The sequence below is a fragment of the Alosa pseudoharengus genome, unplaced genomic scaffold, assembly GCF_046254945.1.
Source record: "Alosa pseudoharengus isolate Yale_2024_CS ecotype anadromous, Long Island Sound unplaced genomic scaffold, YU_APseudo_1.1 YU_APseudo_1.1_scf_20, whole genome shotgun sequence".
Taxonomy (NCBI): Eukaryota; Metazoa; Chordata; class Actinopteri; order Clupeiformes; family Clupeidae; genus Alosa; species Alosa pseudoharengus.
This window is the reverse complement of record NW_027468664.1, coordinates 31,530,010-31,672,767: the sequence shown is the minus strand read 5'-3', so window position 1 is coordinate 31,672,767 and position 142,758 is coordinate 31,530,010. Positions and strand designations below refer to the sequence as shown.

Here is a 142,758-nt window from a genome sequence, read left to right as displayed (position 1 = left end):
CAAATTTTGGTGAGGATCCGCTACAATTTGTGACCTGCGAGAACTTGTACGTGTTTTTGATTAAATCCAATATGGCGGCCGAATCAATTATGATGATATCATAAGTTGGCTTGGGTCGGCCTAAGGACCTCCAACAGTATTACCAGACACCACTAGTACGTTTTAATTCCAAACACATTAACAGCTACAGGCCAAAATGCATTTTTGCTGATTGCAGCGCCACCTAGAGGTCAAAGGTCACCACATTTTTTGAGCGTCCCCCTGATGGGGTCCTGAGTCCATGTACTAAGTTTGGTTATGATAGATCAATGGGTTGCTGAGATATGAGCTCACTTCCTGTTTGGCGGCTTCGCCGCATATTTCGATTGGCTGTTACGGGCGAACGGTTTGAGTTCCGAAGACGAAAAGGAGTATCTTTTGTGAGGCTTGGTCTGAAGATCATTTGTGTCAAGTTTGGTGATAATCGGACAAAATTTGTGACCTGTGAAGAATTAGTTTCACTTTCACTAAAATCCAAAATGGCGGAAAATCCATCATGGCGGAAAATGACGCCATAGGGTGCGTTGAACTCGGCTTGGTCCAAGGATTCCAACGATACCTCATTTTTGGCAATCGGGCCTACGGGTCAAAAGTTACGTACGTGAACGCACGTCCAACTTTGGCCTGTTGGTGGCGCTAGAGCGCTCGAGGTGCCGGCATGAAACTTGGTGAAATTAATCATTGGACTTTCCCCAATCAGTGTGCCAAATTTCACAACTTTTCACCAGACGGTTCTATGGGCTGCCATAGACTCCAATGGCAGAGGAAAGATGTTAAATAATAATAATAAATATAGCTGCAAGCAGCAATGAGGGGGCCAAGCAGGCAGTTCAGCAGGCCAGATTTGCCATGTAAGTCAATGCCGTTGCATCAGACATGTAGGCTTAAGCAGTCACAGCAAGTTCCATGCCATACAACCCAAGATTGGCTGAGTTACAAGGTCAAGTTTCACATCAAAACATAGCTGATTTTGTGGGGCTGAACCAGGGCTGAGTGTCGGCGCCCCCTCCCCCAGCCAGTCCACCGCCGCAACCGCCCCTGCCCATCCCACCCCGTCCCACCCTTGCACGCACACATTAGAATGAACTGGATGGAACTTGCTGTCATCAGTTTCACATCAAAAATAAAAGATTGACTGACATATGATCACACTTGCTGTGATTTAAACAGAGAGGTCAAAAATTGACGTCATAGGTTGTGTTGAACTCGGCTTGGCCCAAGGATTCCAATGATACCTCATTTTGCCATTCGGGTCAACAGGTCAAAAGTTACGTCCGTGAACACAAATCCAACTTTGGCCTGTTGGTGGCGCTAGAGCGCTTGAGGTGCCGTCATGAAACTTGGTGAAATGAATTATTGGACTGTCCCCAATTAGTGTGCAAAATTGTATAACTTTTTACCCGACGGTTCTATGGGCGGCCATTGACTTCCATTGCAAAATAATGCGCATCAGCAACTACTGGCCAAAATGCATTTTTGTCAATTACGGAGCCCCCTAGAGGTCAAATGTCACCAAATTTCTTGAGCGTCCTCCCGATGGGGTCGGAGGTACATGTACTAAGTTTGGTTTTGATACATGAAAGCGTTGCTGAGATATGAAATCACTTCCTGTTTGGCGGCTTCGCCGCAAATTTCAATTGGCTGGTACAGGCTAATACTTCTTTCAATTGTTCCAGAAATCAATGCACTCATCAGGCATGGTCTGAAGATGGTCTCTGCCAATTTTGGTCAGGATCCGCTGAAATTTGTGACCTGCGAAAACTTGTACGTGTTTTTGATTAAATCCAATATGGCGGCCGAATCAATTACGATGACATCACAAGTTGGCTTGGGTCGAACTAAGGAACTCCAACAGTATTACCAGACATCATTAGTGCAATTTAATTCTAAACACAACAGCAACTACAGGCCAAAAGGCATGTTTCTTAATTACAGCGCCCCCTAGAGGTCAAAGGTCACCAAATTTTTTGAGCTTCCCTCTGATTGGGTCCTGAGTCTATCCACCAAGTTTGGCATTGATACATGCAAGGGTTGCTGAGATATGAGCTCACTTCCTGTTTGGCGGCTTCGCCGCAAATTTCAATTGTATATTATGGATGAACGGTTATAGTTCCGGAGACAAAATACCACAACTTTTGTGAGGCTTGGTCTGAAGATCATGTATGTCAAGTTTGGTGTCGATCGGACAAAATTTGTGACCTGTGAAAAATTAGTTTCACTTTCACTAAAATCCAATATGGCGGAAAATCCATCATGGCGGAAAACGACGCCATAGGGTGCGTTGAACTCGGCCTGGTCCAAGGATTCCAATGGTACCTCAATTTTTAAAATCGGGCCAACGGGTCAGAAGATACATGCGTGAACGCATGTCCAACTTTGGCCTGTTGGTGGCGCTAGAGCGCTCGTGGTGCGGACTTGAAACTTGGTGAAATTAATCATGGGACTCTGCCTAATTACAGTGCCAAATTTCACAACTTTTCACCAGACGGTTCTATGGGCTGCCATAGACTTCAATGGCAGAGGAAAGATGTGTAATAATAATAATAATAGTAGGAAAAGATAGAAACACAATGGGTGCCTTCGCAGCTTCGCTGCTTGGCCCCCAAATATAGCTGCAAGCAGCAATGTGGGGGCCAAGCAGTCAGTTCAGCAGGCCAGATTTGCCATGTAAGTCAAAGCCGTTGCATCAGACATATAGCCTTAAGCAGTCACAGCAAGTTCCATGCCATACAACCCAAGATTGGCTGAGTTACAAGGTCAAGTTTCACATCAAAACATAACTGATTTTTTCGAGCTGAACCAGGGCTGAGTGTCGCCACCCCCTCCCCCAGCCAGCCCACCACCGCAACCGCCCCTGCCCATCCCACACCCTTGCACGCACGCTTTAGAATGAACTGGATGGAACTTGCCGTCATCAGTTTCACATCAAAAATAAAAGATTGACTGAGATATGATCACACTTGCTGTGATTTAAACAGAGAGGTCAAAAATTGACGTCATAGGGTGTGTTGAACTCGGCTTGGCCCAAGGATTCCAATGATACCTCATTTTGCCATTCGGGTCAACAGGTCAAAAGTTACGTCCGTGAACACAAATCCAACTTTGGCCTGTCGGTGGCGCTAGAGCGCTTGAGGTGCCGGCATGAAACTTGGTGAAATGAATTATTGGACTGTCCCCAATTAGTGTGCAAAATTGTATAACTTTTTACCATACGGTTCTATGGGCTGCCATTGACTTCCATTGCAAAATAATGCACATCAGCAACTACTGGCCAAAATGCATTTTTGTCAATTACGGAGCCCCCTAGAGGTCAAATGTCACCAAATTTCTTGAGCGTCCTCCCGATGGGGTCGGAGGTACATGTACTAAGTTTGGTTTTGATACATGAAAGCGTTGCTGAGATATGAGCTCACTTCCTGTTTGGCGGCTTCGCCGCAAATTTCGATTGGCTCTTACAGCCGAATGCTTCTGTCAATTGTTCCAGAAAGCAACGCACTGATAAGGCATGGTCTGAAGATGGTCTCTGCCAATTTTGGTGAGGATCCGCTGAAATTTCTGACCTGCGAAAACTTTTTGATGTTTTTGATTAAATCCAATATGGCGGCCGAATAAAATACGATGACATCACAAGTTGGCTTGTGTCGGCCTAAGGACCTCCAACAGTATTATCAGACACCACTAGTGCGTTTTAATTCTAAGCACAACAGCAGCTACAGGCCAAAAGGCATGTTTCTTAATTACAGCTCCCCCTAGAGGTCAAAGGTCACCAAATTTCTTGAGCGTCCCCCTGATGGGGTCCTGAGTCCATTTACTAAGTTTGGTTATGATAGATGAATGGGTTGCTGAGATATGAGCTCACTTCCTGTTTGGCGGCTTCGCCGCAAATTTCGATTGGATATTACGGGTGAACGGTTTAAGTTCCGAAGACAAAACACCACAACTTTTGTGAGGCTTGGTCTGAAGATCATGTGTGTCAAGTTTGGTGACGATCGGACAAAATTTGTGACCTGTGAAAAATTTGTTTCACTTTCACTAAAATCCAAAATGGCGGAAAATCCATCATGGCGGAAAATGACGTCATAGGGTGCGTTGAACTCGGCTTGGTCCAAGGATTCCAACGATACCTCATTTTTGACAATCGGCCATACGGGTCAAAAGTTACGTGCGTGAACGCACGTCCAACTTTGGCCTGTTGGTGGCGCTAGAGCGCTCGGGGTGCGGACTTGAAACTTGGTGAAATTAATCATGGGGCACTGCCTAACTAGTGTGCCAAATTTCACAACTTTTCACCAGACGGTTCTATGGGCTGCCATAGACTTCAATGGCAGAGGAAAGATGTGTAATAATAATAATAATAGGAAAAGATAGAAACACAATGGGTGCCTTCGCAGCTTCGCTGCTTGGCCCCCAAATATAACCGCAAGCGGTGATTTACGGGGTCCGAGCAAAACGAACATGATGGCATAGCTTTTTAGTTTTACATATGCTTTGATTGTTTGGGCACAATTGTTCAAAAGAAACGTGATCGGATTTCGGTTATCGGATTTCAGTTACCGGATTTCAGCTATCGGATTGGATCAAATCTTGAAAATGGGTTGTTCAAAGGGAAACAAGGATCCTGAAATTGGATTAGATCACATAATCTATTCTTGGTTTTGATCTGGATAAAACCTTCACTTTGTGTCGTTCAAAACTTTTGAGTTGGATTGGAATAAATTTGATGCATAAAATTAGGATTACCCTGTGCTGTAACATTATAGTGTGCTAACCTCCACAACCCAACAGTATTCTAACAATACTTGATTCTACAGGACTATTTATTTGTTGTGGATAAGATGAAGGGTTTGATAATGGAAGGCAGTGTTTCCCACAGAATTGAATTGTATTTGTGGTGGTGGGTTCTGTGTCGGAGTCAATAAGATAAACAGCGTATAATTATACAGTTATACTTGCCTTGCACTACAAGTCCATATTGACAAGTAGCTGTAATGCTGTAATGTTATAGTGTGCTAACCTCCACAACCCAACAGCATTCTATTCTAGTATGCTAACCTCCACAACCCAACAGTATTTTAACACTAATGCTTCAGGTGGGATTTGAACACTCAACATAAGGATGACCAGTACAAGGCATTATCCCACTAAGCCACTGTCAATCCTACATCTTTGCCAGTCACATTCACATGGTGAAAATGTGTATTGGTAAACACACAAGAAAAACTCCAAGTATACATTTGACAATAAAATGAAGGGCTTTCCTGAAAGAGAACACCTGAAAACGTTTGGAAATTCTGGGACAATTACACATTTGTAGAGAAGAACAGTAATGGATGAAATATAAATATGATAGACTTAATGATGAAGGAAAAATAGTAAACAAAGAAGTTCCCCTATATGTCTTCGAGTGTGTCGGCATTCTGATTCTTGGCAACTAATGAGTGTGAATGTTGATTGCCTGATGTCATTCGGGTGCTGTTCAATGGTGTGACTCTTCAATAACCAATAGCAAGTGCATCTTGAGCCTAAAGCTCTAGCAGGATTCGAACTCTCAACCTAACAAACACCAGCACTAGGCATTATCCCTCTGAGCCACTAACAATCCGACATATTAGGCAGTCACATTCACATGGTGAAAATGTGTGTTGGTAAACACACAAGAAAAACTCCAAGTATACATTTGACAATAAAATGAAGGGCTTTCCTGAAAGAGTACACCTGAAAACTTTTGGATATTCTGGGGCAATTAGACATTTATAGAGAAGAACAGTAATGGATGAAATATAAATATGATAGACTTAATGATGAAGGAAAAATAGTAAACAAAGAAGTTCCCCTATATGTCAGAGTGTGTCGGCATTCTGATTCTTGGCAACTAATGAGTGTGAATGTTAATTGCCTGATGTCATTCAGGTGCTGTTCAATGGTGTCAATCTTCAATAACCAATAGCATGTGCATCTTGAGCTTCAAGCTCTAGCAGGATTCGAACTCTCAACCTAACAAACACCAGCAGTGTGTAATGAGTGTGAATGTTAATTGCCTGATGTCATTCAGGTGCTGTTCAATGGTGTGACTCAGAAGGCTCAATGGTATGGAGTGATGACACGGAGATGGCAGGTTTCGGTGCAACACAAGTTAACTTTATTTGAGTTTCAATTCATCGGTTCTTTTGTTCTTTACTTGTATGTGTGCTGCATCAAAGAGGAAACAAACAGAAAATGGAGTAATCAGTGAAATGGGGTAAATCAGTACAGATCCCAACTCACAAACAAACCAATTGACATTTGAACAATAAACTGAAATCATATGGCTATATAAGGTACAACTAAACAATACTTGACATCCCAAGTCAACCAACATCACCTAATCATCTCTCACATGGGACTCAAACACACCAAACCAACAAACAAAGACCTTAACTTTACACATGATTGCAGAGCTACTCTACAAACTGATAAACATCACAAAAGTCATAGTGAGGGTGATTAAAGTGATGACTTACGTTAACTCAAAGACACACACAGAGCAGGACACACTGCAGTGCTGGGTTGAGATGAACAAAAGAGCGAACTGCGGGCGAGCAAACAATTTATCCTGGTCTGAGCCCCTGCTCCGGAGCTACAGGGTTTCCCAGCGGGTAAACTTTGGAAAGATTTGCAAAGATTTGGAAAAGATTTTTGAAAGACTACAGTCTCAGACCCTCTCACATCTAAAGACAAGTAGTAGACTTTTAAGTCACAGACTATGATTTTGCAATGACTAGGGATCTTGCAGGGTCACTATTTACAAGACTGCAACATGATTCCTTTAAATTATTACCCATTGTGCAATAGATAAACAGGAACTGAAAATTATAGCCTACTAAACTCAAAGTCGTATTTTCATGTTTCTGCAGCATTGTTTCATGCGTGACATCCTTAACCGATATAGAGTTGTTCTGTCAAGTGGAAGAGCCGACTAAATATGTATAAGAAATGACAAATATTATAAGAATAACAAATAATTATAGGCTACAGCTTATAATTATACAGTAATACTTGCCTTGCACTACAAGTCCATATTGACAAGTAGCTGTAATGTTATAGTGTGTTATCCTCCACAAACCAACAGCATTCTATTGTAGTATGCTAACATCCACAACTCACTAATGCTTCAAGTGGGATTTGAACTCTCAACCTAAGGATCACCAGTACAAGGCATTATCCCACTGAGCCACTGTCAATCCTACATGTTGCCCAGTCACATTCACATGGTGAAAATGTGTATTGGTAAACACACAAGAAAAACTCCAAGCATGGAGGGGCGATTAGACATTTGTAGAGATGAACACTAATAGATTAAATATAAATATGATAGACTTAATGATGAAGGAAAAATAGTAAACAAAGAAGTTCCCCTGAATGTCATAGAGTGTCTCGGCATTCTGATTCTTGGCAACTGATGAGTGTGAATGTTGATTGCCTGATGTCATTCAGGTGCTGTTCAATGGTGTGAATCTTCAATAACCAATAATTTTCGAGCTAGAGCCTAAAGCACTACCGGGGATTCGAACCCTCAACCTAACTAACACCAGCACTAGGCATTATCCCACTGAGCCACTGACAATCCGACATATTGGGTAGTCACATTCACATGGTGAAAATGTGTGTTGGTAAACACACAAGAAAAACTCCAAGTATACATTTGACAATAAAATGAAGGGCTTTCCTGAAAAAATACACCTGAAAACTTTTGGATATTCTGGGGCAATTAGACATTTATAGAGAAGAACAGTAATGGATGAAATATAAATATGATAGACTTAATGATGAAGGAAAAATAGTAAACAAAGAAGTTCCCCTATATGTCATAGAGTGTGTCGGCATTCTGATTCTTGGCAACTAATGAGTGTGAATGTTAATTGTCTGATGTCATTCAGGTGCTGTTCAATAGTGTGAATCTTCAATAACCAATAGCATGTGCATCTTGAGCCTAAAGCTCTAGCAGGATTCGAACTCTCAACCTAACAAACACCAGCACTAGGCATTATCCCACTCAGCCACTGACAATCATACACATTGAGCAGTCACATTCAAATGGTGAAAATGTGTGTTGGCAAACACACAACATCAAGAAAATTCCTAGCATACATTTGACAATAGAATTAAGGGCTTTATAAAAAAGAGTACATATCTGAAAATGTGCACTGTTAATGGTATCCACCCAATGATGGTTGTATGGTTGTTATCCAAGAAAAAAAATTTACTCATATAGGAATATAGGTGATATAGGAGAAATGGGCTGAGTGGTCGAACTTTATTGGCCTATATCTCTGAAATGGAACAACGTATCCAAATTCTTTTGATAACTTTTGTGAGGCTTTGTCTAAACATTGTCTGTGAGAATTTTGGTGAAGATTTGATAATTTTTGAAGCCTGTGAAACTTTTTATGATGTTTGGCTTTTCTCTGAAATTGTGGCAAAAGTAAACATTTTTAGAGCATAAGACCAGGGTGAAAAAGATGCATCTGAATGTAGAGATTAATATGATGAAAGAATTTTGAGTCTAGGTGAATCTGGTAAGGAGAAATAAGCGTTTTTGACAAGAGCGCCACCTTTGGGTGCAGTACCCCAAATTTGGGTTATGGGTAGTGGGGGGTACTGGTAACAATACTTGAAAATGTCAAGTTTCTAGGACTTACGGTTTATAGGAATATAGGTGATCTAGGAAAAAAGGCCTAAGTGGTCTAACTTTATTGGCCTATATCTCTGAAATGGAACAAAATATCAAAATTCTGAGCGATAACTTTTGTGAGGCTTGGTCTAAACATTGTCTGTGAGAATTTTGGTGAAGATTCGATTCTTTTTGAAGAGTGTGAAACTTTTTATAATGTTTGGATTTTCCATGAAATTGTGGAAAAAGTAAACATTTGTAGACCATAAGACCAGGGCCAAAAAGATGCATCTGAGTTTAGAGATTAATATTCTGAAATAATTTTGAGTCTAGGTAAATCTGGTAAGGAGAAATAAGCATAATTAACTTTTTTTTTCAATAGCGCCACCTTTGGGTGCAGTACCCCAAATTTTGGGTTATGGGTAGAGGGGGGTACTGGTAACCATACCTGAAAATTTCAAGAGTTTTGGAGTTACGGTTTAGGCTGCAGTATGACTTTTACAGAATTTTGGCCAAAAAATGAACGGTACAGAAACAATAGGGTTCCTGCAGCTACGCTGCTCGGACCCCTAAATATAGCTGCAAGCAGCAATGAGGGGGCCAAGCAGAATAGGCCGGAGTAGCCACGGCGACAAGATAGAACTCAGCAGACATCGTGATCAACACTTTCAACAAGTGTCACATCAAACATAACTGATTTTGTAGGGCTGAAACAGGGCTGAGTATTGCCACCGCCTCCGCGAGCCAGCACCCCCACCTAATCACCCCTGCCCGTCCCACCCCGTCCCGCCCTACCACGCACGCATTAGAATGAACTGGATGGAACATGTTGTCATCAGTTTCACATCCAAAAATAAAAGATTGATAAAACACATCGCAACTACAGATCAAAATGCAATATTGCTAATTGCAGCACCCCCTACAGGTCAAAGGTCAACACATTTTTTGAGCGTCCTCCTAATGGGGTCCTGAACCTATGTAGTAAGTTTGGTTATGATACATGGTAGGGTTGCTGAGATATGAGCTCACTTCCTGTTTGGCGGCTTCGCCGCAAGTTTCGATTGGCTGTTACAGCCGAATGCTACTGTCAATCGTTCTGAAATGCGAGGCACTGATAAGGCATGGTCTGAAGATGGTCTCTGCCAATTTTGGTGAGGATCTGTTGAAATTTGTGACCTGCGAAAATTTGTACGTGTTTTTAATTAAATCCAATATGGCGGCCGAAGCAATTATGATGACATCACAAGTTGGCTTGGGTCGGCCTAAGGACCTCCAACAGTATTACCAGACACCACTAGTGCATTTTAATTCTAAGCACAACTGCAGCTACAGGCCAAAAGACATGTTTCTTAATTACAGCGCCCCCTAGAGGTCAAAGGTCACCAGATTTCTTGAGCGTCCCCCCGATTGGGTCCGGAGTCCATGGACCAAGTTTGGCTTTGATACATGCAAGGGTTGCTGAGATATGAGCTCACTTCCTGTTTGGCGGCTTCGCCGCATATTTCGATTGGCTGTTACGGGCGAACGGTTTGAGTTCCGAAGACGAAAAGGAGTATCTTTTGTGAGGCTTGGGCTGAAGATCATGTGTGTCAAGTTTGGTGATGATCGGACAAAATTTGTGACCTGTGAAGAATTAGTTTCACTTTCACTAAAATTCAAAATGGCGGAAAATCCATCATGGCGGAAAATGATGTCATGGTGCGTTGAACTCGGCTTGGTCCAAGGATTCCAACGATACCTCATTTTTGACAATTGGGCCTATGGGTCAAAAGTTACGTGCGTGAACGCACGTCCAACTTTGGCCTGTTGGTGGCGCTAGAGCGCTCAAGGTGTCGGCATGAATCTTGGTGAAATTAATCATTGGCCTGTTCCCAATCAGTGTGCCAAATTTCACAACTTTTCACCAGACGGTTCTATGGGCTGCCATAGACTCCAATGGCAGAGGAAAGATGTTAAATAATAATAATAATAAATATAGCTGCAAGCAGCAATGCGGGGGCCAAGCAGTGCGCTATAGCAGGAATGGCGTTGCCATGGCAGGAGCAAGCACTCACAGCAAGTTTGATTGCAATTGGATAAAGAACGGCTGAGAAATAAGCTCATTTACTTTGTTAGAGCGCCCCTAGATGCCAAATTACACCAATGTCCTTGTGTGTTCTCACAATCAGCTACCATGTCCCTCTACCAAGTTTGGACTTCATACACCAAAGTGTTGCTGAGATGTGAGCTCACATTCTTTATTACAGCACCCCTAGAGGTCAAATGAGACCACTTTCCTTACATGTCCTCACAATCAGCTAATATGTCCATGTATCAAGTTTGGACTTCATACAACGAAGCGTTGCTGAGATTTGAGCCCACTTCCTGTATTACAGCGCCCCCTATAGATGCCAAATGATGCCAATTTCCTACTGTGTCCTCACAATCAGATACCAAGTCCCTGTACCAAGTTTGGACTTCATACATCAAAGAATTGCTGAGATACAAGCTCACATCCTGTATTGCAGCGCCCCCTGTAGAGGCCAAATGACGCCAGTTTCCTAGTGCATCCCCACAATCAGGTACCAAGTCTCTATACCAAGTTTGGACTTCGTACATCAAAGCGTTGCTGAGATACAAGCTCACTTCCTGTATTGCAGCGCCCCCTATAGAGGCCAAATGATGCCAATTTCCTAGGGCGTCCTCACAATCAGATACCAAGTCCCTGTACTAAGTTTGGACTTCATACATTAAAGCGTAGCCGAGATGTTAGCCCACTTCCTGTTTGGCGGCATCGTCGCCATGTGTGATTGACTGTCACGGGCAAATAAACTTGAAATTAAAAAATCTGACAAGTATTGTTTGTGTGGCTCGGTCTGAAGATCATCTCCGCCAAGTTCTGTGAAAATCGGATGAAATTTGTAACCGCTGAAACTTTTCATAGAGTTTGGACTAAATCCAATATGGCGGAGGTCCAATATGGCGGAAAGTGACGGGATAGGGGTCGATGAACTCAAGATTGTTCAAGGATTCAGACGCTACCTCAATTGTGAAAATTAGACAAAAGAGTCAAGGATCACGAGCATGAACGCATGTCCAGCTTTGAACTGGTGGTGGCGCTAGAGTGTTCAATGTATATGCACGAAAATTGGTGCGAGTGATTGGGGCAGTGTCCTGACTAATGGTATCAAGTCTTGTTATGTTAACTCAAAGCGTCACCTAGATGTTTGTCCACTTCCTGTTTGGTGGCTTCATTGCCATATTGGATTGGCTGTCACGAGCAAACAAAAATGAAATTAAAAAATCTGACCAGTATCGTTTGTGTGGCTCGGTCTGAAGATCATCTCCTCCAAGTTCTGTGAAAATCGGATGAAATTTGTAACCGCTGAAACTTTTCGTAGAGTTTGGACTAAATCCAATATGGCGGAGGTCCAATATGGCGGAAAGTGACGGGATAGGGGTCATTGAACTTAGGTCGGTCCAGGGATTCCAACGGTGCCTGATATGTGAAAATCGGACGTACCATTCAATGGTCACATGCATGAATGCAATCCAGGTTCGACCCATTGGTGGCGCTAGAGTGTTGGGCATAGAGTTCTGGAAATTGGTGAGAGTGATCATGGGACAGTGCTGAATCAGTGTGCCTAATTTCATAACTTTAGACCCAGCGGTTCAATTTTCGGCCAGATTTTGACCTGTTGGTGGCGCTAGATGGCTGGGTTTAGAGGTCCGTAAATGAGTGTGAATGGTCAGTGGAGTGTCCCGAAACTTTCTGCCAAAAAATCTGCACTTTTTAGCCAGGCGTTCTATGGGCTGCCATAGACTCCAATGGCAGAAGTGTAATAATAGGAAAAGCTAGTAACTCAATGGGTGCCTTCGCAGCTTCGCTGCTTGGCCCCCAAATATAGCTGCAAGCAGCAATGCGGGGGCCAAGCAGTGCGCTATAGCAGGAATGGCGTTGCCATGGCAGGAGCAAGCACTCACAGCAAGTTTGATTGCAATTGGATAAAGAACGGCTGAGAAATAAGCTCATTTACTTTGTTAGAGCGCCCCTAGATGCCAAATTACACCAATGTCCTTGTGTGTTCTCACAATCAGCTACCATGTCCCTCTACCAAGTTTGGACTTCATACACCAAAGTGTTGCTGAGATGTGAGCTCACATTCTTTATTACAGCACCCCTAGAGGTCAAATGAGACCACTTTCCTTACATGTCCTCACAATCAGCTAATATGTCCATGTATCAAGTTTGGACTTCATACAACGAAGCGTTGCTGAGATTTGAGCCCACTTCCTGTATTACAGCGCCCCCTATAGATGCCAAATGATGCCAATTTCCTACTGTGTCCTCACAATCAGATACCAAGTCCCTGTACCAAGTTTGGACTTCATACATCAAAGAATTGCTGAGATACAAGCTCACATCCTGTATTGCAGCGCCCCCTGTAGAGGCCAAATGACGCCAGTTTCCTAGTGCATCCCCACAATCAGGTACCAAGTCTCTATACCAAGTTTGGACTTCGTACATCAAAGCGTTGCTGAGATACAAGCTCACTTCCTGTATTGCAGCGCCCCCTATAGAGGCCAAATGATGCCAATTTCCTAGGGCGTCCTCACAATCAGATACCAAGTCCCTGTACTAAGTTTGGACTTCATACATTAAAGCGTAGCCGAGATGTTAGCCCACTTCCTGTTTGGCGGCATCGTCGCCATGTGTGATTGACTGTCACGGGCAAATAAACTTGAAATTAAAAAATCTGACAAGTATTGTTTGTGTGGCTCGGTCTGAAGATCATCTCCGCCAAGTTCTGTGAAAATCGGATGAAATTTGTAACCGCTGAAACTTTTCATAGAGTTTGGACTAAATCCAATATGGCGGAGGTCCAATATGGCGGAAAGTGACGGGATAGGGGTCGATGAACTCAAGATTGTTCAAGGATTCAGACGCTACCTCAATTGTGAAAATTAGACAAAAGAGTCAAGGATCACGAGCATGAACGCATGTCCAGCTTTGAACTGGTGGTGGCGCTAGAGTGTTCAATGTATATGCACGAAAATTGGTGCGAGTGATTGGGGCAGTGTCCTGACTAATGGTATCAAGTCTTGTTATGTTAACTCAAAGCGTCACCTAGATGTTTGTCCACTTCCTGTTTGGTGGCTTCATTGCCATATTGGATTGGCTGTCACGAGCAAACAAAAATGAAATTAAAAAATCTGACCAGTATCGTTTGTGTGGCTCGGTCTGAAGATCATCTCCTCCAAGTTCTGTGAAAATCGGATGAAATTTGTAACCGCTGAAACTTTTCGTAGAGTTTGGACTAAATCCAATATGGCGGAGGTCCAATATGGCGGAAAGTGACGGGATAGGGGTCATTGAACTTAGGTCGGTCCAGGGATTCCAACGGTGCCTGATATGTGAAAATCGGACGTACCATTCAATGGTCACATGCATGAATGCAATCCAGGTTCGACCCATTGGTGGCGCTAGAGTGTTGGGCATAGAGTTCTGGAAATTGGTGAGAGTGATCATGGGACAGTGCTGAATCAGTGTGCCTAATTTCATAACTTTAGACCCAGCGGTTCAATTTTCGGCCAGATTTTGACCTGTTGGTGGCGCTAGATGGCTGGGTTTAGAGGTCCGTAAATGAGTGTGAATGGTCAGTGGAGTGTCCCGAAACTTTCTGCCAAAAAATCTGCACTTTTTAGCCAGGCGTTCTATGGGCTGCCATAGACTCCAATGGCAGAAGTGTAATAATAGGAAAAGCTAGTAACTCAATGGGTGCCTTCGCAGCTTCGCTGCTTGGCCCCCAAATATAGCTGCAAGCAGCAATGCGGGGGCCTAGCAGAGCGCTATAGAGCAGAGTGCAGAGCAAGCACTCAGCAGCAAGAGGACAAATTACACCAACGTCTTTGTGCGTTCTCACAATCAGCTACCATGTCCCTCTACCAAGTTTGGACTTCATACACCAAAGTGTTGCTGAGATGTGAGCTCACTTTCTTTATTACAGCCCCCCTAGAGGCCAAATAAGACCACTTTCCTTCATGTCCTCACAATCAGCTAATATGTCCCTGTACCAAATTTGGACTTCATACACCGAAGTGTTGCTGAGATACGAGCTCATTTCCTGTATTACAGCGCCCCCTATAGAGGCTAAATGATGCCAATTTCCTAGTGTGTCATCATAATCAGGTAACAGGTCCTTATACCAAGTTTGGACTTTGTACACCAAAGCGTTGCTGAGATACAAGCTCACTTCCTGTATTACAGCGCCCCCTATAGAGGGCACATGATGCCAATTTCCTAGTGCGTCCTCACTATCAGATACCAAGTCCCTGTACCAAGTTTGGACTTCATACATTAAAGCATGGCCGAGATGTTAGCCCACTTCCTGTTTGGTGGCTTCATCGCCATATTTGATTGGCTGTCACGGGCAAACAAAAATGAAATTAAAAAATCTGACAAGTATCGTTTGTGCGGCTCGGTCTGAAGATCATCTCCGACAAGTTCTGTGAAAATCGGATGAAATTTGTAACCGCTGAAACTTTTCGTAGAGTTTGGACTAAATCCAATATGGCGGAGGTCCAATATGGCAGAAAGTGACGTAATAGGGGTCATTGAACTTAGGTCAGTCCATGGATTCCAACGATGCCTGATATGTGAAAATCGGACGCACCGTTCAATGGTCACATGCGTGAATGCAATCCAGGTTCGACCCATTGGTGGCGCTAGAGTGTGGGGCATAGAGTTCTGGAAATTGGTGAGAGTGATCATGGGACAGTGCTGAATCAGTGTGCCAAATTTCATAACTTTAGACCCAGCGGTTCAATTTTTGGCCAGATTTTGACCTGTTGGTGGCGCTAGATGGCTGGGTTTAGAGGTCCGTAAATGAGTGTGAATGGTCAGTGGAGTGTCCCGAAACTTTCTGCCAAAAAATCTGCACTTTTTAGCCAGGCGTTCTATGGGCTGCCATAGACTCCAATGGCAGATGTGTAATAATAATAATAGGAAAAGCTAGTAACTCAATGGGTGCCTTCGCAGCTTCGCTGCTTGGCCCCCAAATATAGCTGCAAGCAGCAATGAGGGGGCCAAGCAGATTAGGCCGGAGTAGCCACGGCGACAAGATAGAACTCAGCAGACACCCGCGATTAACACTTTCAACAAGTGTCACATCAAATCATAGCTGATTTTGTAGGGCTGAAACACGGCTGAGTATTGCCACCGCCTCTGCCAGCCAGCCCCCCCCACCTAATCACCCCTGCCCGTCCCACCCCGTCCTGCCCCGGCCCGCCCTTGCACGCACGCACACATTAGAATGAACTGGATGGAACATGTTGTAATCAGTTTCACATCAAAAAATAAAAGATCGATAAAACACATCAGCAACTACAGATCAAAATGCAATATTGCTAATTGCAGCACCACCTACAGGTCAAAGGTCACCAAAGTTTTTGAGCGTCCTTCTAATGGGGTCATGAATCCAGATAGTAAATTTGGTTATGATACATGGCAGGGTTGTTGAGATATGAGCTCACTTCCTGTTTGGCGGCTTCGCCACCAATTTTGATTGACTGTTACGAGCGAATGCTTTTGCCAATTGTTCCAGAAAGCAATATATTGATAGATTATGGTCTGAAGATGGTCTCTGCCAATTTTGGTGAGGATCCGCTGAAATTTGTGACCTGTGAAAACTTGTACGTGTTTTTGATTAAATCCAATATGGCGGCCGAAGCAATTATGATGACATCACAAGTTCGCTTGGGTCGGCCTAAGGACCTCCAACAGTATTATCAGACACCACTAGTGCATTTTAATTCCGAACACAACAGCAGCTACAGGCCAAAAGGCATGTTTCTTAATTACAGCGCCCCCTAGAGGTCAAAGGTCACCAGATTTATTGAGTGTCCCCCTGATTGGGTCCTGAGTCTATGAACCCAGTTTGGCTTTGATACATGCAAGGGTTGCTGAGATATGAGCTCACTTCCTGTTTGGCGGCTTTGCCGCAAATTTCGATTGGCTGTTACAGCCGAATGCTTCAGTCAATTGTTCCAGAAAGCAATGCACTGATAAGGCATGGTCTGAAGATGGTCTCTGCCAATTTTGGTGAGGATCAGCTGAAATTTGTGACTTGCGAATACTTATTCATGTTTTTGATTAAATTCAATATGGCGACCAAATCAATTACGATGACATCACAAGTTGGCTTGGGTCGGCCTAAGGACCATCCACAGTATTGTCAGACACCACTAGTGCGTTTTAATTCTAAGCACAATAGCAGCTACAGGCATATAGGCATATTTCTTAATTACAGCGCCCCCTAGAGGTCAAAGGTCACCAGATTTTTTGAGTGCCCTACTGATGGGGTTATGAGTCCATGTACTAAGTTTGGTTATGACAGATGAAAGGGTTGCTGAGATATGAGCTCACTTCCTGTTTGGCGGCTTCGCGGCATATTTCGTTTGGCTGTTACGGGCAAACAGTTTTAGTTCCGAAGACGAAAAGGAGTATCTTTTGTGCGGCTTGGTCTGAAGATCATGTGTGTCAGGTTTGGTGTGGATCGGACAAAATTTGTGACCTGTGAAAACTTTTTAGTGTTTTTGATGAAATCCAAAATGGCGGAAAATCCATCATGGCGGAAAATGACGTCATAGGGTGCGTTGAACTCGGCTTGGTCCAAGGATTCCAACGATACCTCATTTTTGACAATTGGCCCTATGGGTCAAAAGTTACGTGCGTGAATGCACGTCCAACTTTGGCCTGTTGGTGGCGCTAGAGCCCTCAAGGTGCCGGCATGAATCTTGGTGAAATGAATCATTGGCCTGTCCTCAATCAGTGTGCCAAATTTCACAACTTTTCACCAGACGGTTCTATGGGCTGCCATAGACTCCAATGGCAGAGGAAAGATGTTAAATAATAATAAGAAATCATAGAAACACAATGGGTGCCTTCGCAGCTTCGCTGCTTGGCCCCCAATAATAAGAAATCATAGAAACACAATGGGTGCCTTCGCAGCTTCGCTGCTTGGCCCCCAATAAGAACAAATAGAAACACAATGGGTGCCTTCGCAGCTTCGCTGCTTGGCCCCCAAATATAGCTGCAAGCAGCAATGAGGGGGCCAAGCAGAATAGGCCGGAGTAGCCACGGTGACAAAATAGAACTCAGCAGACACCCGGGATCAACAGGGCTGAAACAGGGCTGAGTATTGCCACCGCCTCCGCCAGCCAGCCCCCCCCACCTAATCACCCCAGCCCGTCCCACCCCGTCCTGCCCTGCCCTGCCCTGCCCTTGCATGCACGCATTAGAATTAACTGGATGGAACATGTTGTCATCAGTTTCACATCAAAAAATAAAAGATTGATAAAACACATCAGCAACTACAGATCAAAATGCAATATTGCTAATTGCAGCACCCCCTACAGGTCAAAGGTCACCGAATATTTTGAGCGTCCTCCTAATGGGGTCATGAATCTATGTAGTAAGTTTGGTTATGATACATGGCAGGGTTGCTGAGATATGAGCTCACTTCCTGTTTGGCGGCTTCGCCACCAATTTCAATTTGCTGTTACGGAAGAATGCTTCTGTCAATTGTTCCAGAAAGCAATGCACTGATAAGGCATGGGCTGAAGATGGTATCTGCCAATTTTGGTGCAGATCCGCTGAAATTTGTGACCTGCGAAAACTTGTACGTGTTTTTGATTAAATCCAATATGGCGGCCGAATCAATTACGATGACATCACAAGTTTGCTTTGGTCGGACTAAGGACCTCCAACAGTATTACCAGACACCACTAGTGTGTTTTAATTCTAAGCACAACAGCAGCTACAGGCCAAAAGGCATGTTTCTAAATTACAGCGCCCCCTAGAGGTCAAAGGTCACCAGATTTCTTGAGCGTCCCCCTGATTGGGTCCTGAGTCCATGTGCAAAGTTTGGTTATGATAGATTAATGGGTTGCTGAGATATGAGCTCACTTCCTGTTTGGCGGCTTCGCCGCAAATTTTGATTGGCAGTTATGGGCAAACGGTTTTAGTTCCGAAGACGAAAAGGAGTATCTTTTGTGAGGCTTAGTCTGAAGATCATGTGTGTCAGGTTTGGTGTCGATTGGACAAAATTTGTGACCTGTGATAACTTTTTAGTGTTTTTGATTAAATCCAATATGGCGGCCAAATCAATTACGATGACATCACAAGTTGGCTTGGGTCGGCCTAAGGACCTCCAACAGTATTACCAGACACCACTAGTGTGTTTTAATTCTAAGCACAACAGCAGCTACAGGCCAAAAGTCATGTTTCTTAATTACAGCGCCCCCTAGAGGTCAAAGGTCACCAGATTTCTTGAGCGTCCCCCTGATCGGGTCCTGAGTCCATGGACTAAGTTTGGTTATGATAGATGAATAGGTTGTTGAGATATGAGCTCACTTCCTGTTTGGCGGCTTCGCCGCAAATTTCGATTGGCTGTTACGCGCGAACGGTTTTAGTTCCGAAGACAAAAAGCAATGCATTAATGAGGCATGGTCTGTAGACGATATCTGTGAAGTTTGGTGTCGATCGGACAAAATTTGTGACCTCTGATACGTTTTAAGTGATTTTGATGAAATCCAAAATGGCGGAAAATCCATCATGGCGGAAAATGACGTCATAGGGTGCGTTGAACTCGGCTTGGTCCAAGGATTCCAACGATACCTAATTTTTGACAATCGGGTCAACAAGTCAGAAGTTACGTGCGTGAACGCAAGTCCAATTTTGGCCTGTTGGTGGCGCTAGACAGCGGGAGGTGCGGACTTGAAACTTGGTGAAATGAATCATGGGGCACTGCCTAATTAGTGTGCCAAATTTCACAACTTTTCACCAGACGGTTCTATGGGCTGCCATAGACTTCAATGGCAGAGGAAAGAGTGTGTAATAATAATAATAGGAAAAGCTAGAAACACAATGGGTGCCTTCGCAGCTTCGCTGCTTGGCCCCCAATAATAATAAGAACAAATAGAAACACAATGGGTGCCTTCGCAGCTTCGCTGCTTGGCCCCCAATAAGAACAAATAGAAACACAATGGGTGCCTTCGCAGCTTCGCTGCTTGGCCCCCAAATATAGCTGCAAGCAGCAATGAGGGGGCCAAGCAGTATAGGCCGGAGTAGCCACGGCGACAAGATAGAACTCAGCAGACACACTTACACTTTCACACTTTCAACAAGTGTCACATCAAAACATAGCTGATTTTGTAGGGCTGAAACAGGGCTGAGTATTGCCACCACCTAAGCCAGCCAGCCCCACACCTAATCACCCCAGCCCGTCCCACCCCGTCCTGCCCCGCCCCGCCCTTGCACACACGCACGCATTAGAATAAACTGGATGGAACATGTTGTCATCAGTTTCACATCAAAAATAAAAGATCAATAAAACACATCAGCAACTACAGATCAAAATGCAATATTGCTAATTGCAGCACCCCCTACAGGTCAAAGGTCACCAACGTTTTTGAGCGTCCTCCTAATGGGGTCATGAATCCATGTAGTAAGTTTGGTTATGATACATGGCAGGGTTGCTGAGATATGAACTCACTTCCTGTTTGGCGGCTTCGCCACCAATTTCGATTGGCTGTTACGGGCGAATGCTTTTGTCAATTGTTCCAGAAAGAAATATATTGATAGGTTATGGTCTGAAGATGGTCTCTGCCAATTTTGGTGAGGATCCGCTGAAATTTGTGACCTGCGAAAACTTGTACGTGTTTTTGATTAAATCCAATATGGCGGCCGAATCAATTACGATGACATCACAAGTTGGCTTGGGTCGGCCTAAGGACCTCCAACAGTATTACCAGACACCACTAGTGTGTTTTAATTCTAAGCACAACAGCAGCTACAGGCCAAAAGGCATGTTTCTAAATTACAGCGCCCCCTAGAGGTCAAAGGTCACCAGATTTCTTGAGCGTCCCCCTGATTGGGTCCTGAGTCCATGTGCAAAGTTTGGTTATGATAGATTAATGGGTTGCTGAGATATGAGCTCACTTCCTGTTTGGCGGCTTCGCCGCAAATTTTGATTGGCAGTTATGGGCAAACGGTTTTAGTTCCGAAGACGAAAAGGAGTATCTTTTGTGAGGCTTAGTCTGAAGATCATGTGTGTCAGGTTTGGTGTCGATTGGACAAAATTTGTGACCTGTGATAACTTTTTAGTGTTTTTGATTAAATCCAATATGGCGGCCAAATCAATTACGATGACATCACAAGTTGGCTTGGGTCGGCCTAAGGACCTCCAACAGTATTACCAGACACCACTAGTGCGTTTTAATTCTAAGCACAACAGCAGCTACAGGCCAAAAGGCATGTTTCTAAATTACAGCGCCCCCTAGAGGTCAAAGGTCACCAGATTTCTTGAGCGTCCCCCTGATTGGGTCCTGAGTCCATGTACAAAGTTTGGTTATGATAGATCAATGGGTTGCTGAGATATGAGCTCACTTCCTGTTTGGCGGCTTCGCCGCAATATTTGATTGGCTGTTACGTGCGAACGGTTTTAGTTCCAAAGACGAAAAGGAGTATCTTTTGTGAGGCTTGGTCTGAAGATCATGTGTGTCAAGTTTGGTGGCGATCGGACAAAATTTGTGACCTGTGAAAACTTTTTAGTGTTTTTGATTAAATCCAAAATGGCGGAAAATCCATCATGGCGGAAAATGACGTCATAGGGTGCGTTGAACTCGGCTTGGTCCAAGGATTCCAACGATATCTCATTTTTGACAATCGGCCATACGGGTCAAAAGTTACGTGCGTGAACGCATGTCCAACTTTGGCCTGTTGGTGGCGCTAGAGTGCTCAAGGTGCCGGTATGAAACTTGGTGAAATTATTCATGAGACTGTCCTCAATCAGTGTGCCAATTTTCACAACTTTTCACCAGACGGTTCTATGGGCTGCCATAGACTTCCATGGCGGAATAATAATAATAAGAACAAAGAGAAACACAATGGGTGCCTTCGCAGCTTCGCTGCTTGGCCCCCAAATATAGCTGCAAGCAGCAATGAGGGGGCCAAGCAGTATAGGCCAGAGTAGCCATGGTGACAAGATTAAACTCAGCAGATACCCGCCATCAACACTTTCAACAAGTGTCACATCAAAATATAACTGACTTTGTAGGGCTGAAACAGAGTATTGCCGATGCCGCCTCCGCCAGCCAGCCCCCCCACCTAATCACCCCTGCCCGTCCCACCCCGTCCCGCCCCGCCCCGCTGTTGCACGGACACATTAGAATGAACTGGATGGAACATGTTGTCATCAGTTTCACATCAAAAAATAAAAGATTGATAAAACACATCAGCAACTACTGATTAAAAGGCAATTGCTAATTGCAGCACCCCCTACAGTTCAAAGGTCACCAGATTTCTTGGGCGTCCCCCTGATTGGGTCCTGAGTCCATGCACCAAGTTTGGCTTTGATACATGCAAGGGTTGCTGAGATATGAGTTCACTTCCTGTTTGGCGGCTTCGCCACCAATTTCGATTGGCTGTTACGGGCGAATGCTTTTGTCAATTTTTCCAAAAAGCAATGCACTGATAAGGCATGGTCTGAAGATGGTCTCTGCCAATTTTGGTGAGGATCCGCTAAAATTTGTGACCTGCGAGAACTTGTACGTATTTTTGATTAAATCCAATATGGCGGCCGAATCAATTATGATGACATCACAAGTTGGCTTGGGTCGGCCTAAGGACCTCCAACAGTATTACCAGACACCACTAGTGCGTTTTAATTCTAAGCACAACAGCAGCTACAGGCCAAAAGGCATGTTTCTAAATTACAGCGCCCCCTAGAGGTCAAAGGTCACCAGATTTCTTGAGCGTCCCCCTGATTGGGTTCTGAGTCCATGTACAAAGTTTGGTTATGATAGATTAATGGGTTGCTGAGATATGAGCTCACTTCCTGTTTGGCGGCTTCGCCGCAAATTTTGATTGGCTGTTACGGGCAAACGGTTTTAGTTCCGAAGACGAAAAGGAGTATCTTTTGTGAGGATTGGTCTGAAGAGCATGTGTGTCAGGTTTGGTGTCGATTGGACAAAATTTGTGACCTGTGAAAACCTTTTAGTGTTTTTGATTAAATCCAAAATGGCGGAAAATCCATCATGGCGGAAAATGACGTCATAGGGTGCGTTGAACTCGGCTTGGTCCAAGGATTCCAACGATACCTCATTTTTGACAATCAGCCATACGGGTCAAAAGTTACGTGTGTGAACGCAAGTCCAACTTTGGCCTGTTGGTGGCGCTAGAGTGCTTGAGGTGCCATCATGAAACTTGCTGACATTAATCATTGGACTGTCCCTAATCAGTGTGCCAAATTTCACAACTTTTCACCAGACGGTTCTATGGGCTGCCATTGACTTCAATGGCGGAATAATAATAATAATAAATATAACCGCAAGCGGTGATTTACGGGGTCCGAGCAAAACGAACATGATGGCATAGCTTTTTAGTTTTACATATGCTTTGATTGTTTGGGCACAATTGTTCAAAAGAAACGTGATCGGATTTCGGTTATCGGATTTCAGTTACCGGATTTCAGCTATCGGATTGGATCGATCAAATCTTGAAAATGGGTTGTTCAAACGGAAACAAGGATCCTGAAATTGGATTAGATCACATAATCTATTCTTGGTTTTGATCTGGATAAAACCTTCACTTTGTGTCGTTCAACACTTTTGAGTTGGATTGGAATAAATTTGATGCATAAAATTAGGATTACCCTGTGCTGTAACATTATAGTGTGCTAACCTCCACAACCCAACAGTATTCTAACAATACTTGATTCTACAGGACTATTTATTTGTTGTGGATAAGATGAAGGGTTTGATAATGGAAGGCAGTGTTTCCCACAGAATTGAATTGTATTTGTGGTGGTGGGTTCTGTGTCGGAGTCAATAAGATAAACAGCGTATAATTATACAGTTATACTTGCCTTGCACTACAAGTCCATATTGACAAGTAGCTGTAATGCTGTAATGTTATAGTGTGCTAACCTCCACAACCCAACAGCATTCTATTCTAGTATGCTAACCTCCACAACCCAACAGTATTTTAACACTAATGCTTCAGGTGGGATTTGAACACTCAACATAAGGATGACCAGTACAAGGCATTATCCCACTAAGCCACTGTCAATCCTACATCTTTGCCAGTCACATTCACATGCTGAAAATGTGTATTGGTAAACACACAAGAAAAACTCCAAGTATACATTTGACAATAAAATGAAGGGCTTTCCTGAAAGAGAACACCTGAAAACGTTTGGAAATTCTGGGACAATTAGACATTTGTAGAGAAGAACAGTAATGGATGAAATATAAATATGATAGACTTAATGATGAAGGAAAAATAGTAAACAAAGAAGTTCCCCTATATGTCTTCGAGTGTGTCGGCATTCTGATTCTTGGCAACTAATGAGTGTGAATGTTGATTGCCTGATGTCATTCAGGTGCTGTTCAATGGTGTGACTCTTCAATAACCAATAGCATGTGCATCTTGAGCCTAAAGCTCTAGCAGGATTCAAACTCTCAACCTAACAAACACCAGCACTAGGCATTATCCCTCTGAGCCACTAACAATCCGACATATTAGGCAGTCACATTCACATGGTGAAAATGTGTGTTGGTAAACACACAAGAAAAACTCCAAGTATACATTTGACAATAAAATGAAGGGCTTTCCTGAAAGAGTACACCTGAAAACTTTTGGATATTCTGGGGCAATTAGACATTTATAGAGAACAGTAATGGATGAAATATAAATATGATAGACTTAATGATGAAGGAAAAATAGTAAACAAAGAAGTTCCCCTATATGTCATAGAGTGTGTCGGCATTCTGATTCTTGGCAACTAATGAGTGTGAATGTTAATTGCCTGATGTCATTCAGGTGCTGTTCAATGGTGTCAATCTTCAATAACCAATAGCATGTGCATCTTGAGCTTCAAGCTCTAGCAGGATTCGAACTCTCAACCTAACAAACACCAGCAGTGTGTAATGAGTGTGAATGTTAATTGCCTGATGTCATTCAGGTGCTGTTCAATGGTGTGACTCAGAAGGCTCAATGGTATGGAGTGATGACACGAAGATGGCAGGTTTCGGTGCAACACAAGTTAACTTTATTTGAGTTTCAATTCATCTGTTCTTTTGTTCTTTACTTGTATGTGTGCTGCATCAAAAAGGAAACAAACAGAAAATGGAGTAATCAGTGAAATGGGGTAAATCAGTACAGATCCCAACTCACAAACAAACCAATTGACATTTGAACAATAAACTGAAATCATAAGGCTATATAAGGTACAACTAAACAATACTTGACATCCCAAGTCAACCAACATCACCTAATCATCTCTCACATGGGACTCCAACACACCAAACCAACAAACAAAGACCTTAACTTTACACATGATGGCAGAGCTACTCTACAAACTGATAAACATCAAAAAAGTCATAGTGAGGGTGATTAAAGTGATGACTTACGTTAACTCAAAGACGCACACAGAGCAGGACACACTGGAGTGCTGGGTTGAGATGAACAAAAGAGCGAAGTGAGGGCGAGCAAACAATTTATCCTGGTCTGAGCCCCTGCTCCGGAGCTACAGGGTTTCCCAGCGGGTAAACTTTGGAAAGATTTGCAAAGATTTGGAAAAGATTTTTGAAAGACTACAGTCTCAGACCCTCTCACATCTAAAGACAAGTAGTAGAGTTTTAAGTCACAGACTATGATTTTGCAATGACTAGGGATCTTGCAGGGTCACTATTTACAAGACTGCAACATGATTCCTTTAAATTATTACCCATTGTGCAATAGATAAACAGGAACTGAAAATTATAGCCTACTAAACTCAAAGTCGTATTTTCATGTTTCTGCAGCATTGTTTCATGCGTGACATCCTTAACCGATATAGAGTTGTTCTGTCAAGTGGAAGAGCCGACTAAATAAGTATAAGAAATGACAAATATTATAAGAATAACAAATAATTATAGGCTACAGCTTATAATTATACAGTAATACTTGCCTTGCACTACAAGTCCATATTGACAAGTAGCTGTAATGTTATAGTGTGTTATCCTCCACAACCCAACAGCATTCTATTGTAGTATGCTAACATCCACAACCCACTAATGCTTCAAGTGGGATTTGAACTCTCAACCTAAGGATCACCAGTACAAGGCATTATCCCACTGAGCCACTGTCAATCCTACATGTTGGCCAGTCACATTCACATGGTGAAAATGTGTATTGGTAAACACACAAGAAAAACTCCAAGCATGGAGGGGCGATTAGACATTTGTAGAGAAGAACAGTAATGGATGAAATATAAATATGATAGACTTAATGATGAAGGAAAAATAGTAAACAAAGAAGTTCCCCTATATGTCATAGAGTGTGTCGGCATTCTGATTCTTGGCAACTAATGAGTGTGAATGTTAATTGTCTGATGTCATTCAGGTGCTGTTCAATAGTGTGAATCTTCAATAACCAATAGCATGTGCATCTTGAGCCTAAAGCTCTAGCAGGATTCGAACTCTCAACCTAACAAAGACCAGCACTAGGCATTATCCCACTCTGCCACTGACAATCATACACATTCAGCAGTCACATTCAAATGGTGAAAATGTGTGTTGGTAAACACACAAGAAAAACTCCAAGTACACATTTGACAATAAAATGAAGGGCTTTCCTGAAAAAATACACCTGAAAACTTTTGGATATTCTGGGGCAATTAGACATTTATAGAGAAGAACAGTAATGGATGAAATATAAATATGATAGACTTAATGATGAAGAACAAATAGTAAACAAAGAAGTTCCCCTATATGTCATAGAGTGTGTCGGCATTCTGATTCTTGGCAACTAATGAGTGTGAATGTTAATTGTCTGATGTCATTCAGGTGCTGTTCAATAGTGTGAATCTTCAATAACCAATAGCATGTGCATCTTGAGCCTAAAGCTCTAGCAGGATTCGAACTCTCAACCTAACAAACACCAGCACTAGGTATTATCCCACTCTGCCACTGACAATCATACACATTCAGCAGTCACATTCAAATGGTGAAAATGTGTGTTGGTAAACACACAAGAAAAACTCCAAGTACACATTTGACAATAAAATGAAGGGCTTTCCTGAAAGAGTACACCTGAAAACTTTTGGATATTCTGGGGCAATTAGACATTTATAGAGAAGAACAGTAATGGATGAAATATAAATATGATAGACTTAATGATGAAGGAAAAATAGTAAACAAAGAAGTTCCCCTATATGTCATAGAGTGTGTCGGCATTCTGATTCTTGGCAACTAATGAGTGTGAATGTTAATTGTCTGATGTCATTCAGGTGCTGTTCAATAGTGTGAATCTTCAATAACCAATAGCATGTGCATCTTGAGCCTAAAGCTCTAGCAGGATTCGAACTCTCAACCTAACAAACACCAGCACTAGGCATTATCCCACTCAGCCACTGACAATCATACACATTCAGCAGTCACATTCAAATGGTGAAAATATGTGTTGGTAAACACACAAGAAAAACTCCAAGTATACATTTGACAATAAAATGAAGGGCTTTCCTGAAAGAGTACACCTGAAAACTTTTGGATATTCTGGGGCAATTAGACATTTATAGAGAAGAACAGTAATGGATGAAATATAAATATGATAGACTTAATGATGAAGGAAAAATAGTAAACAAAGAAGTTCCCCTATATGTCATAGAGTGTGTCGGCATTCTGATTCTTGGCAACTAATGAGTGTGAATGTTAATTGTCTGATGTCATTCAGGTGCTGTTCAATAGTGTGAATCTTCAATAACCAATAGCATGTGCATCTTGAGCCTAAAGCTCTAGCAGGATTCGAACTCTCAACCTAACAAACACCAGCACTAGGCATTATCCCACTCAGCCACTGACAATCATACACATTGAGCAGTCACATTCAAATGGTGAAAATGTGTGCTGGTAAACACACAAGAAAAACTCCAAGCATGGAGGGGCGATTAGACATTTGTAGAGATGAACACTAATAGATTAAATATAAATATGATAGACTTAATGATGAAGGAAAAATAGTAAACAAAGAAGTTCCCCTGAATGTCATAGAGTGTCTCGGCATTCTGATTCTTGGCAACTGATGAGTGTGAATGTTGATTGCCTGATGTCATTCAGGTGCTGTTCAATAGTGTGAATCTTCAATAACCAATAGCATGTGCATCTTGAGCCTAAAGCTCTAGCAGGATTCGAACTCTCAACCTAACAAACACCAGCACTAGGCATTATCCCACTCAGCCACTGACAATCATACACATTGAGCAGTCACATTCAAATGGTGAAAATGTGTGTTGGCAAACACACAACATCAAGAAAATTCCTAGCATACATTTGACAATAGAATTAAGGGCTTTATAAAAAAGAGTACATATCTGAAAATGTGCACTGTTAATGGTATCCACCTAATGATGGTTGTATGGTTGTTATCCAAGAAAAAAAAATTACTCATATAGGAATATAGGTGATATAGGAGAAATGGGCTGAGTGGTCGAACTTTATTGGCCTATATCTCTGAAATGGAACAACGTATCCAAATTCTTTTGATAACTTTTGTGAGGCTTTGTCTATACATTGTCTGTGAGAATTTTGGTGAAGATTTGATAATTTTTGAAGCCTGTGAAACTTTTTATGATGTTTGGCTTTTCTCTGAAATTGTGGCAAAAGTAAACATTTTTAGAGCATAAGACCAGGGTGAAAAAGATGCATCTGAATGTAGAGATTAATACGATGAAAGAATTTTGAGTCTAGGTGAATCTGGTAAGGAGAAATAAGCGTTTTTGACAAGAGCGCCACCTTTGGGTGCAGTACCCCAAATTTGGGTTATGGGTAGTGGGGGGTACTGGTAACAATACTTGAAAATGTCAAGTTTCTAGGACTTACGGTTTATAGGAATATAGGTGATCTAGGAAAAAAGGCCTAAGTGGTCTAACTTTATTGGCCTATATCTCTGAAATGGAACAAAATATCAAAATTCTGAGCGATAACTTTTGTGAGGCTTGGTCTAAACATTGTCTGTGAGAATTTTGGTGAAGATTCGATTATTTTTGAAGAGTGTGAAACTTTTTATAATGTTTGGCTTTTCCATGAAATTGTGGAAAAAGTAAACATTTGTAGACCATAAGACCAGGGCCAAAAAGATGCATCTGAGTTTAGAGATTAATATTATGAAAGAATTTTGAGTCTAGGTGAATCTGGTAAGGAGAAATAAGCATAATTAACTTTTTTTTTCAATAGCGCCACCTTTGGGTGCAGTACCCCAAATTTTGGGTTATGGGTAGAAGGGGGTACTGGTAACCATACCTGAAAATTTCAAGAGTTTTGGAGTTACGGTTTAGGCTGCAGTATGATTTTTACAGAATTTTGGCCAAAAAATGAACGGTACAGAAACAATAGGGTTCCTGCAGCTACGCTGCTCGGACCCCTAATAATAAGAACAAATAGAAACACAATGGGTGCCTTCGCAGCTTCGCTGCTTGGCCCCCAAATATAGCTGCAAGCAGCAATGAGGGGGCCAAGCAGGATAGGCCGGAGTAGCCACGGCGACAAGATAGAACTCAGCAGACACCCGCGATCAACACTTTCAACAAGTGTCACATCAAAACATAGCTGATTTTGTAGGGCTGAGTATTGCCACCGCCTCCGCCAGCCAGCCCCCCACCTAATCATCCCAGCCCGTCCCACCCCGTCCTGCCCCGCCCTTGCACGCACGCACGCATTAGAATGAACTGGATGGAACATGTTGTCATCAGTTTCACATCAAAAAATAAAAAATCAATAAAACACATCAGCAACTACAGATCAAAATGCAATATTGCTAATTGCAGTACCCCCTATAGGTCAAAGGTCACCAAAGTTTTTGAGCGTCCTCCTAATGGGGTCATGAATCCATGTAGTAAGTTTGGTTATGATACATAGCAGGGTTGCTGAGATATGAACTCACTTCCTGTTTGGCGGCTTCGCCACCAATTTCGATTGGTTGTTACGCGCGAATGCTTTTGTCAATTGTTCCAGAAAGCAATATATTGATAGGATATGGTCTGAAGATGGTCTCTGGCAATTTTGGTGAGGATCCGCTGAAATTTGTGACCTGCGATAACTTGTACGTGTTTTTGATTAAATCCAATATGGCGGCTGAATCAATTACGATGACATCACAAGTTGGCTTGGGTCGGCCTAAGGACCTCCAACTGTATTACCAGACACCACTAGTGTGTTTTAATTCTAAGCACAACAGCAGCTACAGGCCAAAAGGCATGTTTCTAAATTACAGCGCCCCCTAGAGGTCAAAGGTCACCAGATTTCTTGAGCGTCCCCCTGATTGGGTCCTGAGTCCATGTACAAAGTTTGGTTATGATAGATTAATGGGTTGCTGAGATATGAGCTCACTTCCTGTTTGGCGGCTTTGCCGCAAATTTTGATTGGCTGTTACGGGCGAACCGTTTTAGTTCCGAAGACGAAAAGGAGTATCTTTTGTGAGGCTTGGTCTGAAGATCATGTGTGTCAGGTTTGGTGTCAATTGGACAAAATTTGTGACCTGTGAAAACTTTTTAGTGTTTTTGATTAAATCCAAAATGGCGGAAAATCCATCATGGCGGAAAATGACGTCATAGGGTGCGTTGAACTCGGCTTGGCCCAAGGATTCCAACGATATCTCATTTTTGACAATCGGCCATACGGGTCAAAAGTTACGTGCGTGAACGCATGTCCAACTTTGGCCTGTTGGTGGCGCTAGAGCGCTCAAGGTGCCGATATGAAACTTGGTGAAATTATTCATGAGACTGTCCTCAATCAGTGTGCCAAATTTCACAACTTTTCACCAGACGGTTCTATGGGCTGCCATAGACTCCAATGGCGGAGGAAAGATGTTAAATAATAATAATAAGAAATCATAGAAACACAATGGGTGCCTTCGCAGCTTCGCTGCTTGGCCCCCAATAATAATAAGAACAAATAGAAACACAATGGGTGCCTTCGCAGCTTCGCTGCTTGGCCCCCAATAATAATAATAAGAAATCATAGAAACACAATGGGTGCCTTCGCAGCTTCGCTGCTTGGCCCCCAATGATGTGAGTACCTGAGTATTCTTGCACCGAGCTGCACAGGCACATCCACATGCCCCACTACAAAATATTCCACTTTTTTGACATCTACACTGCCTGGTACTGCACTGACTTCCACTTTCCTTGCATCCACATATCATCAGCTCCAAGCACCTGGCCTGTACAGGTTCTTTGGTTAAAAGGTGGGGGACAAGCATTCCATCCTTCATGTGCCAACCACAACTGGTTGGTAAGGGCATCTGTGGACTGCTCCCCGAGCGCCGCTGTTGTTGCAGGCAGCTCACTGCGACGGGATTAGTGTGTGGTTCACCTCACTCTGCGTTCACTGTGTGCTGAGTGTGTTTCACTAATTCACGCATTGGGATAAATGCAGATTTACCAAATTTACCTCACGGGATCAAAAGAGTATACTTATAGTTATAGAATAGCTGGACTTGGTACTTCATCCTCACCAAAGTTGTGGAGAAGATGAAGGCACAACCTCATGATCCCACAACCAAAGGGTATGAGAGGCTCATCATTTAGTGCAGTGACACAGATGTACTGTTGTTGCATCTTGTGTTTGCAACCTGCTGAGCCCAGAAATTTGGATGAAAGCAGGAACTGCCAAGAAACCACACTACATTAAAGTGCATGATATTAAAATGTCAAATGAGATTCTTGATGGTCTTTTGGCGTTTCATGCCATCACTGGATGTGACACTACCAGTCAGTTCACTGGAATAGGAAAAAGGATGGCGTGGAAAGTGTTCCAGCAGTGTCCTCATCTTCTCCACAACTTTGGTGAGGATGAAGTACCAAGTCCAGCTATTCTATCCTCAGCAGAACAATTTGTCCCCCCTTTCCTTTTCCCACTGCTACTAGTACAGGTCTACCCTCATTTGCCGCTTCGTCCCTGCGTCTGCCTTCTAGGGCGAAGACAGTCACAGCGGATTATGTCTTCTTATCCAGGAGCACATTCTGTCATATCTGCTCATTCTATCTGTCATTCTCCTGTTCTTTTTGTGCAAACTCTCTTCAAATTCACGCTGTCTCTTTAACTTCTTCTCTTCCTCCTTCTGCAGTTGCTCCTTCCTTTTCTCTTCCATACGTGCTCTCGCAATCTCTGCTTTTTTCTCTTCTTTCTCCTGCGCGAGCCTCTTCTGACGCTTTTTCTCCTCCTCCCTTTGTAACTTTTTCTGCTGGAGTTTTTCTTCCTTTCCTTTTTCCCGGCGTTTTTTCTCGAGAGCCCTCTGCCTCTGTTCTTCCTTCTTCTCTTCCTCTTTCAGGTCCTTTTTGTACATGTACAAGCGTTCTCTCAGGTTGGCTTTCTCCTGTTTCAGCTGTTGTTTGAGCCTCTTCCAGTCCTTACACATGACATTGTATAGCCATCTCAGCTCTTCCTTTATCCATCTTTTCAGGTCTGGCGCTAGGAACTTCTTTCTCTGTTGGTAGACTCTCCACCTCACTCCCAGCTGGTCACTGTTTTTTTTGTAAGATGCCTTTGCATCTTTCTTATGTTCTCTCACCAGTTCCAGTTTCCTCTCAGTGGTCAGTACCATATTATGTAAATATGTGAGGCGCTGGTCATCCATGTTCCCAGTGATGTGGGATGGTTTGGGAACAGCGTGACTGTTGGTGTCACTTGGAGGTAGTTTGTCTGTATCTTCCTCATCATCACTGCTGCTGTCCTCACTGTCACTGTCCTCCCCCTCACTCTCCACATTATTATCCATCGCTGCCTGAAAAACAAACAAAAACATTTAAAAACATGATTGTGTCTTAAATAATAATTTGTCATGACTATGGTTTGGGGGTCAAAGCTATGCAGCTATGCTGTACAGATTACACAGGATTCTATGGCTAAACGTAGAGTGGACCATTCTGCCCTCAAACTTTCACTACCTTTCATTTATTTTTTGGCTCTTCTGGTAGAAGTCAGAACATCTTAATAAGTTGTCCATGCATCTATTCTTTTAATATAGCTTATATAGCGTAGTCCAGCCAAAAGTTGTCACACTAGTTAAAATGTGACAAAATCAAAACTCATCAACTTGAACTCACTCTGACTGGTGGTGACTGTGTTCCATTCCTCCTGGCCGCAGGTTTAAGAGTGGACGCACAACTCAAGGTGGTGGGTGGTTCATGCGATGGGTCTCTGAAACGTATGTCTGCAACAGACATGAACTGGTGGGGGCATGCACACTTGCCTTGGATAGAGGAGCAGTTTAAGATGAGAGAGTCAGAGCCTGACTGGCCTCCATGGGAGTTTTTGGAGGGGGGCAGCTTCTCCTGTCTGCTTTGTGGTGATAACTGGCAGGATGGGACAGTTTTGTTCCACGTGTGACATGTGACCTGTTCACTTGACTGAGTGACATGGTTATGAGGAAGAGGAGCCTTTGATGTGCGCTTCCAACCACTGGACAGAGGTTGAGCAGCAACATCTTTTCCTTTGCTCATCTTGGAATTCTTTTTAGGTTTTTGTGCCGAGGAACAGCTGTGTGACGTGCGCTCTGAGCCTCGTTGTAACAGGCGAGCAGCAGCATCGGCCATCTCCTTGTCCCTCTCCTTCACTCCTGCTTGGCTCTCCTTCTTGAGTTTGTTTTCTTTGTCCTCCATCTCTCCCAGCATTTCAGCGCGGGATGCCCTGTGATGACATGGCACAACTGGGAACGGGATGATCACCGGGCATGGATTTGAGCAGTGGGCTGACGGTCCAGGGAATATTATCTGTGCAAGCTGTGGCTGGAGCTGAACTCCTGCTTGGCATCCACATGTCACATTTTGTGTGTTGGTGCCAGCAGCCTGCACGGCAAAAGCCAACCTGGGCTGCGTAGGTGGAGCGGGTCGAGGTAGAGCTCTCGTTGTAGGGCACAGCTCCCACACTGGCTCATGAATAGAACTAGAGGAAGATGAGGATGTACTGCCGTCATGTGTTCTAATCTGTTTCAGAGAGACAAAAATGAAAATCAGATTCATGTGTGACACTGTTGTCAATAAGTGTTATCTGGCAAAGCCCAAATGCCCCCCCCCCCCCCCCCCCCCCCCCCCCCATCATACTGCAAGACATCATGTCCATCTGCACACAGAGCCCTCTCTACGTACTTGTTGTTCACTCCTCCGATGCGTTCCCATTGCTCCGAGAAAGCTGCCTTTGAAGATACCGAGAAGACGGTTGTCCAGTTGGGTTCTCTCCACCTGCCATGCCACAAACACTTTCAAACACAGATTCTGCAATGCAATACCCTGGGCCTCTCTTCCATTCAGTGAAATTGTGTTTCATTTGATCAAATTTAGTTAAATTTAATCCATTCATTTTAATGCAGTTTATGTGTATTCTTTATAAACACTACTGATCAACCAAATCATCTACATATCATGTACATCACCCAACACTTTCTACATTGACGTTTTACATACCACAGGTGTCCATCTTGTTTCAGGGCTGCTTCCTTCATCAGGCTGCAAAAATGCATCAGGCTGCATGAATTTTCATGTAATTAGCAACAGCAGTAACTTAGTTCTAGAATATTCAGTAGGAATCAACAAGGCCATAGACATGACTTACGGGCTCAGGATGGACTCGTGTGCGAGTCATCTTAAGGTCTGAGGAGGAGAAGAAGTTAAATTCCAGATATATTCAGAGAGAGAGATTTCTGTGTCCTCTTGTCACATTTACTTTGGTAAAGTAAAACTAAAGGGGAGAGAGCATTTAGTGTCAGGGCACCTAGGCTCTGGAATGACCTGCCTGATGAAATCAGGTCAGCCAAGTCAGTATGCACTTTTAAATCCCTCCTTAAAACTCATCTTTACAAGCAAGCCTTCCATAGTTTTGTTTAAGTAATATACTTCATTTTGTGTTAAGTTTATTAAGTTTTATTTCAGTTAGTTTTATTTCAGTGTCAAGTTTTATTTCATTAAGTTTTATTTCAGTGCCAAGTTTTATTTCAGTATCCTAAGTTTTATTTCAGTGTCAAGTTTTATTTCAGTAAGTTTTATTTCAGTGTAAGTTTATTTTCCTTTTTCAAATTTATGTTAAGTTCTAATTGAATTAGTATATATTATTTGATTGTTATATATATTATTATGTCTTATTTGCATTTTCATTTATGTTGATATTGTACATCACTTTGTAACTTTGTTTTGAAAAGTGCTATATAAATAAAGATTATTATTATTATTATAAAATGAGCTTATAAAGTAGTTTCAAATGCAAGCTTCTGACATGACATATTGTTGCCTTGTGACATCATAATGACACTATGGTAACCTGTGTCAAAATGACCCAGACCACCTGCAAGCAGCTTTTAGTAGTATTAGTGAACTTAGTTCAACTTTCAAGGTGTAACACAAGGGTCATCAATGTCAGTTTGATGGGTCCTAGAAACATTTCAGGCTTTCTGACTATAAAGTAGTACAATTCTTCATATCAGGACGTTTCTTTCAGTTGTATTGAAATTAATTTAACATTAATTAGCAACAAGATAGATATTTGTTTACTGGTATTTTCAGTGTGGTGATCTGGTATATTACGGGGGATGATTATGACATGGATATAACACACTGGGCCCTAATTTAAGACAGAAAGTCCAATGGCTATCAAACAGCAAGTTGTCATACATGAGCTTTAAAAATTAAATGGTAAATGGGAGTATTGAACTTACTCATGAGCGTTTGGTCTTAAATTTGGTGTCAAATTAGCGAATTGATTTTGCCTAGTTATTGAATTAGTGTTAGTTAGAGTTAAGACTTTGCACTGCCCATCATTCAAATAAGGGCTTAATGCCCTATCTAATAATCTGCATTTTAAGACAAAAAAGCAAAGGCCATGCGCTAAGCACTTTTTTTGAAAGGCGGGGTCTTAAATTGAATTACAAAGTATCTATGCAGACCAGACTACATTCACCAGCAATAGCAATAAACAAATAGGCCTAGCCCAAATAATGCTACTGTCAAACTTACCAAATATCACTGATGTTCTAGTTTTCAAAAGGTTTTTGTGAAAAATACATTTGCTCTTCTGTATCCTATTCAGTGGTTGTTCTGGTGAAGTGAGCAAGGTTCTGCTCCATCACACAGTGCTGGATGATTATGACATCATAATGACAAGAAAGGGAGTCATTTGTGTGTGATGGTGTGTTCAAGTGAAATGGCTGTCTAATAGCATTCATTGCTGTATGCATCTATAATAGGTTGCCAAATGGGTCCTTTTCTTTATTTGAACTGCCACAATTAGATTTAAATTCCTTACTATAGAATCCACTGAATCAGCACACTCCTATCTCAGCACTACGATTCAGTTCTCCATTGGTCCTCTCCTAAGTCCAAACGATGACTTAAATATAGCTTTTTTTTATATGACCTGTTTGCTTTTTTTCTGACAAACTGCTGTAAGTTGCTTTGAATGAGACCATCTGCTAGACAGTAAGTAACCATACAATAATCATTATTTAGTTTAGTTTAGTAAAAATGTGCCTGTTTTGTGACTTGCATCCCGACCAGTGTAAAACATAATCTGAGAATTTAATAATCAGGCATTAAAGACAAAAAAAGCAAAGGCTACCCCTAAGCACTGATATCGAAGATGGGTGGGTTCCTCTGAGTTGAGTGGCAAAGTATAAAAATATAAGACTTACCAAATATCACGGATGCTCTTGTAGTGTACTTGTGAATAATTATTTTGCTCTGCAATTCTACTGTATCCTATTGAGTGTTTGTTCTGGTGAAGTGATCTTTTAATGTTGCATGCAAGGTTCTGCTACATCACAACATGATCAATGATAATGACATCATAATGTCAAGAAGGTGATGATGTACAAAGTCTGTTTTTTTCTGTATGCTTCCTTATGCATCACCATCAATCGTTTTTTATTCAGGGGAAATTGACTGAGCATTAAGCACTTTTACAGCAATGCCCTGAGTTTACAAACAAAGAATCAAACAATGTTTTGCTGTAATGGAGTTTACAAACAAAGAATCAAACAAAAACAATTATGTGCTAAACTGGAGCGGCGTGACTCGCCAGCATACCCAAGACTAGCACAGACAGACAAACAAACAAATTAAACAACAAACAAATCATTAATCAAACAAAAATAGGCCAAAAGGAGCGGCACATCTGGCCAGTGTCCCCGTTACTAGGCAACCTGACATACAATACAATACAATAAACTCAAGGAAGGTGGCCTTTACTGGTTAGCGCTTCGGACTTGTAATCGGAGGGTTGCCGGTTCGAACCGGTAGTAGGAATGGCTGAAGTGCCCTTGAGCAAGGCACCTAACCCCTCACTGCTCCCCGAGCGCCGCTGTTGTAGCAGGCAGATCACTGCGCCAGGATTAGTGTGTGCTTCACCTCACTGTGTGTTCACTGTGTGCTGAGTGTGTTTCACTAATTCACGGATTGGGATAAATACAGAGACCAAATTTCCCTCACAGGATCAAAAGAGTATATATACGGCCCCAGCCATGGCGCAACTGGCTGGGGCACCTGCACCGTACGCCGGCGACCCGGGTTCGATTCCTGCCCCGTGGTCCTTTCCGGATCCCACCCCGACTCTCTCTCCCACTCACTTCCTGTCATTCTCTACTATCCTGTCAATTAAAGGCATAAAAGGCCAAAAAATATTCTTAAAAAAATAAAATAAAAAAAAAGAGTATATATACTCATACTTTAAAAACAAAGATACTATCAAATGCAAACAATTGGAGAGGGATTTAACAAACAAACTAAGGGAAGCCAAACAGATACATAGAAATCAGCTGGAGAAGACGTTCAAAGAAAGAAACCCCAAAAGACAATATGAAGCAAATTACTGTGATGTCCTCCTCAAATAAAAACCATTGTGACTGGCAAAGAATATATGTTTGCAAATGAGCTAAATGATTTCTTCTGTTGTTTTGATTCTTCTGCCCATGCACCTCAAGGAATGTGTAAACATAGTTAAGACCATTAAACCTTCTGACATTGACAGAATTTCCATAACTGTGGAGGAGGTCAGGGGTACTTTCCAGCGCAACAACCCAAAGAAAGCATTAGGAGCTTTAGGAGATCTCCTGCATCTTCAGTCTGGACTCCACTGATGGTCAGAGTGAAAGCACTTCCAGATCCACTGCCACTGAATCGAGATGGAGTGCCTGACTGGAGAGTGCTAGTAATGTAAATAAGGAGTTTAGGAGGCTCTCCAGATACCTGATGGTACCAGAGCAGATAGTCGTTGAGCTTGTCCTGTCCTGTGATGACAGTAAAATAGTCTCCATGAACACCCTTGTGCTCAGCACTACTGACTTTACAGGTCAGAATGGCCATAACCCCCACAGATGCAGATTTTGCCTGAGTCGCTATATACTGACTTCTGGATCCTGTGAAAATAAATTCAAATTAGTTTACTGTACACCTCTAATCGTTACGACACTTTTAGATAAAACAGCTTTGTTATGTAAATAAAAGTTTAAAAAACATAATTCAGGAAAACATAGATGATTTAGAAGATACCTACCTTACACAGAGAAGACAATTGTTCTCATTGTTGCAGACTTACTAGGCTAACAGAAATATTGAACTCTTAGGCATCTATACTCTTATTTCACAAAGTAAAGTGGTAAATGACACTATGGTGTTGATATAATCATTTTGTGTTTTTGTGGAAAATGAATCACAGTGAAGTAATGCATCATAAATGCATTTGGAGAAAAACAAACAAACAATGCAAGTTGATGTTTTGTAACCTTGTACATTTCTTGGTAATGTACTACTTTATGTATTACCTACTAGTGCAAATGTACTACACTATGTTTACATAGTATTTTTAATAGTGCAAACTATTACAAATGTCCTACTCTACTGAACACCCCTCACAAACCTGCTGAAAGTCTCTGCTGCAGCAGTGCAGTCATGTGTGTTCTCACAGAGGGAGGTTTTTGTACGCCTCTGTATCACTGTGTGAACACCCACACACTGCCAGTATGGTGGGCACTCTGGCAGTAGTAATCTCCTGCATCTTCAGTCTGGACTCCACTGATGGTCAGAGTGAAGTCTGTGCTTGATCCACTCCCTTGAAATCTAGATGGGGTTCCAGAATGTGGTTTGCTTGCATATTTAATCAAAAGTTTAGGAGCTCCTCCAGGCTTCTGTTGATACCAGTAAAGCAAGTCATCTCCATCACTATCCCTGTACACAGCACTGCTGACTTTACAGGTCAGTATGGCCGTATCCCCCACAGATGCAGCTTTCACCGCTGGAGTCTGAGTCACAGTGTACTGGCCTCTGCATCCTGTGGAGTAAATTCAAACTTGGTTCTTATCTCATGACACATAACCTTGCTTAAAATCCTTATCTGAATGAATCATCAAAAACTGCTCTCGAATAAAACACAAGATTTGATACATACCATGCAGACAGAGGAGCATTGTCAGGATTAAGCTAATGAAGGTAATTGCTACAAAATACCACAGTTCTCATTCACAAGATGTTCAGGTGGTTGAGGATCTTTAAGTATCAGGAACGTATTGAAAACATCACTAATGCTGGCTGGGTAATGTTTTCTCATCATAATTTTTCAGACTTGTTTGGAGGGGAGGGGGGACAGACATGTCTAGTACATCAACACAATGTAATCAAGTGTTAGTGAGATTTTATGCTGATTCATGGACATGGAACTACACCTCCACCATGATCCCCTTGACAGTATTTGGATCCTGAGATCTCAGCCTTTACTGGACTTACAGTATGGTGAGTTTGATATGATGCAGCAGCCATTTAGTTGTGTGGGTCATGTGGGATAAACTACTTCATCTGTTGTTGTTTTTTCTTTTCTCTTCAAAACATGAAGTATAAGTTATAGTCTTGGACATTTTTATCAAGCCAGGACTTTAAATCATGATCTCCTAGCTCCTGCAACAGGTCCATATATCAGCAGAGCAGTCATGTGTACTCTGAGTCAGGGAGGTGTTTGTGCTGCTTCTGTTTGTACAGCCTCTGTGTACCACTGTGTCCCCTCCTGCAGTCATATTTTGTATTTCATCTAAAACTCACTGATAGTCAAATGAAAGTCTCTGAATCTAGGCGCTGTTTGAGACTGAAGACTTCTGACTCTAGTCTTCACATTTTGAAAAACATTTGTGTGTATTTTGGTATCATTATAAATAGTTTGGGCATGTTGAAGACACAAAATGCTTTATGTAACATAGAACTAATGCATCTTTATGTAAATAAATGCATTTCAAAAAAATAAATAATGTCAGTGGATGATTTTTTTAACCTTGTAAATATGTTGGTATTGAGAAATGGGAAATGTACAACTCTACTGAACACCCCTCACACCTGCTGAACGTCTCTGCTGCAGCAGTGCAGTCATGTGTATTCTCACAGAGGGAGGTTTTTGTACGGCTCTGTATCACTGTGTGAACACATAACCGCTTGGGACATGTAAACTCTGACAGTAGTAATCTCCTGCATCTTCAGTCTGGACTCCACTGATGGTCAGAGTGAAAGCACTTCCAGATCCACTGCCACTGAATCTGGATGGAGTGCCTGACTGGAGAGTGCTAGTACGGTAAATCAGGAGTTTAGGAGGCTCTCCAGATACCTGATGGTACCAGCTCAGATAGTTGTTGCCAGCAACATTACTGCTGACTTTACAGCTCAGGGTGACTGTTTGTCCAGGAACAGCAGGTAATACTGATGGAGTCTGAGTCACTGTGTACTGCCCCCTGCATTCTGAAGACAAAACAAAACAAAAAACACACACATTCATAATAACTCTGTAGAGTGTCTTTAAAAATGCAAGCTTGCTCTTTTCAGTCATGAATATTATTAACAGCTGTGCATCTTACCTTGGATGTAGATAAGTGTCCAGAGCAATATTACTTTAAACAACATGATCAGTTTGGACTTCATCATCAAGAATGACCTAAACCAAGCTGTCTGAGAGCCCAATAGCAGGTCACACTAAAAACCTTCTGAGTACACGGACATTTTTAATTTATGCAAAGTGCCCTTCTATGCAAATACTGCTCCTGGACAAATCAGGTGTAGATGGATGATCAGAGTTCTGACATTCCAGTGACACTCATTTGCCTGCTTCTTTTCACCACTGAGAAGCTGAATTTCAACTAAGGCCGTTTTAAGAAAGTCTGATCAAATCTGAAATTATTTTCAGAAAAAAGAAAACATGTTTTTGACATACTTAATGTATGATAAAAAATAGAAAATATTTCAGATGTTAAATGCATGCAAGTAGTTTTTAAAAGGTGACTGTTCATATTATGTTTCAGGTTAAGTGTAATCTATGTTAGGTGGCTGAACGTTTGGAATCCATTTTCAGAGCCACGCGAGGTTATCCATGCCAATCTTAGTGGCACCCATAGACTTCTTAGTGTCGCTTGCATCTAGAACAAGACACACTAAATTGAAAATATGCATGCAAACATAGAGCACTTTAGACTGGTGATTCTAGTTTCTATTTTGTTTATGTTGCTTTAGCATATATGCAACATTCTTTGGATTAATTAAGGGTTTTCAACCAGTGACTGCTTTTGTGCTCACAGCTAAAATACTGTGAACAGTTGCGCCATCTTCATAAAGTTGAGCTGAGTTTGCTTTCAAAAGTTTTGAACTAAAACATATGATGGGCTGATTCATGGTTCAAGCAATACACCTGCTCGGCTTGGTAACTGGCTGTGACCCTGGCATGCATATAGCAGATATTGCTGAGATAAGCGACAAGGCACCCTTGAAGAGATAGTTTGAGTTTAGCGACAAGTAAAAAGGAGGAAAATGGGGAGGACGTGGGATACTTTGGAATGCCATAACACATGATGCTGTCAATCATCCCTATAGACGGGTTTCCCGTTTACCAACAAAACTAGATGTGCGATCAGCCGCGGGGCAGAAGATGCTCAGTGGATGGCCACAACATTATAAACTTAACCTAACAGTCCGCTGCTGTAACCTAGAATCTGCATGGTTTCCATGCACTTCCTGTTTCAATAATATTAACATGTCATTGTTCAAGTTTGTCTGGTTGCAACATTAGTTCTGTGACTGGTACAAGACAGTTTCACAGATGGATGAACTTTCTCATGCATTTGATTAAGGTGTGTGTGTGTGTGTGTGTGTGTGTGTGTGTGTGTGTGTGTGTGTGTGTGTGTAAAACTCAAGTTATACCAGTCCAAATGTAATCATGATCCAGTACTTTGACCATTTTTATATAATTTGCCATTTGATACATAATCAGACAGGTTGCCTTTACTGTTGCATCATTATTAAATAATGATGTGGAATGTTGTTATGATTACTGTGGACAACAATTGGATTGTAGTAATGCATTCTGAAATATCTGTCATTTTATGTTAATGACTGCATATGAGGGCTCCCCGTTTGCCACCTTCAGTAAGTCAGTACACTAGTGATGTAGTCATGCATGGTCTTACGAAGGGAGGTTTTTGTACGGCTTTGTATCACTTTGGGAACACATTCACTGTTGGGGTAGTGGAAACTCTGACAGTAGTATTCTCCTGCATCTTCAGCCTGGACTCCACTGATAGTTAAACTGAAGTCCCTGTCAAATCCACTGGCACTGAATCTGGATGGTGTCCCAGAGAGGAGAGTTGTTGCTTTGTGGACTAGGAGTCTCAGAGCAGCTCCAGGGTTCTGATGGTACCAGGCTAATATGGGGTATCCCCATCCTGTATATACATTACTGCTGGTTTTGCAGTTTAAGATGACTGTCTCTCCTTGAACTGCTTTCACTGCTGGGGTTTGTGTGACTGTAATATGTCCCCTCGATTCTGTTGAAAAGAAAATAGTTAAACTGAGGCTCTATCTCTTTTTTGTCTTGAATCACTTTAACTACTGTAATACTAACTCCTCTTTCTGAGGCATGCAGTGTAAAAGCTTCTTACCTTGACAGCACATCAGAAGCACTAATACATACACATAGGTAAAACTCATGGTTATGTTCATTGCAAAAAATATCAGATTGCTGCTCTGGATTCAACTCATTGGACTATAAATGTTTCCAGATTCTGACGCAGCTCGTACAGTCAAAATAACCATGCAAATTATGACATGAATGTGAAAGACCCTCCTACATCCAGGTTTAACAATAGTTAACATGCACATTAGTAGTATTAATGTTTGATATGGCTTAAACTGACAAATACTAAATGAAGGGTACATTTGCATGTTTGCAATTGAAAGTGCTTTTTGTGCTTCATTGTAAATCACATTTGCCAGTTCAGTCTGAAATGGAATATTGCCATATCTTCCACCTTACTTGTAGAACTCTTGTGTTGCTGTCTTTTTACTGAATTGTTGGACTTTCTTATTATTGGTCATCTGCCAAGCTGTAGACACATTATGCTTTAAATTAAAGATAGAAAATTGTAAAAAAGTGTGATGCAAAGAGCGATGGTGTCAATCATCATTCAGTAAGCCAATGTAACCTGTTCAAAGAGCCCTTCATGTCCACAGTAAGGAGAAAAGATGCAGCAGGAGGAGATGGCTTTAGTCCTGTTTTAGTTCAGGCTTTGTTGGTGTCCCAAGACTTGCATAGAATTACATCATCTAATATGTAAGGAATAATGTATAGAATGCCTGTCATTATCGGACAATAACTCCCGACAGGACAAACAGGACTCTCACGCACCAGCGGAGTTAGTAGATGTGATGCAGACATATACAAGATACACGTAGTCTATCTGAAGGGAGGGGTGCCACTATGAAACCCACTGCCACTAAATCTGGATGTTGTCCCAGATTGAGATGTTGATGTCAAATAGATTAAGAGTTTAGGGGTTGTTGCCAGTTTCTGTTGGTACCAGGCTACATAGCAGTACAATGACATATACTGTATATCACTGCTTGTTTTGCAGTTCAAAGAGACTAAATCTCCTTCTTGAACAGATATTGCTGCTGGGGATTGGGACTCTACAGAGAGGGCAGAAGGATATTAGAAGGATATTTACACAATTAATAATCCATTAGAATGCTACTGAACACTGTTCTGTTAGGGGACCATCACTTACCCTGGAAGTATTACATGTTCTCTAAATAGTCCTCACTCTTCAGCTGCCAGGTTTTGCACCAACGGAGTTACAAATACTCTCGAAAAACTAAAACAAGCACCACTTCCTATTAACGGTCACCAGGCAAACTGGAACATCTACAGTACAGTATTCAGATTACCTTTGGCAATGATGACCTTGATACGACCGAAGCTTTACAAATGATGTAAATTGTATGTGAATTTATTGGCTTTTCTTTGCACACAAATGTGGATTATTACAATCCTGTCCTATTCCTTGAATAGTATACACTTATACTTCTATATTTTAAAAGCAACAATCACACACAGAAGAACATTGACTGATTGGATCACCATCACCATGCACCATGTATGTAATCTGTAATGCAACACTGCATCATTATGACACACTGAATAGCTGTCTATGAGGGTGAAACAGGAATTAGTGGACGTTGTTGATGAGAGTAACTGTCAGACAGAAACAGTCCATGTGGCCTGAGGTTTTGGGCTTAATGAACCACTTAATACCGATATACCAAATAAAACTTTTATTGTCAGGTGATTTAAGTGTCCCACAAAATAAAGCAGTCACTAATCACCACAGAAATAAGCTCCCCCATGTTAATACTAATTTTCACAGTAAAGTGGGTGAAACATCAAATAACCTTAACTTTCCACAAGTTTCAGTGAAGACATGAACTTTTCCCTATTACAGTAACGATCTGTGGAGCAACGTGTGATTTTGCTGCTGGGACATCGTACTGGGCTGATGACCTCATTGCCTTAGGGATGTCACCTGCTACAAGACTGAGGAAGGTTGTTGCTATGTTACATGATAGCCAATGTGTGTCTAACTGCAATAAGTGCAACTAATACAGATACTAGTCACTGCCTAATTTGCCTCCTCAGAATACAAATAACATAAAGGGATACATAAAGTGATAACCTCACAGACTCCAAATTACACTTACTGCAGATTAAGTATAAGTATAAGTATATATACTCTTTTGATCCCGTGAGGGAAATTTGGTCTCTGCATTTATCCCAATCCGTGAATTAGTGAAACACACACAGCACACAGTGTACACACAGTGAGGTGAAGCACACACTAATCCCAGCGCAGGGAGCTGCCTGCATTAACAGCGGCGCTCGGGGAGCAGTGAGGGGTTAGGTGCCTTGCTCAAGGGCACTTCAGCCGTTCCTACTAGTCGGGGTTCAAACCGGCAACTCTCCGGTTACAGGTCTGAAGTGCTAACCAGTAGGCCACGGCTGCCCCCTAAATTAGATTAGTGTAGGCCTACTCCAAATAGTCATGCATGTTATATCATATTCTGTCACTGTCACTTCACTCTCTTACAATGTATAATTTGTTCTTCAATGTCAGGAAGCAGCAGCACATATGGGAACAGAAAGTGTCTATTCTGAGAGTGGAAAACTACTGACCTCTGACCATGCAAATTTCATCAGTTCTGTGACTGTTACAATACAGTTTCACAGGGGGATAAACATTCTCATGCATTTGATAAAGGTGTGTGTGTGTGTGTGTGTGCACGCGCGCACGTGTGTGTGCATGTCACTGTGTGTACTTTGACCATTTTTATATCATTTGCCATTTGCTCAACCCATTTGCTACATAACCAGACAAGTTGCCTTTACTATTGCATCATTATTTAGTGGAATGTTGTTATGATTACTGTGGACAACAATTGGATTGTAGTAATGTCTTCTGAAACATCTATCATTTTATGTTAATGACTGCATATGAGGCCTCCCCGTTTGCCACCTTCAGTAAGTCAGTACTCGACTGTCAGTCTTACCAAGGGAGGTTTTTGTACGGCTCTGTATCACTGTGTGAACACAACACCACTGTGGTAACTCTGACAGTAGTCAAAACATTTGGGGAAAAAATAAACAATATATTTCTTAACCTTGTGAATATGTTGGTAATGAGAATTTGGAAATATACAACTCTACTGAACACCCCTCACACCTGCTGAACGTCTCTGCTGCAGCAGTGCAGTCATGTGTATTCTCACAGAGGGAGGTTTTTGTACGCCTCTGTATCACTGTGTGAACACCGGCCCACTGTGGTAACTCTGACAGTAGTAATCTCCTGCATCTTCAGTCTGGACTCCACTGATGGTCAGAGTGAAGTCTGTGCTTGATCCACTCCCTTTGAATCTAGATGGAGTTCCAGAATGCGGTTTGCTTGTTATTTTAATCAAAAGTTTAGGAGCTCCTCCAGGCTTCTGTTGATACCAGTGAAGGTAGTCTCCATTACTATTCCTGTACACAGCACTGCTGACTTTACAGGTCAGAATGGCCGTATCCCCCACAGATGCAGCTTTCACTGCTGGAGTCTGAGTCACAGTGTACTGACCTCTGGATCCTGTGGAGTAAATTCAAACTTGGTTCTTATCTTATGACACATACACCTGTTTAGATAAAATAGTTTTCTTATCTGAATGAAGCATCAAAAGCTGCTTTAAATAAAACATTTAAAGAAACACAAGAGTTGATACATACCGTGTAGACAGAGGAGCATTGTCAGGATGAAGGTGATGAAGGTCATTGTTACAAAATACCACAAATGTTCTCATTCACAAGATGTTCAGGTGGTTGAGGATCTTTAAGTATCATCCTGAGCACTGATGCATGTAGGCTGTGCTGCCAATGCAAAGTATTCTCATGCAAATACTCACCAAAAACAGTTAACGGATCAGGTACGTATTGAAAACATCACTAATGCTGGCTGGGTAATGTGTTCTCATCATCATTTTTCAGACTTGTTTGGAGGGGAGGGGGGACAGACATGTCTAGTACATCAACACAATGTAATCAAGTGTTAGTGAGATTTTATGCTGATTCATGGACATGGAAATACACCTCCACCATGATCCTCTTGACAGTATTTGGATCCTGAGATCTCAGCCTTTACTGGACTTACAGTATGGTGAGTTTGATATGATGCAGCAGCCATTTGGTTGTGTGGAGTCATGTGGGATGACAAATCTACTTCATCTGTTGTTTTTTTTTCTTTTCTCTTCAAAACATGAAGTTAAAGTTATAGACTTGGACTGTTGTAGTAGAGGTCAATGTCATTTTTATAACATTTGTTTGTTGTATACACAAACTATCTTATCTTGAAAATATGAAATGACATTTAAATCAATATTGCATTTTGTTGTATTTTGTATTCTCACAGAGGGAGGTTTTTGTACGGCTCTGTATCACTGTGTGAACACATATGGGGATGTGGAGACTCTGACAGTAGTAATCTCCTGCATCTTCAGTCTGGACTCCACTGATGGTCAGAGTGAAAGCACTTCCAGATCCACTGCCACTGAATCGAGATGGAGTGCCTGACTGGAGAGTGCTAGTAATGTAAATAAGGAGTTTAGGAGGCTCTCCAAATACCTGATGGTACCAGCTCAGATAGTTGTTGTTATAAACATTACTGCTAACTTTACAGTTTAGGGTGACTGTTTGTCCAGGAACAGCAGGTAATACTGATGGAGTCTGAGTCACTGTGTACTGCCCCCTGCATTCTGAAGACAAAACAAAACAAAAAACACACACATTCATAATAACTCTGTAGAGTGTCTTTAAAAATGCAAGCTTGCTCTTTTCAGTCATGAATATTATTAACAGATGTGCATCTTACCTTGGATGTGGATAAGTGTCCAGAGCAATATCACTTTAAACAACATGTTCATTTTGGACCTCATCATGAAGAATGACCTAAACCAAGCTGTCTGAGAGCCCAATAGCAGGTCACACTAAAAACCTTCTGAGTACACGGACACTTTTAATTTTGTTTTTTTAATTTTGTTTCTGTACAATGCTCTGTTTAGCTTTATGTGAATATGATCTTAAAAGATATGATCTAGTCAAGATGAACAAGCTGGTTTTGAATTGATAGCAGTGACAAAAACACACTGGATAATAATTCAATAACATATGTATATAATATAAGGGAATGATATACATTCTTATCAAGCCAGGACTTTAAATCATGATCTCCTAGCTCCTGCAACAGGTCCATATATCAGCAGAGCAGTCATGTGTACTCTGAGTCAGGGAGGTGTTTGTGCTGCTTCTGTTTGTACAGCCTCTGTGTACCACTGTGTCCCCTCCTGCAGTCATATTTTGTATTTCATCTAAAACTCACTGATAGTCAAAAGAAAGTTTCTGAATCCAGGTTCAGTTTCAGACTGAAGACTTGCCAAAGTCTTCACATTTTCAAAAACATTTGTGTGCATTGTTTTGTCATTATAAATAGTTTGGTAATATATGTTGAAGACACAAACGTTTCAATGTAAAGTAAAACTACTGCATCTGCATCCACTGCCACTGAATCGAGATGGAGTGCCTGACTGGCGATTGTTACTTTAGTAAATAAGGAGTTTAGAAGGCTTGTATATAAGGAAATACATTTTCATCAAAACAGGACTTGAAATCATGATCTCCAAACTCTTGCAACAGGTCCATATAGCAGCGGAGCAGTCATGTCTACTCTGAGGGAGGTGTTTGTGCTGCTTCTGTTTGTACAGCCTCTATGTGGAGTCCACTAATATTTTCTATATCTAATCTAAAAGTCACTGATAGTCAAATTAATGACTGAATTCAGGTGCTGTTGTAGACTAAACACTTATCAAAGTCTATGGATGTTTTAAAAAACGTTTATATGTATTATTGTGTGATTGTAAACAGTTTGGTAATAAATGTTAAAGTTTCAATGTAAAGTACAACTACCGCATATTTATGTACATAAATGCATTTGGGGGAGAAAAAAGAAAAACTAAAGTAACTATTTTAACCTTGTAAATATCTTGATAATGAGAAATGGCAAATGTATTACTGAACACCCCTCACACCTGCTGAAAGTCTCAGCTGCAGCAGTGCAGTCATGTGTATTCTCACAGAGGGAGGTTTTTGTACGGCTCTGTATCACTGTGTGAACACCCACACACTGGCGGTGGGGTAGTGGAGACTCTGACAGTAGTAATCTCCTGCATCTTCAGTCTGGACTCCACTGATGGTCAGAGTGAAAGCACTTCCAGATCCACTGCCACTGAATCTGGATGGAGTGCCTGACTGGAGAGTGCTAACACGGAAGATCAGGAGTTTAGGAGGCTCTCCAGATACCTGATGGTACCAGCTCAGATAGTCGTTGTTATAAACATTACTGCTGACTTTACAGTTCAGGGTGACTGTTTGTCCTGGAACAGCAGGTAATACTGATGGAGTCTGAGTCACTGTGTACTGCCCCCTGCATTCTGAAGACAAAACAAAACAAAAAACACACACATTCATAATAACTCTGTAGAGTGTCTTTAAAATTGCAAGCTTGCTCTTTTCAGTCATAAATATTATTAACAGATGTGCATCTTACCTTGGATGTGGATAAGTGTCCAGAGCAATATCACTTTAAACAACATGTTCATTTTGGACCTCATCATGAAGAATGACCTAAACCAAGCTGTCTGAGAGCCCATTAGCAGGTCACACTAAAAACCTTCTGAGTACACGGACACTTTTAATTTATGCAAAGTGCCCTTCTATGCAAATACTCCTACTGGACAAGTCAGGTGTAGATGGATGATCAGAATTCTGACATTCCTGTCTCTTTTCACCACTGAGAAGCTGAATTTCAACTAAGGCCGTTTTAAAAAAGTCTGATCAAATCTGAAATTATTTTCAGAAAAAAGAAAACATGTTTTTGACAGACTTAATGTATGATAAAAAATAGAAAATATCTCAGATGTGAAATGCATGCAAGTAGTTTTTAAAAGGTGACTGTTCATATTATGTTTCAGGTTAAGTGTAATCTCTGTTAGGTGGCTGAACGTTTGGAATCCATTTTCAGAGCCACCCGAGGTTATCCATGCCAATCTTAGTGGCACCCATAGACTTCTTAGTGTCGCTTGCATCTAGAACAAGACACACTAAATTGAAAATATGCATGCAAACATAGAGCACTTTAGACTGGTGATTCTAGTTTCTATTTTGTTTATGTTGCTTTAGCATATATGCAACATTCTTTGGATTAATTAAGGGTTTTCAACCAGTGACTGCTTTTGTGCTCACAGCTAAAATACTGTGAACAGTTGCGCCATCTTCATAAAGTTGAGCTGAGTTTGCTTTCAAAAGTTTTGAACTAAAACATATGATGGGCTGATTCATGGTTCAAGCAATACACCTGCTCGGCTTGGTAACTGGCTGTGACCCTGGCATGCATATAGCAGATATTGCTGAGATAAGCGACAAGGCACCCTTGAAGAGATAGTTTGAGTTTAGCGACAAGTAAAAAGGAGGAAAATGGGGAGGACGTGGGATATTTTGGAATGTGGATACTTTTTGTGCTTCATTGTAAATCACATTTGCCAGTTCAGTCTGAAATGGAATATTGCCATATCTTCCACCTTACTTGTAGAACTCTTGTGTTGCTGTCTTTTTACTGAATTGTTGGACTTTCTTATTATTGGTCATCTGCCAAGCTGTAGACACATTATGCTTTAAAAGGTAGAAAAAAAAAGTGCGATGCAAAGAGCGAAGGTGTCAATCATCATTCAGTAAGCCAATGTAACCTGTTCAAAGAGCACTTCATGTCCACAGTAAGGAGAAAAGATGCAGCAGGAGGAGAGGGCTTTAGTCCTGTTTTAGTTCAGGCTTTGTTGGTGTCCCAAGACTTGCATAGAATTACATCATCTAATATGTAAGGGATAATGTATAGAACGCATGTCATTATCGGACAATAACTCCCGACAGGACAAACAGGACTCTCTCGCGCCAGCGGAGTTATTAGATGTGATGCAGACATATACAAGATACACGTAGTCTATCTGAAGGGAGGGGTGCCACTATGAAACCCACTGCCACTAAATCTGGATGTTGTCCCAGATTGAGATGTTGATGTCAAATAGATTAAGAGTTTAGGGGTTGTTGCCAGTTTCTGTTGGTACCAGGCTACATAGCAGTACAATGACATATACTGTATATCACTGCTTGTTTTGCAGTTCAAAGAGACTAAATCTCCTTCTTGAACAGATATTGCTGCTGGGGATTGGGACTCTACAGAGAGGGCAGAAGGATATTAGAAGGATATTTACACAATTAACAATCCATTAGAATGCTACTGAACACTGTTCTGTTAGGGGACCATCACTTACCCTGGAATTATTAAATGTTCTCTAAATAGTCCTCACTCTTCAGCTGCCAGGTTTTGCACCAACGGAGTTACAGAAAAACTAAAACAAGCACCACTTCCTATTAACGGTCACCAGGCAAACTGGAACATCTACAGTACAGTATTCAGATTACCTTTGGCAATGATGACCTTGATACGACCGAAGCTTTACAAATGATGTAAATTGTATGTAAATGTATTGGCTTTTCTTTGTACACAAATGTGGATTATTACAATCCTGTCCTATTCCTTGAATAGCATACACTTATACTTCTATATTTTAAAAGCAACAATCACACACAGAAGAACATTGACTGATTGGATCACCATCACAATGAAGTAAATATCAGAATACAGAAATAATAACGCCTTGGTTTTTTTCGTCATGATTTCAGATACAATTATTTTCATTTCCTGGTGACGTGTGCTGCTGTTTCCTGTAGTTCAGTGTGCCAAACTTCCCTTTGGTCTTCAGGGAATGGCAGAAAAGCAAGTGTTGAGCAAGTAATCATCTCTTGAGTCTACATAATGTTGCCTCCATTTCCACAGCAAACTTTCAGTAACCCAAAATGAGTTCAAATTATGTTTCAAAATGTGACACGATGTCTCATCATACATTAATGGAGGTGCACAGGCATCATCAAAGTAAAGAAATGGAATGTCATGATGTCATAACATGGAAAAATAATCTCATCCAAGGCACCCTGTAAAATCAGTAGATTTCTACGGAGCCCCAAAGGTGACATGCAGGAAAAAAAGAGATGGTGAAAAAAAAGGAAGGGGGGTTTGATCGAGGAAAAAATGGCTCCTGCTTTTTACTATCTATATTGCCACCTACAGGACATTTCTGGTAGGCTATGATATTACCGTCTTCTGTCATCTTGATTTCCCCTCAAACCAAGATTTCTTCTTCCTCAGCCAACCCCCCCCCTCCTCAATTAGATATTCTACAGTAATTGATTGATACCGGGTCGGCTGTCGCTGTCCGCGGTCCTGAAACATGGTGCTTATACTTGATGGGTAAGCATAGGCCTAGTTTGTGAATCTAAAGGAGATAAAAACGTGTAGACAACTTGCAACTTTCTGTTGCAGAGGATACATGTTCGAATGTTTCCAAAAACAGCTTTAAATTCTGCATGCTCTAAAGATGCAGATGCAAGTGGTGTTTTTTGTACAGGCTCTGAATTAGGCTTATCTACTGTGGTGGATGCAGATGCAAGTCACTAAAGCGCGAGGAGGTTTTTGTACAGGCTCTGAATAGATTTGTACCACTGTGGTGGACTTTTGGTAGCGGCACGAAGCTTGATGTTGGAAGTAAGTAGCCTATAGGACTAATATAATGTTTTGCTTTTTGGCTTTTCGCTGAAAATAGCGTAGATTTGTCAAACTGCTTTCATAACGTGTTTCGAATAAGAAATAACATTAGGCCTACTAGGATTTCTTAGACAAAACCTTAGCCAATAGACTAATTGCTGTTTTTTTTAATAGCAATGAATCTATTATAGACTATAATTGTTTTAATTTGTTCTCGTTTATAATGATTGTATCCTCACTGTACGCGTCAAATGCCATTTTTCTATTTGCTGAGCTACTATAAATTGTATAGGCTATGGTTAAACCAAAAAATTACCAAATAAGATATATAAATCTTTAATATTCATTTGATGTCAAAGAGATTATGGCTGCGCATGCGGAGTTGCTCTTGAATTGAAATTTGTGAAGAATAATGGATAAATATTAACGTTTGTAGTTGTGCGTATTTGGAGGTAGGGTTTTTGTACAACTGCTGATAGGGTTTGTATCACTGTGGTACACTTTTGGAAGCGGAACGAAGCTTGAAGTTGGAAGTAAGTGATTGTTTTTCTTATGGACTAAACCTAAATGTAGGTGATGCGATTCTTTCAGGTTAAAACCTTCCAATTTTGTGTGCGATTTTATGGTCCTTTTGCATATATATTTTGATGGTAAAAAATCTCTAGCGTTCCCGGCGAATCTAACGCATAACAATGAACTTTTGGCATCTGTAAAAAGTAGGCTTAACTTTTTATATCATTGCCGAAATGTACAGAATAATTGATATATACATGGTTTATGTCTATTTATGGGATCATTGCTGAAACCTGCTAAACAAGTTCATTGGTTAACTTTTTTCGGTCGAAACCGTCGGCTGTTCAGAATAGAAATCAGTTAAAAAAAAAAACTTCAAAAATGTTTGCATGTTTTTATTTCGAACGGCGTGGCTGTCTGTTTGTTTTATACTGAATTGAACGAAGTTGCAAACCGATATACCGAACATGGAAACGAAATATTGCGAACGATATCAATGATGATGGCCATGCTATTTTCAGATAATCCCTACAGTTAAACACCTGGACAATATTCATGGCTGTGAATGTTATCTAATCTACTTGCTGTCCCATTCGTGCCTCCCTCTGCCTTTCAGGTAACACCAGCCCCAAACTGACAGTCTTGCCCCCGTCAAGCGAAGAGCTCTCCAGCAAGAGTACTGCCACGCTGGTGTGCCTGGCCAACGGAGGCTTCCCGTCAGACTGGGCTCTCAGCTGGAAGGTGGATGGGAACAGCAGGCCTGGGGTGGCCAGTCGCTGGGGTCCAGAGAAGAACGGCTTGTACAGCTGTAGCAGCACCCTGACCATACCTTCCCAGGAGTGGACCAAGGCTGCCTCAGTGACCTGTGAGGCCAAACAGGGCTCCCAGTCTCCAGTCACCAAGGTTATAAAGAGAGGTGAATGCTCTGACTAGAGTAGCCTACTTCCATTTTCTACAGTCTGGGTGACTGATTATAGTATTTGTCTTATTTTTTATCGTTCATGTGCTCACTGTACTGTGCTTACTGTCTTCATTGACATACAGCCACAGCCTTTACTGTTATACTTGTTCTGCCTGATCAATGAGAAAATGTTCTTGTGCCATTTCTGTTGCACAATTTGACTTGGAAAAAATAAAAGCTTTTTACTGAACCATACCTATGTTATTCAGTTATTGTTAACATTTAGAAAGAAAATGTATTTTATTAAAGATAAAATTGCACACACCCTTACTACAGTTCATCAAATACAGTTTCAAACAACCGTGCAAAAGTGCAGCACACCTGCTAATGGTTCATTTCTATTCTGAGAGCAGCAAAACCACTGAACCGTGGCCATGCAAATGAGAGTTTTGATACATCAGTGACCACTTACTTACACTCTAAAGACAATCTCCTCAAGACTGTGTGTGTGTGTGTATGATTCAGTTAAACCAACATTTAGTCAATATCTAAAAAAATGACCAGTTGATATAATTATGAAAGTGAAAGTTTTTATTAAAGATTTGATATCACTCTTTGTTGTCATTTTATAGACCAGTGGTTCCCAAACTTTTAACAGGCATACCCCCCATTATGATCTTCCGGAGTACCCCCAACACCACCAATTGTTAACAAGTTTTTTTTTAATTGTTTTATTAATATTTATTTTTATCAATTTTGTCGAGAATAGTGAATAGGATCATAAACATATGATACAAATCTCATCAATAGTCAACATATGATAGGCCTACAAATGTGCTGAATATAATGATTTTAAATAAATCTGCACCTAATCTCACACACAATCGTCTTGTTGAATGCAGTGATCTTATCTGCTAGGTGCTTGTCTTTGCCTTGTAACTGGAGATTTAACTCATTGAGCTTTCCAAATATATCGCTAAAATAAGCCAGCTTCGTCAAGAAATGTTCATTAGTGAACGTGCTTGCAGATTCAAACATGCGCTCTTCCTCCAAGAAGAGGCGACTCGGAGCTCAAACACGTGACAGCACTTTACCTCGGGAAAGCCTTGCCTCGCTATGAAACAGTACAGCCTTTTGGTCAGCTCCCATCTCCTCTCAAAGTGCGGAGAATAGACACGCTTTTAAGGGCCGGGTCTTGATGAAATTCACCACTCTCACAACCTCGTTCAAAATCTCATTCAGGTCGGGACTAACGAGCGCTTCCCTATGAATAACACAGTGCGTCCATTGCGCAGCGGGTGCTACCTGGGCCTAGGCTACAGATAAAAATAATAATAAAAAAAAAACTCCTGTTTTTCACGTCAGTTCGCGCCCCACCTGGCATGTCTCCGCGGCCCACAGTTTGAGAAACGCTGTTTTACCCTCTCTGTCTCCACTCTCGAATATTTTGTTAATGCGGAGAAAATAAGATTGTAATGTGCAGTGCAAATGCGGAAGTTAAGTTACCAACGTGGGATAGAGAAAACGTTTGAAAAGGCATAAGTTATGACTTAGATATTTTTTCCCGTACCCCCTGAAATCAGTCCACGTAGCCTACCCCTGGGGATACGTGTAGCCTACCCCAGTTTGACAACCGTGGTTATAGACAATCTGAGTTCTAAATATAGTCTGGCAGTTGTAGTTGGAATGAATGGATTGCGCTAATGACTCAGTGGAAACCCATTTGGATTACTCTTGCAAGTAGCAGATCTAAATGCACACAACATACGATGCTAGAGAGGTACAGTATGAGCAGAGGTTTTGGAGCTTATCATCATGTAGTAATATCTTGCGTCCTCACATCATTGTTTACTACAACTCCCAGTATCCTCTTGCCCTGGTCCCACAAGACCACACTCCACACTTTCCTCATTGGGCTGACATAGAGTCATGTTATACATGACAAAACATACACTCACAAATGTACTTACAATATACCGTATGTAATCTGTAATGCAACAATGCATGATTATGATACACTGAATAGCTGTCTATGAAGGTGAAACAGGAATTAGTGGACATTGTTGATGAGAGTAACTGTCAGACAGAAACTGTCCATGTGGCGCAAGGTTTTGGTCTTAATGAACCACTTAATACAGATATACCAAATAAAACTTTTATTGTCAGGTGATTTAAGTGTCCCACAAAAATAAAGCAGTCACTTGTCACCACAGAAATAAGCTCCACCATGTTAATTGTAGGTTTCACAGTAAAGTGGGCACTGAAACATCAAATAACCTCAACTTTCCACAAGTTTCAATGAAGATATTAACTTTTCCCTATTAACGATCTGTGGAGCAACGTGTGATTTTGCTGCTGGGACATCGTACTGGGCTGGTGACCTCATTGCTTTAGGGTATCACCTGTTACAAGACTGAGGAAGGTTGTTGCTATGTTAAGTAAGGGATAATGGACGTCACGGTGGTCTGTTCACAGAAGTTAATGCACGGTCAAGGTTGTAAAACGGCCCCGACGCGAAACGGAGGGCCGTTTAAACCTCGTAATAATAAATGATAATCAATGTGTGCCTAACTGCAATACGTGCAACTAATACTAGTCATTGCCTAATTTGCCTCTTTAGAATACATATAACATAAAGTGATTCCAAATTACACTTACTGCAGATTAGTGTAGGCCTACTCCAAATAGTCATGCATGTTATATAATGTTCTGTCACTGTCACTTCACTCTCCTACAATGTATAATTTGTTCTTCAATGTCAGGAAGCAACAGCACATATGGGAACAGAAAGTGTCTATTCTGAGAGTGGAAAACTACTGAGCTCTGACCATGCAAATTTCATCAGTTCTGTTACCGTTACAAGACAGTTTCACAGATGGATAAACTTTCTCATGCATCTGATAAAGGTGTGTGTGTGTGTGTGTGTGTGTGTGTGTTAGTGTGTGTACTTTGACCATTTTTATATAATTTGCCATTTGCTACCTAACCAGACGGGTTGCCTTTAGATCCACTGGCATTGAATGAAGATGGTGTCCCAGAGAGGAGAGTTGTTAGGAGTCTCGGAGCAGCTCCAGCTTTCTGATGGTACCAGGCTAACGCGGGGAATCCCCATGCTGTGTATACACTACTGCTGGTTTCACAGTTTCAGATGACTGTCTCTCCTTGAACTGCTTTCACTGCTGGAGTTTGTGTGACTGTAATCTGTCCACTCTATTCAGTTGAAAAGAAAAGAGTTAAAATAAGGCTCTGTTTGTTTTTGTCTTGAATCACTTTAATCATAGGCATACAGTGTAAAGGCTTCTTACCTTGACAGCACATCAGAAGCACTAATACATACACATAGGTAAAACTCATGGTGATGTTCATTGCAAAAACAAATATCAGATTGCTACTCTGGATTCAACTCATTAGACTAAATGTGTCCAGATTCTGCCACAGTTTGCACAGTCAAAATGACCATGCAAATTATGACATGAATGTGAAAGACCCTCCTGCAGGTTTAACTATATTTGACATGCACATAAGTAGTTAGTGTTTCACATGGCTTAAACTGACAATACTAAATTAGGAAAAAAACATTTGCATGTTTGCATTTGGAAGTGCTTTTTTGTGCTTCATTGTCAATCACATTTGCCAGTTCAATCTGAAATGGAACATTCACATGTTTCTCAGCCATCCAAAAGACAAAGCTGGAAACAGGGCCGTTTCAAGCGGGGGTGGGTTATGGGTGTTATAACATCCCCACTTTTGCTGAACCCCGATTACCGATTTTCTTAGTTTGCACACAAATTTGTATTATTATAATCCTGTCTTTGAAAAGTGTACACTTATACTTCTGTATTTTAAAAGCAACAATCACACACAGAAAAACATTAACTGATTGGATAACCATCACCATGCACCATGAAGTAAATATCAGAATACAGAAATGATAACTCATTGTTATTTATTTATTATTTTTTTCAAAACACACAATTACACAAATCATCATGATTTCAGATACAATCATTTTCATTTCCTGGTGACATGTGCTGCTGTTTCCTGTAGTTCAGTGTGCCAAACTTCCCCTTGGTCCTCAGGGAATGGCAGAACATCAGGTGTTAGACTTGAGCAAGTAATCATCTCTTGAGTCCATATGCAAATGCTGCCTCCATTTCCACAGCACACTTTCAGTAACCTAAAATGAGTTCAAATTACGTTTCAAAATGTGACATGATGTCTCAAGCATACATTGATGCAGGTGCACAGGCATCATCAAAGTAAAAAATGAAATGTCATCCAAGTCATCCAGTAAAATCACTCGATTTCTATGGAGCCCTCAAGGTGACATGGCAGAAAAAACAAGATGATGAAAAAAAGGGGTGGGGGGGTATAACTGAGGGAAAAAATGGCTCCTGCTTTCTACTATCTATATTGCCACCTACAGGACATTTCTGGTATGACATTACCGTCTACTTCTATCATCCTGATTTTTTCCCCCAACCAAAATTTCTTCTTCCTCAGCCAATTTTTTCCCCTCAATTAGATTTTATTTTCCTCATCCAGATTTGTTTGCCATGTCACCTCAGGGGCTCCATGTAGCTTTCCATCTTTTTGTAAAGGTTAAAATATTTAATTGTCATCTAGTACTAAATAATGTGTGGTCAATTCTATGACACTTCATGAATCAAATTTCCCATTGTATAGCGACTGTCCCAATTCAATCCAAGTTCCTGTCTCCAAGCAAAGATTAAGCAAATGACTGATGTGAGTGATGCAGGCAGGGATGGATTACTGCTGGGGCCTACCGGGCCCAGGCCCAGGGGCCCAAGGAGTCAGGGGGCCCTGAAGCCCAAGCCTTTGCATGGAATCATTAGCTCAATATCAACAAATCAGGATGTAGGCTATGAATCTGATTGAATTTAGTATTGGCCATCCCCAAAATGCACCAGAATACAGGAAATCACATCAAAAAAATTAAAACATTTCTGGGGGAGGACCCCCGAACCCCCCCTCCCACATATATGACAATAATTGGGAGACACTTAATACATCTGGGCCCAGGGGCCCAAAAGTTCAAGGCCCAATAATCCGCCCATGGATGCAGGATCTTAATCATACAAACCTTACAGAGGCTAACAATTTTGATCATGTTGATACTTCTTCACATTTTGTTCTATTATTATTTTATTATTCTTCACATCCTAACATTTCCCTCGGGATGAGTAAAGTATCTATCTATCTATCAATTGTATTTTCCATATGGTCGTTTACAGCACTGGTTGACTTAAATGAAACTTGGATTAACGTGCTAATCAATAACAATTTTTCATTCAGTGTAATATAGATTTTCAATTTTTATTTCAGTGTGATATAGATGCTGGCCGAGAGTGCCTCCTGAAGGGACTTCTACATGGGGGAAGATCCTGAAAACCTTGTGCAGGAATATGTGGAAAGTACATGAATTGGTTCTCTACTTATTCTATTACTTACTTACATAAGCTGACATGATTAATTTAGTAATAAGAATTAATGTTTAAATTAAGGCCATTGTAAAATGAATGTGTAAACTGGTCAGAGTATTCATTGGGGGCCAAGCAGCGAAGCTGCGAAGGCACCCATTGAGTTACTAGCTTTTCCTATTATTATTATCATTATATATCTGCCATTGGAGTCTATGGCAGCCCATAGAACGCCTGGCTAAAAAGTTCAGATATTTTGGCAGAAAGTTTCGGGACACTCCACTGACCACTCACACTTATTTACGGACCTCTAAACCCAGCCATCTAGCGCCACCAACAGGTCAAAATCTGGCCGAAAATTGAATTGCTGGGTCTAAAGTTATGAAATTTGGTACACTGATTCAGCACTGTCCCATGATCACTCTCACCAATTTACAGAACTCTATGCCCAACACTCTAGCGCCACCAATGGGTCAAAACTGGATTGCATTAACGCATGTGAAGATTGAACGGTGCATCCGATTTTCACAAATCAGGCACTGTTGGAATCCCTGGACCGACCTAAGTTCAATGACTTCTATCCCGTCACTCTCCGCCATATTGGACCTCCGCCATATTGGATTTGGTCCAAACACTACGAAAAGTTTCAGCGGTTACAAATTTCATCCGATTTTCACAGAACTTGGCGGAGATGATCTTCAGACCGAGCTGCACAAATGATACTTGTCAGATTTTTTAATTTCAAGTTTATTTGCCCATGACAGCCAATCACACCTGGCGATGATGCCGCCTAACAGGAAGTGGGCTGACATCTCGGCTATGCTTTAATGTATGAAGTCCAAACTTGGTACAGGGACTTGGTATCTGATTGTGAGGATGCACTACGAAATTGGCATTATGTGGCCTCTATAGGGGGCGCTGTAATACAGGAAGTGAGCTTGTATCTCAGCAACGCTTCGGTGTAAAAAGTCCAAACTTGGTATAAGGACCTGTTTACCTGATTATGATGACCACTAGGAAATTGGAATCATTTGGCCTCTATAGGGGGCGCTGCAATACAGGAAGTGAGCTCCTATCTTAGCAACGCTTTGATGTATGAAGTCCAAACTTGGTACAGGGACTTGGTACCTCATTGTGAGGACACAGTAGGAAATTGGCATCATTTGGTCTCTATAGGGGGCGCTGTAATACAAGAAGTGGGCTCATATCTCAGCAACGCTTCGTTGTATGAAGTCCAAACTTGATATATGGACATATTAGCTGATTGTGAGGACATGCAAGGAAATTGGTCTCATTTGACCTCTAGGGGTGCTGTAATAAAGTAAATGAGCTTATTTCTCAGCCATTCTTTATCCAATTGCAATCAAACTTGCTGTGAGTGCTTGCTCATGGCATGGCAATGCCATTCCTGCTATAGCGCACTGCTTGGCCCCCGCATTGCTGCTTGCAGCTATATTTTTAAAATGTTTTCTTACACAAGTCTGACATTTTTGTGGATGAAGTTTCAGTCCATAATAGCAGCATGTTCAGGAATAAGCCCACAGAATGCTGATTGTTCAATCATCAATGCTTATCGACCAAACCCATGTAGTAAGGTATATTTCAGACAAGACTACTTTCTGTAGTGGTCTCGTACCAATTTTGATAAATGTGATGGATCTAGGAAAACAAATCACATGGTGAAAAAAATCTTGATTTCTGCTCCATTTCAGGCCTCTCTTTCAGCCTGGAATTTCAATAATGTACGATTAGCAACATCCTGCATACCATTCTTGCAAAATCCTGGATGTTGCTAGCATGATATCAGATTGGTGAAATCTCACCATGTGTTGGGTTTTCTTAGATTTCTCTTTAATCTGTCTAGGTTTATATTGTCATTAGGCCTGTCCATTAATTTCTCAATAGGGCTTTGTTAGAGGGTCTCATTTTCTTACTGTTATGTGCATTTATCTGCCTAATTCAGGGCATGGATGAGGTTAATGTCATTGAAGACAACTGTTGGGGTTTACGTCCTGAGAGAACAAGGGAACTGGATGACATTGGGGTGGTACTCGAAGGAATTAAAGTTTTGACCGATCTAGACGGCATACCGTTAGCTGTCACTATGATGTTGGGGCTGATAACCTCAGGTACCCAGAACAATTGTAGTATTTCACAAAAATTACCCTTTATCACCTTAATCCTGACAGTGCTCCTCTTTCTACATGGTATGTATCACTGACAACATATACCAATACTACAAAGTTTGTACGGTAATGCTGACTAACACACAACTAAAGGCCACTCCCCTTTATAACACACAATACTCTGAATGGCAATGTATTGGTGCACAAAGGTAAACAGCTGAGCCATCAAAATACTCACAATGAACGCGGGAATAATGAGAAATGCAACAAGGTCATACAAATGGCAAAGTACTACACAAGCTCTACTCTACTGTAAATGGGCCCAGAGTCCTTATTTTGGATCCCACCTGTGGATCTCGCTGCTCTGTCGGTAGCTGGCTTTCAGCCTGTTCCCCCTGGACTGGCACTGCTTGGCCGTCCATAATAATGCCTGAGCAGAACTCTCATAGTGTCCAGGAACTTGCTGAGGATACGTGTGTGCAGCCCACTCTCACTGCTCATATGAACAGCACACCATCTGCAGAGACTCACAGCTGCAGCAGTGCAGTCAATGTGTAGTCTGGCACAAGGAGGTTTTTGTACGGCTCTGTATCACTGTGTGAACACATTACCACTGTGGTAACTCTGACAGTAGTAATCTCCTGCATCTTCAGTCTGGACTCCATTGATGGTCAGAGTGAAGTCTGTGCTTGATCCACTCCCTTGAAATCTAGATGGAGTTCCAGAAAGTGGTGTGCTTGCAAATTTAATCAAAGGTTTAGGAGCTCCTCCAGGCTTCTGTTGATACCAGTAAAGGTAGTGTCCATAACTACTATACCAGTACACAGCACTGCTGACTTTACAGGTCAGAATGGCCGTGTCCCCCACAGATGCAGCTTTCACCGCTGGAGTCTGAGTCAGAGTGTACTGACCTCTGCATCCTGTGGAGTAAATTCAAATATGATGTTTACCCTTACAACACATGCGGCTGCTTAGATAAAGTTGTTTAAAGGACCAAGACCACTGTTTTCAGGAAAACCTTGTTGTACGGAAAAATAAGAGTTGATACGTACCATGTAGACAGAGGAGCATTATCAAGATGAAGGTGATTGAGCTCATTGCTAAAGAATACTGGAGCTGCTCATTCATGAGGTGTTGAGCTGTTTGAGGATCTCTAAATATCATCCTGAGCACTGATGCAAGCAGGTCATGCTGCCAATGCAAAGTATTCTCATGCAAATACTCACCACAGCAACATGTCATTAATGTTGGGTGAGCTGATAAATGCTCAGACCCCCCTGACAGTTACAGCATCCTAATCTACGCCTTTACTTGACTTACTGTAAGGTGATTTTGACATCATCCAGCAACCATTCATGGGGGTTTGGGATCCTGTTTTGAAAACTACTTGTTTTGGTTTTATCTTCTTCACAATGTCCTATCAGTTGGACTTTATGTTATTATTCCAGTAGGTGTTATATGCCATTTTTATGACAATGTGTTTGGTGTATACACAAATTATTCAGACAGTTTTTGATAATTAAACTATGTTTGCATTACATTACATGTCCATTTATACCATATTTACAGGGAATACACATCTTATCAAGCCAGGACATGGAATTATGATTGCAACAGGTCCAAAAAGCAGCAGAGCAGTCACGTCTACTCTGAGTCAGGGAGGTGTTTGTGCTGCTTCCGTTTGACCTGTCAGCCCCAGTGTGAAGTCAGAATCACTATGTCCTCTCCTGCAGTAGTAATATCTTGTGTGTTCATCTGAACGTCACTGATAGTCAATACAAGTCTGGGAATCCAAGGGCTGTTTTAGACTGAAGACTTGCCAAAGTCATTGATTCTCTGGGCATGATGCGGACAGAGGAAGATGTCATTGCTTGATAAGTGACTGTTTCTCTTCCCAGTGGATATAGAAAATATATTTACCATAGTCAAGAAATATGTATCTATTTTTTTCTGTATTTAAACTACAAATCAAAATGCATATCAATTGATTCATTTTCAATTGGGGGAATTTTTCAAAAACTTTTGCAGGTATTTTTCTGTCATTACAAAAAGTATAGTAATCAGAGATGCTGAAGACACAAACATGTAATGTCCTACTCTACTGAGCACCCGTCTCACACCTGCTGAAAGTCTCAGCTGCAGTGCAGTCATGTGTATTCTCACAGAGAGAGGTTTTTGTACGGCTCTGTATCACTGTGTGAACACCCACACACTGCTAGCATGGGCACTCTGACAGTAGTAATCTCCTGCATCTTCATTCTGGACTCCACTGATGGTCAGAGTGAAAGCACTTCTAGATCCACTGCCACTGAATCGAGATGGAGTGCCTGACTGGCGAGTGCTAGCAGTGTGAATCAGGAGTTTAGGAGGCTCTCCAGATACCTGATGGTACCAGTGCAGATAGTTGTTGTTATAAACATTACTGCTGACTTTACAGTTCAGGGTGACTGTTTGTCCAGGAACAGCAGGTAATACTGATGGAGTCTGAGTCACTGTGTACTGCCCCCTGCATTCTGAAGACAAAACAAAACAAAACACACACACATTCATAACTCTGTAGAGTGTCTTTAAAAATGCAAGCTTACTCTTTTCAGTCATGAATATTATTAACAGCTCTTACCTTGGATGTATATAAGTGTCCAGAGCAATATTACTTTAAACAACATGTTCATTTTGGACTTCATCATCAAGAATAACCTAAACCAAGCTATCAGAGCCCAAGAGCAGGTCGCACTAGAAAAACCCTCTGAGTACACAGAAACTTATAATTTATGCAAAGTACCCCTCTATGCAATAACTGCTCCTGGACAAATCAGGTTTAGACACATGTTTTTTGACAGACTAAATGTATAATGAATAAAATAAATGCATGTCAGTATTTTTGAAAAGTGATTGTTCACATTATGTTTCAGGTTAACCTTCTCTGGAAGGTGGCTGAACATTTGGAATCCATTTTCAGAAAACCACCAAAGCGTATCCATGCATTAGTGGCAGTGTGACGGAGTACCATCACTACAGTTGAGTATGCGCTCTGACTGCCATACCAACAGGCTTAGCTCTTTGGTGTTGCGGTCAAGCTAAATTAAATGCACTTACTGTTGCAGTTACTTATCAACTGAACATCCTCTCTGCAGAGCCAGGGCTGTTGTACAAGATCCCTATTATAAATGTGCGTAGTCTGATTTCAACAGACTACAGTATGACATACCTCCAGTAGGTGGCACTTTGCCCTGCAGAATATCTCAAGTCCCCCAATCGAATATCTTCCATCAGATTATTCACTGGTGGGTTCTTGTTCAGCACCCTGCTCTATGCCAGAGACTTTCTAATGTCACTCAAAAAATACTCCATAGAAATGCATGGGGCTAGTTTGTCACGCCAATATGGCCGTTGTCTACACATATCCCACCCCTTCCTCGGCAAAACGTCGACATGTGAATACGTTGAGCCAATCATGTGGTGTGATGTGAATACATTGAGCCAATCATATGGTGTGTTGTGAAGACATCGTGCCAATCATGTGTTGTGATCTCGCCGCTGGAGCAAGATTGGTGTCGTGAATCCTTGCACACGCGCAGTTCGACCCAAAGACTGTGCCCGATTAGTGCCCATAAAACGTTGGTATATGGCCGCCGAGTGGAGGGACTTGCCTAAAAGGACTTTGTCTATGCCCTCTACTTCCTCTCTGGTTGTTCAGCACCACTCTCTATTGGCCTCACGGCACTGTTCCTGCAGAAAGGCTTCAAAGTAATGAGACCTTTTTTATACAGTCTATGAATGAGACACATTTTCAATCACATTAAAGTGGCAAAACAAAAATCGTGACAAACAGGTTAAAGACTTCAGAATGGCGTGTGTATTTAAAATAATGAACTGTTGCGGAGTAAATCAATTTGGTTTTGAGTACAATACCTTTTTAGATAAATTTGCATAATCTGCCTAATTTCAGATGCTGTTTCCTGTTGTTTCCCATGGGGCTCAGAGGGCAGCTGACCCTCTGGACTCATCCTCACGGCCTCTACTAACATCAAGACCAGTGAGTTCAGTCTTACTGGACGCTACCTCCACTGAGAATTCAACAGGAGACAATGTTGCCGCCACCTTGTTCCACAGGATGGCCTTGTCTTAGAATTGCGGGCTGTGCCTTTAACAAGGATTGGCAACTGTTCTAGAGCTTTGGGGTGTAAACTTAGAATTATTCGATTTAAAAGAGACTGAGAGTTGTGACTTGAGTCTTCTAAGGTTAAGGCAAAGATTAGATATGCAAAACACTAGAGATAGGCCTAGGCCACATGACAAAATGACAAGTCAAGGTAATGACATGTGACTTATTTACCTTAAGACAGTAGCCTACCAAATAGACATGAACAGAAAAAAGATCTGAATTCTGAAAAAGCTTTGAATCTCATTTGGCATGATACCACCTTAATACATTATATTACCTAAGAAACTGTATCACATACTGTAACCTAAGAAAATAAATACACACATAGCAGCAACAGAGCCTGACCAAAACATTGAGCAATCTTTATTTATTCTCTAAAATAAATCAACATGCAAAATTAATTGAAGTATGTTTTAGTCCCTTGTCATTTTAAATACTGCTTTGTAGCTTATGCATTATAGGCAAATCAGAGGTTTAGTCTGAATGAGGACATACTTACATACTACCTTACTACCAGGTTGGGTAGTGACTGATAACAAGTAATCTGGATTACGTAATCAGATTACAAAAACCAAGTAACTATAATCAGACCAGATTACATTTAACATGTGTGTGATTAGATTATAGTTACATTGTCAAAAATTACATTACATTTTGATTATGTCTTTCAATACATAACATAGTTTTACATGATCATTCAGTCAATATACAGCGTTGTTAATAGTCAGAGAATTAACATAGACCCAATTTGGAGTGAATGAACATGGAATGTAGAGGACACAATGCCAGTATTTTACCTGTCAAGTAGGCCATCTTGCACCCTCAACACACACTCGCAAACATACACAGAGTTAAGGGCCTTTTCTATACACTTTTCTGTTCTGAAACAGACAAAATATTCCTACCCGTGAGAATAACATTTCATAATGCAATAAAAGGTATTCTGGGCGTGCACTGCCAATGTCAGACATGCTATTCTCTGTATTTTAAGTCAGTATAGCATCAAAATGAGTTTGATTGTTTGATTTTTTTAAGGTTAAAAAAATGACATGACATGACATGATTGCTTTAAAGTGAAAAAGAAAAGGAATATTGGTGGAACAATTTTTTGACAGTGTCTTTTTTTATCTAATGTATTTAATTTTTGAGTATTTTATTTTTAAGAAATTAAAAAGTAATCCAAAAGTATTCAGACTGTGTTAAATTATTTTTGTAATCCATTGGATTATGTTACTGATTACAAAAATTGGTGTGTAGTCTGTACTCAGTAATGGATTACATTTCAAAGTAATCTGACCCAACACTGCTTACTACCGTGTAGCATTTCACTTGGACTAGGCTTCACATATTCTGTTGTTAGATGCACCACAATACTCATCATACCAGTTGTGTTCCTGTGACACGTCTCTCACTAAGCCGCAGTCTTCTCCAGTGCTATGCTTGTTGCCAGCTCCACCAGAGTTGTTTGGTTGGCCTTGGTACCAGAACCTGAGGAAGACCAGAACAAGAGTTAGCAACAACAACACAAAGCACTTCAATTTCAATTTAATTTAACTTATAGAGCGCCAAAACATTACACATGTATCATGGCGCTTTACAGAGTGTTAAAACATCCAAAGAGAACCCATGAGTAACAGGGGCGAGGAAAAACTCCCTAGAATTGGAGATACATATAGGAAGAAACCTCGAGCAGATCCAAGACTCAAGGGCCTGACCTGTCTGCCTAGGGTCAGTTACAGGGCAGTAAGGTCTGTATACATGATAAATGAAAGGTTAGTTAGGTTTAGAGAATAGAACATGGTGTTTAAAGCCACCTGAGATATATGTTACAAAGAGCTAGGATGGTTACATATCCAGTATGATAATGCATGAGTCCTATTTAGTGTCAGAAAGTTCAAATAGTCCAGTGTAGGGAATGAATTGTCCATAGGGATTAGGGCCCCTATTTTGCACCCTGGCACATGGCGTAAAACTCGTTTTTCACCCGGCGCAAAGTTTATTTTCTTATTTTGCACGTCTATTCTTTAAACAATGCGCCCAGATCGCTATTGTACTAGCCTGGGTGTTCCCATGCTGCCTTGCGCGCAATTTGATTCACGCTGCTAAGGCAGCCTGGAGACCATGGAGCAAATTTTCGCCTGAGATAGGGAACCAATCACAGAACTGGGGGGAAAGCAAGACGATGATGAGCTATGCACAGACGCATTTGATAGACATCCGTGGCACCCAATAAACGGATCTGGGCATTTTTTTCAAATACGAGAAAATGAACGTTTGGTTCCCAGACCACGTCTCATTGAGAAGTGGTGGCGCTAGCCAGGCTACTATTGTACACCACCTAAAACGCATTACGCCACTGACCAAGAGAAACCTTTTAAACGTTTATAAACGTAAATAAACGTTTTATTTAGTCATTCGAAAAATATTTGGGCAAGTGTTGCTTTTTCCAGCCTATGCTTTCGATGGTAACCCATTGTCAGTCAATAGTGAAAGTAACTTACTGCGTATAACTGCCTTGTCGTTGACTGACACCATGGTGAAGTTGGTTTCACTTTGCCAATGAGTTCAAACAAGGGCGTAGGTTTGGTCTGAGCTTTGGTGGGGACACTACCCACTACCCCCCCCCCCCCCCCCCCCCCACGAATATATAAAATGATTAAAATGTGCTACTGTCCAACTACTATCTATGATTAAAATGTGCTACTGTCCAACTTGATCTAACTACACTGTGTAGCCTGTGTACAGATAGGCTATATTTAACATTTATTTTCTATTTGGTCTGTTATGAAATCATGCCCATTTAAGCACAGCTCAGTTTTAAGAAACTTAAATACATGCATGCTTAGCATTTTGTGAAAATAAATCATTAAGGCTACATTGACAAACATGAGCTGCCTGTATATTCTCTGATTCTAATATTTACAGATATCTAGGCGATGTAAGCACAGCTCAGTTTTAAGAAATGCAGCCGAAAGACCATGTTGAATTTTGCTATAATTTATTTCAAAACCGGATTACTCTGGAACAGCTAACTATACACGGGAATGCATTACACCTTTGTGTTCGGTAAGGTCTGCTGTTTATTCTGATATATGGTTTGTCATGTGTTGCGTGAAGAGTGTGTAGGCATACGATATTCCACCGAGACGAATGGATGTGTAGATGGGCGCAGAGAATAATTATTAAATCTCTTGAAGTTATTTTTCTCGCGAACTGTTTATTACAGCAAACAGTGGCTAGCTAGCACCGTTTAAAAGCTGAGAAAAGGCTTTTTCATGTGACACATGTGTGATGAGTAGCCTACTTCTCGAGGAGTTCAACAGAGAAGAATGGGTGAATTTGGACGCACTTCATGCTTGTAGTGAAGTAAAGATGAAGCGCTGCATGCTGCGCAGGAGACTGCGGCTCACTGGTAGTTATTATAGGTAACTTCAAATCAGCGCGATTTACCCTTATAGGCTACTGCACATTACAAGATCTGTACGAGATGATCCGCAGCACTGAAGTGAGAAATGATTTAACTCTTTGTGTAGCACATGTGAGCGTTTTTTTCCCCATTTCAACCTGAATATTGGTGGGGACATTTCAGTCGTAATTTGACATTGGTGGGGACACGTCCTTCGGTGCCCACGCACATCTACGCCCCTGAGTTCAAATAAGGATGAGGGCCAAACACAAGGATGGCTGATAACACCACTAACCACTCAGTGAGTTGCAGTTTTGAAAACGAACGTTAAGGGTTGTTTTAGGACATGTTTGAGTAGCCTACAATATGCCTGTTTGCAGCCACTCTGAGAAGTCAAAGGCGATTCAAAACGAGTCAGAAAAGTCGACACAGGACCAATCGTCAAAATTTCGGTGTCCACTCATCCAAAACAAACCAGAAAAGGGACTCAAAGTGCTAAATACCGGAATTTTCCTTTAAGCTTTGGTGAAGCACTGAACCACTTAGAGCAATTGTTTTGAAAATGGGTTCATTGCTCGAAGCTTCAGTAACAGCGACCTCCCCTGGTAAAGTGCTAAGGCTGCATCTAAATTATCCCGACTAGAAAGTGGACAGGAAAGATTGATCAGGAGCGATCAGAATAAAGTTTTCCCACATGTCTCTCTTCCAAGATGCTTCCATAGTAATGAAAATAAATTCTAACTAATACTTGTCACTGTAGAGGCTACTACGAATCAAAACGCAATGTTGTGCATTAAAGTTTTTACTTTGAGCACACTACAAGTCAGACTCAAAACGAGCCAGTGCCAGTTGCAGTGGCAGCACCTGACTAGTGGCGCTGCGAAACCACTCAGGTGGTTCATTCAGAGAATGAAGCAGTTGTTGCTTCGAACGTCATATGTCACGTGATTTTTCAGTACCAAAGCAACCTTCGGAGCAGTGGTTCAAATGGAATTGTAGTTAATGGTTTGAAGCACTTATCGAAGCTTCAGTGTCAGACTGCCATCACTAATGATTAGGGGACCAAATTGAATGATCGAGGACACCAGGGAACCCCCTTATCGATAAGTGCATGGGATCTAATGACCACAGTGAGTCAGGACCTCGGTTTGATGCCTCATCCAAAGGACAGCATCTCCTGCAGTACAGTTTTCCCATCACTGCATTGGGATCGACATTTTTGGCCAGAGGGAAGAGTGCCACCTACTGGCCATCCAGCAACACCACTTCCAGAAGCAACCTAAGGAGGTCTCCCATCCAAGTACTAACCAAGCCCTCACCTGCTTAGCCTCAACAAAGACAGGTTATACTTTGGTCTGGCTGCTGGCTGAGTTAGGGAGTGTTCACACTGATGCTTTTTTCACCTCCAGAACGTGAGTATTCCAAAGTATTGAGTGTTAAGAACATGCGAGGTAGAAATTGATTGTCTAGCCTGCATGTTGTCTATGAAATCACTGCAGGCAGGCAGCTAAGCAACAACAGATTGTTGGAAAAAACGCAACCTTAAAAGTTGCGTTTTTTCCAACAATCGGTTGTTAAAGTTTTTAACTTTCTGCATCTTGTGTTTTTGGAAGTCTCGCTTCCAAATCAGTGTGGTCTATCAGTGTGAACACCCCCCCCCACACACACACACACACACACATACACACACACACACACACACACACCTCATTTCTCTTGAAAAGCAACTGAAAGGTAACTGTGTGTCTTACTTGAGTTTGACATTTTTGTTGTCCACCCACTTCCAATGTCCCTCCCTCTCAGAATCTGTCAAACCGATCCAGAAGCCATCTGTATCGATTATTTTCTGAGCAATGTAGATCTACAAAACAAATGTATGTATTCAAAGTCAAAGTCACAAATTATTGCATTTACATATTCTACATACATTTCTTCTGGTGTAAGGATGGCTTATATCATTTTCAGTTAACATATTACAAGGGCCAATATCCCTGGAGCAACTCAGGGTTAAGTGCCTTGCTCAAGGGCACAATGGTAGTAGGTGGGAATTGAACCCACAACTTTTATTTATTTTATTTTAACACTCATTTGGTTATGGTTATGGTTATGGTTATGGGATTTGGCAGATGCCTTTGTCCAAAGCGACACACAAATACAAAAATAACATAATATTTAAAATTTAACAGGGAACAGATTAGAATGTTGGCCAAACTATAAGGAGAATAGCAATAATAAACAACAATGTCAATTCAATCAATAGCCTAATAAAACAAGCAATGAAAATGAGGGAAAAGGCAATAATCAATATATAAACAATATATGTCCATTCAATCAATAATATAAAAACGATGATATGGTAAGACTACATTATGGAGAATATCAATAATAAACAACAATGTCAAATTAATCAACAGTCTAATGGAAATAAAACAATATTATACAAACCATAATGCATAAGAAGCGCTTAAAGAACTAAATGCATGTTGAACAGGAATGTCTTTAGACCCCTCTTAAACAACCCAAAACTACCACAGGAATGGAAAGCACTGGGCAACTCATTCCACCAACATGGAACCACTGAAGAAAAGAGTCTTGAATTAGACAAAACTACCACAGGAACGGAAAGCACTGGGCAACTCATTCCACCAACATGGAACCACTGAAGAAAAGAGTCTTGAATTAGACCTAGTGTTCTTTTATGTCCATACCTGTTGTTCTTTGCTGTTTATGATCACAAGATGGCCACCAGCTGTGACACACTCATCTCTACTTGCAGTCCAGTTCAGCGCATCATGAGAGAAGTAATAGCATGTGCCATTAAAGAGCTCCCAGCCATCAGAGCACTGGCCTGATGTTGACCCTGTCAGTGAAACATCAATACCAAAAAACTGCTTTACAGGATCCCCATCCCATAATTTTTTGAATAAAGCAAATAAACATCCCATGCTCTTTTGAATAAAGCAAAGAAACCACACTACATGGCTTCCATGTTTTACCTTTGGTACAAACTAATTAATTTTCTTTACAAACTGTCAAACTTGTAACAAAGATGAAGCCTATTATGTGTTAGTGTCACTAGACACTGTGGTAGTTTTATGTAGTTATGTAGCTTTATGAAAAGATATTCTTATTATTATGTAGTAGTTTTATGAAAATATTCTGTCAAAACTGTCTGAGGTCCATGTGGTGAAACAGCAGGAGGTAATTATAGCTAACGCATACACATGCTTGGGGCCAGGAGCTTACTTATAAGGACATGTACAGTATGCCTAGTAAGACTGGGCAGACTAAGCGGCTGTTCAGCAAGGTCAGAGGTCATTAGAAGGGAAATAGACTGAAGACCGAGGTACAAATGTATTGCATGTGCAAAGAAGACATGGGAGATGTTTCCTATTCTGTCTTCACACAAACAAGTGACGATATGAGAAGGAAGGGTATAACAACTATGTACAGAAAGTCAGAAGCAGCTTGCTTCGCGAACCCATGCTCTGGAATGCATTAAAGCCATCATCTGCGGTATTCATCTACGCTGCTTGAAATTCTTGAGTTTGTATTATTTAATTAAAATTTGACACCACAACACACCTGTATTGTTTGGTTGTTGAAGGGTCCTCTCCTTGATGGCATCTGTAAGAATATAGTGATAATGAAAATAACTGTCACCAGGCCCACACAAACCACGTCTAACTTCCTGTTGCAGATGTGCCCAAGAGCAACTAAAACCACAACCCCTTGATTGCTACAGACAATAGCTATTCTTCATTTAACCCCATTAAAGTATGCTTGTGCACTCTGTGAAAGATGCAAGGCTCTTTCACTTTTTCTTTCTTTTTTTTCAAAATAGTTGTATGATGTGTAGGCTACAATAACTTAAATCGCAAGCCCTTGATGGTCTCAGACAACATCAACACATCATTTTAACCCCCCCCCCCCCCACTACAATCTACTGGTTTATTTCTACATAGGGACATTAATGTGACTATTTTACCGCGCCCAAAAGAATACTCACAGAGAACACCCAGGACTATGATCCCACACAGCAGCAAGACACACAATGACATCAGCAGCATGTTAGTGCGAGTACACCTGTGGTCTTGCGGCTCCAAATGACCTGCGTAAACAAATGGATCTTTTAAATGAGCAGTAGATGTTATCTTCAAAGTAACAATTTACTGCTTCTACCTCAATAGCTTCATTTCTATGGCTATTTTATCCAAGATCATGATGAAGTTAAGCTTTAGCGACAGTAAGAAGCTGAACGGTGTATTATTTGTGTCAATTTTTACGCCTATACAGGATAAGAAGAGCCTTCATCTAGACACTGAACAAAGAGGCTTACTTGTTGGACGTTGGTTGTTGTATCTTTGGGGTACCCATTGACCTGACTGCCACCGTTCTTGAGGGATTTTAACCTTTGAAGATTTGATTGCAGCATTTTGATATATTTCCTCGAGGACAGGCATTGTTGAGGTGAACAAGTCACTTAGGTGAAAAACCTAACAATGGAATAGAAACTTGTCTGAGGCACAATCTGAGTTCATTTCCTTTCCTATAAGGGGAGGAGTCTGAGCAAACCTTTTTAGAGGCAATACAAATATGTCTCTACACTACAGCACAATGCAGATCAGTGATCCAGACCACCCTGTGAAAATAAGACAAAAAGAGAAAAAAAGCTTTCTGTAAGGTTTTTCCAAATACCTTTATTCATTGTTATAGCCTGGCTCTGCCTGCCTGTCTGTAAGTCAGGCTTCACAAAGTGAATGGGTTTGGTGAAACCAATCTAGTGCTTTTGTTAATTTTGGATAAAAAATACTTAGTGCTGTTTTTTTTTATGTACAATTAACTGCTGTTAATTTCGCCTGACGAGACAAAGACAAAATGACACATGGCACGTAGCTACCTTAATGCCATCTGCATCATGTGAACATTTGATGTTACAACGTCACCTTCAGGAACCGAGAAAGTAGGACTTCCGATACCATGAAATGAAATTCAATGCTTGACCACCCCGCCTCAGCACAAGGCTCCAAGGCAGGGATGTAGTGGTAAAATAAGAGGTGGATAAACTATGAATTCTGTGATCACGGTGAATTCTGTGAAGCGGTATCGATTTTTAAAAAAGGCATTCAGAACATGTTTGGGGATTGTGGAGTTTATTGTCCTATGTTTATAGCAATACCAGTGGTATTAAACGGTTCCTAGAGTGTTGATGAGTGTACATATTGTGAATGTGGATAAAACAGTGTGATTTTTGAATGTTAAAAGTTGCAATTGGTGAATAAACTCTTTTGAGAAGTGGATAAACTCTAATAAGAGGTGGATAAACTCTATTTCTGACATTTCAGAGGTGGATAAACTGCATTTACATGCGTTTAGCCTCCACTACATCCCTGGTCCAAGGGCGCTGTGCAATGCGGACCAACTGGGCTATTTCCCTCCTGTCCCATGTGGAAGATGCGGTAGCCACTTACCTCTCCCCACGTGCCCCTCGAGTGGTGGCCGGCCTGCTCCGCCCACCAAGACCTGCTGTGTCACGGCTTCCCTCTCCGAGAAGGCGTACGCCTGCGGGGGACAGTCATGCCAGGCCATGAACACAGCAGCGCTTCTCCAGGTGTGCTGCAGGGAGCTTCTCAGATGACCCATCGGTGACGCGTGTCCAGTTCACCGAGTTGAGGATGGCCCTGGATTTCACTTCGAGTGATGAAGTGCTCCGCCCTATCCCAGAGCTTGCCCTGTCTGACATTTTGGACAAAGAGAAGCTCCCTCTCCTGGATGGTCCGGTGTCCCTGGGGACCTCTTTGGCCAAGGCATAGTGGCTGAGTTATGAGGCCATCAAGCCGATTATCGGCCGTCAGACGTCGTCAGACATTCGGGCAAGGTCAGGGACTCGAGTCTGTTTGGTGTGTCCTGTGCCATCATCAGTCGGAGGAGCCGTCGGCGTCTTTAAAAGTTGTTGGTGTGTCCTGAAGGATTAATGTTTTAATTTATTTCAGACTTGTTAAAGGTTGCTTTCTAAGCAAAAATTTTTTTTGTCACATATAGCAAACATCTCCTCACAATCCGCTAGCTACTTGTACCCTGAATATACTGTAAAAAAAAAAAGCATGGTCTCTGTAGACAGCCCAGGCTCCAAAAACGGCAACAAAAACAGCCTGGTGCAGCCTGGACCATGAAACATAACAAACTTTTCCATTTACCGACGAGATGCGTGTTCAGGAGAGTTTCAGTTGCAAGAGAGGGGGAGGGAGGGGCGAGCTAACTTACTCCTTTAAGTAATTAACTGTATATCTTACTTGAGTTTGAGATCAGTGTTGTTCACCCATGTTCAATATCCCTCCCTCTCAGAATCTGTCAAACCGATCCAGAAGCCATCCCCTGAATTCATTATTTTCTGCATGATGTAAATCTTCAAAATTAATAATTGATTTAGTCAGTTTTACTCCTGAGTAATCAAAGACAAAAAAATATAATTTGTGATCTCCATCCTCATACCTGTTCATCATCCTCAAACCTTTTCATCTTGTTTCACCAGCTGTGACACACTCATCTCTCACTTGCAGTCCAGTTCAGCGCATCATGAGAGAAGTAATAGCATGTGCCATTAAAGAGCTCCCAGGCATCAGAGCACTGGCCTGATGTTGACCCTGTCAGTGAAACATCAATGAGAAAGCTGGCCTTAGTGAATCATCATCCATTGTTCTATTCAATTTAGAATGAAGATTAAAGAGTATATCGATATGACTATGACTTTTTGCCATTTTATGGAACAAACTAACATAATTTTTCACAAATATGACTAACAGAGCTTGAAGTATACCATATATGTCAGTATCAGGTGATACAAGACTGTTTGGTTGCAGGAGGGTCTTCTCCTTGATGGCATCTGTGAAAATATAATGATAATGAAAATGACCTCCAGTGAGGCCTACACCAACTATGAGACCCACCAACTATGAGTCCGTATTATTTATGCTGGTCTCTAGACCTTACTCTTGCACTGTTGCACTATTGGACTAATGTTGGACTACTTTTTGCACCTTCACCATGACACTCACTCTCTTGAGCACCTTGCCATGCACACATAACTAAAGGACTATGGTTGGACTACTTTTGCACCTTCACCATGACACTCACTCCCTTTAGCACCTTACCAGTCCCGGCCCTGTCACTACAAGCGTCTTATGCTTGATCACCCTCAAGCACATTGGACTTTCTTAATTTAATTTATATAGTGTATTTAGTATTTCGTTTTGTTAGTTTTCTTATCTTTCTTATCTTCTACTGTCTTTATGTACAGTGGAGTTTAGTTATATGTTTATACTTATACTTATGTTTACCATTTCTGCTGCATGTTGTGTGTGATGTCTGTATGCTACTGAGACCCTTGAATTTCCCCATGGGAATCAATAAAGTATCTATCTATCTATCTATCTATCTATCTATCTATCTACACCCATTTCCTATAGCGGATGTGAGTCAAAACAAATAAAACCACAGGACCTCAGCCACTTCAGACAGCATAATCCCTTCATAGTCTAGGGTCAGATTGCAAAGATGTTTGCAATTACACAACTTCTTTGTTCCATCACAAGAGCACCCAAAATGGCTTGTTATTACTCACAGAGCACACTCAGAACGATGAATCCAGACACACACCGTGAGATCAGCAGAATATTAGTACAGGTACACCTGTGGTTCATGCCTTGTGACTGTTTTAAATGGTCGTTAGATGTTGTTTTTTCCCAACTATTTTACTGGTTCCATATCAATAGCCTCATTTATATGCCTATTATATTGACCTCATAATAAAACACCATTAAAAGAGACATTAAACAATAGACACCAGATTCTTTTGTGGCAATTTTCAGCACAAACAGGACAATCAGACCCTTCATTTAGAAATAGAGAAAACAGATTCTTACTTGTTGAATGTTGTTTGTCATATCTCTGGCGTACGTCATGAGCGGGCTGCCAGCCTTCTTGAGGCATTTTAACCTTTGAAGATTTGATTGGAGCATTTTGCTATGCATTTTGCTAAGGCAACTAATTCCTATCCAGCTCTTGCTTATACTTTATAAGTGGTTCACATTAATGAGTAAGGCTGAGAAATCAACATATTGTGTTGCCCACAGATACAGATAGTTAACCATATGGCATTATTGGCCACCGACGTTGACAAAGGAAGTGAGAGTAACTGACTGCCTACCCCTGAGTGTACAGGAGATGCTGGAAAGAAACGTCACTGAAACCCACGCCACTGTGATAAAGATCTCACATCCTTTTGAAGTCAGGAGATATAACAGAGGCCTGAAAAGAGATGTCAGACATACAAGCACAATCACGCTTAGAGAAGACTGAGGCGCCTTAAGTTAAAAGATAATTCTGGTATTTAGCAGTTTGAGTCCCTTTTCTGATTTGTTTTAGATGAACTAGAGTGGTGGATACCGAAATGTTGATGATGGGTCCTGTCTTGACTTTTCTGACCTTTGACTACTTCAGAGTGGCTGCCTATGGGCATGCACAAACATGTCCAAAACAACCCTTAACATTCGTTTTCAAAACTGTGCAACTCACCGAGTGTTTAGTGATGTTCGTTGATGTTCCAAAACAAGTAGCGTAGCGAAATACAGTTTCTGTCGTGTTTTATTTGGCATTTTGTAAAATCCCATTGATTTCTGTTGGAAGACATTGCACGTTGATATTACTGCGCCACCAGAAACGGAAACGGGGGCTGTATACATTTGGTTGTAGTCTTTCCGCGAGACCTTCTTTTACTGTCTGCTTCAGGCTCAAATATTGAGCGGAAGTTTATACGCGGTTGTGAGGTATCTGAAAAAATAGTTCCACAATAGCAAATAACACGAAAAATACATCAAAAATACATACGCCGATATATTTGTTATTTAATAATCAACAAACACCACTAATCACTCGGTGAGTTGCACAGTTTTGAAAATGAATGTTAAGGGTTGTTTTAAGGACATGTTTGTGCATGCCCATATAGGCAACCACTCTGAAGCAGTAAAGGCGATTCCAAACGAGTCAGAAAAGTCGAGACAGGACCAAACGTCAACATTTCACCACTCTAGTTCATCCAAAACAAACCTGAAAAGGTACTCAAAGTTCTAAATACCGGAATTATCCAACCACTCCACAAAGAAGGAAACAAAAAGGCTGACCAGACCATCTGTAATGGTTTATTTCCTAATACACATTCATGCCTATAAGTGGTATTGTGCCAAAGATCCTTGATTACTAACTGATTGTAGCCATCATCCACCACTGTGTCAACAAAGCAGCTAAAAACCAGGGTAAGGTTGAAGTGACTTCACTTGGGCTATCCCTGCTGGTCTCATGCTGGAGTGAGCTGCAGACATTTATGAACAGCCTACAATCAGTTGTAGAAATGATTTTGTTTCCAATTCTATATCACCTTTTAATGTGAAAAATAATAAACCGCCATCGAATTACATTAGATCAGCTATAGAAGATGTCCAAGCTGGCTGTGTCCCAGACATGAACTCCTATTGATGATGATAATACTGTAATTTCTTGGTTCGGAGGAGTTAAATACCATGCACACGGAATTCACATTTCGCCCCCTTACAATTATAAGGTTCTATCTACGTTCTGAGTAGTTCTGAGAGCTTCAAAGTCTTAGAATTCCATAGAGTTATACTGATAAGCGGAACAAACCTCTTTAGATAATGTCCAAAAATGAATACAACTACCAGAAACACCTCATCTTTTTAATGTGTCACAAAAAATTAATATATCAATAAATACATTTTGACAAAAATGCCGGGGATGTTTTTTTTGTTTATTCACAATATATTAAAAAGTACATACAGTACAACCCAGCCAACCCACATACAAACCACCCCATTACCCACACAACCCAACCTAGTCTAATATCTCACTATGGCTGACTTGTACCAGCGGGAGGGACTGGCCATTGACCCTGGCTACTAATATCTGGTATGTCTTTGGTCTGGATGCATATCCTTTCAGTGTGGTTAATCTATAAAGTCAGTTAAATGTCCAGAGCTAAAGCAGCATAAGACCCTACTCACCGGTTCACAGGAGTTGTTATTATTATGACCGCCGCGCAGTGAAGCGATTTTTTTTTCTTTTCGCATGAGCAATTTTCCGTCAAGGATTCTCGGGACACTGAAAAGACCGGGGTGCACGAAACTTGGTGGGCATGTAGCCCCACATGGATAGCATGGAACCATTGTTTTTTGTTTTGATCTGTAGCCCCCCCCCCCTGCTGGACTGGACCCCCGAAAGGAGGGTAGGGTGGACACAGTTTTTTGTAAATATCTCGAGAACTGTAGGGTTTAGGAGGACCACCTTTTTTGTATGTTGATCTTAAGGGGCCATGCCAACCCATTCCATAACCACTCATTTCATGTATAGCGCCACCTAGTTAAAAATGAAAAATGACATATGAGGTGTTGTAATTGCAAGTATCTGTGACCTGACATGGTCAAAACTGCACAAAATTGGAAGTGTAAAATCATTATGACACCCTCTGAAGTCACACCAAGTTTCGTGGAATTCCGTTCTTGGGGGGCCATACAATAAATTAATTTATGTTACTGTACACCAACTGGCCTGTAGGTGGCCGGACACAGTTTTCTGTGAATATCTCAAGAACCGTAGGGCCTAGGAGGACCACTTTTTTTGTATGTTGGTCTTAAGGGGCCATGTCTACCCAACCCATAACCACTCATTTCATGTATAGCGCCACCTAGTTAAAAATTAAAAAGCAAAAAATTAGGTGTTGTAATCACAATATCTCTGGCTGACATGGTCAAAACTGCACGAAATTGAAAGTGTAGGATCATTATGACACCCTCTGAATGCATTCCAAGTTTCGTGGACTTTCATTCATGGGGGGCCATACAATAAATTAATTTATCTTTACATTTAGTGACTGTACACAAACAGAGTTTTCTGTGAATATCTTGAGAACTGTAGGGCCTAGGATGACCCATTTTTTGCATATGTTTGCCTCCAGGAGTCATGTTAACCCATTCCATATGCACACATGTGCATAAACAGATACACACGCACACACATACATTCACAGTAATCATACGTATGACACATACACACACACTAGACATATGTACGCATGCATGCATATGCACACACACACAGGCACACACACAGGCACACACACAAGCACAAGTACATGCACGCGCTGTAATAAGAAATTTTGGCCTTAAAGGTGTTCACCATATATGTGTGTGCTATATTCAACCATTTTCTCTTTTGGTATGGTCTGTGCACATGTTGAAGAAAGAGACGCTGCTGTAAGCAGAAAGTGAAGGAGAGATTTATTAGGTAACATCTGTGGAATGCCATGTTCAAGGTGTTTACGGAGCCATTCTGTGTGTGTGGGTGCGACATGCTGTGTGTGTGTGTGTGTGTGTCTTCGAAGGAGTCTGTGTAGGCCCTGCTCCGGACGGGTTGGCGCCCAAGACCTTATTTACTGTCTTGGGGTCAATCTTGACTGGATTCCATAGATGTCGGTCGTTATGGGATACAACCTTATAGATATGGTTAACCCTTGGGTAACTAAGTCGTAAACAGGTTTGCGTACCATTAATGGAGATGTCATGTCTTGTCTGACTTGTCAGGGGGGTATAAATTGTGTTTCCTTGTTTGTAACATCAGACTGCGTCTGTTAGTAACACGACGTAGGTCTCAGGATATTCGTGAATAAAGCTCTCTGAGATTTCTGACTCTACTCCTGGCTGACTGAGACTTCATTTCTCAAACAATCTCTAGACAAATTTCTTTTCCTACAGCGCGCACACACACACACACACACACACACACACACACACACACACACACACACACACACACACAGACACACACACACACACATAAACACATAAACATCAACACGTACATGCACACATGCACACAATTCAAGAATTTATCAGAATTATGAACAGGCAAGATGGGGGTGGGGTTGTATAAAATGTATTTTACATGTGAAATCTATGAACTAATCATGTTTTGGTACTTGTTGTCTAGCAGATACCAGTGAGAATTGAGTGTGCATAATGCAATTCAGTGAGACAGTTAGAATCATATATCCCTTTCACCTTTTGTTTTTAGCCAGCAGACAGACCAGCAGATTCCCTGACTTTGTTGAATTACTGAAGCTAAGCAGGCTTAGTTAGTACTTGGATAAGAAACCTCCTTGGAAGAGTAGGTTCCTGCTGGAAGTGGTGTTGGTGGCTGGCCAGTAGGTGGCACTCTTCCCTGTGGCCAAAAGCCACCAAACAAATGCCCTATTGAAGTGCCAGGGACACTGTACTGCAGGAGATGTTTTCCTTTGCATGAATGTTAAACTGACTCACCATGGTGTTAAAGATCCCATGGCACTTATCGCAAAGAGTAGATGGTTCCCTGATTTACTGGCTAAATTCCCAACCTGGTTCATTCAATTTGGCCTTGTAATCATCCTCCCAGTGTGTAATTGGTTCATTCACTCCTTCATTCTCCACCTGAAACTAGTGTGTGGTGAACATTCTGGCACATAATGGCTGTTGTGCATCACTCAGATGGGTGCTACACATTGGTGATGCTTAGTGAGATTCCGCTTCTCCTGTGAAGCACTTTGAGTGTCAAGAAAAGTGCTATAACTGTGCACACTCTGCACACACTCAATTACAAACACAAAAAAAGGAACAAAGTAGGAAATGAACAAAATTTGACAAAGGTGACTTATTTTTGTGGAAAAAATGTGCTGGACTGGGCGGCGGTCATATTTTGTACCGCTCTGCGGTACATCTAGTTATTATTATTAATAATAACAATAATAATAACAATAATAATAATACATTTTATTTAAAGCGCCTTTCATGTCACCCATGGACACTGTACAATAAAACAAGAGTAGACATAAAAGCAACATAAAGGGACAATACATGTAGACTGTACACTTCTGGGTCACTTCTGAAAGTGACATTAGCATATAACATCACCAATATGTTCCTCTTCTGTGTGTGATACTGAAAGGTTTCCAGTTTAGGGTTAATTATACACTATTACATACAGTACTGCTATATGTTTTTAATGTTTTAAGGGTTGTCAGTACAGTACCGCATCCATTTATGCCCTTTGACAGTGCATAAGAAAGATGGAGCATAACTCCAAACTTTGGAGTCCAAAGATAATTTTACAAATTAAGAGTTCAGATGCAAAAGTCTCTAAATGCCATCTCCGTCAAAACTACTAACTTCTTAAAGGAACGTCAGACATTTGGTAAACAAAAAAAACATACCAAAAAACATACATAGAAACAAGTAACAAACATCCTGTCATTTTACACATAAAACATGACTTCCTTACCCCTTCCGTGCTCCTCAATTCTTGTGTTCTCTGGCTCTCTATCCTTTAACTTTACGGCAGAGTAGAAAATCTCTTCAGACATTTTTATCAGCTGAGCAGTAATGCTGTTTCTGATGAAGTGAAAGCTGATAATTTTGTGGTTGTGAATTTAAAGGCATTGGCTAGTGTGGAAAAAAGAATGGCAACTTCCTGTGTCTATAATATCTTTTACCTCAAGGTTTGACCCTCAGTGGTGAAGCTTGCTATCTATCTAACAGATCAAATAGAATACTGTATGGCAAGTCTTATGTCAATGTCATTTGATGTAATGCCTTGCATTGGAGTTGGTGTTGGTGTGTGTGTGTGTGTGTGTGTGTGTGTGTGTGTGTGTGTGTGTGTGTGTGTGTGTGTGTGTGTGTGTGTTTCTCTTATTATAACATGACAATGAAACTGAGCGCTTCAAACCAATCAATTTTACTTGATTTAACAGAAAGACACATGAAGGTGTATTTCTTCAAAATAAGTAATTTATTCCAGAATAACATCAGAGTGGTGAAAACAAATTGCAGAGCTTGATACTGACAGACAATATTTAATTGCTCTGTCTTAACCTAGCCTAGCAAATCTGTTAGATCCAGTCACAAACATCCCCTATATACAATTTCTTTTTCATCCACAGCTGGAACGCCAATGTCAGTCTCTCCAGGTGACCTCCACCTCATCTGTTCTGTATCTGCAACACATGAAGCTCTCGGGTTACTGTAGGCTGTAGTAGTGATGAGACAGCATGAGGAAGGACTGAGAGTAAGATGGGGTTTTTTAATCTATGCTATTTGGGTAATAAATGCAATGTTTAAATTTAATCATAAATATACTGTGTGTGTGCGTGTGTCTGACTGGGAGTGTTTGTGTGTGTGTGTGTGTGTGTGTGTGTGTCCATCTGTCTGACATCCATACATACTCTAAAATGGAAAAAGTCTTAATGGCAATATAATTACCTCTGAGTGATCCAGGAGTCAGGCAACTCAGTGACGTAACCGGAGCGAAACATCTCCCAGCCAGCCTGTGCGATCATGGCCCCGTTATCGATACAAAATCTGTCAACACAATAAATCTCAGTTTTAAATGCACAAAACACATCACTACCACTTACCTCTACCACTGCTACTAATGCATGTTTTGAATAATGCCGGTCGTTATGTAATGGTTATGTGCCATCGTTATGTTAAAGTAAAAAAAACCTTAAAGGAACGCGCTAACATTTTGGGACTTTGAGACACCATATTCCCCAGAGTTAGATAAGTCTATACCATTCTCATCTCGTGCACGTAGTTACTCGATGTGACGCACCCACCGCTAACCTAGCTTAGTGACAAAAGAACTCGGTGGTACTTCTTTGAACCCCAAGGAGCAGTGATTTGCCTGAATTAAAACATAGTTCCAAATATGTATGCTTACAAAATGGCTGTTTCTCATTAGACACTGTTAATTGTAGACATTGTAACAATACAAACACAGCATGTAAATAGGAAAAGTTTTTTTGTCACTATTGGGAGGTATAGGGTATTGGAGCCGGCCACTTTGAGGCACCTGTGCTAGGCTAGCGGTGGGTGCGTGCGTCAGACGTGCGTGCGTCAGACGTGAAGTAACTACACACACGGAGATGAGAAGGGTGTATCGACTTATCTAACTCTGGGGAATACGGTGAATAAGCTGAGGACCCAAAATGTCAGCGTTTTCCTTTAAAGGTGCCTTTAAAGCAGTGGTTACGATGTCTTTAAATACCATTTACATGGTTGGTCTGTAACTAAGCCAAATCTCACCGCTCATCTGTGGCAAAGAGCTTGGCTCCTCTTTCTTTACACATGACACCCATCATCTCTTGTAGACGCAGATTACCTTTGGAATAAGAAAAGGGGCATTTTTAGCTTTTTTATCTTAGTTCATTGCTCTAAGTTCATTTTCAGTACAAACAAAAAATCAACAGTTGTCTCATTGCATTCTAGGGCAGAGACGACAATAAACACATAACATTAAAACAATGAATCCTCATTATATAATTGGATTTATGAATGAAAAACAGCACACACTTTGATTAGCATATGATTCTTTAATCTTTAAGTCTGCCTTGGAAAGGTTACTGGCTATTTTTAAAGAGGCACTTACAGCCTACACCCCCAACGATGAGCACTTCCTGTGACCCACAGTGGGCCATGGCCCTCTCTGTGATCTCCACCAGCATGGAGAACAGCGTCTCCTGGGAGGACAGAGAGACACCAGAGAATAGTCTGAGATAGATCTACTTCAGTCATGCCATGAAGTTCCTGAAGTCTCATGAAATTATTTGAAAGAAATAATTAAGTGAAGAATCCATGACTTTCTTTAGGATAGCAGAAATATCAAATATTGATGGTAGTATAGTGGCTAAGGAAATCTTATCTTTAGAATCTTATTCTAAAATGGCTAGTTTCCACTAGTGTGCCCATCTTTAAAAAAAAAAAAAAAAAGAAAAAGCCGCTCTTAAAGTCTTAAACTGTATCATCATCATGATAAACAATGTATACTCTCCACTAGATGTTTTGTTATTGATTAGGCTTGTGGTTTCATTCCCTTGAGTGCTGTTATGAGTGGGGCTTGAGGTTGTTACCTGAAGAGAGAAACATAAGTCCTCAGCTGTGCTCTGTCCTGAACTCAACATCTTATGAGCTGCTTCCTATGGAAAGTACACACACACATGCGCACACACGCAACGCATGTACAAACACACACACACACACGTACAAACACACACACGACACATCCTTGTGAAAACAAGGTTAGATATATTGTACATGCATAAAAGACATAGTGAGGAGGACGATTTCTGCTGACTTACCTCAATGTAAGACAATATTCCAGAAAAAGACACGTCCATTCCCTTTACAGTGTATGGAAGCTCTACAAACTGAGAGCCCCTAAAATGCACACAAACAGAAATAAATTATACATACATCTGCTCCAATGACTGCCCTAAGGACTCCACAGATATAGTTCATGGACGTTACCGTCCATCTGACAATCAGACGGGTTTAATTCCCTAATCCACCATTGCGAGAAATAAACGCCCCCTCTGCTAACTTTAACAACTTTAACTTTTGACTAACAGAAAATCATTTGGAATTAAAGCAAAACATGCATACATACATTACACACAAACATACATTAAACATGCAACAGCAAGTACAGTAAGGACAGTAGATAAGAGCTGAATGCCAAGCAAAAATAATACAGCAAGCCCCAGAAAAGTCTCTGAATGCTTTATATTGACTAAATGACTTACTTCTTAGCCATTTGTTCAATATTATATCCTGGACTAGGATCATTTGATATCTGCCATCAAAGGAAAGAAACAAACAATGCAGTTCAGCATTCACTGATGGAGTTAATGAAATGTAATTTTGTTTTCTAAAATGTAAATTAGTATGACCCTTCTGGGCCACCATAATGAATTTATTAATAGTTGCAGCCCTAAAATGATGACGCTGACATAAAACCAGCATACACTTACTTTGATGACTCTAGCAAATCGATCAAGGCAATTTCCAACTGCAATATCGATAGTCTCACCAAATATCCTATAACGCCGTTCAGAGTAAGCAATCACCTGTTGGCAATGACAGCAGGTCAATAAAAAAAACTCCATTATGTAATTGTTAAGACATTTAATACCCCATTCACCTCTATTGAATTAATTAAAATACAGGAAACCCCAATGAGCCAGTGAAAAGGAATTTTTGTTCTGCCCAGTGCTGCTGACCTGTGTGTTACCCCCACTGACATAAAGTACTGTAGGGTTGTTGGCTTGAGTGATGAGCCGACCCATCTCTATGTGCCCAATGCAGTGATTGACGCCTAACAGTGGCTTCCCCCACAGCTGGGCCACTGTCCGGGCGACCAGTGCCACTGTCACGAGAGGGGCACCCATGCCTGGGCCTGCAGGTTCGGAGCATGACAACAACTGATGTACAGGGGAACTAGATGGGCATTTTGGGTTTTAAGTGACAAGCTATTTACCTGAGTAATGGCAGCAACACCAAGAAAAAACACTTGCCTTTGGTGTAGGCTACACAATCAATATCGGCAGGAGTCAGCCCAGCCTCATCCAATGCCTCTCGAAGAACTGTGAGAATTACCGAGCGGTGATGTTTGGCAGTATCACTGGGCATAAACCCTACAAAGATCAAATGTTAGGGTATCGTTTGTCACAGTAGTGTAAGTTTAATTCAATGTATTTCCTGTTACTGCGTCGTACCTTGGCCAGGTGGAGTGATGTAAGTGCGTCTTGGGTTAGAAAGGACTTCGCCATCCCTAATGATGCCAACGCCAATCTTGTTGGCACTTCCCTCAAACCCAATGACCACAGTCATGGCAACACTACAAGAGGAAGCGCAAGTGGAGTTTTCCGTGCGGTATACTGAGCTGCTAATTAACTTTTCAAGTCCATCTTGCAACATGCAGGGTCTTGACTGCGTTTTGGCAGGTGCAACCAGGTTTAAACATTAAATAGCTTAACTGAACAGCACATTCATACTTACCATTCAATTTACTTTCATCAATAACTTCAAAAACAATGGACACGATGTAGATCACTCACACACTGTGCGCCATGTTCACTTTAACAGGACCATAACAGATACCGCATTCGTTTTTCCTGAACAAAATTGAAATATAAAGTGTCAATACTTTTAACTTCACTTTAACAAACCCCTTAGCAGATATCACTAATTAACAAGAATGCACCAATGATATCCCTAAGAGCTGCACCAGCTCTCAGTAACGTGTACACACGAGAAATACTATCAGGCAACACTGGGACACCTATATGTATAACCACGCGTGCTTGTGATATCTGCTTTGTTGCTGCTTGCTGCCTGCAACAAAGTGAACGCGGAGGTTTTGTTCTGGTGCGATTAGCACGATAGTTCTGAACGTGCAAGGTGAGTTTATGGCAAATTGGTCTTTGCACCATTTGAATCTTGCAGTGGGTTTATCTGCGCATGCAACCATGTCAATGCTTATAGAGCAATAATGACAACGAGTTGCGAGCCATAAGTAACGTTAACGTTAAGTTAGGATGGCAGTCATTCATTCGGAAACTCAACGTTAACACTGTCTTTTAATCATTTTTAGGACTGACTTTATTTCATTGTAAATTTTGCCTGAAGTCTGAAATTACGCTGTTTGCCACACTGAGATGCAAGACTGATGATGGAGAATTGATATATAAATAGATGCACACTTGATTGCGTTTGTGTCCTTGTCTTGCAGCAGGCTAATTGTAGCTAGGTTTAACAGTTAGCAGGCTAATTGTTCTCTTAGGTAACGTTACCATCTGCTAACTTCGGCCCTGCCAGACAGTTTAGCATTATTTAATCCTCGGATTCAGACATTCAGGATCAAGTTAGGAAGTTTAACTTTCGTTAGTAAGGTACTTAGGTCGCAGTAGGAGGTGATTATCCCTCCAGAAATCTTTGAAAACAAAAGAAGGGAACAGGATGCAATACTATCTGTACGAAGGATTCTATTGAAATGATAGGGTTTTCATACCCATGGAGTTAACACTATTTTGTTTGTGCAGTCTCTCGTGTGTTATTGTGTGTGCGTGTTGTGTGCTTGAGGGGCGTGTGTGGTCTTCGTTGTAAAAATATGTCCAAGCGAGGAAAGAAAACCGAAGTTGCCGTCGATGGAGAGAACGAAGCAGGTATAGTAGGCTGTTTCACATTAAATTAAAGCTTTCATTTATCCTTAAGAGTTATGCCAAGATCGTTGTAACTTGCACTGTTTTGGTTAGGTGAGATTAAACTGTTTCCGTGGCACGGTGGATTTTGTGTGTGACTTCTTTATCAATCACTTAATCTCTTTTTTAGCACCCCCTGAGGCCAAGAAGGGAAAGAAAGGGAAGGAGCCTGAAGCCCCAATTCTGTATGAAGACCCCCCAGACAAACTGACCAGTAAGGATGGCACTGCTGCCAACATGAAGATCACATCCTGGAATGTGGATGGCCTTCGAGCATGGGTTAAGAAAAAGGGTCTGGATGTGAGTAGGTTGTTTGATAGATTTACATGTACCTAAATGCAGCAGATTCTTTTACTGGTATTACTTTTTGTACTGGTAAGCAGGGCTGTAGTGGAGGCTAAACACAAGTAAACACAGTTTATTCATCTCTGAAATGTCAGAAATAGTTTATCCACCTCTTAAAAGAATTTATTTGCCAACTGCAACTTTTAACATTGAAAAATCACACTGTATTATCCACATTCACAATATGTATACTCTTCAACGCTCTAGGATAAAATGCACATAGCGCAGTACACCTTACCGTGATCACAGAATTCATAGTTTACCCTCCTCTTATTTTACTACACCCTGCCTGTACCTACATGCAGCAGATTATTTTACCGGCATTACTTTTTTCTACTGTTTAGCTTTCTGCATTTCTTAGTGGGTGTGTGTTCAAACAGAAAATTATGCCATTTAAGTACAGCAGACAAATGTAATGTATTGATCATTAAACTGGTTGCACATGAATTACGATTAAATCTTTAAAAAAAATCAGAATTGTCCTCACATCTCTTATTTTCCTTTTGGACCAGTGGGTACGTGAGGAGTCCCCAGATGTGATTTGCCTGCAGGAGACCAAATGTGCTGAGAAGGCCTTGCCTGCAGAGATTACCTCCATGCCTGAGTTTCCCCACAAGTACTGGGCGGGCTCAGAGGAGAAGGAGGGCTACAGTGGAGTGGCCATGCTTTGCAAAACAGAGCCCCTCGATGTTACTTACGGCATTGGTACGTACTCATCATGTGTGGAGGAAAAGCAATCTTTTCTATTGTATTTCAATTTGTTTACTGTATAAGGTATCAGTAACAAGATAATACATTGGTTTGGGATGTCTAGCATGGTGCTACAGACTGTAAGGTCTTTTTTCATCAGGATTACACAGAAGAGTTTGTCAGATCAGATAACCAGTAATTTGATATCCAAATAAGGCAATATATTAGAGGTTTTTAAAGGGTGTTTGTGTTTTCAGTTATGTGAATAGAATTATTGAAAGTTGTAAACTTTCTAGTAACGTGACTTTCGGTGCATGATTTGGGAAGATGGACATCAGTTTACTTGATTCACATCCTCTTGAACCTCTGTTCTTTTTTCCGTTTTCAGGAAAGGAGGAACATGATAAGGAGGGCCGTGTCATCACTGCCGAGTTCCCCGACTTCTTCTTGGTGACGGCCTACGTGCCCAATGCCAGCCGCGGACTGGTGAGGCTCGACTACCGCAAGACCTGGGACGTGGACTTCAGAGCCTACCTCAGCGACCTGGACACACGCAAGCCTCTGGTCCTGTGCGGCGACCTGAACGTGGCCCACCAGGAGATCGACTTGAAGAACCCCAAGGGTAACCGCAAAAACGCCGGCTTCACCCAAGAGGAGCGCGACGGCTTCACCCAGCTCCTGGAGGCCGGCTTTGTGGACAGCTTCCGCGAGCTGTACCCTGACCAAGGCTACGCCTACACCTTCTGGACCTACATGATGAATTCACGATCCAAAAACGTCGGCTGGCGACTGGACTACTTTGTTCTGTCCAAGGCCTTACTGCCTAAGCTGTGCGACAGCAAGATCCGCAACACTGCAATGGGCAGTGACCACTGCCCCATAACCCTGCACTTGGCTTTGTAAAGCCATGTGGTAACTAAACTCAGTGGTAGAAAAGTTGGTCAGTAGATTAGAAAGTGTCAGATGAGTTGTCAGAAAAGTAATGTTTCCACAGTTTCCTATAGCCACTTCATCCAAAAGGCTTCGAATCGATTCTGGTGATTCCCATAAAGTGACATACGTTCAGAATTGCACATGGTTTGTACGTTTTAAGTTTAAATGTTCTGTAACCACACAATTTGATAATGGCATTTTAGCTTGACAGTCAAACCCTGTGCTGTATTCTTGGTGCTATGATTCCCCCCCCCCCCCCGAGAGTTATGATTTGATAAAACTGCTGTCTATACTTTGTCGGATGTTTAAAACTGTAAAAACACATACTAATATGTACCCTGTTTCATAAACCAAATTATTGTCATGGTTTAGACTAAAACTGTTATTCATGACTTCAATGTACTAAGTCTAAGACAAGTCTTTCTCTTTTTATTTTTTTCCGAAGAGCTATCTTGTAACCATGCTCCCTAATAAATGTTAATTTTTACAATTTGAGTTTTTATTTGCTATGGTGTCAGATCAAATTAATCACCTCATTACTGTGAAGACATGAAAACCTAAGAAGATCTTTAATTTCAGCCACAAATAAAAATAGGAACAAAACTTTTATTCTGTTGACTATACAAAACATATTTTTTTAAAAAGTACAGCTACTAAGTCTTCTTACAGGTTGTGTGAGTTCGTAGGTGGATCTTCATGTTGCCTTGCTGTGAAAATCCCTTCCCGCATTCTGGACATTTGTGTGGTTTCTCACCTGTGTGCACAAGCAGATGCTTTCTCAGCTGGTCAGGAGACCCAAATCGCTTGTCGCAGTGGATACATGCGTGAGGACGAGCCCCCGTGTGAGTCCGCATGTGGTTTCTCAGGTGAGTCGATGCCACAAAACGCTTCCCACACTGCGAACATTGGTACGGCCTTTCTCCGGTGTGCGTTCGAGTGTGCAGCTCGAGCTCTGGTTTGCTCCGGAAAGTTTTTGAACACACCTTACAGGCAAAGGGTTTCTCGCCTGTGTGTATTCTTAGATGCCTTTTCAGAGCGCATCCTTGTGTAAACGCCTTCCCACACACATTACACATATAAGCACGCTCCCCAGTGTGTGTTAGCATGTGTGCTTTCAGTATGTCTGAACCAGAAAACCCCTTTTCACACAAGTCACAGATGTATGGTCGCTCACCTGTGTGGAGTTTGCGGTGTCTGTAGAGACCCACGTAGGTACAATACCTTTTCCCGCATTGATCGCAAGGGGGTGGATTGGGTTTGGCATGAGATTTACCACACAAACTACAAGGAAAAGGTCCTTTTGCTTTAGATTTTTTACTGCTTTTGCCAGAGCCTGAAGAATTGGCATGGACTTCCATGTGTTTCCTCAAAGCGGTGTCCGTACTAAATCTCCTTTTACAGCTTGTGCAACTCAATGCAACATCATGTAAATGAAGTCTCGTATGTATTTTGAGGCCTTTTGCCGATCTACAGGTCTTGTCACATGAAAGGCACTTATGATGTGGTTTCTTTGCAGCCTTGTGACACATAGATGGTTTTGCAGAGGTTGTTTTGCATTGACCCCCTTTTTCTTTATGGGAATTTTCTGATTTCTCTTCCGCCACATCCTCATCACATACATGTAGTTTCTTGGCAGCGTTATGACGTGGTTTCTTCACAACCCTGTGACCCTTAGATGGTTTTGCTGAGGTTCTTTTGCATTGATGCCTGTTTTCTTTTTGAGAATTTTCTGATTCCTCTTCTGCCACATCTTCTTCACATAGTTTCTTGGCAGCCTTGTGACGTGGTTTCTTCACAACCCTGTGACCCTTAGATGGTTTTGCAGAGGATCTTTTGCATTGATCCACGTTTTCTTTTCGAGAATTTTTTGATTCCTCTTCTGCCACATCCTCTTCACATAGTTCCTTGGCAGCCTTGTGACGTGGTTTCTTCACAACCCTGTGACCCTTAGATGGTTTTGCAGAGGTTCTTTTGCATTGATCCATGTTTTCTTTTTGAGAATTTTCTGATCCCTCTTCCACTATGTCTTCCTCATGTGGTTTCTTCGCAGTCTTGAGACCCTTAGATGGTTTTATAGAGGTTGTTTTGCATTGATCCCGGTCTTCTTTTTGAGAATTTTCCACTTCCGCCATGTCCTCCTCAAACTCCTCAGTAAACTCATCTACACCTCCATTTTCCTCTAAACATATGGAGCTTTCTTGTTCATTTACAGGGCTTGTCCAAGACTCAATGTCAGGGATGAGGGGCTGTTGATCTCCAGCTTCAGGCATAAGGTCAGGGATGAGGGGCTGTCGATCTCCAGCTTCAGACATAATGTCAGGGATGAGGGGCTGTTGATCTCCAGCTTCAGGCATAATGTTGGGGATGAGGGGCTGTTGATCTCCAGCTTCAGGCATAATGTTGGGGATGAGGGGCTGTTGATCTCCAGCTTCAGGCATAATGTCGGGGATGAGGGGCTGTTGATCTCCAGCTACAGATGGCTGATAGGATAGGGCAGACAAAATGGTGTCTCCAAACGGTGTCTCTGAAACAGGTGAGAAAATGAGAACGGTTAGATAGATAGATAGATAAATAGATAGATAACACAACAAACACACATACATCTCACATACATAAAAAAATCACTCAAATTTAAGAATTTAAAGAGTTAAACATTTTGTGAAGTGATTATAAAGGTCTGGTATGAACTGACCATGTGATGCATTGACCATGATAAGGTGCTATGGTGGAGTTTGTGCAATGGTGGTGTTTGTGCAATGGTGGTGTGTGTGCAATGGTGGTGTAACTGGTGTTTGTGCAATGGTGGTGTTTGTGCAATGGTGGTAGTGCAAAAGGGAACAGTGCAGGGATGGAACAGTGCAATAGCTTTGCTTATTATTAAATATTAACTAATTACTATGAAAAGACAAGAATGTAAACATAATATAATTGCTTGACAAACAAGAAAAAAAATATATATATAAAATATATATATATACACACACTTTAAGAACAATATATAACAGGGAATCTATTGCCTTTCGTTACGAGAACAAAGAACAAGTTTATTATCAGAGGAGCAAGTATCTCGAGGGAGAAAAGCATGCGGTGCACAACGGCGTGGGAGAAAAGAAAAATAATAATAAAGTATGTTAAATATATTTGAATGGGCTGTTAAAATATGGTTGCGTACAGTATATGATTCGCCTACAGAGGAGGAGAAAAGCAAACAGGCATTAAGGATACTTTTGTATCCTTTTAAAGGGCCATCAAAAATATAAAAATGTTAAAAGTAACTGTTACTTGAGTAATTTATTAACAAAGTACTTTTTTACTTTTACTTAAGTAGATTTCTCAGATGGGAGTATTTACTTTTACTCAAGTAATTTTTGAAGGGAGTGTACTTCTACTTGAGTATAGATTTTCAGTACTCTACCCACCCCTGACTATTACAAAATTTCAGTAAGAAAAAAGGCCAAACAAATAGCATTCATATTTTAACACGGCAGTCTATGGAGTTTGCCATTCTGACTTCAATTTTGGTGGTGAGCTAGGCAAACACAGGAGACGCATAACTGAAAAAGGTTCATGATGGCGTAGAGGCAATGGCCAGTGCGTGGAGTCGACGCAGAAGCATAAATCAAGCTTTAGCCCCCAAAAGGTTGAGAACCTCTGCTATTGTGGACAAAAATCTTTGTCTTCAAAAAAACTCGAGGCCCAAATCTTCCAAGGATACCTCCTCTCGTAACACCTCTCTCAACATAACACACTTACCATGCACTTCCCTTCTCTATCTCCTTCTTGTACCACTTTCTCCACCTACCATACTTTGACTAGTACTTATAATGTTGGCACTCTTATCCTCTAGTAAGGTGCACTGTAGCTTGAATATTATTTTCTGGATAAAAGCGTCTGCTAAAATAAATGTCAATGAAAATTTACACAAAAAAGGTCAGGCTTTGTATACAATTCAATGCATTATAATACCAACCTCTGTCGAACTTGGTAGTAGTTGGCTTATGGAGAAGCACAGTTTTAAGTTGTTCCGGGTCAGTTAGTGTCTGGAAACATAGCTCCAAGTCTGAAGTACTATCACTGAGTAATGACGCAGCCTGAGAAGCACAGACAACAAAAAGGTTGAGCAATATATGTATGGATCAGGGCACAAAATTGACTAGGTAAAAAGTTAAGCACCTCTTTGAAGTCTGGTACCGGCAGCCTTTGCTCAAGTCTTGAAAGGAACTCGCCCATCAGTGACTGTAGTGCCGATTCAAACTTCTTTCCATACACGGATGGAAACACCTCCTGAGAGGAAGTAGAAAAAATTAAATGAAAATGAAAGCTAATCATTATATAATCATTTTTGGGTTTCAGTGCAACTTTATGAATTACCTGGAAGAAATGATTCCAATCGTTAGTGTCCTTCAACAAGTTCTGGACAAGGTCCAAGAAGTTCCCAATCGCAGTCTCCGTACTTGTGTCTTTGCTGCTGTCCTACAAGGACAGAACCAATGAATTTTGTAATTTTTCATAGATGCCATTTTTTTCCTAGATCATTTTTTGAAGTTACATTTCCGCAATCAAATTCCACTCACCTCTCTATGTTGCAGGTCTTCAGCAAATTGGCGCATTCTGTCAATGTGTGGCTGTATGGTCTTTGGAGCAGATTCACGGTCTTCCTGACACAGTTTAAGTAGCAGCTGAAATTGCAAGAGAGAGACCATTAATAGCTGACTAAGCCTACGTTACTGGGGCTGGTGTGTATAGCCCACAGCCTAGTTCATTCAACAGGTCAGGGATGTCTGACTTGCATTGGCAAATGCATTGTAGGCTACTATTGTAAGTAACGTTTTTCCGTCATTTCTGAATTACATATTGATATGGCAATTAGCTTACTTTTCATTACACAGTATAGGAGCAGATCTAAAAGTACCATACCCTTCCTCGCAATCCCAGACTGAGCAGAATTATTTCCTTATGACTGAGTATGTCGGGGAATATATCGACAACAAGCGTTACAAACTCGTCCAGATATCCGTAATGAACGACTCGGCATCGCTGAACAATTTGCCACATCTGAGCAGCCATCAACCGAATGGGGGGTACCAAGAGTCGCAAAGAGAGCGGCGGGACTGGCACTGTAGAGAAATAGTGTAACGTTAAAGCTGTGTTTGCTGGCTAAAATTGTAGCGTTACTTACAATTAGTCACAGGTGTACCGTTAGAACGCGCATGGAAGTATTTTTATGCAGAAATAACATGACTTGTAACATCAACAACAGACCTTGTGATTTGAGTAGAGATTTCCGTCCCATAGCGAATTGACGTTGATACTGCTTCAAATTTGCAGTGTTGAGCCAGAATAGAGAAAATATAAACTTTAAGCTACATTTGGGTCGAATGTCTTGTTCTGATGGAAATGTATGTTGCCGTTAAATTATGATAAATAATTGGTGAAAAGATAGATAACAGCCATAACAGCAGCTTCCCTTAACAGTAAACAGAACTCCACATTGTTTTGTCGCAGTTCCAGTCGTATTTCACGTGCGACGGTTGACGGCGAACGTGTATCATAATAAAAGTCATGTATTTATTGTCACGATTTGACAGGTGCTTACCTGGTCATGTACATACTTTATTTGATATTGCACGCATAAAATAACAAACATGTATATATTAAGTAAATGTAACATGTGCTGAAAATATTTTGTGCATTTAAAGAATGGTAATCTGGAAACAACAATCAAGTTTCGTTTGTGTGGTGGTCTAGCAAAACCAGATTAATGTGGTCGCACCACCAGAGGGAGAAGTCTTCATTAGGACTCTGAACCAGACCGAAGCGGATTAGACTGGATTTTGAGCAGGCTTCCAGGAAGGCAGTTATCACATTAGAGAAACATTGATGCAAGTCATGAAAATTAATATTGTAATGCTGATAGTCAATTTTTCAACTGCTCATAGGCTATCCCCTCTGATAATAATGGACCACAATTGCCCAGATTATTATTTAAAGAAAGCTATAGTCTAGTCTTTGTGGAAATGAAATACCCATGAACAGTTTTCTTGGACCTATAAAGCTGTTCGAACTTTCTGAAAATGGAAATACGATGTTTAGCCAGCATGACCAGCGCGGGTGCGTATCCTATCCATGCATTTTTAAAGCATGTACAGGAACCTAGCCTACTCTGTAGATTCACTGCAGCTTGTAGCCAGGTGCTAACACCGTTCGGCTGAACGTAATGCCGGCGGTGAGCTCCCAATTAATTAACCTATTGAAAAGCAATTCTGAGTGTGCAGTAGTCAATTAGTGTATAATACAGGTTACGATCAGAATGCGCTTTGTGGAAGGAGATATGGAGAAACTGACGTGTCAATCGCTGGACAGTCAGCCCAACCTCATTAGCCTACAAGTCTACCGATATGGTCTCCAGGGGCCTAACAATTCATGATTCAAATAGACCTAACCTTTCTTTGTCTAGTCTGTTTGAAGCTAGATTATATTATAAATTATAATATTATGTTTTTTTAAGTTAAATGAGGGCTATACAAATAGAACAAGATAGAAAATAGAATAAAGTAGCCTTCATAAACTTGTATAACAAGAACAAGTGTAACCCACAAGTAGGCTTTGCATTTCATTGACTGAAATGTAGCAGGCAAATATTCTTAACATTTACTGTGCTTTTCTCCTTCTGTGCAGACCATCTTCTCCCCTTGCCATTGCTGCGCCTCATGGTCCCCCCACTAAGGTTACTTGCAGCTGCCATGTGGCAAGTGACACAGCAAAGGCATGTGGAACATTATGGGATGCTAGAGGAGTTTGTTACCACAGTTACAGAGAGTCTTCCAGACCTGCTGAGCTATCGTCAAAGGGCACAGTTGATTTTGGGCTTGAGAGCCAGGGTAAGCCAGACGAGGTGTTTTACTGTAAAATGCACATGACTCACTCCATACAGCCATAGGTCACAATGTGTGTTGCACATTTGAAATGTATGTGGTTATGTCTGCCATCTCAGCTAATTTTGGAGCTGTGTCGTGGAGAAAACCCAGCTGATCTGAAAAGCCTTCAGCCCCATCTAGATCGCATTCGTGCACCACCTGTTAATGTCATGAACAGTGAGGTATGAGCAACAAACGTAGCATTAATACAACAAAATGTTAATCATGCACTTTAATTTGAACCTGATACCACACTTCATGTTTGCAGGCTTGTGATGAGGAAGTAGAAGAGTCTGAGACCAATTTTCTGTTGCTTGTCCAGACCCTGTTGAAAGACCCTGCAGAGAGGGAGCACTTTTTTCAAGTGAGATTCATATTACAATACTTATCATTTAGCTGAAGTTGTCATCCAGAGCGACTTCTTGGGACAGTGCCCCTGGAGAAACTCGGGATTACACGCCTTCCTCAGGTGCACAATTGTGTCACACGCTAGGATCAAACTCATACATATCTTCTGATTAGGAAGTGCAGATCTCTACACAAACCACTAGACATTTACATTTACGTTTAGTCATATTTAAGTATAAGTATATATACTCTTTTGATCCCGTGAGGGAAATTTGGTCTCTGCATTTATCCCAATCCGTGAATTAGTGAAACACACTCAGCACACAGTGAACACACAGTGAGGTGAAGCACACACTAATCCCGACGCAGTGAGCTGCCTGCAACAGCGGCACTCGGGGAGCAATGAGGGGTTGGGTGCAGGGGGTTAGGTGCCTTGCTCAAGGGCACTTCAGCCGTTCCTACTGGTCGGGGTTCGAACCGGCAAGGCAAGGCACATGATATTGTTAGTGCAGCAATAAGTACTACTCATATAGAATAGAATAACAGTTCAAGCGAAGTCAAGGGAGGGAGAAGATGGATAGTCAGAAGAATAGGGAAGAGGGTACTGGTAGTGGTAAGATCTAGATGGAGCATGTCCAGCTGTTAGTAGTGCTAAGAGAAGGCACTCTCAGAAAATATGGGTTTTCAGGATGTTTTTGAAGATAGAGAGGGACACCCCTGTTCTGGTAGGAACTGGTAGTGCATTCCACCAACCGGGAACAACAACCAACAACAACACCACCACCACCAGATACAGGGATAGTATTCTGTTGAAAACAATAATAAAATCACATGGAGTCCGTTTGCTGATTATTTCTTTCCCTTTCCTTTATCCCGATTTAGAATATCTTCCCAGTGGAATATGGCTATAAATATGACAAATCATTACAGAGGCTTATGTTGGATTTCCTGTCCAGATTGGAGCGGCTCTTACCAGTGCCAGATCTTACACAGGTACAGCTCCTAATTGTCTGTATGTGAGAGAAAACATATTCTATTGAATTTAATTTGAAATTGAAGAACTAACATCAATGTGTTGTGTTGGATGTATTCAGGTAGTCTGTTAGTATCTTGTTCTTTTGGTGTTATTGTTTATGCACTTTATGCAACCATAAATGTTGTGGTATGATACAAGACTGCAGCCTGTCTGGTTTGTGTAGTTATGATTGTATTGTGAATACCATGAAAATCATCAGTCAGTGTAAACATTACCATTCTTGGTTTTGCTGTCGTTTTTTCCTGTTATGTAACATTACAGTATGAAGTAATTGTTGCTGTTTCTCAGATGGTGTCTTGGCTTAGCAGCAACCCCTCTAGCTTGGAAGAGTGTTTGCTGTCAGCCCCACTCGCAAACCAAACCAAGACCCTTCTGGAACACCACAGGAACCGTGGTCATCTGCATTTCATGGGTATTCTAATCCCATCCCAGCACTCTATTGCATCGTTACTGAGGTTTTTCTACCAACGTGCATGAGCATGATGTGATGTTTAAATGACCAACACCTTGTGTTGTAGATTCACTTCCATCGACTGGTGATGACTACATCCTGTCCTCCTTGTCCCTCCCACCTCTGGTGCGAGTGGTGATTGCCACAGAGCAGCCTGACTCTGTTGATGCGTCAGATTCCATGTCTGCGGTGGAGGGCCAGAACAAGGAAGACTTCCTGGACTTCCCAGTAGACCTCTCCAAAGACGACAGAGAGAAGGTAAAGGGGCGTGAGATAGCAGAGGGGACAGACGAACGTGGTCCCAAATGGCTGGGGGACAGCGAAGAAGGAGACACCTCTGAAAGTGGGGAGTGTGAAACGTGGATACCGATGACCTCATGCGGTCAACCCCCACCCCCTCTGAGCCCGGCTCTCTTGGACCTCTCACTGAAGCGCTCCATGGCGGGCTTCAGCGAATGTGGACAGCACACATCAGAGGAAAGCACTGTGGCCAAAGCAAACCTGAAGAGGACTTTGAACGGTCATAAGTTTGCAGAGAAGAGGAAAATGTCTGACAGTTCTGACATGCTCCTTAAACGTCCAGCCGAGTCTCCACAATTAAGGTCAGGGGGGAACATAAAACTGTCCTTATGTTTAGTTCGCCACTGCATACGCCTGCCTTGTCATCCTAAGTGATGGTGGGGATGTTGTGGAGTGTTTTTTTGTCCTTGACGTGTAGGTGTTTGTCAATGTGTGTACAGTCTCTTCCAGTGCATCTCTGCATCTAGCACTTCTAGCACTTACCACTTGACTAGCCCCCTTCTAGAACTGTAGAACTAGAACTGAACTCCTAGAACTTTCTAGATTCTATGCAAGAAGTACTTGCAGCTCTAGGATGTACTTGTCACACTGTACCTTGATCGTTTCCCTTCAAGTCGCTTTGTATTAAAGCCTCAGGCCATCAGCTAAATTACTAAATGTAATGTAAATGTAATGCATCTCTGCATCAAGATAAACCTTGCATCAATAATAATTCATTAATACCGCTAAGTCGGAGTGAATGACATGTGTTCTGATGCGCCGTCTATCTGTAATCATCTTCTACTGTTCCACAGGGATTGTGAAGAACCCAGCGCAGAATGTTCATTCATCTACTCCTGGGGAGGGTACACAGGTATGAAAACACAACTAGGATAAGATAATAAGATACAGCTGTGCGCACATTAGTGTGACCTTGAGAAATGTGTTATTGAGAAATGTTTAGAGTGGTTTGCATGGTTTGCAGATCTTCAGGATGTGCCCCAGCACCCTACAAATGATGTCTCCAAAGTCCCATGGTCTGATCAAGAAACCCTCAACTTGATTGACATTTGGGGGAAAGACAGCATCCAGCAAAGCCTGAAGGACTGTGTTCACAACAGACATATCTTCAATGTGATCTCCAAGAAGATGTTGGAGCGTGGATATTTGAGAACTGCAGAACAATGCCATACCAGAATCAAGCGGCTAAAAATGAGTTTCAAACAGTGCTATGAAAACAAGTGAGTATTGCACTAAATATGAACTGATTTTTTAAGGTTTAAGTAGACATTGTTTGTTTAACGTTAATAAAATGTCACAACATGATATTTATATAGACATATTCATAGTCTGAGTGACATGCGTATGCTAATAGAGTAGCGATTTGCTCTTTGAAAAACAGCATCAAAGGTGGAGACAGGTTGGAGTGTAAATTTTACGACCAGCTAGAGAGGATTTTGGTGACTGAGGGATCCTCCTCAACGTCTGAGGTCACATATGACGTTCAAGAGATCATAGTTGGAGACCAACCACCAGAGGATCAGCTAACTAGAGAGGCACACGAAGAAGACAAGGATTTGAAGTTCCTTGGTCACAGTGGTTTGGAAGGTACAACTCTTATTGTTATATTATGAAGCAATGGCCCCCAAGACACCATGCTTCACAGTAATTTTAGAATTAGCTAGTGGCCTTTGTCAGGCATGACGCAGAGCAGATCGAATATTGTTATGTGGCAGCCTGTATGTCAAAGATCAATTTTCCAATGGACAAATAGATTCTTCTTGAACTCTTAAACTAACATTATGACACAGCATAAAGTTTCAATGCTGTTAACACAGCATAAAGTTTCTATGCTGTTGTTGTATACGTAAACAAAATGTCTAGATTTATTTTAAACCAGAGCTGTTTTCAACAATACTGGTTTGTGCCAATGAATGCAACTTGTCTTTGTCATAGGTACAAAAAATATTCCATGGACTGACCATGAAACTCAGACTCTGATTACCATCTGGGGAGAAGATCGCACACAGAGGGATTTGAGGGGCATTCATCGCAATGGACACATTTTCTCCATGATATCCAAGAAAATGTCCCCCTTTGGATATATCAGAACGGCCGAGCAGTGCCAGTCAAGAGTGAAGAGGCTCAAGTTAAGTTTTCGACAGTGCTATGAAAACAACCAGTGAGTAACTAAAAGCATATGTATTCTTTTCTTATCACATGTGCTCCATGTATGTATAAATTATGCATTAACAAACCCAACTAATTTTAATTGAATGAGGGAATTCAGTAAACGTCAAAAATACATGAAACATTTTATTTAGAATCTTCGTATTCAGAACAACGAAGACAACTCTGTTATGGTCAGGGGTGTAGTGGTAAAATAAGAGGTGGGTAAACTATGAATTCTTGAATTTCCCCTTGGGGATCAATAAAGTATCTATCTACCTATCTCTATTGAATTCTGTGATCACGGTAAGGTGGACTGCACCATGCGGTATCAGATTTTTTTAAAAAGGCTTTCGGAACATGAAGATGGTGCAGGTTATTGTCCAATGTTTATTACAATACCAGTGGTATTAAATGGTTCCTAGAGTGTTGATGAGTGTACATATTGTAAATGTGGATGAGACAGTGTGATTTTTGAATGTTAAAAGTTATAATTGGTGAGAGGTGGATAAACTCTAAAAAGAAGTAGATAAACTCTATTTCTGACATTTCAGAGGTGGATAAACTGTGTTTACTTGCGTTTAGCTTCCACCACAACCCTGGTTATGGTATGTTCTCTTTCAGTACTGCTGGAAAAGAGAGAGTTGAATGCAAATTCTATGATCAACTGGAGAGACTGCTAGTTAATGAACTACCCTCGTATGTGGAGGCGCTCGGTGACGATCAGGACACAGACGTAGAGGCCAAAGACTCCGGAGACACCGATAATGACTTTCCTGTCTACTCCTACCAAGAGATTGGTTAGTGCAATGTCCTATCAAAGCATGATCATAATTAATTAGTTTGAAACATTGCTTTTGATTCGAGCATGTTCAGCTTTTAGTAGTGCTAAGAGAAGGCACTCTCAGAAAAGATGGGTTTTCGGGATGTTTTTGAAAATAGAGAGGGACACCCCTGTTCTGGTAGGAACTGGTAGTGCATTCCACCAACCGGGAACCGGGAACAACAACCACCAACAACAACAACAACACCACCACCACCAGATACAGAGACAGTATTCTGTTGAAAACAATAATAAAATTGTAATAAAAGAGTGTGTCACTCTGTCTGTGAGGGCTATCTATCTATCATATATCTTTATAAAAACCTAAAGACTTGACTCTCTTGCAATTTTCCGACCCCTCAGAGGTGGCGGTCAACACCACAGACGAGCGCAAGAAGGTTCCGTGGTCGGACAGCGAGACGCTCATCCTGCTGGAGCTGTGGGGGGACGAGAAGGTGCAGAGGAACCTGCAGCGCTGCCCCCACAACGGCCACATCTACTCGGACATCTCGGAGCGGCTCAACGCCCATGGCTACTCGCGCACCTCGGAGCAGTGCCACACGCGCATTAAACGGCTGAAGCTCAGTTACCGGCAGTGTCGAGAAAGCATGAGGTAAGTTGGACACAAGTTGCATAGCCTACTGTTGTTGTAGAAGGACTTCTTAAAGCTTCGATGCTGAAAACTTCTGGAAATGTTCACAGAAAATATCATGTATTTTTTTAATTACAATTTTAGTTAACATACCGGTAGTTACGTTTTTGAGAAGAAAAAAGACAATGCATTATCCCTATTAAACAGAATAGATTGTTATGAAAAGCCACCAAAAAGAAGTAAAGTGTAGTCTGATCATTTAATGTGAGCATCTATATGGGGAATCCAGGGTTGTCAGTTGAACTAAAATTGGGTAATGCTACTGTACAAAAGAGTATCTTTGTGTGTTTAGTTCATCAGAGGCTGAACATGTGGAGTTTAAGTTCTACGATTTGATGGAAGAGATCTTGAACAAGTATCCCTCCTCAAAAAAGGCAACAGTGCAGGACTTTGTCAGTGACACCCACTCAGAGAAAGGTGGTGAGTTTCCATCATATTAGTGTTATATTTATGAAACCACTCACTGCTTACACATTTCTGTCATAACATAAAGGGGCACCCCTGTCAAAATAAAAATAAATAAAGATTATCATTATAGTCCACTCCAGGTGTTATGTGAAAAAAAAACATAATTATGGTGGGAAGTAAAATGGCCGCCATAATTATGTATTTTGTTATTTTTATTTTTTTTCACAAGGTGTTTTTAAGATGTCTCCATGTCTGAAAATGCGTGTCAAACTGTACAAGTGTACCAAGGCTGCATTCTGTGTATGAAAAGTGCTATACAAATAAAGGTTCATGCCTTTATGATTAAGCGATCATTTCACCTGAAATCTTGCACATATCACCCAGACTACTGTACTTCATCCTCCTTTCATCCTCCCTTCAACACTTTCAGAGATAAATTCACAAACAGCCTAGCCTGACGAGCCAGACCCACATTAATAAAATGTAGGGTCTGGGCACTCACCGTTCACAGTGCTCAGTCCGAGGGGCGGGATAATCGGTTGTCTTTCAAATTCCCTCTACACGCAATAGGACAGCGCTGAGTCCCATGCGTTTTCCCACCAGCGGAGCTAGTTGGCTAGTTCAAACTTTTGCCATCTTAAAACAAGCTTAACTCGTGTCACACTGTTGGCCAACAGCAACATCCATCTTCTTTGTTTTCAAGTAGCAGGGAATTCAAGCCAAACCGTTGCAACTCTGCCATCAATCATTATGTTAAGCCCGCCTAACGACTCTATACACGATTTGATTGGCCTGATAGAAGTTTCATTTTTCGAGCTCGCAAGCCAACGGAGAGTTGCTAGACTAGCCCTGGCAGCAAATGTAATTTGCCCATAACATTGTACTTCTTAATGAGCTCTATTAGTTTGCTCCTACAGATTCACACGCGCCTGGCAGCCACATGCCCCCTGACCGATCCGCATCAGGCTCCTGGTCTGACCAGGAGACTCTGGCGCTTATTGACATCTGGGCCCAGGACGAAGTCCAGAGGGGCCTGAAGGGCGTGGTGCACAATGGCCATGTGTTTTCGGACATATCTCAAAAGATGCATGACCTGGGGTACTCCAAGACGCCAGAGCAGTGCCGCTGGAAAGTGAAGACACTGCGGCAAAATTTCCGTCAGTGTTATGAAAGGAAGAAGTGAGTAATCGATGTTTACCATCAGACATGACTCAGTGTCAGACTCATCTGATTTTGAAACATCAGAGCTTTCCATCTTAATGCCAAGAATATGTCTGTTATTCTGAACTCAGATGTGGGAGAGACAAAGTGGGATACAAATTCTATGATCAGCTCGAACAAGTTCTTGGGTATGAGGCACTCTCCATAGATGTCTTTGATGAAAAAGATGATCAAGAAACAGGTATGGCTCTAACATTTCTCAGTGGCATTTGCAAAGTTGATGACATAAAAAGGGCTTAATGTTCTGAGCCACGGTGCCTGAATTTAGGCTTGGGCCGGGCCAATTGAAGATTTTAAAATTTTGAATTTTGCATTTTGCAAGTCCTAAGTACATTTTAAGTTAAAGCTAAATAGTTCAGGCACAGAAATGTTCCTTGCTTTAAGCCTTGTGTCCAGTCCAGTAGACCACTCATGCTCTTCTTGGGCAGGAAGTGACAGCATCAGATTCACTCCCTGGTCAGAGCCGGAGACTTTGGCCCTCATCGAAATCTGGGGCAACAAGGATGTCCAGCAGAGCTTGCGGGGCTGCATCCGAAACGGCCACATATTTGCTGAGATATCAGAGAAGATGGCCGCCATGGGATTCCCCAAAAGCGCTGAGCAGTGTCACAAGAGAGTGACCAAGCTGCGTAAGACCTACCGGCGCTGTCGCAACAGCATGATGTAAGTCTTTTTGACTTCAACCCAAACTCTCACTGAAATTTAGATAGTTAGTGTTAATATTGCTTCAGGTGGGGCACTGAGTTAATGTTCTTTATTTATTTGTGATACGTTTCTGCTAAGGTTTGTGTACCCTTTGAAACAGACCATGTCTCTCATCACCTTAGATGAGTGTATGTATACTGTGTGCCTGCCTAAGTGCATGTATCTGATATATGCGTATTTATGCATCTCTTTGTGTTTATAGATGTGTGGATGTGTATTTATACAGTATGCCTCCATTTAACTATTCAAAATCTCCTCTTGGACGTTTTCAGACATGGTGGAAAACCAGTGCTCTTCAGATACTACAGGTTCTTGGAGCCAATTCTGAGTCATTTAAGTTTCTCAAATGACGCGGGAGATTTAAGCTTTGATGCATCTATGGACACCACAGCAGATTCTGATCAGGAAACGGGTAATGCACCTTATCACCTCTAAACACAGCAACAACATCTGCTGAATGTGGAGATTCAAGCCACAATAAGCTTTATTTATGAACTTTCTTTATAAACAGTGTTACCTCATAGATTAATTCATAGCCCCATTGCATCCAATGCAATCCCATTCCCTGTCAGAATCCCAGCGAGCAGCCAGGAGAGCTGTGGCAGAGTCCAGCCGCAAGATGCCCTGGTCAGACCGCGAGACCAAGGCCCTGTTGGATATCTGGGGCGAGGACCGCATCCAGTACAACCTGCGGGGCTGCCTCAAGAACAAGCACATCTTCAAGCACATCTCCAAGAGGCTGGTGGGACAGGGCTTCATAAGGACCGCGGAGCAGTGCCAGACACGAGTGAAGCGGCTCAAGGCCAGGTTCTACCACGAGAAGTGAGTGAGTTGCAGTTTGGGCAGAATTGTGGGATCAGTTTGGTACTAAGAATGGTTGATATCCATACATAATGTGTCTCTAGCTTACATAACTACTTTAAAATATTTGGAAAGAAGAATTTATCATCGTGTGTGTGTGTGTGTGTGTGTGTGTGTGTGTGTGTGTGTGTGTGTGTGTGTGTGTGTGTGTGTGTGTATTATATACAGGGAGGATTGTAAGTTCTATGAACAACTGGAGCAGATATTCCTTAAGGAGATCTCCATGAATAGTTTACCTGAGGAGCCACTGGATATGACAGGAGAGCTGGAGTCCATAACAGATTCAGATCCAGGTGAAATATAGCCCACAAATGGACAAAAGGAAAAAGGAAAGCAAATGAAAGGGTCACAACAGTCATGTTATATTCCTTTCGCGAGAAAATGACTTGACCTCTCGATGTAGTTCCAGAGGCTAACTTTAACCCCGTCTGCCACCTGCCCTCAGAGTCGCCAGCCCCCACTGCCCTTCGAACCCCCGAGGGCCCGAAGCTGCCATGGATGGACAGCGAGACCCAGGTGCTGATCGACATCTGGGGGAGCGATGCCGTCCAGAGCAGTCTGAGGGGCTGTGTGAAGAACAAGCACATCTTCGCCCAGATCTCACACGGCATGGCCGAGAGGGGCTACGCACGGACGGCCGAGCAGTGCCAGTCCAGGGTGAAGAGGCTGAAGGCCAGCTACCGACAGAGCAGCGAGATCCTCAGGTGGGGAGATGGAACCGGTCTAAGGTCTCTGGCCTCACGTTATAATAGAGTATGTGTTCTATTTAGTTGTGCTACTTTGCAACTTGTATTTTTTTGTAAGTATATTTTTAAGTAAAGTACTTGTAAGTCTACTTTTCTAAGTATATTTTTGGGGACTTTTTGCCTTTATTTTATAGGAGAGTGAAGAGATGGTCAGGAAGTAAGTGGGGGATAGAGATGGGGGTGGGATCGGGAAATGACCCGGGCCGGACTCGAACCCAGGTCCCCATGGTGGTGGTGTAGCCAGTTGCACCACAGCACCACCACCCTTGTATTTCATTTTTTCCATGTCTGATTATTCACATTCACTGTGAGTATTCATGATGGCTCAACTTTTGATCCATGTTGAAACAGATACATTTTTATGTTATTGTCAAAGCCACCAATACATGGGGGGCTGTGCTGCAACTGGCTGCTGTGTCCATTTATGGGCCCAAGTGCCCACTGGGTCCGGGGCTGGAATCTGACCCGCGGCCATTTCCTAATCCCTCCGCATCTCTCTCTCCCATTCGACTCCTCCCTGTCCTACCTGAGTAAAGGCAAAAAGGCCCTCAGAATATATACAGTGGGGAGAATAAGTATTTGAACCCATGCTAAAGTTGACTAAAAAGAAAAATATAAAAACATGTGTTAGAAATTGATCTTAATGTCTTAATTAAAACAAATAGTAAAAATCCAACCTTTAAGAACACCAATTTTCTTAGTGAATGAAGAATGTATCGTAAATAAATAAATGTTATTCCTTAAATTACAGGGGCAATAAGTATTTGACCCCTATGTTAAATTCCCATAGAGGCAGGCAGATTTTTTATTTTTAAAGGCCACTTATTTCATGGATCCAGGATACTATGCATCCTGATAAAGTTCCCTTGGCCTTTGGAATTAAAATAGCCCCACATCATCACATACCCTTCACCATACCTAGAGATTGGCATGGTGTGTTTTTCAGTTAGCCTATTAGCTGGTTTGATTTGCATTGAACCAAATGAGCATTTTAGTCAACTTTAGCATGGGTTCAAATACTTATTCTCCCCACTGTATAAAACAAACTACCAATAAATTGACAAAAAATCTAATTAATGTGTGTTTCATAAATCACCAGTCACAGCATTCAATTTGTTATTAATTTGTTATTTTTCTTGCATGACACAGGCGTGGAGGAGAACGGATCGAGTGTAAATTCTATGATCAGCTGGCAAGGATATTTGGTTGTGAGCTTTCAACAGCAGATCACATGTCCAGTGACACTCGGCTCATGGCTGTGGATGGGGCAGATGTTGGGCTTGCCCTGGGGAACACAAGCACACAGAAAGGTATTCAGCCCACAGTCCTTCAGTATTGTGTATTGTATGCAGTGTATGTTAGCAGAGGCCTATATTATACTGGTATTCATAAGCACTGTTATATCTCAGTCCAATACTAAATCATATTTTTATCGTCTTTAACATATGTTCTGCTGTATAACCACACAGAATTATGTCCGGGTCTTTCCAGGGTTTTTAGACTTGGGTGTTCTTCCTTCTCCAGACTCAGCAGAAGCAACCAGTCCTGACTATCCACAGACCACCAGTGAAGCCACAACTCCCCGTGACACCACTGGCCGAGGTGGAGCCCTCGAGGAGGTCAGAAGCCTCTCACTCCAGACTGCAGACCAGACGCAGCAGGACGAGGGGGAAAGTCAGCAGCAGGACCACGCGAGCCTGAGACCACTGAGGAGGAGTGTGAGAGAGATCCGAGCAAACAGCTACAAAGCACAATGAAACATTACCACCTACCCCAGTCATAGCTGGACAACCTAAACTTTAGCAACTTAACATAGTAAGTTTAACAAGATTGAAAATGATGGTGTCTCGTGACAGACTTGCCATTATAAGGTAATGGCTGATCCCCTGTATTAGTTCATCCAATATACCTCTAGATGCACAACATGCGGTAGAATAGCTCTATGTAAGCTGTAGGGAGTCAAAATTTAATTCTAATCCGCTTACTGTAATTTCCCGACTTTTAATGGAAGTTTACACATTGATCACATAAAATCGTGTCCTGCAGTTTATACACAATGTGGCTAATACAGGAAATTACAGTATCACCCAATTCTCCCTGCTATGTAGAGCTCAGTAGAGACTTAGTTTGTTAAACCATACTTCAATGGTAAAGAGAAAATGGAACTTGTTTGGGGTGATAAGTCTGAACTTCAACCAGAGTGCCTGGAATTTACCCAGAGTTCCTTAGACTTCTGATAGCACTGAAGCCCTATTAACAGTATACTGCTTACCACATTCTTACACCAACATGCCCTTGTGAAATTATTGTTGTCGTGTCTTACACATTCTGTGACGTTAGTGAGGTAGATGTGAAGGGCTGTACTGTCTATGAGGCAGAAATGACCCCCAGAGTTCAGTCTATTAGTCTAGTTTGTGTGTGGATAAGAATTGTCTGTGTCTTTGTGTCTTTGGAGCCAAGAATACATGTTGATGAAGATGATGTTGCCACAAGAGCTCTCAGCTTTCTGGTCTGGGTTCATGCCTTGTAACATCTCCTGCCTTGATTTTGTTTTAGACTATTGATATATATATTTATTTCCCAAACTCTTGAAAGGAGTTGTGACACATGAATGTATTTATGTTCTTTAAAAAATTTACATCTGTCAAAGAACTTTCTTTGTCAGTTTTATACTGACATTAAATTCCTGTTAGTCCTGTACGCACATGCCTGTATGTGTATATACACAAGCCCTTGTTGATCTATTATTTTATGGGAGAACAAAATAAACTGGGACATCTATGTGTGAGTAAAACAATAATCTTCATGGAATTGTATTGCTAAGCGTACAGGGGACATTTGTAATGTTTTTTAGACTTTATTTACTCAAGAGAAGAGCTGTAGCGTTTTCTTTCTGTGGTCACTGGCACTTAAAACTGCCAAGACATAGCAGTACACGTTTGTAAAATTAGGTGAAATTGGATGCATTGTTTGCAGCCTTAGGGTGGCACAATAGTAACGTATTTAAGCAGCTGTTGCAAATTAATTTGCCTTACAAACTATATCATAATATCACATAAACTATATTATAAGCCTTACTTCCAAGCCATCAGTTCAAAAGTCTTGAAAACAATCTCAGCAGAGGCTACCAGCTTAAAAGATATTTTCGTATTACTTACATTTTAATAGATATGATCAACAATAATGTGGTGTATAGAACTGTGATATGGTAACTGAGCACAACTGCAGTCACATGTCGTTTGTGAGCATCCTCGGTTTCCTTTCCTGGAGAGGAGGGCAGTACACAGACTGCATTCAGAAAACTAATACTTCAAATCATTGTCCTGGCTGTGCTTTGTGACTATTGGTCATTGTTAGATTTAACACTTTTGTATATAGCTTTAGTATTTTGAAAAGTCTCTGATGTAGATGTTGATGATGGCGGTGTGTCGTGTGTGTGTATGTGTGTGTGTGTGTGTGTGTGTGTGTTGTAGCATGACTTCACAATGTGAAGATGTGATAATAAATAATAATCAGACTCATAATTTACTATTAAAAGATTTTTAGTCATATAACTGCTTAAATCCAGCTTGCTCTAAAACAAATAAAAATGTGCAAATGCTGCAAGATAATGATAGACAACCAGTGTGAAACAAGTTAGACTTATAATTTATAAAACTTAGAAGCTTAGAATTTAAGTGTGTTTTCTTAATTAGAAGCATAAATTGTTTTTTGCGGTCATGGTTTTGCTTAATTTTTTTTTTTTAAACATATAAGAAAGTTATAAAACTTAAAATGTTTTGCTAATATTTACATAAAATGTGTTTGCTTAGATATAAAAAGGTTGTGTTAGAATTAAAGTGTGTTATGCTTAGGGCTGGGACAATGCGACGACGTAATCGATGACGTCGACGCAAAATATGCGCGTCGATTTTGTCAAGCATAACGTGTGGCTAAAATGTTTTAATTTTACACCTTCAGTGTTTCCCATACGTTGACTAATCTGTGGCTGGGCGCCACGGAGTCAAAACCAGCCACTACACATTGATGTTCTATGTTGTACTATTTAAATTAAAGATAAAAAACGGCGCTTTTTACACACGCAGTCTTTCCTTGCCCCGCCCGCCCGCTCTCTCTCGTAACGAGCCCGCTGCCCCTCCTCTGCATGTGCATTTAACAAAATATTCACGATTATTGAAGGATTGTTGTTGCCACATAGAAGCATTGCATAGAACACGGCGGGCTAAATTGCTAAATCCGCTTAGCATCGTGTCCATGCTGCGCAAATTTGTTCAAAACTGCTGCATTAAAGTTAACTCTGCTAAGGTCTTATCTCAACATAGTACATTGAGGAGACTAAACTAAGTTAAGTTATGCAACAAGCAGTATCTCAAAGCTAACGTTAGAATACTGTTTGGATGTCAAGTTTAGCATGCTGACTTACAGCTGCTTGTCAATTTCGTTACTCATGCAGGGCTCATTTTATTGACTCTGACACTGAATGTTTGCAAAATCCCGATGTAAATGGAAAAGTGTTTTCCAAGACTGAAAAGTGCTTGTCCCAAGAAGAAGTATGAACCGTTATTTGAACTAACTACATTATGAATTGCATCCACACATCAGCAGCCTTTTAACTGTGTTAATGTTACAATTGCAAGGATTCCCTCACGAACGTCTTAAAGTGACAGGCACTCAACTAGACCTTTATTGAATGCTCTGACTAAGAAATGCATTACTTTGCACTTGTATAATATTTTATTTTGGAATTTTAAGAGCAATAAACATATATTGCAATGTTAAGGAATTCATGTTTGTTTTTTCATTCAGTAAATCAACATGTATAAGTTGCTATTAGTCAATTAATGGGGAGATAATCGAATCGAATTGAAATCGAATCGGACTGAAAAAATGAAATGTTAGATTAATCGATGCATCGAAAAAATAATCGCTAGATTAATCGTTTAAAAAAGAATCGTCTTTCCAGCCCTAGTTATGCTAAATGAGATGTGCTTTGAACAAAATGTAAAGACAGAATGTAAAAACATAATGTACCAGCTGTAAGAAACTGTTTGTCAGCAAAACAAAAAGCTGACTGGCAACTAAACAAAAAAAAAGAAAAGCAGAACCAATATTTCATGGCAAGACATAATACCAAACTTGGACATATTCTGCCTGACCGAGAGGGGTATAAAAAGAGAATGGCCCCTTGTTCAGGGTTCTTTGTTCTTCTTTTTCCTTTTCATTTTTCTTTGGATCGAGCATTTAGCCTTTAGACTTAGACAGTTTTCTTTCTTTGTATTTTTTATTTGTATTTAATAAAAGTCAAAATCTAAACCTTTGATTAGGGGTTTGTAATTGAGGGCTACTTTCTAAGACACTGTATATGGGCAAAAAATATACTGTGCACGCACTGACACACACAGGAGTAGTGAACTCAGCCAGGCATTTAGGAAGGAAAGTCCTATGCTCCAGGGCAGACAAAAAAACAAATAGGCTTTGTTAGCAAATTTATTTGTTGTGAAAAATTGTTTGTCAGGTCTAGGACCCTTTGTGGTCTAAATGCACATCACACACCCAAGCGAGGATATGGAAATCTGTCTGATAAATACATGAGATAGGACCTAAATGGTTATAGATCCGTTGTGGTCAATTGATGTTCTTATATGTTACAAGAATTGTCATAAAAAGGAACCTTAATTTAATTTTGACAAGAATCCCCAAATAATAGGGTAGTTGATTTTCTCTCAAATCTAGACGGGCAGACGAACGTCTGTAGTGAGCTTCTGACCTATCTCAGATCGTGATGACAAACAACTCTTGCAAATACAGCTCTGAATTTCTTCCTCTTTTGATGAAGTTAACCACATTATGAAGTACGAACCAAGGGAATAGGGAACAGTGACTAAGAGATAGAAAGTGACTCTGAAGTAGTCCTTCCTTAACCCCCCAAACCCCAAGTTAGGGAATTTGATTCAGATAGAGAAAACCTCTCAACCAAGTCAACCCTATCGTACATCCTAAACCCGTTGAAAAGGGGCCCCCGCATGAGACACATACACTGAAAGATACTTCCTCTTTTGCCCTGTGATCACAGTCCGAAGACGATTAGCCCATTTCACAAGATGGGGCCGCTGTGTAAATCAACTTCCTGTGGAACAACACAGTCCCATAGACAGCAAAAGAAAAGTCCACAGGAAAGACAAAAGCAGGAAGACGTTTTACCCTGCCAATTAAGGCATCATTAACATCAACAAGGCCGGACACCTGGACACTATTACACACAGGAGTAGCGATCTCAACTGTGTTAAAGGGAATCCCTTTAGACACCAGAGTAGTCCCAAAACGCACACCTCCTCTTTTACCCTGTGAAATCCTCACAGTCCGAAGACGAGCGCACCCACACCTACAGGAGTAGCGATCTCTACTGTGTTACGGGTGTGTGTTTTGAGCATGATCAAAAAGCACCAAACATAGAGACAAAATATGCAGCAATAGACATATCTTATTATATCATATCAGCGCTAAGCATCTTTGACATTTACACCAAGAAGGGAAGACAAAGTCATGTTCTCACTTTGCAGTGCTACTGTCTTGCTTTAATGGTGTTCAAGACCAATCTAATTTTAGTTAGTGAGTGATGGTTTGTAGATTTGAGTACACAAACTGTGAAAACAAGTAGAAACATGCAGATTGTATCATATTCAGCTTTTATGAACACAGCCGCAGCTCCAAACAGGCTCTTTCATTAGCATGGCATGGGCAAAACTAGACAAAAATATGCATATTAAGTTTTCATAAAATGATTGTAATGTCAGCCGTGTTAGCTGTGCATATAGGCCTGCTACCAGTGGTGGTCAAAGGGTATAATAGATGACCCCCTCCCAAGGCCCAGCGGTTTGGTGTTTATGCTCTACTGGTGACACAGGACTGTTGGTAGAAATCATCCAGAATTCGGTACTAGCTGGCCTGGCTGTGCATCGCTGACATTTTGCAACAGACCTCTAAATAAAAGAGGAAATAATAGTGTCAATTCATAGAACACAAGATGTCCTGCTGTTGGTCGTGTTCAACACTCTTTTCTACCAGCAGAGAGAGCTTTGAAGGAAGGAAGGAAGTGGTCTTTAAATAAATCATATCAGTCAAATACTCATAGGGTCTGTCAGTTACAGCAATATTACAGTCTGGACCTCTGTTTTTGATCATTGTAAGGATGTCTGATGATGGGATTTATCAGAATGTTGATGGAGGAGTCTCAAGCAATGATGGACACACAGGGGGGGGAAATGGCAGCCAGATATTCAATGGTAATATTAAAAAAAAAAATAAGATCACTCTACCGCACACTGTTGACTCAGTTTTATTCAGAGCGAACAACAATCCCAAATGACGAGGTCTTTAAAGTGTACATGTATTTTATTGTGTCTCTCTTTGGCATATATATTTTCTACATTTGACATGTGTTTGAATCAGGGCAATGCTTTTCAGGTTAAATCTTTATAATGAAAAATATGCATCTTTATGCAAACTGACAGGTCTGAAGTTGAGTGAACAGGTTATTGCCCCTCGATGTGATTCTACCAAGCTCATGCTGATTGCAACATGCTTTATACTCCTGTGTGGAATCGTTGTCTTGGGTGTGCTCTGTGAGTATTGGTCATTAGAATTATTAGAGCTTTAGTATTTTGATTCTTTTAGTGACACATCAAAATTGGTTGCCACAACACAAGATATCTCATTTGAGAGTTGAGTACACATGATAAGAAAAATAAAAGCCTGTGAGATTAGTTTTATTTGATTAAGCATTTATGGAAATAAAGATTACTCCATACAGGTTCATTCATTTCTATGGGCAAAACAATCCTGCAAGTGAATATTTTTCACATAATTATCATAATGAAGCTGTACTATAGTGTGAATGTGTTGCTGGCATCAATTTCAAAATTAACGTGATATGTAACATCTTCCATGAAATAGTGAAATTTGTCATTTCCAACATTTGATATGTTGTGTATGTTTCTTTTTTTCAGGTAAATATGGGTTTATGAGATTTGAAGATACCACCTTCTGTTTTTATGTTACAACTTTTTGGGATTTGGGGTTGTATTATAATATTTTGGGATATATACTATAGAAGTACAGGAACATAGAGAGCAAGAATAAGGTTCTAGAACATCACAAAAGTAGCCTATTATACACCAGGCCATAGAAATATCATAGTAATATCAATACTTGGCTGTCTATCACTTGGCTGTCTTGGCATCTAAGATCGAATTTAATTTATTTTCATTAACAATGGCTGACAATAATTAACAAATGGTTTACAGTTTTTTTCAATCGCTCATGGACGGATTATGAACTTTCGGGCCCCTGGGCCCAGTTGTATTAAGGGCCCCCCACTAATTGTCACATAATGTGGAAAGGGGGATTTGGGGGTCCTCCCGCAGAAAAAATTGAATTTGTATGATGTGATTTCCTGTATTCTGGTGCATTTTGGGATTGGCCAATACTTTAATTCAATCAGATTCATAGCCTACATCCTGATTTGTTGATATTGAGGCAATGATTCCATGCAAAGACTTGGATTTCAGGGCCCCCTGACCCCTTGGGCCCCTGGGCCCGGTAGGACCGTGCAATAATCCATCCCTGCAATCGCTAACAAGCGCTTACCCATACTTCAGATACTTTTTCTAAACTCTTCTAAACACAGACTCACACCTACAAAACACAATTGGCCAAATGGATAATTTTCTTCTCAAAAACACATTTTGTTCAATATATACTAACTCTTCATTTCAAAACAGATCTTTCTCTGCACACACTAACTTTACCAAAACACTGGAAATCTGACTCAAAATGAAATTATTCTGTCAAAGAATAACACTTGTTTTCACTTCACAAGGTACATGCAGTCAATCAAGGTACACCAGGTTTCAAAATACTATATTGTTGACATTACATAAACTGCTTTTATGTTTCAGTTTTACAGGTATTTTCATGCAAAACATGCTATCCACCGTTTTTACACTACATTTCTTGGTTGGGAACTGTATGTCCACATGTAATGTTCACATTCAAAAGCATTCCAGTAAAAAGCAAGTCAGTTTTTTTTTCGTTTTACTGTTTACAGGAGGTACAGTAGAAATACTGTTTACAGTATGATAGAACAGAAATCCATGAAACACACAAGAGCATTCTGAACAAAAAACAACAGCAAAAAGCCCAGATAAAAAAAGGGGGGGGGGACTAAAAAAAAAAGCACACAATTACTGTATCTAATCTCTGCGATCTTCAGAGTTAGGCCACATGTTTTCATCAACATCGCATCTGATATTATCCAAGGCGATGCACCTGGGATAAAACCACTTGGTAGCAGAAGCAGACATTTTCATACTGTATCTAAGGTTTGGAATATTGTGTTTGCCATTGTGGGATGTTGTGTGTTAACATTCGTAAATACTACAAAAACAATCCATAGTTTTTTTGGGAGGTATAGCTTGTCTGTTAAGAAAATGTAAGCATTGTGGAAATGTGTTCACTGACTGCATATTGTGTAAAAACGACATGAAATGTGTGAATGGTATGGCCACAAAAGGCCGATGCTGTGCTAATTGTGTTAAGAGTTTTGAAAATGTGACAACTGGTTAGACAAACGCTTGTTAGCGACTGAAAAAAACTGTAATGTAATTGATCCTTTTGGTAGGCTAAAGGAAGTGAATGGCTGGGCAGTTCATAAGATATGTTCCTCTTCCTCTGATATGTTCCTGCTTGCAGATGGCAACAAAGAGAAGAATCAACAACCACAACAAGCAACTCTCATCAAAGCAGAAGCAAACAAAACAGGTACATGTAGGCCTATTTCTTCATCTGAAAATAACCCCAATAACCCCCAACACATACGCATACCTCAAACATCACCAAATGTATTGTGCGTAGTCAGGTTGTAGTAATTTGTCCACATACCAAGTTTGGTGTCGATACGAGAAAGTGTTGATAATTATAGCACCCCTAGTGGTCAAAAGTCACCAAATTTATTGTGCGTCCTCAGGTTGTAGTCACGAGTCCACATACCAAGTTTGGTGTTGATACGAGAAAGTGTTGCAAATTAAAGCACCCCTAGTGGTCAAAGGTCGCTAAAATTATTGTCTGTCCTCAGGATGAGGTCCCAAGTCCATGTGCTAAGTTTGGTCTCAATACGTGAAAGCATTGCTGAAATATGAGCCCACTTCCTGTGATTATAGCGCCAAATAGTGGTCAAAGATCATTAAACTTATTGACCCTCCTCCTTATTGGGTCCTGAGACCATATACTGAGTTTGGTGTTTATAAGCAAAAGCCTTGCTGAGATATCACTTCACTTCCTGTTTGGCGGCTTCGCCGCCAAACTTGATTGGTCGTCCCGGGCAACGGGTTTTGACCATAGTTCCAAAAAGCAATGCATTTGTGAGTCATGGTCTTAAGATCATCTGCATCAAGTTTCGTGAAAATCGGACAAACTTTGCAAACTTTGATGCCTTTTAAGTGTTTTTGATGACATCCAATATGGCGGTCAAATCAATTATGTTGACGTCACATGTTTGCATGTGTCGGCCTAAGGACCTCTCATGCTTTAATTCCAAACACATGACCCGTTACAGGCCAAAACGTAATTTTGGTAATTATAGCGCCACCTATAGGTCAAAAGTCATCAAATTTATTGAGCCTCCTCCTAATTGGGTACTGAGACCCTGTACTGAGTTTGGTGTTGATACGCGAAAGCCTTGCTGAGATCACTTCACTTCCTGTTTGGCGGCTTCGCCGCCAAACTTGATTGGTCACGACGGGTGATGGGTTTTGAATATGGCTCCCAAAAGCAATGCATTTGTGAGTCATGGTCTGAAGATCATCTGCGTCAAGTTTCGTGAAAATCGGACAAACTTTGTAACCTTTGATGACTTTTAAGTGTTTTTGATGAAATACAATATGGCGGAAGATCCAACATGGCGGAAATTGACTTCATGGGGTGCGTCGAGTTCGGTCTCATCCAAGGATTCCAAATATACCTTAATGTTCAAAATGTGATGTACGGTAAATGCATAGATGCAATTCAACATTTGAAACGTTGGTGGCGCTAGAGCACTCAAAGTGCAGACTTGAAACTTTGATAAATTAAAGATATGACTGAACCGAATCAATGTGCCGAATATCTCAACTTTTTACTGTATGGTTCAATGGCAAATTACCGTTTCGTTATAATAATAATAAGAATACGTAGAATCACTATGGGTTGCCTCGCAGCTTCGCTGCTTGGCCCCCAATAAAATACAAATAACAAAATAGAAAAATAGAAAAGGCATAACAAAATAATAAGGCAATATCAGGCAATAAACAAAAACAAAAATATATAATACAAAATATTTTTTTTTATTTTGCTGATCACAAAAAGTGATTGATAGATGTCCCATTCTATGAACATCACATTCACCAACACAGACAAATTGAAGAATTTCAATTTAGGCTAGGCTACTGTCTGTGTGGAGCGAACTTGAGTGCTTGCCCAATTAAGTCCTCTGAATCAGCTGCAGTCAGTCTGGGGAAATTCTTCTGGTTGGCCACTAAGTAAAAGTCAAAATTAAGCTAAGTTACAAGTCAACTTAAAACCTCCTATCAGCCAATCTACGCATATTGATATGGACAATAAAATAAACTAGAAATGCAATTCCAAGGAATTACCAGTGCATGAAAATGCTAAAGTTGTGATGTAAAATATCATGTATAGTTAAAACAGATAAGACAGAGATGGTTACTACGGTGATGCTAGGATAGACATGGTGGTTGCATAGCTTAATAAAAGTTGATAGTTTAAAAGTACACTGTTTAAAAGCTGAATGTAGATAGTTGTTGATAGACAGTAGATAGTTTAAAAGTTGTTGATAGACAGCTAGTTTAATAGATAGTTTAATGATAGTTTAAAAGTAGACCGTTTAAAAGTTGAAGGTAAATAGTTTAATAGTTGTTGACAGACTGGAAGTTTAATGAATGTTGATATTTAAATAGTTTAATGGCTGTGTATAGGTAGATATTTGACGATAACTGAAAGTTGGAATGGCTCTAATGTTTGCTAGCAGTTATGCTAAGATTTTTAACTATGCTAACCATGCTACTTAGCTAATGTTTTATAGCAGTGCTAGCAATGCTAACCTGCTAACCATGCTACTTAGTAAGGGTGTCACGATTTCGATTTTATTTCGAAATCGATCGAAATTACATTTCAATCTCGAACTTCGAATTTAAAAGTAGAATCGACGATGCAGCCACACCCCCAATGTCACGTCCAGCATGTATGCTGAAAGTAATTGTAGGTGAATAAATGAAAGTAATTGTAGGTGAATAATTACTTAATATTGATCTTAGACTGGCGAACTTCAGGAAAAACTCAGGAATCAGGTTTATTATGTTACAAGCTGAGAGAGAGTACAAAAAAAGGTCTATGGTCTATGTAGGCCTAGCCCAGGCCTGAGGCCTAGGTTGGCCTGTAGCCAACTTATCCTCTCTTCCGCTACATCCTTAGTCCAAGTCTAGAAAATCTGATCTGACAAACATTGCAGTTTAGTTACTTTTAAATGTTTTAAACAAAGAACAAAAATGGCGCCAAGAACAATCCCACTTGGTTGGCTCTTCACTTGGTATCAGACACACCTACTCACACCCACTTCACACCTATATGAATAGCATGAGGAGAGATATCTTATATATCAGAAATATCACTTATAGAATGTTCCAAACATTCTCACAATCACATCATTACAATCCTTGTAATGAGACTATCAAAATGATACCAGACATGAATACATTTACATTTCATGATACATGGATACATTATATCAAGGTAGCATCCTTTGTCTTGTGTAAGTGATAGGCCTTAAACCAGCACATTAGCATTCCATTGGGGGAGGGGATGGGGTCTTTGTTTAAAACCATGAAGGGTTACATGGCTAACTAAAAGTAGTCTTGAAGTTAAATTATTATCCATAAATTTTATTGCTATCAATGCCAAGACGCACAAACACACATGCACGTGCTGAACTGCAGCGTCAACACTCCTCTAATTTTAGGCTGCAGCCAGTTAATATATAGGCCTACACATCAACCTACCGAAATCAAAGCCCCTCTTCCTACTTTGAAATCACCGGTGTGGAAGTATTCGTTCATTCACGTCAATTAAAACTTAGCCTACTCAACTTAAAGATGTACTGTAAAAAAATACAGTCCAAAGTCACTTTAAGGCTTAAAATGCACATTTATAAGTACATATTCCATGAACACTAACCTTGGGTCTCTTCGGAGTGTGCTGAAACAATCAAATTAACATTCTGTGTTGTTTCATTTTACTATGTTCACGTCTCTGTTTTAGCCTAAAGTTAGTTATATTTACATTTCAACCTCGCGGTTGGAACGGTTTCAAAGCGGTTTCAAAATAAAAGCCCCCCGAAAAAGAAAAGGCCAAAAAGAGTAAATAGGGTCCGTGTACCTTCTGTTCATTTGATTTTCAAGGTTGAAACAGTGATCAAAAAACGGATTTGAAGACCTTTACCTAAAAACAGTACTTCCCAGAGAAAAATAAAACACAAATATTGAAGCATTTTGTGGAAAAAATAATCAAATATACAATGAGGGTTTGAATTTCAACATTGTAATTTCAATTAGTCATTATTCCAGTTAAAAATGAAAACAGGAACTCCACATTCACTACTGCATGCTGACAGCATTTTTTTGCCACTGCCCGAATGGATAATTGCTAGCCTATATGTTAATCAAAGGGAGCAAGATGGTGATGTTGAAGGACAATGATCTGCACATAGAAAAAAAATCGCCAGAACATTCCAAGCTTCTCATTTTGATCGATATGTAGGCCTAATTTATGTCCCAGGTGTGCTAGGGATGGGATTAAGGTTGCGTGCACCCTTCGAAGAAAGAGGGGAAATGTCACTGAAAGACAATCGACATCATGCATTTATTTGCCTATGTTTTGTAGGTATAGGCTTAGCTTAACAGTTTAAACTGCAAAAAAAATAAAAATCTAATGTCGGTGCGTTTGACTCGTGCACATGCATATGTGCATGTTGGAATGTGATATATCGGTTTTAGTAGGCCTATTGTATTTGCATTTACCTTGTGGTGTGTTAGCATGTGTCTTCCCTTGGTTGTACCCATAGACTGTATATATATACAGTCTACAATATGGTTGTACCTCATGTGTTTATTCATGTGTGTTGTGTGTGACTACCCGTTCGTGTATTGTGCATGTGTTAGTGACTAGCCTTGTTTGTTCTATAATGATGTTTTGACCTGTCTGTGTTCCCCGCTCCTGACCCAATAAATGTAGGCTACTGATTTTAACCTTGTTGCCTCAGTTGTTACAATATGAATATAAATATAAATTAGTTGTAGGCCTATGTCATTTTGAACAGAAGCATCTGCGAAATACCATTATCATAACCATAACCAAATAGCCTACGTCCTTGGTCAGCTGGCTACTATATGCTTCCTTAGGCCTTATCACGTGCACCCCCCCCCCCCCCAATGCAAGGACAGCTTATTCTCGATTCTTTCTCCATTACTATTCTCCTTTACCAACATAATACAGGCAACGATAGGCTAGTCGCGCATACAGAACAACAGAGGAGCAGTGCAGTGAATTGTTGTCAGATTTTTTCCAGCTCTGCGTTCAACGGCTTCCACTCCCCTTGCTCCTAGTTGATACAACGTAGGTATAGGCTAGCTGACATTTCTGCGTAAGTTAGCTTGTTTACAAACATGTCTCTAATTAAAACGTCATAGGTTTCAATGTAGGACAGCCTAGCGGGGATAGGCCAAATGAAAAATTGAGGAAAGTGCCGATTTCACATTATTGTTGTGCGTATTTTGGATTTCGGTCGTGGGGATACAAAGTTTAATATCCAAAACAAAAACACGAGGGAATTTCCTATTTTGTTTTTAAAAAATACAGATATAAGGTCGTTTTTCGATTTTCAATTTTCGTTTCGAATTTGAAAATCAAATGAACGGAAGATACACGGACCTACACAGACCAAATAACATATAAGGAATGCATTAATAGTAATATTTAAAAAAGATCGAAAATCGAATCGAATCGTGACTTTAAAATCGAAAATTACATCGAATCGAGGATTTGGAGAATCGTGACACCCCTACTACTTAGCTAACGTTTTCTAGCAGTTTAATGAATGTTGATATTCAAATAGTTTAATGGCTGTGTATAGATAGATATTTGACGATAACTGAAAGTTGGAATGGCTCTAATGTTTGCTAGTAGTTATGCTAAGATGTTTAACTATGTTAACCATGCTACTTAGCTAATGTTTTATAGCAGTGCTAGCAATGCTAACCATGCTACTTAGCTAACTTAACTAACATTTTCTAGCAGTTTTGCTAAACATGCTAACTATGCTAGCAATGCTAACATGCTAACTATGTTGACCATGTGACTTAGCTAACCTAGCTTATCATTTTTAGTAGTTATGCTAACTAGCATGCTAACTATGCTAACCATGTAACTTAGCTAACCTAGCTAATCATTTTTAGTAGTTATGCTAACTATGCTAACTATAATGCTAACAATGTTAACATGCTAACTGTGCTAACCATGTGACTTAGCTAACCTAGCTAATCATTTTTAGTAGTTATGCTAACTATGCTAACTAGCATGTTAACAATGCTAACATGCTAACTATGTTAACCATGTGACTTAGCTAACCTAGCTAATCATTTTTAGCAGTTTTGTTAACAATGGTAACAATGCTAACATGCTAATTATGTTAACCATGCTAACTAGCTACAGTGGGTAGGAGTCATAGTTGATGACAAGTGTTGACATAGTTGATGACAAGTTAAAAGTTGTTGATACAGCTAGTTTAATAGATAGTTTAATAATAGTTTAAAAGTAGACTGTTTAAAAGTTGAATGTATATAGTTTAAAAGTTTAAAAGTTGAATGTAGATAGTTTAAAAGTTGTTAATAGACAACTAGTTTAATAGATAGATAGTTTAATGATAGTTTAAAAGTAGACCGTTTAAAAGTTGAATGTAAAAAGTTCAGTAGTTTAATGGGTTAAATTGTTTAACAGTGGATTATTGTAGTGAGGACTTTTATTTTGAAACAGTTTTGGGCAGAGGAAACAGTTGAATAGGATGTGTAGTCTTAATTGACCCAGATTGTATGCTTAAAGCCTGAGGCTGCAGGTGGCCTGAACACCTGCAATAGGATTCTAATTGCTTAACGGCTGTATTATGATGTCACAATCGGCAATGTTAAGTCTATGGGGATTTTTAAAAAGTTTTTCTTTAATAGTTTAAAAAGTATAAAAGTTTCAAAGTTGAAAAGACATAGCAGCTTGGTCCGTTTGAATACCTACATTACAACGTTTGAATGAAGTTTCTAAGTTAAACTGTTCAAGAGAAATTGCGTACGGAAAAAGTGGTAAGCGGAATAATAATAACTAGAAATGCAATTCCAAGGAATTACCAGTGCATGAAAATGCTAAAGTTGTGATGTAAAATATCATGTATAGTTAAAACAGATAATACAGAGATGGTTACTACGGTGATGCTAGGATAGACATGGTGGTTGCATAGCTTAATAAAAGTTGATAGTTTAAAAGTAGACTGTTTAAAAGCTGAATGTAGATAGTTTAAAAGTTGTTGATAGACAGTAGATAGTTTAAAAGTTGTTGATAGGCAGCTAGTTTAATAGATAGTTTAATGATAGTTTAAAAGTAGACCGTTTAAAAGTTGAAGGTAAATAGTTTAAAAGTTGTTGACAGACTGGAAGTTGAATGAATGTTGATATTCAAATAGTTTAATGGCTGTTTATAGGTAGATATTTGACGATAACTGAAAGTTGGAATGGCTCTAATGTTTGCTAGCAGTTATGCTAAGATTTTTAATTCTGCTAACCATGCTACTTAGCTAATGTTTTATAGCAGTGCTAGCAATGCTAACATGCTAACCATGCTACTTAGCTAACTTAACTAACATTTTCTAGCAGTTTTGTTAAACATGCTAACTATGTTAGCAATGCCAACATGCTAACTATATCAACCATGTGACTTAGCTAACTTAGCTAATCATTTTTAGCAGTTATGCTATCTATGCTAACTAGCATGCTAACATGTTAACCATGTTACTTAGCTAACCTAGCTAATCATTTTTAGCAGTTTTGCTAAAAATGCTAACTAGCATGTTAACATGCTAGCATGCTAACTATGCTAACCATGTTACTTAGCTAACTTAGCTAATCATTTTTAGTAGTTTTGCTAAAAATGCTAATTAGCATGTTAACATGCTAGCATGCTAACTATACTAACCATGTTACTTAGCTAACTTAGCTAATCATTTTTTGTAGTTATGCTAACAATGCTAACTAACATTAACATGCTAGCATGCTAATTATGCTAACCATGTTACTTAGCTAACCTAGCTAATCATTTTTAGCAGTTTTGCTAAAAATGCTAACTAGAATGTTAACATGCTAGCATGCTAACTATGCTAACCATGTGACTTAGCTAACCTAGCTAATCATTTTTAGCAGTTTTGTTAAAAATGCTAACAATGTTAGCAATGCTAACATGCTAACTTTGTTAACCATGCTAACTAGCTACAGTGGGTAGGAGTCATAGTTGATGAAAAGTGTTGACATAGTTGATGACAAGTTAAAAGTTGTTGATAGACAGCTAGTGAATGTATATAGTTTAAAAGTGTAAAAAGTTGAATGTAGATAGTTTAAAAGTTGTTGATAGACAGCTAGTTTAATAGATAGATAGTTTAATGATAGTTTAAAAGTAGACCGTTTAAAAGTTGAATGTAAAAAGTTCAGTAGTTTAATGGGTTACATTGTTTAACAATGGATTATTGTAGTGAGGACTTTTATTTTGAAACAGTTTTGGGCAGAGGAAACAGTTGAATAGGATGTGTAGTCTTAATTGACCCAGATTGTATGCTTAAAGCCTGAGGCTGCAGGTGGCCTGAACACCTGCCATAGGATTATTCTAATTGCTTAATGGCCGTATTATGATGTCATAATCGGCAATGTTAAGTCTATGGGGAATTTTAAAAAGTTTTTCTTTAATAGTTTAAAAAGTATAAAAGTTTCAAAGTTGAAAAGACATAGCAACCCGATCTGTTTGAAGACCTACGTTACAAAGTTTGAATGAAGTTTCTAAGTTAAACTGTTCAAGAGAAATTGCGTCTAGAAAAAGTGGTAAGCGGAATAATAATAACTAGAAATGCAATTCCAAGGAATTACCAGTGCATGAAAATGCTAAAGTTGTGATGTAAAATATCATGTATAGTTAAAACAGATAATAAAGAGATGGTTACTACGGTGATGCTAGGATAGACATGGTGGTTGCATAGCTTAATAAAAGTTGATAGTTTAAAAGTAGACTGTTTAAAAGTTGAATGTAGATAGTTTAAAAGTTGTTGATAGACAGTAGATAGTTTAAAAGTTGTTGATAGACAGCTAGTTTAATAGATAGTTTAATGATAGTTTAAAAGTAGACCGTTTAAAAGTTGAAGGTAAATAAGTTGTTGACAGACTGGAAGTTGAATGAATGTTGATATTCAAATAGTTTAATGGCTGTGCATAAGTAGATATTTGACGATAACTGAAAGTTGGAATGGCTCTAATGTTCGCTAGCAGTTATGCTAAGATTTTTAACTATGCTAACCATGCTACTTAGCTAATGTTTTATAGTAGTGCTAGCAATGCTAACCTGCTAACCATGCTACTTAGCTAACGTTTTCTAGCAGTTTAATGAATGTTGATATTCAAATAGTTTAATGGCTGTGCATAGGTAGATATTTGACGATAACTGAAAGTTTGAACGGCTCTAATGTTTGCTAGCAGTTATGCTAAGATTTTTAATTCTGTTAACCATGCTACTTAGCTAATGTTTTATAGCAGTGTTAGCATGCTAACCATGTTACTTAGCTAACTTAACTAACATTTTCTAGCAGTTTTACTAAACATGCTAACTATGCTAACAATGTTAGCATGCTAACTATGTTAACCATGTTACTTAGCTAACTTAGCTAATAATTTTAGCAGTTATGCTAACTATGCTAACTAGCATGCTAACTATGCTAACCATGTTACTTAGCTAACCTAGCTAATCATTCATGCTAACCATGTTACTTAGCTAACTTAGCTAATAATTTTTAGCAGTTTTGCTAAAAATGCTAACTAGCATGCTAATATGTTAGCATGCTAACTATGCTAACCATGTTACTTAGCTAACTTAGCTAATCATTTTTAGCAGTTTTGCTAAAAATGCTAACTAGCATGTTAACATGCTAACTATGCTAACCATGTGACTTAGCTAACTTAGCTAATCATTTTTAGTAATTTTGCTAAAAATGCTAACTAGTATGTTAACATGCTAACTATGCTAACCATGTGACTTAGCTAACTTAGCTAATCATTTTTAGTAATTTTGCTAAAAATGTTAACTAGCATGTTAACTTGCTAGCATGCTAACTATGCTAACCATGCTAACTAGCTACAGTAGGTAGGAGTCATAGTTGATGACAGTTACAATGGCTAAACAGTTAAAAAGTTCAGTAGTTTAAAGGGTTAAATTGTTTAACAGTGAAATATTGTAGTGAGGACTTTTATTTTGAAACAGTTTTTGGCAGAGGAAGCAGTTGAACAGGATGTGTAGTCTTAATAGGGCCAGTTTGTATGCTTAAAGCCTGAGACTGGCAGTTGAGATCCAGGTGTCCTGAACACCTGCCATAGGATTCTAATTGCTTAATGGCCGTATTATGATGTCATAATCGGCAATGTTAAGTCTATGGGGATTTTTAAAAAGTTTTTCTTTAATAGTTTAAAAAGTATAAAAGTTTCAAAGTTGAAAAGATATAGCAACCCGATCTGTTTGAAGACCTACGTTACAAAGTTTGAATGAAGTTTCTAAGTTAAACTGTTCAAGAGAAATTGCGTCTAGAAAAAGTGGTAAGCGGAATAATAATAATAAGAAGAAGAAGTTGCCTAGGAAGAACAGTACAGTGCATTTTCATGCACTGTAATAAGAAGAAGTTGCCTAGGAAGAACAGTACAGTGCATTTTCATGCACTGTAATAAAAAGAAGTTGTTGAAGTTGCCTAGGAAGAACAGTACAGTGCATTTTCATGCACTGTAATAACACCTGCCTCTTGTTATAATCTTGCAGAGCGTCACGTCCTTTTGGACTTTCTACCCTGCAGGCTATATTGTGTCAGAACGTCACTGGTAACCATTCAACGAATGCCAATACCTCCATCCTCCCAGTGAGGAAATGTTGCTGTAAAAACATATAGAAATACAAAACCTTTAAGCGAAGTCACATTGACTCACATGACTATCATACAACATTATGTAAATTCAGAGTGACTGGACGCTGCTGCACATGTCCCAGAGAGTGGGATTCCTCTTAGAGCCCAAGATATAAATTCGTGTTGTGGCAAGTGACCACTGAGGGGAAAGGTATACCTGCTGCTTTATCTACTGTACCTGTTTACACGACAACGCTCACGGGTGAAAATGACAAAATATTTTGTCAGATGCATGCCTTTCGTTTAGACGGCAACGGCGTTTTGGGGGCTTAAAAACGCAAAAAAGTGAAAACCACCCTCCAGAGTGGAAGCCTTAAAAACGCTCCACCGTCGCGTTCCCATCTAAAGGTGAAACTCCAGTGATCCACTAGCATGCGATGCGCACTCTGCGACGCAGTATCCCTATTCATTTCTATGAGAAGCGAATTCCGCACCCGCATAGGATTCTGTGTATGTGGTGCAATGAGATGTGGTGCAGCTGTGGCTGAGGCGCGTCCAAAAGTTCAGCAATCCCCAACTTTATGCAAATGAATCCGTCCATCGCGAGGCGAGTATCCAATAGTAGAGCAATATGCAGGGGAGGTCCATCATCACGTAGCCTAAACCAAACCTTTTCCGGTAGTGTGGTTACCGCCAAAACAACGTACAGAAACATGGCAGACAAAAAATGAATCATAGCAGTGTCTACATTTCCGTGTTTGTATGATGTGTCGCTAGAATCATACAGGGACAACTTCATGCGAAATGACTCTCAACTGTCTTTGGTTCATGATTTGAAATGACCGCCCAACTTGCAAACTGATTTATAGATGTGAATTTCCCTCGGTAATTTCAAAATAGTGGAGGGAAACATTTTGGTTGGTTGTTTACTAGGCTACCTGCTCTTGCCCTGCCGTTTCCATCCATCTACGAAAGGGAATGCCCATCAAAGCGTCTTCATGGAGGGTAGCGTCGCGATTTGGTTCTGCATCGCGGAGTTCGCATCGCATGCTAGTGGATCACCGGCGTTACAGAGTCAACGCATCGGAAGGCTACAGCAATATGCAGGGGAGGTCCATCATCACGTAGGGAACGTCCATCAAAGCGTCTTCATGAAGGGTAGCGTCGCAATTTAGGGAATTCGCATCGCGTGCTAGTGGATCAGGGGCGTTATGCGTCGATGCGTAGCAAAATGTGTCATCTATCGGCCGCATTGCTTGCGTCCAGAAAGGGAGCGCGTCGCTAGCATTGCCTGCTCGCGTTGCTTGCTCGCGTTGACTCTGTAACGGCTCCCACACACAGCTGCGTTCCGTCAATGCATGCCAGTGGGTGTTCCCGACGGTAGCTATGCTAATAACTTGAAGTAAAACCGTAATGTGATTGGTTGGTGCCGTCCGTAGATTGGCTTGATTGGCCGGTGCCGTCTGTCGGTGCAGCAACAGCTGAACTCCTCAACGCGAGCGGCGGGAGAAACGCGACGCGACGGACCCACAATTCAGTTCGGCAACGGATCACGTGAGCCCATGTAAAATCAATGGGATGCGTCTCCAGCAACGCGAAGCACGCAGCTGTGTGTGGGAGCCGTTAGAGCCCTTAAAAGCTCACAGAGGCTCTCGTTGTGTACACGTTGAGGGCAATTCCATGGAAAATTGACTTTTTGTCACATCCATAACACCAGTGAAATGCCTTGGCATTTGTATGATGTGAATGATAACATTCATTTTTTTTTTCTCATTTACATTCTTCAGCCAATAATAGCAAATGCTCAAATGTCATGTAATCATTCACATCATACCATACCATCACATTTTATTGGCTTTATGGATGTTACAAAAAAAATAATTTTCCATGAAATTGCCCTTTACACTACCACCTAGCTGCCAGGCATGCATACTACATCAAATTTCACACCGTCACCGTATGCATGCAGATTTCCCCCAAAAACCCTCGTCTAAACGCGGAATAAAAAGTGAGAACACAACGCCACTTTTGCGTTTTCTCTTCAGATCGTTTCCATCTAAACATATGCACTTTAAGAACATTTTTTGTGCCAGAGACAGGCCAAACGGAAGGACTCTGAATTGGTAGAGACAGGCCTGAAAGGCAAAACAGAGAAAACAATGGTGTGTCTGGATGATGAGAATATGAAAATAAGGATCCTTTTAATCCAGAGTTGTGAACCACTCTTTTAGGAAGATTACACTCAGAATATCTGCTGTGTGGAGTATTTTGAACAGCAGTCTTTTTTCAGATAGGGGTTTAGTTCCCTCAAGGCCAGGACTAGTCAGTAACTGTCATCTTTTTTTGTTTATGTCAAATTAAAAATGATCAAGCCGTTGAACGTAAAACAATCTACAAATTCCTCTGGCTCCTTTTTCTATTGAGCCGTAAGGGTAACATTCACATGCAGGCTATCCGCTTCTGGCAGTCCGGAGGCGTGCAATACAGCTTAAGGTTGAGTGGCCAAGATGGGGAAAAAGTCTAGACCTATATTTTGTGCAAGGTTTTGTTTCACTAACAATTTATGAACATAAACAGGAGCACTCGGACCCAAAAAGAAATTCTACCTGTTTTTTGAAAGCCTGGACTGGACAGAAAGTCGTAGGATGTGTATTTCTGCAGGAGGAGACATGGCGACTGTTGACAATGAAGAGGATCAGGTAAGGGTAAAGAAGACCCAATATATCAAATAAAGTCCTAGTAAAGACCCAATATATGGAAATAAAATAAACAGACACTCAAATCATTTTTTCCAGTTGTTGCTGCTGAACTTAATCAACAATACCAACACGTTTCCCTTTTGGATTGGACTGACTGACTTGAAAAAAGAAGGTCAATGGTTGTGGTCAGATGGCAAACCTTTGAAGGACAATTTGACGTAAGAGTAATTTCACTTGTGTATGGAATTAAAGTTAGATAAAAATCCTGTCAAAAACAGCTTGTTTGATGTGCTGTCTAATTTAACCATCAGTGCTTTGAGTTAAATAATTACTCTTTCTATTTAGCTTCTGAGAGCAAAGAGCAGCATCTGACAGTTAAAATCTTAGCAGATCATGTCTCTGCAAACGAAGGCTTTGTCATCGAGACTGCCAATAACAACAATTCATTTAATGTTTAAATTAGTTTAAATTCGTTGTGTTCACTTTTTGGATAAGTGCAGCATATATGACTGAACATGTCAGTCATGTCAATAAAAATATCTCATTTGTGATATGTACTCTAGATTCTGGGATAAGGATCAGCCTGACGATGGACCAGATAAGAAGTATGCAGCTGGCCAGGATTGTGTTTGGATTCAAGATGTACATAAAATCAATAACTGGATGGATGGATATTGCAATCATCTTCATGGAAGAATATGTGCATTTTTCTGTTAAAATAATGACAAAGATTGTAATCCAGTGCAATGTTACCTTTTTGAGGTATTCATCAGGCCATGATGCATGTTATATACATACTTCTGATTTATACTTGTCAGCAAACACTTTTTTTTTACAGCATTGCTATTGCTTTGCTGAACTCATGTTAGTGTCACCCAGTTGTACCATGAAAACATTTTGCATTATTTTAGCATTAAACTTTTTCATTTAAATTTTTTCAACAAATTATTTCAGGTCAGTGAATATTGAGTTGCATCAGACATGTGTATGATAGTGACACATGAAGTAGGCTATAAGATTCCCTCTTTTGGTGTGTTTAAGTTGAGTCTGAAGTTCACCTACAAAAAGGACTTAAAGCTGCCCTCTTTGCCAGTACACTGTGTGCAAAATTATTAGGCAAGTGAGTATTTTTGACCTTATTGCCATTTTCATGCATATTTTCCAACTCCAAGCTATATAAACTTGAATGCTAATTGGATTTAAGCATTATCAGGTGATTTTGTGTATTTGTATAATGAGGGAGGGAGTGAATGGCCTATAGTGATCACCCTATATCAAGGTGTGCATAATTATTAGGCAGCTTTTTTACCTCAGACAAAATGGGCCAAAAAAGAGATTTAACAGACTCTGAAAAGTCAAAAATAGTAAAATGCCTTTCAGAGGGATGCAGCACTCTTGAAGTAGCAAAGATATTGAGGCTTGATCACCGAACAATCAAACGTTTCATTGCAAATAGTTAACAGGGTTGCAAGAAACGTGTGGAGAAAAAAAGACGCAGATTAACTGCTAAGAAGACTTGAGAAGAATTAAATGTGAAGTTACCAGGAACCCATTAACCTCCAGTGCTGCTATATTCCAGAAATGCAACCTACGGAGTGTCTAGAAGTACAAGGTGTTCAGTGCTCAGAGACATGGCCCAGGTAAGAAAGGCTTAAACACGACCACCACTTAACAAGACTCATAAGTTGAAACGTCAAGCCTGGGCCAAGAAATATCTGAAGACAGATTTTTCAAAGGTTTTATGGACAGATGAAATGAGAGTGACTCTTGATGGACCAGATGGATGGGCCCCTGGCTGGATCACTAATGGGCACAGAGCTCCACTTCGAGTCAGACGCCAGCAAGGTGGAGGTGGGGTACTGGTATGGGATGCTATTATTAAGGATGAGCTAGTTGGACCTTTTAGGGTTGAAAATGGACTTAAAATCAACTCCCAAAACTACTGCCAGTTTTTAAAAGATACTTTCTTCAAGCAGTGGTACAGGAAAAAGTCTACATCCTTCAAGAAAGCCATGATTTTTATGCAATGCTCCATCACATGCATCCAAGTACTCCACTGCATGGCTAGCCAGCAAAGGCCTTAAAGATGACAGAATAATGACGTGGCCCCCTTCTTCACCTGACCTAAACCCCATTGAGAACTTGTGGGCCCTTCTTAAACGTGAGATTTACAGTGAGGGAAGACAATACACCTCTCTGAACAGCATTTGGGAGGCTGTGGTTAATGCTGCGCAAAAAGTTGATCATCAACAGATAAGAAAACTAACAGACTCCATGGATGGAAGGCTCATGACCGTTATTGAAAAGAAGGGTGGCTATATTGGTCACTGAATATTTTTTGAAATGTCAGAAGTGTGTATTTGTACATTTTGAGTTGTTTATGTATTATTCTTACTCTAAGAAATGAAAATAAACAAGTGAGATGGGAACATTTTAGCTTTTCATTTAGTTGCATAACAATTCTGCACACTAGTTGCCTAATAATTCTGCACACATATATATTTTCTTGATGAAGCCAAAACTCACTTTTCCTTTGTTAAATATTCAGATTTGAGGTGCATTAACATTTTTGATTGACTGGGAAAACTGTATATGTTCAACAATACAATACATCCTCAATACAACTTGTCTAAATGTCAACTTGTCTATATTAAACTGCGTTCACCAGCACTTTTTAGCACCTTGTCCTCCATATGAGCAACAGTGCAACTCTTCCGGAGAGGTCACACCCAACACCTGCCACTGACCATCGACGGTGCTGTGGTGGAGAGAGTGAGCAGCACCAAATTCCTGGGGGTGCACATCAGTGAAGACCTCTCCTGGACCACCAACACTGCATCACTGGCGAAGAAAGCTCAGCACCGCCTGTTCTTCCTGCGGAAACTCAGGCGAGCAAGTGCTCCACCAGCCATCATGACCACATTCTACCGAGGCACCATTGAGAGCATCCTCTCCAGCTCTATCGCTGTGTGGGGCGGAAGCTGCACTGAATACAACAGGAAAGCCCTGCAGCGCATAGTGAACACAGCTGGAAGGATTATTGGTGCTTCACTCCCCTCCCTGAAGGACATTTACACCTCCCACCTCACCCGCAAGGCGACCACAATTGCGAGTGATGCAAGTCACCCCGCTCACAATTTGTTTGATCCACTGCCCTCTGGGAAGAGGTACAGAAGCCTGCGCTCCCGCACCACCAGACTCACCAACAGCCTCATACACCAGGCTGTTAGAATGCTGAACTCTCTCCCCCCTCCACCCTCAGCCACATAACACCCTGGACTTTTGGACCCACAATGGCTGCCTTGCACTACTCCACTTGCACTACTCCACTTGTACACTTTGCAACTTCTTGTCCTGTTGTCCTGAAAAGACTTCTGAACACACTTCTGCTGCTCTTATATAACTTGCACCACTATGCCACTTGCATACTTAGGTCAAACAGAACTACCTCAGCCATTTATTGGCCTGACTTTTGCACTATTATATTGACTGTCTACTGTATGCACAATTGCACAATTTCAACCCAAATTTTGCTGCTCTTATTTCTTCATTGTATGTGCCTTCTTATTTACTTTTTATATTGTTTACCTGAATGTTATGTTTGTCTGTGGACCTAATTGGTAAAATATGTCTTGTCTCCACCGTGGGATAGTGGGAAACGTAATTTCGATCTCTTTGTATGTCTTGACATGTGAAGAAATTGACAATAAAGCAGACTTTGAGTGCAGCACCTCAGTGCAGGTGTGAATCCAGCTGTCACAAAACTGCTAATTGATTTCTGTCACAGGATCCTCTTCATACATTTTGAGTCTTTCAAATGCCCATGGCAAGGCAGGTCCCTCCCATGCCTTTACATTATGCCAGGACCATAGCTGACTTTCTCTTTTTTTGCTGAAACTGGTCAGACTTACATTCAACTGTCCAACCTCATGTTGCACATGCACTATGAATTCTGTGATCACGGTAAGGTGGACTGCATCATGCAGTATCAGATTTTTAACAACACATTCAGAACATGTTTGATGATGGTGGTTATTGTCCAATGTTTATAACAATACCAGTGGTATTAAATGATTTCTAGTGTTGCGTGTACATCTTGTGAATATGGATAATAGTGTGATTTTTAATGTTAAGAGTTGCAATTAGTGAATAACCTCCATTGAGAGATGGATAAACTCTATTTCTGAAATCTCAGAGGTTGATAAACTGTGTTTACTTGCTCTTAGCCTCCACTACATCCCTGGTTGCACTCATCTGAATCACAAAATGCTGCCCCCTTCTGGACTTTTGGAGTTTCTTCACCCTCATGCTTGAAGCCAACAGGGTATCCAAAATGGAAGTAAGCCACAGACACGCACATTAACTTAGTTTTTATTGATAACTTTTTTATTTTAAATTTTTCAATACTGCTGATTTACCATCAAAACTTCCTCCAGTGTAGTAGGCTCTTTTAATAATATAAGTTTCCATTCTAACCCAAAACCATAACCCATAATAAAATCAACTAAGATCCTAGACTGGGTATATGACTGACATTCAACCAAACATTGAACTAAATTGGGTGTGTCAAAAAAAAAAAAATATGGTTAATACACACCACACACTCAAAAAAAGGGCACTTCCACACTGTGCAAGGTGCACCTACGTAAACTTGTGGGGAAAGCACATTTAGCAATCCCTATAGGGGACCAAAAAAAAAAAAAAAGTATATGAAATCAAGTGTGAAAGGGTATTTTGGGGGAGGGGGGGGGTAACTACAGATATATTTTAAGTCTGTGCTTTAAAAAAATACAATCAGTCTGAGAGGGCTGTAATAGAAAGCTCTGTTCACAATCACAACGGATAAGAAAGTGCTTGATTGACCACTCGCATCAGAGGGGACTCCTGAAAATGGAAGGTAAATAGGACATCTTAAGAATAAAACTGTAGTTCTTTACAATAAAATTACAGCTCTTAATACAGACCCATCTTTAAAAATTCTCAATTTTTTTTATGATGGTTTTAAAAAAAGAAAGGGGGGGGAAGGGACTGATGAGGCTATCCATTCGAGCGATGTACATGAAATCAAGTTCACTGAGGCAGGCTCTGTTGTAAGGCAACCGAGAAGTCCAAGACTTAATTCTCTCTTCAAGGGATAGGATCAAAGTGTTTCAGTGTGGGATGTGTGAAAAAGATCAACCTGAGTGCAGTGTGTATATGTTTTATGTGTGTGTGTTGTGTGTGAGTGAGTGTATGCATGTGAGAGCGCAATATCATGGTTGTACATACAGGTGTATTTATGTGTACATGTAAGGAGAAAAAACAAAACAAAGAAAGAAAAGAAAAGTGTTCTGTGCGTCCTGGTGCTAGGCCGGCTGCTCCAGGGAGTTCTTGTACCAGACCACCTTGGCTGGATCTGAAAGGAGACAGACAACAGCTGTTATTGAGGCCCTCTGAAGGATCTCCTGTCCAGTCCAGCATCTGACACAGACAGGTCTGGCCTCACTCACTGGACAATTACCTGGAAATGTACCACTATGCCCACTTCTAACCTCCTACCGACTTAAATTCAATTATCTCCAAACTGATCATGTCAAGTTATTATGTAAAATGTACATATATTTTCAGGATAATTTTGAGTACTGATGCCATGACATATGCCAATGAAGCTCATTGTGCAATGGGCAATATTTGAAACTTTTTTTTTTTTAAAACTTGCCAGTACAAGTTATTTTGATGTTGGTTTTACGGTCATCAGGGTAAATAATCTGTGAAATAGTCCTGACGCATATTTTTGGTCACATCATGCAGCCTTACTTCTCTAATAAGTCAAAACATTAACTTCACTGAAATGGATGTCGTGGTTCGCCTAATTATCAATGGATAGCTTACCTTCTTTCTGTCTGTTGTACACAGTGTTCCATTCTGAAAATGAAGAGACAAGTCGTCATGAGTAAGGTTTGGTATGACCAAACAATATTGTTAACAAGAACTGTTAACAATACATAGATCCTGAACTCTACACATCAAGCAAAAAAATAAATTAACAAAACTCTACAGGACAGATATATTGCTTTGAAATAAGACACAAGGAATCTGAAGCCCTCTAGAACAGCCCAATAGACTGATGTTGAGTAAAACATTGCCCATGAACAAAAGCATGACTGGGTCATCAATCTTAGGATTGGTATTTGCTCTAGGCATTTTGCTTACCTACTTCATTTAAAAAAAGAAAAAAAACAAAAAAAAAAACAAAACAAAAAACAGAAAGCAAGCAAGAAGCAAAAGAAAGAAAAATAGACCAGGACCTTCCTGAAGCCTGTGATTTTTGTGCTCACTGTCCCTCTAGTGATTAGACAAGTTTGCCTGACCATATATGAACACAAAGGACAGTGAGAGATTATCTTGCATGGTGTCTGACTGCAATTACTACGGTCAGAGCAATGCAGAATTCAGCCGTGCCAACAAATAAACATATGAATGGATTCATATCCATGTTTACAGCTCAAGGGGAAAAAATAGGCAGGTCTATCAACCTACCTATGTGTGGGTCTGTGAATTTCGCCATCATGTAACCCTCTATCTTTGTGAATGAGAGCCTAACTGAGGCAATCCACAGTGCTCCAGCTTTATATTCTACCATAGGCAAAGGGAGGCCTCTCACCTTGGACGTGGTATTGCATAGCCTCTACCAGGTGACGACAGGTGAGGAGCAGCTCTCCGGAGCTTTCGTCCTGTCTGTTGCACAGCTCCATGGAGAAAGAGGACGTAGCAGGGGCTGGAGGGGTGGTGAGGGCAGGCTTTTCAGAGTCCATATCTCCTGTGAGGGGGTGTGAGGGGGGAGCGGGGTGGTTGGCTGCAGTTTCTGGCGTGGCCTGGGGTGTTGGGATCTGGGCTAGGTCCGGGGCCGCAGTGGAGGGACTGTTCTCGGCCGGCCCGTCGCTAATAAAGCTCAGCCCCCACTGGTTCTGCAGCAGCACTCCAATGCCGGGGGGCTCCTCGGTGCCCCCCGACGCGCCACCCCCTGCCTTCACCTTGGAAGCGTAGCTCACGGCCGGTTGCAGCTTGGCAGGGCTGTCCTTCACAGGGAAGGCTGGCGGAGGCTTGAGCAGAGACAGGCTGTCCTCCACCCACCGGGCCTTCTGGACGGGGCCGTGCCTCTGGGCTTTGTCACCGCTGGGGCGGCCGCCTACCCTCAGGCTCTCCCGCCGGGGGCCGCGGCCTCTGGTGTGGCCCCGCCGCTCCCTCTCACGGCTGTGAGCAAACGTGAATGGCTGGCCAGTCCCGTTCAGAGTGGCCTCGAGCGCCGATGGGGAAGCCTGTCTGCTTTGCTTGTCAGGCCCCGCAGAGCAACCTCCTCCACCTCCACCACCAATGCCAGAACCTGGAGAAAGGCGGCGGTTCCGGATGTGAGGCTCAGGCTTAGGGGGCGAAACCAGAACAGCAGGGTCACACAGGCGATCTGACTCACATACGGCGTTGTTGGCCTCCCAAGAACCTGAAGAAATTATTTCAAAATCACACATTACATCAATGCAGAACTAAACAAATACATGAATATATATTGTCAAGTTATAGGCGTGCTTGGCCTACATTTTAAATTGCCTAAAAGGCCAAGTTGTCGTTTAGGTTAATTACTTAAATACAGAGCCGCATGGAACCATCATTACTTTTTACCAAGCCAAACAAACCCTGAAAGCATATACCGGTTGGTCATTTTAACGGGGCATTAAAAAACGTTGACTTCTGCTTAGCGCCGCCGCGTTATGCAGTCTATGGTTATGGCTAACGTTAACTAAGATCATCAAATCAACTAAGAGTGCCTAGGCTAAACACACGGGACATCACATCGAAATAAAAATAGGCGTAGGTCTACGAATCTTGTGAGCAGAACACTGCTTCCAGATGTTCTGACAAGGAGCAGAAGCGAGCAAGACAGCTAGTAACGTTACCCCAACGTTAGCCAACTACTTTTGGTGTCAACAACAGAAGGGCTGGCTAGCTACCAAGTTAGCCAGCTAACGTTGGAGAAGTTCACTTCAGTAACGTTACATGTTTTTGAGGCCGTATAGGGTATACTTGGTGTATTTTGCCAGTTGCAAGTCATCGAAACGTGGAGTTCGCAGCAGGACAAATAATACACATGGTCATGTAAGTTCAGTTAACCGATCCGGATTGAAAACTGTATGATAGGAATGACTAACATATGCTAGCTAAGATTAGCTGCTTGGCTACCTCGCTAGTTGGCAGACGTTTGCTAACCAGCTTACTTCAACTGAAAAAAAGAAAACCAATTATTCCGATACATTGACAGCGACTACCCTTTAGATTAACGGTAGGAATATGTGGGATTTTTTTCAGTACATTGACATTACAAAATGACACATTCAAAATAGATGGGATATCTCATTTACCCAGAACAGTAAAGTTTCGTAAGCCTGACCGCCTAACGTTAACGTTACTTCATTCAAAGCGTGCTGACAAACTGTCTACCCAGCTAGCAAGCTAAGTAACTCTAGCTGGCGTAGCTATCATGGACAATTAGGCAAAGTACATCTTTTCATATACCACAATTTCCTTATTGTCGAGAAAGAAACGCTCACCTGGTTTAATATGCATATCTTGAAGTGTTGCTTCCCTATGAATTTAAATATAGCTAGCGCTAATTACAGTTTCAGACAGGACGGCGTGTTGACGACTTCAGGCAGGGCCACACGGAAGCTACAGACTGGCCGGGTGGAAGTGAGTGTTATCGCTTCCGGTTATTTGAGGCGCCAAGAGAGGAGGGAAGAATCGCGAAGGTGGGCGGAGAAGAACCTCCCTCATCCCATAAGAAAAAATAGGTCTATGCCCCAGCCCTCCCCAACAGCCAAAGCCAGCTAAGTAATGTCAAACATTGCACATTTGAAAAACAGGCACTGCCATCTATATCACCTTGTCTTGGGGAGTCCTCAAGAATGCTCTCATTCTCTAACTCATCCTTTTTACTCCTCCAATTTGTAGATAATGAGCTGCTTGATGGTAAGTGGCCTCTCAATCTCTGCTTGCGGGATGGTTTCCTATGCTGGCTGTTCCTCTGCTTTTTAGCTCTCCCATTAGACACACTCTCATCACCTGTGCCTCTATGTCTATCTGTGTGCAGACGGAACAAGCTGATTCCTTCATAAGGCCTACATTCATTTTGGTCTGAGTCTCCCTGGTCCCGGCTGTGATTCCTTTTACTCCTTTGGCTCTCAGTTGGTCTCAACTCTGCCTTGTTTTGACATGCCCAGTCACCAGCGGCAGCGCTATCTTCCCTCCAGCGCCAGTTGGCCTCATTCTGCTTACCCTGCTGGAGGTTTTCCCAGTCTGCAGACCTCGTCCTCCTGTCTGCTGCTGACACCCTGCCTTTGGGCAATCTAGTTCCCCCATTCTGCCTCCTAAACTGGCTGTGATAGGTTGCATAAGGCACACTGTCCACAGGGTCTGTGTCTGGGGAGTTACCGGTCTCCCTGCAGTAAGATTCCTGAGATGTCTTGCATATGATATGCTCTAAAACTCCCTGATCTGTGTGATTATGCTCCTTGCTCTCAGTTGCTGAGTCATAGCCCTTTGGAACAGCTGAAGGTGCTTCTGATGGGAAATCATTCAGTCTTTGATGTTTCACATTCTTTTCCTCCACATTTTCACAATTTTTTAACTGATCTCTGATTTTTTCAACTTGTTGGGAATTCTCTGAATGTATCTCCTCAAAATGACCATCTCCTGTGGAAGAAATAAATATATAAGCTTACAATTCAATTTACCTTCACAGTTTTATTGAACAACGTCTATGAACAGTGTAACCTTGGCTAAACATATCAACATAGATCTCAATGTTATTTTGTATCACTCACCAATGGTATTTTTTTCTATAACTGACTTGGTTGTGATATTTCCCATTTTCCTTTCTGAGTCATTTCTGTCATCGCTTTTAATGTTCTCACAATGTTTTCCTTTATTCTGAGCTTCTAGGTCATCCTGTTCAATTACTTCCACACTTTGACAATTTTCTTCAGGGCTTTTATCAGAAATATTGGAATCATCAGTGACTTCCTCAGTTTCTTTCTGGGCCTCTATTTCCAGCGCCAGCTTAGTTGACTCTCCTTTGTTTGCCTTACACTTTTCTTTTCTTTTGTCTTTGCTTATCTTACCATTTTTTTTTATTTTGTTGATCTTGGTCTTATTCTCTGCTATGTCTGAGGGCAACAGTTCAGATGCAGCTACTTTGAATTTGTCACCTTTGTTCTGCTTCATTCTTTTAAATGTTTGTGCCTCTTTGGCTTCCTTTATCAAATCTGCCTCGTGCTCAGGCTTCACAGTATTCCTACTCTCTTCCATTTTGTCGGCACTGGTTCTCTTTCCACCTCCTTCACTGTATGCCCTCTCACGATTTAGGCACCGTTGATGGTGGACCTTTCTGGCTCTCTCTATAACTCTCTCCCTGTGGTCCTTGGTGCTCTGGCTTGTGCGAGAGTAGACATCATCAAAAATCTGAGTTATTGATGGCCACGAGGCAACCGGTGGACCTGGCCGTGGTGATAATACCACATCAGGCGAAAAACTGCTGTAGTGGTAAGGCAAAAGGCTCATACCCCTAAAAGGATGATATGGGTTTATGGATTCCTTTTTGCCCTCTACATCATAACAGCCGTTGTTCTGTCTGTACCCAGTCCAATGCTTTTTCTTCATAGAGGACTTCAATCTTCTCTGCTCCTTTAAACTCACACGTTTGCCCTTGGCTGTTCCTTTGCCCCCGTTTGGGGTCCCCTGCCTTGTCGACGGCTCTGCTTCAAAGCCCTGGGCACCCAGCAAAGCTTCGACCTCATCTTCATCATCATTCCAATATTGAAGAATTGTTCCTTCCCATGGCTTTCCAAATATGTTCTGAGATGGATCTCCATAGTATTGACCCCTTTCTTCATCAAGGTCTGGAATACAATAACATAACAGTAATGATCACTTTTGTACTATATCTCTGCTACAGCTAGCACATGTTAGCAGTATTACAGATCCGTGGTCTATAATAAATAAAGTCTATCACTGAATTTATTCTAACATTGACATGTTTAAGTAGTAGCTATAACTTTATGTTATGTACAGTATGTACTGTATGTATTACTTGTTCACCACAATTAGAAGTTTATGTTTAAACATTTTACAAACAATTTTAGAGTGCCTTACCCAAAGAGCATATTAAACAATAGAACAAAGCATACAATCTGACTTTACCCCAATGATAGCCGTGCCAGGTCTTGAGATCTGCTAATTGGTTTATTGTGCATTTGTAGGCTGTACCTAGCAACCCAAAAGGTGTGGATCGCTCTATTCCACCACCCTCAGACTCCATCAGGTGTTTTTTAATCTGTTGGTTGGACAGCATGTGCAGACTTTCTAAATGGGTCCGGTTTGTAGTTTCACACTAAAAAAACAACAACAACAAAAACAAATGACAAAATAGTCATTGACTATTTAGTTAAAATAGTAATTCACTATTTTGTAGTTCTGTACGTACAATACAGTAAGTCTACAAACAATGTGGTCTTGCCTACAGGCTAATCCTTTTCTTACTGTAAACAATCAACTCTGCTAGAATAAAACAAGCTTCATCAGTCAATTAGGATCAACATAATGACAAAGAAGTAACTTAGATTTATATTATGTCCAACCTTGGGGGTTTTCCCCCGATAAAGTCTGACTTAATGTTAGGAGTATTGACTACTATTCGAGTTCAAAAGGCACATTTTGTAATGCAATGTTCCTTTGATAAGCAGTGAAGTCTCCAGAGCTCTAATAGGTGCTTTCCTGTTCAAGATAGGAGACATAAAGAGTGTTTGATCATGTTTAAGTCTATCAAAGAACTTCATGCTGATCAATACCTCAGTGTTTTGTATGGAATCCTGATCAGTGATAGACTGCAATCTACTGTGGGGAATGATCCTAATTTGTTGGAAGCCAGTCGATAGTATTATTTGACTAATAAAGTCATCAACTGACTCATCTTTTGACATGCACACTGTGTTTCCTAGAAGTGGAACAATGTCCTAGAAACAAAAGAAAAAAATTGGGTTTATTTAATAAAATGTGTTCCTCCCTCATCTACAGTATGTGAACTATTCATGATTACGGTTTTCTACACAGAAAAGGGAGTTGTGCTACTGATATCTTTGAACATTTCAAATGAATATTTTCATGCACACTTCCTCAGTCCATATTCACTATGGACACCTGTGAATACCAGAGACAACCCCAAATACACCTTCAAACGATTCTACATGCATATCTCAGTGTCTGAACAATGTACTGCCTTATGTAAATGGCATGGCATGCTACAGACTACATTTAGAATGATGAGTCTTTTAACATTTCTTGACAAAACTATCACTAGAATGTAGATCATTAGGCAAATAATTCCATCGACAAGGAAAAGTCTTGACTGTGACCTCTTAGTGTTGATGGATAATGAAACAGATACTCAACAAAGGACCGGAGGGGTGTAAGGGGATGTAGAGCTGCATTCTGGCTGCTATAGGAAGCCAATAAAGAGTAGCTAACAGAGGAGTACATGTTGCTTCTTTGGCTTATTATATAGACCATGTGCTGCTGTGCTTTGAGTAATCTGTAATGGTCTAAAGACTGAAACCTCTGTAGTTCTGTATGCAAGAGGGGCTTTCCTCTATGTCTATCCTTTTCAAAACAGACATTAAGAGTAGCCTACTTGACCGTACTCAAATCTATGAAAGAACTTAATGCTAATCAGTACCTCAGCATCTCTGCAATCCTGATAAGTGATAGACTGCAATCTAATGCAGGGAAAAATCCTTCTAGGTCTCAGTGAACTCCTCTGATGACCAATGAGCCTCTCTGAGATTAATTCATGTTTAGGATGTACTGAATTCAGGGGATTACCTAAATATGGAACAATTTCCTGGAAACAAAAGAACATCAATATTGATAGTGTAGTAGGCTATTTGTTTCTCTCACTTAGGCGACCAGCTCATAGGAGGCTAATTCGAACAGATAGCGTGCTCTTGGACCAGCATGTGGCAATTCAGATGTGGATGATATTCATTCACTGTGCCCCTACTTGTCTCACTTACTTGGTGTTTATGATGGAGGCTTTGAGCTGGTAGACTGGGACCCTCAGATTTCTCAAAATTGTAAAGATTTTCTGTTGGTGTTACTGCATCATATTCAGTATCTTCACTGCGTTCAGAAACTTGACATGCTATG

General features: G+C 40.9%; 8 protein-coding genes, 1 long non-coding RNA gene, 1 other non-coding gene and 5 gene segments (V, D, J or C); 5 read left to right on the top strand and 10 right to left on the bottom strand.

Annotated features, from left to right (window-relative positions):
* Window positions 1-38,678: 38,678 nt before the first annotated feature.
* On the bottom strand, window positions 38,679-40,099 carry LOC143136504 (Ig kappa chain V region 3547-like). The segment is given in 2 exon segments: window positions 38,679-39,016; window positions 40,066-40,099. Coding segments are annotated over 2 exon segments (372 nt in total).
* Window positions 40,044-40,805, bottom strand: LOC143136412 (Ig kappa chain V region K16-167-like). The segment is given in 2 exon segments: window positions 40,044-40,461; window positions 40,578-40,805. Coding segments are annotated over 2 exon segments (390 nt in total).
* Window positions 40,806-45,812: 5,007 nt separating this feature from the next.
* On the bottom strand, window positions 45,813-46,406 carry LOC143136414 (immunoglobulin kappa variable 1-39-like). The segment is given in 2 exon segments: window positions 45,813-46,160; window positions 46,298-46,406. Coding segments are annotated over 2 exon segments (372 nt in total).
* Window positions 46,407-46,467: 61 nt separating this feature from the next.
* Window positions 46,468-48,516, top strand: LOC143136415 (uncharacterized). Its single transcript, XR_012989309.1, has 2 exons — window positions 46,468-46,724; window positions 46,977-48,516. It is a non-coding gene; the product is annotated as an uncharacterized LOC143136415 (long non-coding RNA).
* Window positions 48,517-48,572: 56 nt separating this feature from the next.
* Window positions 48,573-49,269, bottom strand: LOC143136411 (Ig kappa chain V region 120-like). The segment is given in 2 exon segments: window positions 48,573-49,050; window positions 49,167-49,269. Coding segments are annotated over 2 exon segments (432 nt in total).
* A 2,691-nt stretch (window positions 49,270-51,960) lies between these two features.
* Window positions 51,961-53,938, top strand: LOC143136502 (Ig kappa-b4 chain C region-like). The segment is given in 3 exon segments: window positions 51,961-51,980; window positions 52,150-52,274; window positions 53,404-53,938. Coding segments are annotated over 3 exon segments (462 nt in total).
* Window positions 53,939-60,816: 6,878 nt separating this feature from the next.
* LOC143136501 (uncharacterized) lies at window positions 60,817-63,965 on the bottom strand. Its single transcript, XM_076297226.1, has 4 exons — window positions 63,876-63,965; window positions 63,448-63,768; window positions 62,308-62,532; window positions 60,817-62,175 (listed from the first exon to the last, which is right to left on the bottom strand). Exons 1-4 carry the CDS (start codon window positions 63,940-63,942, stop codon window positions 61,847-61,849), a joined length of 942 nt encoding a protein of 313 aa, XP_076153341.1. The 5' UTR covers window positions 63,943-63,965; the 3' UTR covers window positions 60,817-61,846.
* A 1,791-nt stretch (window positions 63,966-65,756) lies between these two features.
* Window positions 65,757-76,468, bottom strand: LOC143136409 (C-type lectin domain family 4 member E-like). Its single transcript, XM_076297117.1, has 11 exons — window positions 76,448-76,468; window positions 75,644-75,709; window positions 75,319-75,470; window positions 75,120-75,232; window positions 74,298-74,789; window positions 73,166-73,322; window positions 72,836-72,937; window positions 72,412-72,453; window positions 71,535-71,686; window positions 70,578-70,687; window positions 65,757-66,908 (listed from the first exon to the last, which is right to left on the bottom strand). The coding sequence occupies exons 6-11, from the start codon at window positions 73,287-73,289 to the stop codon at window positions 66,755-66,757; spliced, it is 684 nt and encodes a 227-aa protein (XP_076153232.1). The 5' UTR covers window positions 73,290-73,322; window positions 74,298-74,789; window positions 75,120-75,232; window positions 75,319-75,470; window positions 75,644-75,709; window positions 76,448-76,468; the 3' UTR covers window positions 65,757-66,754.
* Window positions 76,469-82,636: 6,168 nt separating this feature from the next.
* Window positions 82,637-86,864, bottom strand: osgep (O-sialoglycoprotein endopeptidase). 2 transcript variants are annotated; one of them, XM_076297111.1, is made up of 12 exons: window positions 86,757-86,864; window positions 86,474-86,595; window positions 86,273-86,392; window positions 85,979-86,154; window positions 85,730-85,825; window positions 85,502-85,551; window positions 85,058-85,136; window positions 84,830-84,895; window positions 84,349-84,439; window positions 84,006-84,081; window positions 83,181-83,279; window positions 82,637-82,915 (listed from the first exon to the last, which is right to left on the bottom strand). In XM_076297111.1, exons 2-12 carry the CDS (start codon window positions 86,586-86,588, stop codon window positions 82,876-82,878), a joined length of 1,008 nt encoding a protein of 335 aa, XP_076153226.1. In that variant the 5' UTR covers window positions 86,589-86,595; window positions 86,757-86,864; the 3' UTR covers window positions 82,637-82,875. The 2 variants fall into 2 exon arrangements, with proteins under 2 accessions (XP_076153226.1, XP_076153225.1); XM_076297110.1 differs by having other exon boundaries at window positions 86,474-86,838.
* Window positions 86,865-87,054: 190 nt separating this feature from the next.
* On the top strand, window positions 87,055-90,416 carry apex1 (APEX nuclease (multifunctional DNA repair enzyme) 1). Its single transcript, XM_076297112.1, has 5 exons — window positions 87,055-87,158; window positions 87,800-87,922; window positions 88,089-88,258; window positions 88,816-89,008; window positions 89,382-90,416. The coding sequence occupies exons 2-5, from the start codon at window positions 87,868-87,870 to the stop codon at window positions 89,894-89,896; spliced, it is 933 nt and encodes a 310-aa protein (XP_076153227.1). The 5' UTR covers window positions 87,055-87,158; window positions 87,800-87,867; the 3' UTR covers window positions 89,897-90,416.
* Window positions 90,417-90,450: 34 nt separating this feature from the next.
* On the bottom strand, window positions 90,451-95,418 carry LOC143136400 (uncharacterized). The gene is made up of 7 exons (XM_076297107.1): window positions 95,189-95,418; window positions 94,844-95,043; window positions 94,501-94,605; window positions 94,298-94,399; window positions 94,100-94,210; window positions 93,897-94,017; window positions 90,451-92,450 (listed from the first exon to the last, which is right to left on the bottom strand). The coding sequence occupies exons 1-7, from the start codon at window positions 95,217-95,219 to the stop codon at window positions 90,580-90,582; spliced, it is 2,541 nt and encodes an 846-aa protein (XP_076153222.1). The 5' UTR covers window positions 95,220-95,418; the 3' UTR covers window positions 90,451-90,579.
* A 336-nt stretch (window positions 95,419-95,754) lies between these two features.
* Window positions 95,755-110,275, top strand: LOC143136398 (uncharacterized). Of its 2 annotated transcripts, XM_076297103.1 has the most exons (23): window positions 95,755-96,037; window positions 96,605-96,807; window positions 96,921-97,025; window positions 97,112-97,207; window positions 98,074-98,184; window positions 98,516-98,639; window positions 98,746-99,280; window positions 99,773-99,831; window positions 99,943-100,198; window positions 100,360-100,565; window positions 100,914-101,139; window positions 101,751-101,926; window positions 102,313-102,562; window positions 102,894-103,021; window positions 103,927-104,188; window positions 104,302-104,411; window positions 104,659-104,893; window positions 105,208-105,347; window positions 105,508-105,757; window positions 105,965-106,089; window positions 106,242-106,500; window positions 107,692-107,852; window positions 108,067-110,275. In XM_076297103.1, the coding sequence occupies exons 1-23, from the start codon at window positions 96,001-96,003 to the stop codon at window positions 108,297-108,299; spliced, it is 4,287 nt and encodes a 1,428-aa protein (XP_076153218.1). In that variant the 5' UTR covers window positions 95,755-96,000; the 3' UTR covers window positions 108,300-110,275. The 2 variants fall into 2 exon arrangements, with proteins under 2 accessions (XP_076153218.1, XP_076153219.1); XM_076297104.1 differs by lacking the exons at window positions 106,242-106,500; window positions 107,692-107,852; window positions 108,067-110,275 and having other exon boundaries at window positions 105,508-105,761; window positions 105,965-106,040.
* Window positions 110,276-113,660: 3,385 nt separating this feature from the next.
* Window positions 113,661-130,353, top strand: LOC143136410 (C-type lectin lectoxin-Lio3-like). Its single transcript, XM_076297118.1, has 6 exons — window positions 113,661-113,825; window positions 114,054-114,164; window positions 116,293-116,361; window positions 129,407-129,528; window positions 129,625-129,746; window positions 130,092-130,353. Exons 1-6 carry the CDS (start codon window positions 113,732-113,734, stop codon window positions 130,243-130,245), a joined length of 672 nt encoding a protein of 223 aa, XP_076153233.1. The 5' UTR covers window positions 113,661-113,731; the 3' UTR covers window positions 130,246-130,353.
* A 3,539-nt stretch (window positions 130,354-133,892) lies between these two features.
* On the bottom strand, window positions 133,893-138,345 carry LOC143136405 (uncharacterized). Its single transcript, XM_076297114.1, has 4 exons — window positions 138,111-138,345; window positions 136,172-137,005; window positions 135,400-135,432; window positions 133,893-134,923 (listed from the first exon to the last, which is right to left on the bottom strand). Exons 1-4 carry the CDS (start codon window positions 138,124-138,126, stop codon window positions 134,874-134,876), a joined length of 933 nt encoding a protein of 310 aa, XP_076153229.1. The 5' UTR covers window positions 138,127-138,345; the 3' UTR covers window positions 133,893-134,873.
* Window positions 135,834-135,969, bottom strand: LOC143136873 (small nucleolar RNA SNORA15). The gene has a single exon (XR_012989470.1). It is a non-coding gene; the product is annotated as a small nucleolar RNA SNORA15 (small nucleolar RNA).
* Window positions 138,346-142,758: the final 4,413 nt, after the last annotated feature.

Coding starts and splice junctions, on each gene's coding strand:
- LOC143136501 (XM_076297226.1), bottom strand. CDS start 63,942: ATGATGAAGTCCAAAATGAACATGTTGTTTAAAGTAATATTGCTCTGG. Junction 63,769..63,875: donor GACACTTATATACATCCAAG/GTAAGAGCTGTT, acceptor TTTTGTCTTCAG/AATGCAGGGGGCAGTACACA. Junction 62,533..63,447: donor TGTGTGGGTGTTCACACAGT/GATACAGAGCCG, acceptor TGTAACTGTCAG/GGGGGTCTGAGCATTTATCA.
- LOC143136409 (XM_076297117.1), bottom strand. CDS start 73,289: ATGCCTGTCCTCGAGGAAATATATCAAAATGCTGCAATCAAATCTTCA. Junction 72,938..73,165: donor CAACAACCAACGTCCAACAA/GTAAGCCTCTTT, acceptor TTGTTTACGCAG/GTCATTTGGAGCCGCAAGAC. Junction 66,909..70,577: donor AACAAAAATGTCAAACTCAA/GTAAGACACACA, acceptor GGTCTTCCTCAG/GTTCTGGTACCAAGGCCAAC.
- osgep (XM_076297110.1), bottom strand. CDS start 86,675: ATGTTGCAAGATGGACTTGAAAAGTTAATTAGCAGCTCAGTATACCGC. Junction 85,826..85,978: donor TCAGTGGGGGTAACACACAG/GTCAGCAGCACT, acceptor CATTGCCAACAG/GTGATTGCTTACTCTGAACG. Junction 85,137..85,501: donor ATTGAACAAATGGCTAAGAA/GTAAGTCATTTA, acceptor TGTGCATTTTAG/GGGCTCTCAGTTTGTAGAGC.
- apex1 (XM_076297112.1), top strand. CDS start 87,868: ATGTCCAAGCGAGGAAAGAAAACCGAAGTTGCCGTCGATGGAGAGAAC. Junction 87,923..88,088: donor CGATGGAGAGAACGAAGCAG/GTATAGTAGGCT, acceptor TCTCTTTTTTAG/CACCCCCTGAGGCCAAGAAG. Junction 89,009..89,381: donor CGATGTTACTTACGGCATTG/GTACGTACTCAT, acceptor TTCCGTTTTCAG/GAAAGGAGGAACATGATAAG.
- LOC143136400 (XM_076297107.1), bottom strand. CDS start 95,219: ATGGGACGGAAATCTCTACTCAAATCACAAG. Junction 94,606..94,843: donor GTCTGGGATTGCGAGGAAGG/GTATGGTACTTT, acceptor TTGCAATTTCAG/CTGCTACTTAAACTGTGTCA. Junction 94,400..94,500: donor AAGACCTGCAACATAGAGAG/GTGAGTGGAATT, acceptor CTGTCCTTGTAG/GACAGCAGCAAAGACACAAG.
- LOC143136398 (XM_076297103.1), top strand. CDS start 96,001: ATGGAAATACGATGTTTAGCCAGCATGACCAGCGCGG. Junction 100,199..100,359: donor AAACAGTGCTATGAAAACAA/GTGAGTATTGCA, acceptor TTTGAAAAACAG/CATCAAAGGTGGAGACAGGT. Junction 107,853..108,066: donor GAACACAAGCACACAGAAAG/GTATTCAGCCCA, acceptor TTCCTTCTCCAG/ACTCAGCAGAAGCAACCAGT.
- LOC143136410 (XM_076297118.1), top strand. CDS start 113,732: ATGTCTGATGATGGGATTTATCAGAATGTTGATGGAGGAGTCTCAAGC. Junction 114,165..116,292: donor CGTTGTCTTGGGTGTGCTCT/GTGAGTATTGGT, acceptor TCCTGCTTGCAG/ATGGCAACAAAGAGAAGAAT. Junction 116,362..129,406: donor AGCAGAAGCAAACAAAACAG/GTACATGTAGGC, acceptor GAACATAAACAG/GAGCACTCGGACCCAAAAAG.
- LOC143136405 (XM_076297114.1), bottom strand. Junction 135,433..136,171: donor TATGCAATACCACGTCCAAG/GTGAGAGGCCTC, acceptor CTTCATTTTCAG/AATGGAACACTGTGTACAAC. Junction 134,924..135,399: donor GTACAACAGACAGAAAGAAG/GTAAGCTATCCA, acceptor GTCTCCTTTCAG/ATCCAGCCAAGGTGGTCTGG.